Source organism: Lampris incognitus, chromosome 9 (assembly GCF_029633865.1).
Source record: "Lampris incognitus isolate fLamInc1 chromosome 9, fLamInc1.hap2, whole genome shotgun sequence".
NCBI lineage: Eukaryota > Metazoa > Chordata > Actinopteri > Lampriformes > Lampridae > Lampris > Lampris incognitus.
Genome location: NC_079219.1, coordinates 60,251,275 through 60,395,453, shown reverse-complemented (window position 1 = coordinate 60,395,453; position 144,179 = coordinate 60,251,275). Strand labels below are relative to the sequence as shown.

The following is a 144,179-nucleotide window of genomic DNA, read 5'->3' as shown; positions in this document are numbered from 1 at the left end:
TTTTTCTATAAAATAAAAGAGAAAGGAATGACAGTAAGACGAGTGTTGAGTAGACCAGCAGACTATCTCATGAAGCGGTCTGATGTCATATGAATTCCTCCATCCACTGATCTCCTCATATGGAATTCCTGTCTAGACTCCTTGTTGTGGCATGCTATGCTATGCTATGCTATGCTATGCTATGCTATGGTATGGTATTACTGTATCGCTTTGTTTTAGATTGTAAAGATTTGTGTTATTTTACATCACATTTGATCAAATCTCCCAAAGGTTTCAGTGTAAATTACAGAGTGTACCAACACCCTCACTAACAACGTTACTGTACGTGGGCAATTTATTTATCTATTTCTTTTTGGATTTTTCCCCCTTTTTTTCTCCCCAATTGTACTTGTCCAATTACCCCCCTCTTCCGAGCCGTCCCGGTCTCTGCTCCACCCCCTCTGCTGATCCGGGGAGGGCTGCAGACTACCACATGCCTCCTCCCATACATGTGGAGTCACCAGCCGCTTCCTTTCACCTGACAGTGAGGAGTTTCACCAGGGGGACGTAGCGCGTGGGAGGATCACGCTATTCCCCCCCAGTTCCCCCTCCCCCCTGAACAGGCGTGGCAATCCACCAGAGGAGGCGCTAGTGCAGCGACCAGGACACATACTCACATCCGGCTTCCCGCCCGCAGACACGGCCAATTGTGTCTGTAGGGACGCCCGACCAAGCCGGAGGTAACACAGAGATTCGAGCCTGCGCCATGTCACTCAGAAATCCCCCGTCGGTATCTTCAAAAATTTTCATGCTTTAATTTTTTTGGTGATGTGTCAAACAACCAATGATTTTATAAAACGTGGCATGCAGACACTTGAGCTGAACTCACCTCCCAGTAGATGCTGTCCTCAAAGCAGATAGTGTCGGGAGCAGCGCCATAGATGGGCAGCTTCAAAATGAAGCCTGACAGAAAAGACAAGTTCAGACTGAGTTACACTGGCTACGGGTTGTTCATCTGACTTCACAAGAAAGAATGCTGTTGAATGCTGAGTATGATGCACATATGGTAAACAGTCTACGTGTATCTGCTGCAGAGACACATCAGCAGGGAATCAGAAACATCAGGAACACAACTTACAGATGAGAGCACATCCAAGTCTCAGTGTTAGATAAAAACATATAGAAGGTAAGTGTTAGATAAAAACATATAGAAGGTAAGTGTTAGAAAAAAACATATAGAAGGTAAGTGTTAGAAAAAAACGTATAGAAGGTAAGTGTTAGATAAAAACATATAGAAGTGTTAGATAAAAACATATAGAAGGTAAGTGTTAGATAAAAACATATAGAAGGTAAGTGTTAGATAAAAACATATAGAAGGTAAGTGTTAGATGAAAACATATAGAAGGTAAGTGTTAGATGAAAACATATAGAAGGTAAGTGTTAGATAAAAACATATAGAAGGTAAGTGTTAGATAAAAACATATAGAAGGTAAGTGTTAGATAAAAACATATAGAAGGTAAGTGTTAGATAAAAACATATAGAAGGTAAGTGTTAGATGAAAACATATAGAAGGTAAGTGTTAGATAAAAACATATAGAAGGTAAGTGTTAGATGAAAACATATAGAAGGTAAGTGTTAGATAAAAACATATAGAAGGTAAGTGTTAGATTAAAACATATAGAAGGTAAGTGTTAGATGAAAACATATAGAAGGTAAGTGTTAGATTAAAACATATAGAAGGTAAGTCTTAGATAAAAACATATAGAAGGTAAGTGTTAGATAAAAACATATAGAAGGTAAGTGTTAGATGAAAACATATAGAAGGTAAGTGTTAGATGAAAACATACAGAAGGTAAGTGTTAGATAAAAACATATAGAAGGTAAGTGTTAGATTAAAACATATAGAAGGTAAGTGTTAGATGAAAACATATAGAAGGTAAGTGTTAGATTAAAACATATAGAAGGTAAGTCTTAGATAAAAACATATAGAAGGTAAGTGTTAGATAAAAACATATAGAAGGTAAGTCTTAGATAAAAACATATAGAAGGTAAGTGTTAGATAAAAACATATAGAAGGTAAGTGTTAGATAAAAACATATAGAAGGTAAGTGTTACATAAAAACATATAGAAGGTGTTAGATGAAAACATACAGAAGGTAAGTGTTAGATAAAAACATATAGAAGGTAAGTGTTAGATAAAAACATATAGAAGGTAAGTGTTAGATAAAAACATATAGAAGGTAAGTGTTAGATGAAAACATATAGAAGGTAAGTGTTAGATAAAAACATATAGAAGGTAAGTGTTAGATAAAAACATATAGAAGGTAAGTGTTAGATAAAAACATATAGAAGGTAAGTGTTACATAAAAACATATAGAAGGTAAGTGTTACATAAAAACATATAGAAGGTAAGTGTTAGATGAAAACATACAGAAGGTAAGTGTTAGATGAAAACATATAGAAGGTAAGTGTTAGATAAAAACATATAGAAGGTAAGTGTTACATAAAAACATATAGAAGGTAAGTGTTAGATGAAAACATATAGAAGGTGAGTGTTAGATAAAAACATATAGAAGGTAAGTGTTAGATAAAAACATATAGAAGGTAAGAAGAGTGCAGGTTTCTTTCACACCCTCTAGACAACAACATCAAAACATAATTATCGTTTGCATGAAAACAAACAAACAGACGTTTTGACTTGTGGACTGTTGGTTGCTGCTTTTTTTGCCGATCGCACCCATCGTGAACCACATTGTATTCCATCCCTACTAACTCTCATAATTATAATTATAATTATAATAGCAATAATAACAATATGGTAAATAGTATACAAGATGATACAGGATGAAAAAAGAAAATATGAAAGAAGTAGAAACTGTAGAATCAATAAAATAAGAACAGAATACAGACCACAAATCAAGTGAAAGTGTCCCTTAAAATATATGCTTTGAAAAAGCAGTTCTTTAGCCCGATGTCAAGCGGCAGGGTAATTCTAGAACCTTGTAAATTGGACCTTTGACCTTTCAGATGAGCACCTACCCACAATAAGTCCCCCAAGCAGGGCTACGCCCAGCGTGACAGCCAGTGAGATGGCCTGGCGAATGCCCTGGTATGAGGCACTGATTGTACCGTCCGCCACATCAGGGAACACATCCACCATCCTGAAACACATGTCCAGAACCAGAATTAGAGCAAGAACCAGAATCAGTTTTCATCAGCCTGATAGGCTGCACATGCAAGGAAACGGACTTGGAGAATTGCTCTCAAGCAGGGCTGTTTTTGCCTATTTGCATTATAAGCGACTGCAATGGGCCCAATGATGACGACAACAACAACAGTGGAGCAGAAAAACGGAAAAAAAATCTGAAGAGGAAAAAAAAGGGCTGAAAACGCAGGTGAGAAATGATCTACATCAATTTAGCCTTTTTTCCTGACAAGAGCTCTGACACGCTGTTAGTTGACTTGCTGTTAGTTGACTTGCTGTTAGCTGACATGCTGTTAGTTGACTTGCTGTTAGTTGACTTCCTGTTAGCTGACTTGCTGTTAGTTGACTTGCTGTGAGTTGACATGCTGTTAGTTGACTTGCTGTTAGCTGACATGTTGTTAACTGACTTGCTGTTAGTTGACTTGCTGTTAGTTGACTTGCTGTTAGTTGACATGTTGTTATTTGACTTGCTGTTAGTTGACTTGCTGTTAGCTGACATGTTGTTAACTGACTTGCTGTTAGTTGACTTGCTGTTAGTTGACTTGCTGTTAGTTGACATGTTGTTATTTGACTTGCTGTTAGTTGACTTGCTGTTAGCTGACTTGCTGTTAGTTGACTTGCTGTTAGTTGACATGTTGTTATTTGACTTGCTGTTAGTTGACTTGCTGTTAGTTGACTTGCTGTTAGCTGACTTCCTGTTAGCTAACTTGCTGTTTGTTGACTTGCTGTTAACTGACTTGCTGTTAGTTGACTTGCTGTTAGTTGACTTGCTATTAGCTGACTTGCTGTTAGTTGACATGTTGTTATTTGACTTGCTGTTGACTTGCTATTAGCTGACTTCCTGTTAGCTGACTTGCTGTTAGTTGACTTGCTGTTGGTTGACTTGCTATTAGATGACTTCCTGTTAGCTGACTTGCTGTTAGCTGACTTGCTGTTAGTTGACTTGCTGTTAGTTGACTTGCTGTTAGTTGACTTGCTGTTTGCTGACTTCCTGTTAGCTGACTTGCTGTTAGTTGACTTGCTATTAGCTGACTTCCTGTTAGCTGACTTGCTGTTAGCTGACTTGCTGTTAGTTGACTTGCTGTTGGTTGACTTGCTATTAGATGACTTCCTGTTAGCTGACTTGCTGTTAGCTGACTTGCTGTTAGTTGACTTGCTGTTAGTTGACTTGCTGTTAGTTGACTTGCTGTTTGCTGACTTCCTGTTAGCTGACTTCCTGCTAGAAAGCCACTTTATTTTGCCATTGTAGGTTACAATGAAATTTGTCTTCTGCATGTAACCATTCTATTGTATAGGAGCAGTGGGCAGCTGCAGCACCCGGGGACCAACTCCAGTTCTTCTCTCCATTGCCTTGCTCAGGGGTCCAGGCAGGAGCATTAACCCTAACATGTATGTCTTTTTGATGGTGGGAGGAAACAGAAGCACCCAGAGGAAACCCACGCAGACACGGGGAGAACATGCAAACTCCACACAGAAAGGACCTGGGACAGACTGGGGTTTGAACCCAGGACCTTCTTGCTGTGAGGCAACAGTGCTAACCAATAGGCCACCGTACCACACAACATTAGCTAGCTAACATTAGGAAGGCTAGCTACCATAGATTACAATGCTGCTACAGTGCTACCTAACGTTAATATGAGCTCAAGCAGTATAGGACCAAAATATTGTGACACATAATGAATGTGTAATGACAACTCATTTTTGTTGTATTCTAGACTGTAAAGTTGTTATCCCAGTAGCATTTCAGCGCTGACAACTAGAGGAAACGCCAGCAGTCTTCTTGCGTTGGAATAATGTTATAGGCTAGCTAGCCTAAAGTTACCTTTGGCTTTGGGGTAATGTTGCATTGCTGTATTGTGTGTTAATAACATCAGCTACCTAGCCAGAACCATAAATGAGCATCATTTAACACAGTCAACAGTAATTATTGTTAGGATTCCCCACGACGCAATCGGCTACACATAGCTAACAGCGTCAGCTGAATTTCAGCTCATATGCAGGAGCACTTAGTTGTAATTCATGTTGAACCTTTGACACTCACTCTTTCTTGTTTGTATTGATGGATGCTCACCAATCCAGATAAGGACAGGATAATGATAATCCAGATGAGGATAGCATAATGATAATCCAGATAAGGATAGGATAATGATAATCCAGATGAGGATAGGGTAATGATAACCCAGGTAAGGACAGGATAATGATAATCCAGATAAGGGCAGGATAATGATAATCCAGATAAGGACAGGATAATGATAATCCAGATAAGGGCAGGATAATGATAACCCAGGTAAGGACAGGATAATGATAATCCAGATAAGGACAGGATAATGATAATCCAGATAAGGATAGCATAATGATAATCCAGATAAGGACAGGATAATGATAATCCAGATAAGGACAGGATAATGATAATCCAGATAAGGGCAGGATAATGATAATCCAGATAAGGATAGGGTAATGATAATCCAGATAAGGGAATGATAATAATAATCCAGATAAGGACAGGATAATGATAATCCAGATAAGGGCAGGGTAATGATAATCCAGATAAGGATAGGTTAACGATAATCCAGATAAGGAAATGATAATAATAATCCAGATAAGGACAGGATAATGATAATCCAGATAAGGACAGGTTAATGATAATCCAGATAAGGACAGGATAATGATAATCCAGATAAGGACAGGTTAATGATACCTGCAGTCACTGTGTTGTTTATAAGAAATTCAGGACAGACAGCTGTTGTCTTCACTTCTCTGGGCACAAAACGGCTGAGCCAAGCTTGCCAACGCTAAGTGCCAGTCTCATATTACACATACACTTACTGTGCAGTGGTAACTCTTATTGCTCTGCTTGGAATCCTAGAAACTCATTCTTGCAACACACCTTCAGCTGAATCCACAACGCCCCAGAGAGTGTGGGTCCTTTTAAGCCAAGTTAAGTCACTCACTTTTTTTTTAACTTACAAAAAAATCCTCAACAAGGCTGACCGTATATTTTTCCTGCTGGTGAAGAGTTTGAATGCTCTTGTGCAGTGAAGACATGCTCCATGTTCATACAATGACACACACACACGCCCTCTCCTGGGAGCTGCCCAGTATAACTACAGTGGGGGGTTGGTGCCTTGCTCAATTGCAATTTGATGATAATTAATAAGGGCCAAAAAGAGGAGAGTTATTTGAGCCCAGTGTTGTCCCACGGCATCATTATCTAATGCTACTGACCACATGATGACATATGAAGCAGAAGGAAGCCCTTCGGTGTCTGTATGAGAGGCACACTGTCATGGTGGGACAGGACAACATCCCCATCTGTGTGAGATGCAGCAGGTTCACCACCTTAATCTTAGCCACATCCTAATCTGTATGTAATTAATAAGAAGAAATCCGAGCAGAAGTTTCACTGGAGTCTATGGAACACCCACTGTGTCTCTATACAGACGCTGAAGGGCGCCTTCCACGTCATACACATCCACGATCGGCCAGAGGGGTAAAAATATCCACTCTGGGTGTGGGAAGATGGCAGTGCCGATTATGCAGTGTCTTTGTCCACGTCTAAGTTTGTTTTTATTTTGAGCGTTGATTTCGGTTGGCTGGGAGAGCTGGCGTTGGATCGGCTGAGAGAGCTTGGTCTGCCGCGTCCTGCCGGAGCTGCGCCCAAACAGGAAACACTGAGGACGGTCTGACAGGACGCAGAAGTGGGCAGGCTAAGCTAACTGCAAGTCCACGGCCTTGCCCGAGAGGAAACACCGAAGCGGTCTGGCGACGGCCTTGTCTAGTGTCGACTATGCAGTGTTTTTGTCTGCGTCTGCGTTTGTGTCGTGGTGTGCAGTGCGGGGGAGGTGTGTCGAAGGTGTCTGGCTGAAGAGCTGGCATTGGATAGGCTGAGGGAGCCTGGCATCCGATAGGCCCAGGGACCACGACCCTGCTCAAAGCTGAGCCTGAAGAGGACCACCGAGGGCGGTCTGACAGAAGGCAGAAGCGGGGCAGGCTAAGCTAACTGTTAGCCTGTGCAGACCGGCAGTTCCGACAGTCATCCTGGCTGGCGTTCGTTCTCAGGGCGTGGAGTTTTTGGACTGTGTTGTTGGCTGGTTTATTTATTTATTTGTTTTTTGCTTTGTATGCTTTTGTTCTCTTTGGTTTCGTATGTTTTTGTTCTCTTTGGTTTTGTATGTTTTTGTTCTCTTTGGTTTTGTATGCTTTTGTTCTCTTTGGTTTTGTATGTTTTTGTTCTCTTTGGTTTTGTATGTTCTCTTTGGTTTTGTATGTTTTTGTTCTCTTTGGTTTTGTATGTTTTTGTTCTCTTTGGTTTTGTATGTTTTTGTTCTCTTTGGTTTTATATGTTTTTGTTCTCTTTGGTTTTGTATGTTTTTGTTCTCTTTGGTTTTGTATGTTTTTGTTCTCTTTGGTTTTGTATGTTTTGGTGGTGTGGTTTTTGGCAGTTTTGGATATGCGTTTTTGTCTTTTGAGTGGCACCGCTGTGGGCTGGGGGAAACAGAATTTTGTTTCTTTTGTGTACGTAGTACATGAGATGAAATGACAAATAAATCGTTCCTGATCGTTCCTGACATGATGCCACAGCATGACGCCATGCTGGTTATTCACTCTTCCAGCCCTGGTGTTCTCAGCTGGTGCAGGGATTCTTTTTAAAGAAGACTGGGTATCTGTTTACTATATATTTTTATCTATTCATTCAGACAGTTAGCAGGCAAAGGGGGAGACGGGGGAGACATCTGTTGAGGTTTGATCCTACAGAGTAACTGTGACTTCAGAGACATGATCAACTCTTTCTGTGAGCAGGAAACCGGTAACCCTCTAACTACAAGTCTGATTCTTAATGTCAGAAAAAAATTCAGACAAATATTTTCCAACATCACTTATTACTTCGTCATACATTTTCTCCCTTCTACTGGAAAAAGGGTTTAATGTCAAATTCAGTGTTTCTAATTGTCTCTTTTTAAGAGCTTCTCCTAGCTCAGCTTCTGTCAGAATGTTTTTTTCTGATTGTCCTGATGTCATCTACATACGGCTGTATGATGTACCTGTCAATAAAAGGTGGCCTCATGAATATTAATGAGGACTAGACCACTCCCTCACAGTTCTTGCAACAACCGAGACGAAATATGGATAATGGCATAAAAAAAACCACAATATTAGTCATTTACAAATGGAAAAAAAAATTCCGAGTATGTGAATATGTCAGGATCAAGGTTTTCAGTCATCATCAATTAAATCTGATTTGTGATTTTGGTCATTAAAAACACAACACTCACCCATCTCCATACACGTCCTTGGTTGCCACGGCAGCAGTAACAGCTCCCACGATTGCCCCTAGGACTCCAGGCATGCCGTGCAGGTTGTGGACACCGCACGTGTCCTGGATCTTCAGCTTCTCCTCCAGAATTGGCTGAGAGGAAGAGAAGGAGAGACAGGAGGGGTGTTTTGGGTATGGGGTCCTCAGTGGATTTTTACTTGTAGGTTAAAACACTTTGATCCAAAGCACCATGACTATGTGTAATCCCCCCCCCCGGCCCTCTTTTCCTCCCCAATTGTACTTGGCCAATTACCCCACTCTTCCCAGCTGTCCAGAGGGGGTGGAGCTGTTGCTGATGGGAGGGCTGCAGACTACCACGCCTCCTCCGATACATGTGGAGTCACCAGCTGCTTCTTTTCACCTGACAGTGAGGAGTTTTGCCAGGGGGACGTAGCACGTGGGAGGATCACGCTATTCCCTCCAGTTCCCCCTGCCCCCCTAACAGGCACCCCAACCAACCAGAGGAGGCGCTAGTGCAGTGACCAAGACACATACCCACATCTGGCTTCCCACCGCAGACACGGCCAACTGTGTCTGTAGGGACGCCCGACCAAGCCGGAGTTAACACGGGGATTCGAAACGGCGATCCCCGTGTTGGTAGGCAACGGAATAGACCACCATGCTACCCGGACACCCTGATTATGTGTAATTTCAAAATGGCAGTAACTAAAGGGAATGCAAACCCACTAGCTAGCAGTGAACCGTGTAAACATCTTGTGGAGGTGTGTCAGCAGTGACCTGTTTTCTGCAGGGTGGCAGTGAGATGTAACTGAAGGATCTCAAATCCACACACACGTGTTGGGAGGCCAGGCACATGTGTGATGTTTGCATCATAGCAGGCCTGCAAGTCCTTTCATGTCTATTGGCATCACATCCTGATCCTACCTGTCTGGTTTTAATGTCACCACTGACTTGATAGCATTTGCTAACAAGTCAACAATGGCGAGCATTCTGAGAGACTAGCGGAGCCGAACAGAAATGAGATGAAGAAATAAAAGATGTGTACATAACTTTGATTGATGGGTTTGATATGGTAATGAGGGTGCATTCTGTCAGTCTTTCCAAACGTTTTTGTTTCATTATGTAAAGCCCCTCCTCTTCTTTAGTATCTGAGTCCTCCAACACTGTATCATGGATAAAAAAGGTTATTCTCACAGAGAGGCTAAACTTCACATGCACTTATCAGAATTAGAATTTACTGAAGGAGAGCCCCTTGAGATGTAGCGTGTCATTTTCACTCCCAGTGACATCTTCATCACTCCCAGTGACAATCTCAGCGTGAGTCTAATGAACCTTTTCTTATTTCTGTCTGCTAGCGACGGAAGGAGGAGCAGCGCTCATGCAAAACTGGATGAGCGATAAATGCCGGATGACGGAACCTCCAAATGAAGCTTTGAATTAGGTGCTGGTTATATTATTAATGTTTTTTATATCTGTTAACAGACCCCCCCCCCCGCTGGTGTCTTTATTTAATATTTAACAAGCTCGGAGTCAGGTCAAGTGTTTCCGTTACCCTTAGTAAACTGATCGTAACAAACTGAGATCTCCTGAAGGCATTTTAGCATCCTTCCAGCATGAGGTCCAGAGACCTGTTGAAGTCTCGTTTTCTTTACCGAGAGATACTTGAAGCCCAGCACGGAGATGACGCCAGCAAGGAAGCCGACAATCATGGAGCCGAAGGGTGTCAGCATCATCTCGCCGGCTGTTCCTGCAGCAACTCCCCCCGCCAGGGCAGCGTTTTGGATGTGGACCTAAAGAGAGAAGAACATTTGCTTTTTTTCAGTTGAATACATTTCGCAACGTCTATCAGGTTTGGCTAACACAAAGTGCTACAATAAAATAATCTTCAACTCCTGGATCACAAATATTAGGTGGAGAGAAGAGCACCCTGAAAGTATTCCTGTGACCATGGAGTGATCACGTGGCAGGAAGTTACTGGGAAAAGGACGAAAACAGGATGTAAGAGGAGAGGTGATGCAGGAGGGGTTGGAGTCAGCGGAGGAATTCTCCAGATCCATAGAACAGCTTGATGTGCCTCTCTGACGGTGACCATGCTGCAGCACTGCTGATGTGTTGACATCAGATGAGATCTTGGTGTTTGGAGGCATTTCAGTTGGTTTCTGATCTTACGTGTAATTTTATTAAACTTTTCTGTGAGTTTTGAACATCTGCCTCACCAAAAATTTATAAACTGAGCTTCTTCCTCTGGCTGATGTTTAGTTTATTTGAGCTTAAAACAACTCCTCAAGGCTAAACAGGAAGTTCTGCCATCCCAGGACTATAAAACTCAAAGTCTGCTGTCTTTAAAATAGTTAGATTTCTGTAAACACAGAGACAGCTTGGCTTTCACATAAATCCCACCTGACACAGTAGTATCTAAGATCAGCATCACTCCCAACAGGCTGATGGAGCAGCTTGAAGAGGCCTGCTCAGCAGCTCCAAAACCCCAATTTACCAACACAAGCTGACTCCATCTCTCATGATGAACAGCATTTCCCCAAGCAGCTGAGCAACCACAGTGATGAATGGTTGACCCTGCTGGCTGACTCCTTTTGTTTGACAAAGATGACCATCAGAATGAGGAACACACACAGACATGACCAGATTTATAGACAAAAGTCATTCAAAATGTAGGTCCACGGTGGCGTAGCGGTCTAAGCATCGGCTTGGTGTCGATGCAGTTGCCCACTGGGGACTGGGGTTCGCGCCCCGGTCTCGTCAGATCCGACTATGGCCGGACTCGATGAAGCAGCAATCATTGGCAACGCTGTCTTCGGGAGGGGGGCGGAGTCGGCTTGTGTTCGTCATGTGAATGCGTCTCTGTGTGTGTCGGAAAAACAGTGGTTCGGCTTGGATTCGCCTTGTCATGAAAGTGGGGAGGCGCTTTCCTTCGAGACTGCCGGCCGGAGAGATGCAATTGGCGAACGCATGCAATACGAGGGTGGGTGTTTGAATTAAAATAGGGATCAATTGGCCACTAAATTGGGAGAAAAAAGGGAAAAATCAGAAATAAATTTTTTTTTTAAAAATGTGGAGACATTCTCATGGGACCAAACAATAGTTGATTATGAAAACGTGTTTCTGCCTCCATCGTGACAAGTGGGGTCATGGCAGTTGAGTCAAAATGCATCATTTAAGCCGCCATGCTGACTCATGGCCCATTTACAAACCAACTGATCCCGTCAGATGATTAAGACATGCCTTTTCTATGAACCGGTTGTGTTTTCCACCCTCTCCCCTGCAGGCACCGTGGTAGATACCTGTCTGGCAGATAGATACCTGTGTCTGCTCACGCCTGACTGCTGTCAGTGCAGCAGCGACCCACGCTGATCTCTGCATGATAAACTGCTAACAGCCGACTTTTTTTAAAAGGCCAAGGCAATAACAGCATACCTTCTGACTAACTTGGTGAGATGCCATGTGACTTAGCAGTGACGATCCATGCTGCAGTGCAGTTTGGTTTGTTTATCTTGGATGATATATTGCAGAGCCATGAGACAAGCATTGCAGAGAAACTGGCAGATTCTAAATCATGCAGAACTTCACTACTGGCTGAGTGGAGATAATTCAAAAATTCTTTGTTTTTCTCCTATCTTGCATGTCTGTATCATGTGTCATCCTTTTGGGGTCAGAGGAACGGCTGCTCTACCTGTTGTAAAGGTACTACGCCTTTGTAATTTCTTTATAAAGGACATATGTAATGCTGGTGTATTAGCAATTCAAGTCTATTCTACTTTTGCATGTGATCTGTTAGTCTAAGTTGATCTAAGTTAGTGTGAAGAAGCACTACTCTACTAATGCTCATAATGTAAATGTGAAACAGACAAAAAGAAGCAGATGCTGAGTTCTTAGCTTGACTGCAAGCATAGAGTACATATGACAAGTTTAAACCTTCGCTATTTGTGCATTTTGGAGAAGCTTAAAAAACTGATGAAGAATGTTCTCTACATTGATGTAATTCTTGACATTAGACAGTGTGGTAGTGTGTCCTCACCATGTCCAGTTTGCCATCGTGGGCGGTGGCGGCAGACAGGCCGTAGGTGGCCAGCGTGCAGGCTGCCAGGGAGTAGTAGGTGTTCATAGCGGTGCGGTGCTGGTCGTCTCCATGGGCGGTGATGGCAGAATTAAAGCTGGGCCAGAACATCCACAGATAGATGGTCCCTGAGAAAAGATTCAGAGGTTGGCTTTCTGTTTTGTTTTTTTTGTGTTTTTTTGCTAAAACCAGAAACCTAACCTTTGAAAGAAATTATTCTTCCAAAATGATTGACAGGAATGAAATAACACTTTCTTTTTAAGATATTAGCAAAACTTGACATCCTTACCCCTCCGAGAATCGCCACCTCAACGTGGTGGAGGGGTTTGGGTGTCACAGTAATCCTGGGAGCTGTGCTGTTGGGGGAAATAGCTCCTGGCAGGGTCGCACAAGACAAATTGGTCCTAGGAGAGGGGCCAGACTAAGAGCGATTCCCAAGAAACCCAATGAAATTACAACAGCAGACCTACAGTACCTTGCCCGGAAAAGGGAAACCAGGGCCCCCTACTGGAGCCAGACCTGGGAAGGGAGCTTGCCGGCGAGCGTCTGGTGGCTGGGCCTTGGCCCATGGGGCCCAGTTGGGCCCAGCCTGAAAAAGCAACATGTAGCCACCACCCTGTGGACCCACCATTCATGGGAATGAGCATTGGGGTAGGGTGCCATGCAAGATGGGTGGCAGGCAAAGGCGGGAACCGGGGCGTGCCGACTTCCAGCATCAAAGACTGGTCCTCAGGATATAGAATTTCACCTCTCTGGCAGGGGAGGAGCCTGAGCTGGTGCATAGCATGGGCTCTGGTACCAAATTCCTGGAGAGGGGCTGAACTCATCACTTTTCCAGAGTTGGCCAAGATGACAGGCACCGGGTGGGTGTGGGGATACTTACAAGTCCCCGGTTGAGCACCGCTGTGTTGGAGTTCTCCCCGGGGAATAAGAGGGTTGCCTCTATAGGGCTGCGAGTCACTGGGGGGAAGGCGCTGACTGTTGTGTGTGCTTATGTACCAAATAGCAGTTTGGAGTATCCAGCCTTCTTGGGGTCTCTGGGTGGTGTCCTGGATAGGGTTCCACCTGGGGACTCTATAGTTCTGCTGGGGGACTTCAACGCTCACATGGGCAACGATGGAGAAACCTGGAGAGGCGTGACTGGGAGGAACAGCTTCCTCAATCAGAACCTGAGTGGGGCCTTGTTATTGGACTTCTGTGCGAGTCATGGATTGACCATAACAAACACCATGTTCGAACATAAGGTAGTTCATAAATGTACTTGGTACCAGAACATCTTAGGTCGAAGATCGATGATAGACTTTGTGGTCGTATCATCAGATCTGCGGCCGTATGTTTTGGACACTCGGGTGAAGAGAGGAGCAGAGCTGTCAACTGATCACTACCTGATGGTGAGTTGGATCAGACAGTGGGGAAGGCTGCCGGACAGACCAGGCAAACCCAAACATGTAGTGAGGGTGAACTGGGAACATCTGGCGGAGGCCACTGTCCACGAGGTCTTCAACTCCCACCTCCGGAAGAAGTTCTCATGTATCCCAAGGGAGGCTGGGGACATGTAGTCTGAGTGGGCCATGTTCAAAGCCTCTATTGCAGATGCAGCAGGTAGGATCTGTGGTCATAAGATCATCGGTGGCTGTCGTGGTGGTAACCTAAGAACCCGCTGGTGGACACCAGCGGTGAGGGAAGCCATAAGGTTGAAGAAGGAGGCCTTTTGGGCTTGGTTGGCCCAGGGGTCTCCTGAAGCAGCAGACAGGTACCAGAGGGCCAGAAGGGCAGCGGCTTCGGCAGTCACGGAATCAAAAACGGATGTGGGAGGATTTTGGTGAGGCTATGGAGGAGGACTTTCGGTTGGCCTCAAGGAAGTTCTGGCAAACAATCCGGCAACTCAGGAAGGGGAAGCAGGGCTTGACTCAGGCTGTGTTCAGCTGGGGAGGGGAATTACTGACCCAGACTGGGGATGTTGTCGGGTGGTGGAAAGAACACTTTGAGGAGCCTCTGAACCCCTCAGTGGCAAAGCACCGGGTGTGGATAAGAGTCGCCCTGAGATGTTGAAGGCTCTGGACATTGTTGGGCTGTCTTGGCTGACATGCCTCTTCAGTGTCGCGTGGAGGTCGGGGACAGTACCTGTGGAGTGGCAGACTGGGGTGGTGGTTCCTATATTTAAAAAAGGGGGCCAGAGGGTGTGCGCCAATTATCGGGGCATCACATTGCTCAGCCTCCCTGGAAAAGTCTACACAAGGGTGCTGGAAAGGAGGCTCCGACCAATTGATGAACCTTGGATCCAGGAGGAACAATGTGGATTCCGTCCTGGCCGTGGAACAACGGACCAACTCTTTACCCTTGCGGAAGTGCTGAGGGGGGCATGGAAATTTGACCAGCCAGTCTACATGTGTATTGTGGACTTAGCGAAGGCTTATGACCGTGTACCCCGGGGCACTCTGTGGGGTGTACTGCGGGAGTATGGGGTACCGGGGCAGTTGCTACAAGCCATCCGGTCCTTGTATAACCAAAGTGAGAGCTGTGTCCACATCATCGACACAAAATCAAACAGGTTTTCGGTGGGTGTCTGACTCCACCGAGGTTGTCTCTCGTCTCCAATTCTGTTTGCGATATTCATGGACAGGATCTCAAGGCGCAGCCAAGGTGAGGAGTGTGTCCATTTTGGGAACCTCAGAATTGCATCTCTACTCTTTGCAGATGATGTGGTTTTGTTGGCTTCATCAGAATGTGACCTCAAGTGTGCACTGGGGCGGTTTGCAGCTGAATGTGAAATGGCTGGATGAGAGTCAGCACCTCCAAGTCTGAAGCCATGGTCCTCTACTGGAGAATAGTGGACTGCTCCCTCCAGGTTAGGGATGAGTTGTTGCCTCAAGTGAAGGAGTTCAAGTATCTCGGGGTCGAGTTCCAAGTATCTCGGGGTCTTGTTCACGAGTGAGGGTAGGATGGAGCGGGAGATTGACAGGCGGATTGGTGCAGCACCAGCAATAATGCAGCGGTTGTACTGGACCATTGTGGTGAGCTGAGCCAAAAGGCAAAGCTCCCCAGTCAATCTTCGTTCCACCCCTCACCTATGGTCATGAGTTTTGGGTAGTGACCAAAAGGGTGAGATCGCAGATGCAAGCGGCTGAAATTAGTTTCCTCCGTAGGGTGTCTGGGCTCAGCCTTAGAGATAGGGTGACGAGCTTGCACATCCGGAGGGAGCTCGTAATAGACCCACTGCTCCTTCGCGTCGAAAGGAGCCAGTTGAGGTGGTTCGGGCATTTGATTAGGATGCCTCCTGGGCGCCCTCCTTTGGAGGTTTTCCAGGCACATCCAACTGGGAGGAGACCCCAGAGTAGACTCAGAACTCGCTGGAAGGACTACATGTCCAATCTGGCCTGGAAACGTCTTGGGATCCCCCAGGAGGAGCTGGAGGGCATTGCTGGGGAGAGGGACGTCTGGAGTGCCCTACTTAGCTTGCTGCCACCATGACCCAACCCCGGAGAAGTGGCTGATGATGACATGAGATGAGATGAGAGCCTGACTGACAAATTTAAACTTGCGCACACTAAGAAATATCGAATGAGATGCTTTCAATTAGATATTTTTTCATTCACACCATTTTTCCCCAGAACATTAGCTTTGGACTGGTCTTATAGTGTCAGAACACCAAAGGTATCCTGATGGCTCAGCCACAAAAGCAGCAGGTTGTAAGATGTCCAGTCAAACGTCCTGTGGTCAAATCCAGCCAGGGAGTTGTGATGCATCTCATCCTGTCTCATCACACTCTTTCCTCTCACTCTCTACTGTCCTGTCTGAATTAAACAGGAACCAGGAAATGGCCTAAACATTTTACCAAAACAGGCAAAGCAGCCCTGGTGCTTACCGATCATGGCGAACAGATCTGAGTGGTAGACGGAGCAGTTCCTCTGCTTGCTCTTGTCCAGGTTGGGTCGGTAAAGCACACGAGCCACCACCAGGCCGAAGTAAGCTCCAAACGTATGGATGGTCATGGAGCCACCGGCATCCTTGGCCTGAAGGAGAAGTCATAGCCTGTTTAAGGGCCTGTGATGGATTTACTAGTTCATGAACTGAGCACAGTAATTCTGCAAAAATCTATTGGTTAAGAAAAGAGAACAGACCTCTAGGAATCCATATGAGGACTATAGTAATCCCAAAGGCAGGTCTCTGTTTATTTGATAAAAGTGTTGCCTGCTCTTATACAATGATAGCACAAACCTAAAAGAATTTACATTTAAAACCACAGAGCGAAGTCCAAGTCCTTGATTGACTTAATGACAGTTACAAACTATTCTGTCAACACTGTATTATTTCTGTTACTTTGTTACACTTCACTGTAGACTCTGCAAGTACTGGGTTATAAAATTTAGATAAGAACAAGGTCAGACTGCCATAGACACGACCAGGTCTCACCCCCAGAGCGCTGAGCAGGATGAACTCATTGACAGCGAACAGGGTGACCTCAAACATGGCCATGACGAGCAGCTGCACCGGACTGGTCTTCCCCAGCACGGCTCCAAATGAAATGAGCACCGAGCCGGTGCAGAAATCAGCATTGATCATACTGCAGAAGAGAGAACGAGTGACGAGCAGGTCTTACGGCTGAGTGTTTCCTCACAGGTTATTCATAACAGGTGTAAAAGCACAACATGCTGGTGTTACTTTGTTGCCTTCATTACAGAGGAAGTGAAACATCGTTATAAAGAGTCAAACTGAATTCAGGTCCTCACTAAACACCAACACCACCATCCTACATTTACATTTTTCTGTCATGACTGCTGGGATAGGCTCCAGCATCCCCGCGACCCTGACAGCAGGAGAAGCGGTTTGGATAATGGATGGATGTCTATGAGCAAAGGTGCGCACACACACACATGTCCACGCACACACATACAAAACATAAATTCATGGGTTTTTCTTTTTCCTTCTGCTACATGTTCTCATGTTTTATGTAATTATATATGATTCATAAATCTTAATAAGTACGCTACAAACATTTTTCAACATTTCAAATCTGGACCGTCCTACATAAGACACTCTATTTACTATGTGTAGGTGGTGACTGATCAGTGCAGCGTGTTGCAGCACCACCGTGTGTGTCCACGCCATCATGCAACATGTGAGTGTAACTTAAAGTGAACGCATTAACACCTGTTTGCAGCTTGTGACTATCTCTACATTATGGAGTAATAGGGTATATTTGTGTGTACATCTCTGTTTGTGTTTATGCGTCTCTGTGTTAACACAGGGCCAAGCAAGAGATATGTATGGTTAATATTTGGCACATAATGTTACTATATTAATGTTACATACATAGTAACATTATATATATATATATATATATATATAATACATGTTACTATATTAATGTTACATACATAGTAACATTAACATAGTAAAATTATGTATATGTATTTTATGTATATGTATATATATATGCACATTTGTGCACGTGTGTGATGTGTGTGTGTTCCTATGTTTTGTTTGTGTGTGTGCATGTGTGTGTGTGTGTGTGTGTGTGTGTGTGTGTGTGTGAGATCACGTGTTGAAGCTCACACCTCTCCACTCCAATGTGGATCTTGCCGCCATGCATGCCGTGGAAGAAGCCTTGCATGAGCGTCGCCCACTGCAGAGCGAAGGCGGCGATGAGGAAGTTGAAGCCCACGCTGCTGAAGCCGTAGCGCTGCAGGAAGGTCATGAGGAAGCCGAATCCAATGAAGATCATCACATGCACATCCTGGAAACCTGAACAAGGGAGAAGACAAGGGCTTCAAGTAAACCACATCAGCAGACCTAACATGGGGGTCCTTATTAGTACCATTAGTCACTCATTGGCTGCGGCGGCTCCAAGGTGTAACACATCATTAGTGCCTGAACGCTGGTCTGTGTTGTTAAGAGATGATGACAACAACCAGACCACACATTACAACAGACACACACATCAGTAGCTTCTCATGAAGCACTTCAAATAACAACAGAGACAAATTGCCTGTCCGACTTGTGTGTTGTTGAATGCATCCATCTGGGGAGTGTGGGGGCTGTTATTGTGATGCGGTTTAAACCACTCAGCAAACCTTACTTACAGTGCATCCGCAAAGTATTCCCACCCCTTCACTTTCCCCACATGTTGTTATGTTACAGTCTTATTCCAAAATGGATTAAATTCCTTTTTCTCTCATCAATCTACACACAATACCCCATAATGACAAAGTGAAAAAGGTTTTGTAGAAATTTTTGCAAATTTATTAAAAATAAAAAACTGAAATATTGCATGTACATAAGTATTCACACCCTTTGCTATGACACTCAAAATTGAGCTCAGGTTCATCCTGTTTCCACTGATCATCCTTGAGATGTTTCTATATCTTGATTGGAGTCCACCTGTAGTAAATTCAATGGATGGGACATGATTTGGAAAGGCACACACCTGTCTATATAAGGTCCCACTGTTGACAGTGCATGTCAGAGCAGAAACCAAGCCATGAAGTCAAAGGAATTGTCTGTGGACCTCCGAGACAGGATTGTATCGAGGCACAGATCTGGGGAAGGGTACAAAAACAATTCTACAGCTTTGAAGGTCCCGAAGAGCACAGTGGTCTCCATCATTCGTAAATGGAAGAAGTTTGGATCCACCAGGACTCTTCCTAGAGCTGGCCGCCCAGCCAAACTGAGCAATCGGGGGAGAAGGGCCTTGGTCAGGGAGGTGACCAAGAACCCGATGGTCACTCTGACAGAGCTCCAGCGTTCCTCTGTGGAGATGGGAGAACCTTCCAGAAGGACAACCATCTCTGCAGCCCTCCACCAATCAGGCCTTCATGGTAGAGTGGCCAGACGGAAGCCTCTGCTCAGTAAAAGGCACATGACAACCCGCTTGGAGTTTGCCAGAAAGCACCTAAAGGACTCTCAGACCATGAGAGAAACAAGATTCTCTGGTCTGATGAAACCAAGATTGAACTCTTTGGCCTGAATGCCAAACGTCACGTCTGGAAGAAACCAGGCACCTCTCATCACCTTGCTAATACCATCCCTACAGTGAAGCATGGTGGTGGCAGCATCATGCTGTGGGGATGTTCTTCAGCGGCAGGAACTGGGAGACTAGTCAGGATCGAGGGAAAGATGAATGGAGCAAAGTACAGAGAGATCCTTGATGAAAACCTGCTCCAGAGCGCTCAGGACCTCAGACTGGGGCGAAGGTTTACCTTTCAACACGACAACGACCCTAAGCACACAGCCAAGACAACGAAGGAGTGGCTTCAGGACAAGTTGTGAATGTCCTTGAGTGGCCCAGCCAGAGCCCAGACTTGAACCCCATTGAACATCTCTGGAAAGACCTGAAAATAGCTGTGCAGCGACGCTCCCCATCTAACCTTACAGAGCTCGAGAGGATCTGCAGAGAAGAATGGGAGAAATACCCCAAATATAGGTGTGCCAAGCTTGTAGCTTCGTACCCAACAAGACTTGAGGCTGTAATCGCTGCCAAGGGTTTCTCAACCAAGTACTGAGTAAAGGGTGTGAATACTTATGTACATGCAATATTTCAGTTTTTTATTTTTAATAAATTTGCAAAAATTTCTACAAAACCTTTTTCGCTTTGTCATTATGGGGTATTGTGTGGAGATTGATGAGAGAAAAAGGAATTTAATCCATTTTGGAATAAGGCTGTAACATAACAACATGTGGGGAAAGTGAAGGGGTGTGAATACTTTCCGGATGCACTGTACATTTTACTGAGCCTACAGCAAGTGTACATCACACAGTAACCTCCAGTCCAGCTGTTGGCCATACAGGACAGAAGTGTATCACGTTAGAGATTAGGAGACACCTTGGTCAGGTAGTCAGTTCATCATATTCACATCAACCTTTCATTTCATGGAGAAGAGGGTCACGCATGGACCACAACACAGAAGAAATGGCGAGTGCAGACACAGTCACACCACCAAAGCTGGCAATAAGACACCGAGAAGTCTGCAGATGTTTAGTCCATGATGTTGTGCTGTATGCAGAAAAGCTGCACCAGTGGTGCGAGGAGCACTTTGTCCAGATAAATGTGAGGAAGACAAAGGCTGACCCTGTCCCACAGTTTTCAGCCAAAGGAGAGGCTGTGTGGAGGGCTAGCAGTTACAAGTACCTCAGGGCCATCACTGACCATGGACTGAACTTCAACGACAACACACAAACCATCTTCAAAAAGTGCCAGCAGCGGCTCTACCTCCTATGGAGGCATCTGGACGTAGCCCTGCCCAGCCCCCCTAGCTTCTACATCTACCGTATGGACAGACTCTCCAGAGCTTCTTCTCTGGCTGGATATGAGGGGCTCTCAGAGACCATCGAGGACGAGCTGTGGAGGCTGATCAGCTTGAGGTCCAAGCTCTGTGGGGGGCAGGGGTCATCCCTGCAGCAGTTCCACGACCAGAGGGTGTTGAATAAAGCAAGCAGGATCGCAAGGGACTCAACTCATAACCTCAGCATCTGCTTTCAGATCATGCCCTCTGGGAGGAGATATGCTGCCCTGAATTTAATAGAAACAGGGGCAGGGCCAGTTTCAGCCCCTCTGCTGTTAGACCCCTCAACAAACCCCCCCACCCCCACCCCCACCCCACGCTGCCTGGAAGAACTACACCTGTTGTGTTAACACCCCCCATTGCGCCCCCCCCACACACAGACTGAGTAAAAAAGTATTGCTTTTCTTTTAAAAATCGTTGCTGCTTTTATTGTGGTTTTATTTATTTATTTCACTTACTGTCTCGTCTGTATGTACTGACCTGAGCAAAATGAATTTCCTTGTGGACAATACAATACGTCTACAGTGGGTTTTTTAAATGTGATGTGCCATTTAAGCATGAAAGTATTTTTCACACCCTTTTTCCTACATTCGAGCTTCCTCTCTCCTCCATGTCCACCGTGACTGTGCTCTCCCTCTCTTTGTTCAGCCACACAATATGGCCCTGTGGTAGGACCGCTATCGCCATGGTGATGGAGTGCTGGCATGGCTGCCGGAGGTGTCGCCAGCACCCCAGTTTGGCCCAGACACAGTCTCCGATGACAGCCACAAAGAAAAGCAGCTCACCACACTGGCACAGGCTGGACGGCTGAAATGGACTGGATGTCCTCTACAAAGAAGTCCATGTGGATGATGCTCTACCTACACATCTGGCTGGCACTCACCACATCAAATAATTCTACCTACACATCTGGCTGGCACTCACCACATCAAATAATTCTACCTACACATCTGGCTGGCACTCACCACATCAAATAATTCTACCTACACATCTGGCAGGCACACACCACATCAAATAATTCTACCTACACATCTGGCTGGCACACACCACATCAAATAATTCTACCTACACATCTGGCTGGCACTCACCACATCAAATAATTCTCAATCACATCGATTATCCCTCACTTCTCCATTCACGTTTATGTTGTCTGCCATTCTATTAACTGCACTCATCTTCCTCTCACACCAGCCACCTCCTGTCCAGCTCAGTCAAGATCATCACTCATCTTCCTCTCACACCAGCCACCTCCTGTTCAGCTCAGTCAAGATCATCACTCATCTTCCTCTCACACCAGCCACCTCCTGTTCAGCTCAGTCAAGATCATCACTCATCTTCCTCTCACACCAGCCATCTACATTCCGATGTCCTCGTCTCTCTGTTTCCCTATCTCTCTATCTCATATAGGCCCCTTCCCTGCCCCGGGCTTCTGCACTCACCTGCATGATGGTGGTGGGGGTGGGGGGTGGGGTTGTTGGGGAGACATTCCAGGCAGAGGCGGGGCTTTAGGGGTGTAATGAACTTTACGGTGCCGTATTACAGGTTCAGAGGCCCAGCAGCCTCCTACCTGTATCTGCCTGTCAGTAGTTAAGATGTCACTAGTTAAGGTGGACCTGTCACTAGTTAAGGTGTCACAAGTTAAGGTGGACCTGTCACTAGTTAAGGTGGACCTGTCCCTAGTTAAGGTGTCACTTGTTAAGATGGACCTGTCACTAGTTAAGGTGGACCTGTCACTAGTTAAGGTGTCACAAGTTAAGGTGGACCTGTCACTAGTTAAGGTGGACCTGTCCCTAGTTAAGGTGTCACTTGTTAAGATGGACCTGTCACTAGTTAAGGTGGACCTGTCACTAGTTAAGGTGTCACAAGTTAAGGTGGACCTGTCACTAGTTAAGGTGGACCTGTCCCTAGTTAAGGTGTCACTTGTTAAGATGGACCTGTCACTAGTTAAGGTGTCACAAGTTAAGGTGGACCTCTCACTAGTTAAGGTGTCACTTGTTAAGGTGGACCTGTCACTAGTTAAGGTGTCAGTATTTAAGGTGGACCTGCAGTGATTCAGAGGAGCGTCGTGAATGAGTGAAGTCGATATTTTTACCCAAACTAAAACTCTACAGCCTTACTCGTACTACGACTGTGAGTACATTTTGTGTAAATGTTATTATAAATCCTAACCATATCCGGGGAGTCTCATTTTCCTTTCTTTGAAACGCTAATGAAGTTTAACCTGACAGGTCCACATGATGCCCAAGACATGTGGCTTTTCAGAGTCGGTGCAGGTTATTTACATCCTGTATTACAGGTCCCACAGGACAATCACATTTAAATGCAACGTTTTGCACAACATGAGACGATGAGACGCCTGCAGGCCACCTGTCACCAGCTGTGATGAGTTCTGCATTCCTCCAAAGGCTAACGAAAGGTTTCTGCATGAACCGCCGGCAGGGGGAAGTGAAAAGGTTAGACAGACGGTGGAAGCCGGTGCAGGACGTGATGCCTTACTCACATCACCTGGCCCACCCTCCTCTTCCCTGACAGCTATCACAAGATCCTCATGTCATTACTCACCTCCATGTGGCTGAAAAGCCTCTCCCCCCCCCCTTTTCCTGCCCAATTGTATCCATCAAATTACCCCACTCTTCCGAGTCGTCCCGGTCTCTGCTCCACCCACTCTGCTGATCCGGGGAGGGCTGTAGACTACCACATGCTTCCTCCCATACATGTGGCGTCGCCAGCCGCTTCTCTTCACCTGACAGTGAGGAGTTTCACCAGGGGGACGTAGCATGTGGGAGGATCATGCTGTTCCCCCCAGTCCCCCCTGACCGACCAGATGAGGCGCTAGTGCAGCGACCAGGACATGTACCCACATCCGGCTTCCCGCCCGCAGACACGGCCAGTTGTGTCTGTTGGGACGCCCCACCAAGCTGGAGGTAACACAGGGATTCGAACCAGCGATCCCCGTGTTGGTAGGAAATGGAATAGACCGCCACGCTACCTGGACACCCTGAAATTATTTTTTGAGCAAAAATAGTTAAAGATCAAAGATGTGGGTACAGCTCTTTTCTTCAGAAAATGGACGAAGTTCATTTTCTGAAGAAAAGCAGCTTTGGTTAAATGTCCTTTGAATTTTCATTTGGAACTGTATGTTTAAGTATACCCATAGTACACTTTATCTTTAAGTATACCCATAGTTTTATATGATAGGAATGTACATATGATGTTGCTCTACATGTCTATTTTAAACCACAAGTTGTTGTATCGTCCACACATTAAAGCTTCATGATGCACAGGGTTTCACCCTTCTGTTGTCTCACGGGTCACAACGGCCCACAACAGTGGTGAACAGCAGAGAGAAGACTCTAAATGATCTTTTTCGACCTGACATGTGATGACTGTTCCTAGAGGGACCCCAACATTAGAAACTGTTCCTAGAGGGACCCCAACATCAGACCCCAACATTAGAACAAGTGAAACTTTTTGTTCATATTTCCAGGAAAGCTGTACACCACTAGGGTACGAAGATTGTCTTAGGGTCACACATGACCCTAAGACGTGTGTGGGTCATGTGTGACCCTAAGACGTGTGTGGGTCATGTGTGACCCTAAGATGTGTGTGGGTCATGTGTGACCCTAAGACGTGTGACCCTATAAAAACGAGGGTGTCCACTGATGAAATGCAGTCTTTCTGCACGGTGAAGAGGAAAACCCAGACAGTCACACAGTCTGTGATGAATGACAGCTTGTTTCTTCCTTCCTTTAAACCCCAAATAGAGTTGGGGTTTAAACTTAAATTAAGTTGCTTTAATTCAGAGGTTGAATGAAGGCGGGTCATAAATGACCCTGAAGACGAGGGCAGTGTACAGAGTGTGCGGACAACACGAGGGTTAAACTGACTCGGGACCTCAGTCTTCAGTGCGAGCCACAATGCAGCACTTCACTGTCAGCAGGTTTGTTTGTCCAACACGTCTTTCTTTTCACAGCTGAAGGAGAAAGAGTCTCTGGATCAAACACTGACCAAATCTCCCGCCAGACAAGCAGCGTCCTCTCTTCCCTCCGAGCCTGAGACAAAACCAAACAGCAAGGCACAAAAGCTTTTTCTACACCATCAGTCCATGTAAATCATAAACTAATGATGGGACACATCAGTGGATCAGGCTCTACGGCACGTCGGCAGACTGGGAGGACTCTGACCCGTTCACCCGCAAAGAATGAGTCCATCACAAACGCTGGTCCAATTAGGAAGCGAATAAAATGGTTTCTGCACTGATGCTCAGCAGCTTGCTGTCCCATGAAAACCCATCCACGTCACTGAAAACCTGTGATGCGGCAGCAATCCGACCAACACACCGCTCTGACAACGTGGACGAGCAAAGAAAAGGCTGCAGGTTTGTAAGAAGTAATGACCGAACGTGCATTTAAGAGAGGGTACAGCCCGAATAAGCAGTTATCTGTGTTGTACATGGTGTCAGAGTAAGATCTGTCAGGAGTTTTCTGCCCCTCCTACAGGAATCAAAGTGACGCTCTAAAGCCACCTGTTCTTCTTCAGAGGTTTTGAACCTCACCTCATTAAACTGACAAACTCCATCAGCTGAAAAGCACCACCAGAGGCCAGGCAGATGAAGGTAGCTTTGTTCAGGATGTGTAGTGCCTTCGTTAGCTTGAGGTCTCTTAGTTAATACAGGTGAAGGATGTAGCAGCAGCATCCCTTCTACTCTACTCTAGAAAACTCTCTCAGTTCATAGTCACCTTCATCAGACAAGTAAAACTGAACTCGGAAGCTGATCACTGTCAGACCTGCCGCACCATCTTCACCTATGACCCCACACCACCCCCCACCACCCCTTTCCCTGTCAGGATCACTCACTCGGGTAGCGGTAGTAGAAGTCGTTGTCATAATCAGAATGGTTTTTGGCCCGCTCGTGCCATTCCCGTGCATCCGTGTCGTGGTCGTACTGCACCAGGGCGCCGAAGAGGATGATGAGGATGACCTCTAGAATGATGCAGGTCAGCGGTAGCTTCAGCCGCATGTTGGTTGCTGCGTCTGTCATGGTGGGGTTGTTGCACAAGTGGGTGTTTGGATATATGTCCCTTCTCCTTGAACGTCCCGAGACCTTTCCAGCCCTGCTCTTGGAGTGTCGGGGGGGAGGGGGGGCAAAAGGGGTTAAAGATCCAGCGTATCCTCAAGAGAATGGAATGTTCTCTCTGCCTCGCTCTCTCTCTCTCTCTCTCTCCCTGTCTGTCTCTGTCTCTCTCCCTGTCTGTCTCTGTCTCTGTCTCTCTCTCACTGGGTGATGTGTCCAGTGCGGAGCAGGGAGGCTGAATGGGAGAGTGGAGGGACAAGCCAGCAGGAAGACACACGAGTTAGAATAACTGCTTGTGTGTTTTTGTTGTGTTGGCTCACGCCCACTGGCCCAGCCCTGCCCCTACCACTAATCAGGCTGGGTTCGTTCTTAGCCCTGCCCATCTCTTACTGTCTTCCTCTTTTAAGGGGATTTCAAAGTGCAGGGTCATGTGAGTGTTGCAGTAAGGGGCTTGTTTCACTGCACAGCATCCAGGCTCTGGTTTTGTATCATGATAGCGAGGCTTTCAGAGTATCTCTGCAGACAGAGAAGCAAACAACAAACTTGGACACATTTACATCTGCAACGACACACAACATGCACTTTACATTTCCAAAGCGACGCAAGCGTAACTATTCTACACAATCTGGGGTTTCCATTGGCTAGGTTTTCGACTTCTCATTAGATAAAAATAAAAGTACTGGGGTGTTGTACTCTTAATCAGAGTAAAGTCATGAGTTTTGTGTCTCCAATAGACCGTGTTTAAGTGAAATAAAGTTAAAATAATTAGCAGTATTTGAAATTACAAAGCTCTTAATGAGCTTGTAAATAAACTGCCTGTGGCCTGCTGGCCGAGTGCTTAAAGGAGCACCGTGAGACTGATATGCAGTATAAAGCAGCACCGTTGAGGCTCATATGCAGTATAAAGCAGCACCGTTGAGGCTGATATGCAGTATAAAGCAGCACCATGAGGCTGATATGCAGTATAAAGCAGCCTCGTGAGGCTGATATGCAGTATAAAGCAGCACCATGAGGCTGATATGCAGTATAAAGCAGCCTCGTGAGGCTGATATGCAGTATAAAGCAGCACCATGAGGCTGATATGCAGTATAAAGCAGCACCATGAGGCTGATATGCAGTATAAAGCAGCCTCGTGAGGCTGATATGCAGTATAAAGCAGCCTCGTGAGGCTGATATGCAGTATAAAGCAGCCTCGTGAGGCTCATATGCAGTATAAAGCAGCACCGTTGAGGCTGATATGCAGTATAAAGCAGCACCATGAGGCTGATATGCAGTATAAAGCAGCCTCGTGAGGCTGATATGCAGTATAAAGCAGCCTCGTGAGGCTGATATGCAGTATAAAGATGGTAAAAACCTGGAAATGATACAACAAATACACCCGGGTGTAGTTGGAAGAGGTTGATAAAAGAGGTTTTGAGTTTTTTGGATGAATGTTTCCAGTTTTCACAGCCCATCTAACAGTATAGCACTCACTGTTAACTACTGCAGAAGTTACACATGAGCAAGGCACTTCATCCCAAAAGCGACTCTAATGGAGCTACTGACATGCCAGGATGACACTCACAGCCGGCATCTGCTAGACAGGGTATGAATGTATAAACCTATGTATCAACCTATATATATATATATATATATATTTATATAAACCGATATCAGCGTGCACACACACACACACACACACACACACACACACACAGTCTAATCTCATTTTATATTAGACCACATATCTGATGGGCTTGTTTACTGTAAGCATGAACACATATGTGTATAAGAGAGCAGGAATAACAGGCTCGGCAAATTTACCATGGATAAGGTCATTTAGACGGACAGATAGATAGATAGATAGATAGATAGATAGATAGATAGATAGATAGATAGATAGATAGATAGATAGATAGATAGATAGATAGATAGATAGATAGATAGATAGATAGATAGATAGATCGCCATCATAAACGATTTTGTCAGTCCTGTGTAAACTGAAGGAAGGTAAGAGGGGAGTTTGAAGACGATGCAAAGTGTCTAACAAGCATATATGGCAGAACATATATGACAGAACAAATATGACAGAACATATATGACAGAACATATATGGCAGAACATATATGACAGAACATATATGACAGAACATAGATAGCAGAACATATATGACAGAACATATATGGCAGAACATCTATGATAGAACAAATATGACAGAACATATATGGCAGAACATATATGACAGAACAAATATGACAGAACATAGCTAGCAGAACATATATGACAGAACATATATGACAAAACATATATGACAGAACAAATATGACAGAACATATATGGCAGAACATATATGACAAACATATATGATAGAACATATATGGCAGAACATATATGACAGAACAAATATTTTTTTTTAAATTTATTTCTGATTTTTCCCTTTTTTCTCCCAATTTAGTGGCCAATCGATCCCTATTTTAATTCAAACACCCACCCTCGCACTGTATGCGTTCGCCAACTGCATCTCTCCGGCCGGCAGTCTCGAAGGAGACCGCCTCGCCACTTTCGTGACAAGGCGACTCCAAGCCGAACCACTGTTTTTCCGACACACACAGAGACGCATTCACGTGACGAACACAAGCCGACTCCGCCCCCCTCCCGAAGACAGCGTTGCCAATGATCGCTGCTTCGTCGAGTCCGGCCATAGTCGGATCTGACAAGACCGGGGCGCGAACCCCAGTCCCCAGTGGGCAACTGCATCGACACAGAGCCGACGCTTAGACCGCTACACCACCGCGGACCTCATGACAGAACAAATATGACAGAACATATATGGCAGAGCATGACAGAACATATATGGCAGAACGTATATGACAGAACATGCTTGTGGAAGACATTTACCAACAGATAGGGTTCAGTTGCTAAAATCCCACAGCATCTTGTTTGGTGGTGAGGAAGGCACCGACACAACATGGTGTCATTTTGGACTGGAAGTGGTCATACACTACAATTCACCACACGTGTCTGTGAGAACAAAAACGACTGCCTTCAGGATCGTATTGCTGTGCGGTAGGCCTGGTAGACCATTCCACTGTTTACTCCACTGTCTGAAGAGATGCTGAAACCAGGACAGAGAAATCAGAAGCTTTAACGTCACCTTTTCTTGACAGTCACAACAGAAGCGAGGATAGGGGCTTGCAGAGGAGGAGGGAAGCACACAATGGAAGACGGGTAGAGACTGGGGAACATATAGGGGTCACATTCTATACAGTAAATGGAAAAAGAAGAAAGGTGTTGGTTTAGGGATAGGTCTGAGCACATCCTCCCCATGTAGGGTTCGATAAGAGATGTCACTCATGTGGCTATCGACGGCTTCCATCTGCAGAGCCTTTTCACCATAGAGGCACACCTGACAGGAATGCTTGTTATGGTTTTGGGGAATCTCAACTATTAACCACTTGAGACCACAGGCATCAAGGGCAAGCTGTGAAACCGAGGGCCCCCTCTTCGTCTATCAGGCATCCTGTCTGTCTGTCCATCTGTCTGTCACAAAGCCGGTCATCAGTCTGTCATCGATGTGACTGTGGGTCAGTTACTGTGCATGTGAGGTAGTGCGCCTGGCTGCAACCATTGTTCTGTGACAATGTCTGGTTCAAGTTCAACTGCAAGTTTTTTTACTGTTGGTCATATGGAGCTGCCAGGGAAGAGGAAAAGAGGAAGGCCAAAGAGGAGGTTTATGGACGTGGTGAGGGAGGACATGCAGGTGGCTGGTGTGACAGAGGAAGATGCAGAGGACAGGAAGAAATGGAAACGGACGACCTGCTGTGGCGCCCCCTAACGGGAGCAGCCAAACACAGTAGTAGTAGTAGTAGTAGTAGCAGTAGTCAAGCTTACTTGCACATATGGGGGAGTTGACTTGGTGAGGAGCTCAAAATATGAGAAATCACAGGACGTAAAAACAATATCCTTAAGTAAAAAAACAGGAATAAATTCTAAGTATATCTGTAAGAGAATATCTACATATATTCCTAGGAATATCTGAACCGACAGGTGAATAAGGCAATTTGGGAGTGATAGATTTCATGCGAAGAGCAGAGACGCAAGTCTAAGGTTCCCAAAATGGACACACACCTCACCTTGGCTGCGCCTTGAGATCCTGTCCGTGAATATCACAAACAGAATCGGAGACATGGGACAACCCTTGGCAGAGTCAGACACCTGCCGAAAACTGGTCTGACTTTGTGCCGAGAATGTGGACACAGCTCTCATGTTGGTTATACAAGGACCAGATGGCTTGCATATGGCTGGTAAGAAATGTATTGCATTAACAAGAGAAACATACTGGAGAATATAAACCTGAGTGGGTGTTGTTAAATGCAACACAAACCCAGTATAAATAAGTCCACTAGGAGCCAGCTAACTGTAAGAACGATAATTGATATCTGGTCTATAATGTTCAATAACAGATGCTACTCAATCATTACCACACTTGAACTGTTTTAAAACTATACTAAAAACTACCGTTACTCTAGAACAAGGACGAGTATGCAGAGTAAATTTTAACTAGCTGAAATAGATAAAGACAACACTTAGACAACCTCATTATGTAAACTAGTTTATATACAACAGTTCCACTGACAAGCCAGGTGGAACAAGGTTCCAGCCTGCCCAAACAGAAATGAAGGCTATGCAAACGGAACGGTTCTCTCCTTGTGCTCACCAACACTCATCTCGCCCAGCTCTTTTCCTGCTTGCCACAAACAGACAGAACTCAGTGAAAAAGTCTCAAGATGCTGAGGACTTGAGTCAACCGTTTGGCAAACTCAAAATCAAGAAATACGTGCTTCTAAGGGTGAACACACTGCGATATCGCTGAAACGACAAGCAGGTGAACACGGCTCAGCCGTGCCTGCTGTCACGGTGATTCATCCCGCTGTCCCGGTGGACACAAAGCGTCGGTTTTCCTAGCCTAGACCGCGGTCCCCTCCAAGACAGCTTCCCTCTATGGATGTTTTCACCATCAAGCTAAACCCTGACTGGTGGGGCACTTGTTGGGGCGGCATGGCTCAAGAGGTAGAGCGCGTTGCCTAGTAATCAGAAGGTCGCTGGTTCAAGCCCCGGCTCCTCCAGAGAGTGTGTTGAAGTGTTCTTGAGCAAGAAACTGAACCCCTAACTGCTCCTGAGGAGCAAGTTGATGCCTTACATGGCAGCATCAACCATCAGTGTATGAATGTGTGTGTGAATGGGTGACCCCCCAAAATGCTTAATTTTTCTTTGTGTTTTTCTCAGCATTCTCCTCCACAAGAGCGGGGGGCCAGTGAACTTTAAAAGCTCACTGGCACGTCTGACCCAGGAAAAAGCATTGTTTGCATGCATTACCTACTATATGGAGACGTTGACTCCCTTTTTACAACAAGGGCTTTTAGTTTATATCCCATCTTGCACTCTTTCTCGCCGCCACTATTATCATGTCACATTTTGAGACTGTTTTTCAGAATGATTGTGTTACCATCTACTACTACTATTGTCGGCTGCTCCCATTAGGGGGCGCCACAGCAGATCATCTGTTTCCATCTCTTCCTGTCCTCTGCATTTTGCTGTGTCACACCAGCCACTTGCATGTCCTCCCTCACCACATCCATAAACCTCCTCTTTAGTCTTCCTCTTCTCCTCTTCCTTGGCAGCTCCATATTCAGCATCCTTCTCCCAGTATACCCAGCATCTCTCCTCCACACATGTCCAAACCATCTCAACCTTGCCTCTCTTGCTTTGTCTCCAAACCGTCCAAACTGAGCGGTCCCTCTAATATACTTGTTCCTAATCCTGTCCTTCTTCATCACTCCCTGTGAAAATCTTATCATTTTGAACTCTGCCACCTCCAGCTCCTCCTCCTGTCTTTTCATCAGTACCACTGTCTCCAAACCATACAACATAGCTGGTCTCACTACCATCTTGTAAACCTTCCCTTTAACTCTTGCTGGTACCCTTCTGTCACAAATCACTCCTGACACTCTTCTCCACCCACTCCACCCTGCCTGCACTCTCTTCTCCACCTCTCTTCTGCACTCCCCGTTACTTTGGACAGTTGACCCCAAGTATTTAAACTCATCCATCTTCATCACCTCTACTCCTTACATCCTCACCATTCTGCCTTCCTCCCTCTCGTTCATGCATAGGTATTCCGTCTTGCTCCTACTGACTTTCATTCCTCTTCTCTCCAGTGCATACCTCCACCTCTCCAGGCTCTCCTCCACCTTCACCCTACTCTCGCTACAGATCACAATGTCATCCGCGAACATCATCGTCCACGGAGACTCCTGCCTGATCTTGTCCGTCAACCTGTCCATCACCATTGCAAACAAGAAAGGTCTCAGAGCCGATCTTTGATGTAATCCCACCTCCACCTTGAACCCATCTGTCATTCCAACCACACACCTCACCACTGTCACACTTCCCTCATACATATCCTGCACCACTCCTACATACTTCTCTGCAACTCCTGACTTCCTCATACAATACCACACCTCCTCTCTCGGCACCCTGTCATAAGCTTTCTCTAAATCTACAAAGACACAATGTAACTCCTTCTGACCTCCTCTATACTTCTCCATCAACATTCTCAAAGCAAACATCACTTCTGTGGTGCTCTTTCATGGCATGAAACCATACTGCTGCTGCTGATCATCACCTCTCCTCCTCTTAACCTAGCTTCTATTACTCTTTCCCAAATCTTTATGCTGTGGCTGATCACAGGTATGTCATCAGGACCAACTGCCTTTCCACTCTTCATCCTCTTCATAGCTGCCCTCACCCGAACTTCCTGATTCACTATCCCTACATCATCCAACCTGCTCTCTCTCTCATTTTCTTCATTCATCAGCCCCCCAAAGTACTCATCCCACCTTCTCAAAACACTCTCCTCACTTGTCAGCACATTTCCATCTCTATTCTTCATCACTCTAACCTGCTGCACATCCTTCCCAGCTAGTCCCTCTGTCTAGCCAATCGGTACAAGTCCTCTCATACAACTCACCATACGCCTTTCCCTTTGACTTCGCCACTTCTTCGCTTTACGTCACATTTCCTTGTACTCCTGTCTACTTTCTTCATCTCTGTTAGTATCCCACTTCTTCTTTGCCAACCTCTTCCTCTGTACACTTTCCTATACTTCCTCATTCCACCATCACGTCTCCTTGTCTTCCTTCCTCAGTTGACACACCAAGTACCTTCCTAGCGGTCTCCCTCATTATTTCTGCAGTGCTTGCCCAGCCATCCAGTAACTCTTCACTACCACCCAGTGCCTGTCTTAACTCTTCCCTGAACTCCACACAACAGTCTTCCTTCTTCAACTTCCACCATTTGATCATTTGCCCATTTGATCCTGGGCTTACCAATGATACCAGTGAGGGGGAAAAAAGCCCCAGGAAGGTTTTTATATCCGAAACTGTGACAGGTTTCCATGTATGAATTCTAGCATGTGGTGAAGCACCATTCTCAGCTTGAATACACTGATCTGCATACAAGTTGATCTGATCAACAATGTTCTGGATCAGTTCATCAGAAATGAACAACTCAATAAAGTCAACTGGTTGTTATGAATCAAGAGTACCTGCATCACTGACAGGGTCAGGGTTCTCAGTAAAAGGAAGGTTTTTTTGGCTGCCAGTTCATTTCACGCCACATGGGATTACCAGGTTCAGGAACTGCAGCTGGATGGTTTACAGGGGCCCTTGCTTGACCTCTACCACATCCATGAGATCCACGTATCCTACCTCTGCCTCGTTGCTGAGTTCAACCTATAAATAATGAAATGAATACTTAAAAAGACCAAAAAAAATATATGTATATATTTTTTATTGAAGTGTGGTAATTATGATGTGCAAAAAGAGAGAATCAATTTTTTGGACCTTTTCTTATCTTTTCTTAACACCTCTGGCAGGTGGGAATGGAGAACGAGACCTGGGCCTTGACTCCCTCGACTCTGGGTCTGAAACGTTACAGTAAAATATCATACAAATATCAGTTTGGTGAATATTATGCGCATGAAATGAGAGATAAATTATTTCTATTTCATCTTCTCTCACAGTTTAGACATTTAGCAGACACTCTTATCTTAAAGCATCTAATTATCTAAATAACATACTACCAAACTAAATAAAAAGCTATCTAAATTATCATGTCTTACCTCTTGCACCCCATACAACCCAGACTGGAATGAGAGGACGCTGGCGCTTCTCAATGCGAGAATCACAATGCTGTGATTGCAACCATTCCCCAATCCTCTGTGAATAGTACACATGGCCATTGTAACTCTAGTTAATGGTCATGGCAATTTGCATATGAAGCTGATCGAGGGTTTCGGTCGTTACGCGACTGTATTTCTAACATGGGTGGGGACACCTGCAGTCAGTTTAGACTGAAAATGTCATTTAGATGAGTGATGACACATTCCTCTCTCAATAAACGTTGTGTCCAGATGAGCTGATTCAACGTTCTGTGACTTTCTTACCTGGATTACTGAGCATGCACAAAGACTCTCTCTCGCTCTCTCTCTCCATCTCTGTCTGTCTGTCTGTCTCTCTCTCGTTCTCTCTCTCTGTCTGTCTGTCTGTCTCTCTCTCGTTCTCTCTCTCTGTCTGTCTGTCTGTCTCTCTCTCGTTCTCTCTCTCTGTCTGTCTGTCTGTCTCTCTCTCGTTCTCTCTCTCTGTCTGTCTGTCTGTCTGTCTCTCTCTCGTTCTCTCTCGACTGCCTGATGCCTTCGGATCCTGTTTGTGCTGCATCCGGTCTTCCCTTGGTCATAGTCCCACCCTCCTGGAGATTTAAACTATTGTGTTTGCGTTGTTCTCGTTCAGAATAAGATAAGATAAAATAAGATAAGATAAGATAAGACAAGACCAGATACTTCATTGTCATTGTGTACACAATGAAATTTCGTTTGGTGACTCTCAGACCAGCAACACTAGAACACTAGACAAGGTAAATGATTAAAAAAAACAACAAGAAGATAAAAACAAGAACAAACAACATTTAGTGTAAACAAGTGAGGTAGTAAAAACAAGTGAGGTAGCAAAAATGATGACGAGACAATAAAAGATGGCAGCGGCTTTTAGAGTTCAAACTAGTGCATGGGATTATTGCACATAGTTGTCCAAATTGCAGCGGCTTTAGTACCAGTTAGTCCTCAGCAGCTATAGGCAGGTGTGTGTTTAGGGGGGTGGGGGGGTGGAGGCTACAGCTCTGGGGAAGAAGCTGTTCCTCAGCCTGTTAGTCCGGGTTTTGATGGTGCAGTATCTTTTCCCTGATGGCAAGGGAACAAACAGACAGGGACCTGGGTGTGTTGTGTCTTTGCTGATGTTGCTGGCTTTCCTCTGCAGGCAGCCAGCATACACAGCATCCAGGTCTGGGAGCACAGCTCCCACAATCCTCTGTGCTGTCTTCACCACCCGAGCCAAGTCCTTCCTGTTCTCTGCTGTGCAGCTGGCATACCACACTGTGACACAGAGACAGAGGATGCTTTCTGTTGTGCTTCTGTAGAAGTTGACCAGCAGCTGAGAGGGGAGAGCGGCTTGTTTAAGTTTCCTGAGGAAGAAAAGCCTCTGTTGTGCTTTCTTCACCAGGTGGGAGGTGCTGAGTGACCATGTGAGTTCTTTGGTTATGTGGATTCCCAGGAATTGAATGTTATCCACAATATGCACCTCTTCACTGTTTATGCGCAGTGGGGGGGAGGGGGTCTTCCTGGATCTCCTAAAGTCCACAATGATCTCCTTTGTTTTACTGCTGTTCAGGACCAGGTTATTGTCTGAACACCACCCAGCCAGATGTTGGACCTCATCTCTGTAGTGTGTCTCCTCGTTGTTGGTTATGAGTCCCACTATAGTGGAGTCATCAGCAAACCTCAGTACAGTGTTAGAGGAGTGGATGGGGGTACAATCATGGGTGAAAAGGGTGAAGAGGGCTGGACTGAGCACACAGCCCTGCGGCACACCTGTGTTCAGGATGAGGGTTGAAGATGTATGGTTACCTATCCTGACATTTTGAGGTCTGTGAGAGAGGAAGTCCATAACCCATGAACAGAGTGAAGTGCTTAATCCTAGGTTGCTGAGTTTGTGTACCAGTTTATGGGGGGTTATCGTGTTGAAAGCAGAGCGAAGTCGATAAGAAGCATGCTGACATATGTGTTTGGATGCTCCAGGTGGGACAGGGCTGTATGAAGGGTAATTGAGACTGCGTCCTCCGTAGATCTGTTCCCCTGATAGGCAAATTAGTGGCTGTCCAGATCTGTGGGGATGATGTCCTTGATGTGAGCGAGTATAATCCTCTCAAAGCACTTCATAATACCTGGGGTCAGGGCCACTGGGTGATAGTCATTGAGGCAGTTGACTGCTGTCTTCTTGGGTATTGGGTACAGGTACAATGATGGTGGATTTAAGGCAGGTAGGGACAACAGCCTGTTGTGAGGAGGTTGAAGATGTCGGTGAACACCCGTTAGTTGGTCAGTGCATGTCTTCAGCGTGTGGCCTGACACTCTTGTCTGGTCCTGCCGCTTTGGAGATATCAATTCTTTCTTCTTTTTTTTTCATCTATTTCTGATTTTCCCCTTTTTCTCCCAATTTAGTGGCCAATTGCTCCCTATTTTAATTCAAACACCCACCCTCGTACCGCATGCGTTCGCCAACTGCATCTCTCCGGCCGGCAGTCTCAAAGGAGACGCCTCCCCACTTTCATGACAAGGCGACTCCAGGCCGAACCACTGCTTTTTCCGACACACCAGAGACGCATTCATGTGACGAACACAAGCCGACTCCGCCCCCCTCCCGAAGACAGCGCTGCCAATTGCTGCTGCTTCACCGAGTCCGGCCATAGTCGGATCTGACGAGACCGAGGTGCGAACCCCGGTCCCCAGTGGGCAACTGCATCGATGCTTAGACCGCTACACCACCGCGGACCCTGGAGATATCAGTTCTGCTCAGACTGGATTTCACCTGATGGTGCTGTAGGACAAGTACACGCTCCTCCTTGGGCAGGGTCATTTGGGCCCTCGCTCCACTGAGCTGAATGTCCTTTATACTATTTAATTTAGCTATGAGCAATCTGCAGCGCTCTCATCACTTCTCTCTTCTCCCTCTGTGTGAACGCTGTGTCAGTCTGCCTTATGTGCGCATGTGAAGTCTATTTTCTCTGCAGGGCCCCACTGAGCAGAGCTGGTGTTGTGGCGTGGGGTCCCGCTGGCTCTGGACTGCATCTGTGGGCTCACCGGACATTGTCTTGGATGGTCACAGATGCGCTAAATATGCCTTGCACTCTCTCCTTACAATTCTATCACCCAGGACACTTCAAGCCGCTTTGCTAAGCGTTACGCGTCAGCTGCACATGCTCCACACTACCTCACTACCTGTGTGTGTCCTCTACGATGTTACACTCTTTTACCTGTGTGCATTTTGTGCATTTGACATCTATTACGTCTTCTGACCCTGGAAGACAGAGCTTCTGATAAGGGTTTTCTTGTGGAGTTTTCCCTCATCCGTGTCTAGGGTACAAGCATACAGGGTGTTGTATGTAGTATTAATTTTAAAGCCTTTCAGGACTAACTTGTGAGTTTGGGCTGTACAAACAAACTTGATTTGACTATAGCAGGGTACGTAGCCCTGCTGTGCATCTGGAAGAAACCACTGAGGCCTTACTGACACGCTTGGCTGATAATGCATAGGGACCTAGAGAGTGCAATGTGAAAGGCTTTCTTCTTACTGTTCATGTGAACATGCCCCATCTTGTCTTTCTGGGAGCCGCAGTCGTTCCTCCGCTGCCTCCCCACAGCAGCAGGCGCCGCAGGGCAAATCTAAACAGCCAGTCCTTCAAACACAGACCAGCTTCAGCAAAACCACTGACATTGCTCCTCTGGAAACTGCAGCCGGCCAGAGTGACTCCAGTGCAGGTCAGCCTGGTGACCGTTCGTATCCGGGTGTGTTACTTTGGTGTTTGGCACTAAAGGAGCTCACAGGGAGAACTGATGGACAATTAGACACCCTACAGACCCCCACTCACTCACTACACAGGGTGATGATGGACATTTACTCTGTTATCAATACAACGAAGAGTGCCCAGGGACACACCTAGCTAGACAATAAATAAATACATCAATAATAACTATCGTAAGCATAATTACAGTAAAATTTCAATCTGAGGCTGTTAAGAAATAGAGTGGAGCTTTACCAAAGTACAACGTTTCACTTCAAAATGCTCTGACTTTTCCTTGTGAGAAAGGGATTATAAGTGAGTATCATCATCATCTGTGTTTTTATTCCATCCATTATCCGAACTGCTGATCCTGCTCTCAGGGTGGCGGGGATGCTGGAGCCTATCCCAGCAGTCACTGGGCGGCAGGCGGGCAGACACCCTGGACAGGCCGCCAGTCCATCACAGGGCCAACCTTTGTTTTTCTGGCTTTAAATCAAAATACATCAGTTTGACCATTAAATACAGAATAAAAAGTAAAACGAACTACTGAAAAAGCAACCATATTAAACTGAGTAACTACCAGGGCCGGCTGGCTAGTACAGGGCGCTGGGGCACCGCCCCCTTCAAACACCAAGAGATGAAAATCTACTTAAACATGTTAAATATAATGTAGGTGTATAATGCAAATAATGATGAGATAAAAGTGTTGTCAGTCTGTGAGCACCTGTCAGCAGCAGGAAATACTGGTCCAAATGCTGTTTGGTTGGTTCCTGTCTGAATACATATACTTCCTGTCTGAATACATATACTTCCTGGGTGAGGGGCGCCGGCCAAACCATACCTTATGTAAGCCCTCAGACTTGTGGTGAGCAGGTGACCTGAGGCTGCTGTCTGATTGGTTTCTTCAGGTTTTCCAGGGGGCGCTGTTCTGTGCCACCCCAGACACTCCCACTTTTATTGGCAGTGACTTGGTATTGTTTTAATGTTTTTTGATCTAATGTGATTGGACAATTTTCGTGGCTGTCAATCATGTTCACACCCACCACCATGCCTCGTCTCGACTGTCAATCATCCACCGTCTACCAACCCTGATAAAGTCTATAGGCCACATTGTCCTTCTGAATACCTCTGTGACTGTGTGGACAGTAAAGCAGCTGGCAGGTGGGCTGCACCAAGGTAAACTGCCCCCCCCAAAACATGTTTAGCACCAGCCGCCACTGGTAACTAACTACATGTGTATTCCTGGTTTGGTATGGTCTTCAATACACCGGCAACAGCAGGTGTCGATAAGGACATTTGTTTGCAGGTCCATTGTCAGGGTGGTAGATTTGACCAGGAATGACATGAAGTCTTCAGTTCAATGTTGTTTGATTTTTTAGAGTGAATTGATCAGGGTCACAAATGCTAACTAGCTAATCAAGGCTAATGATAATTTCACAGGTCACTTTGTGACTCTGATCAATTCACTCTTTTCTCATCTTGCAGTTGTCTCACAACAGAAACATAAAGATATGTCCACGACAAAGCCTTTATTGTTACACGCCATGTTGAAACAGAAAATAAGTGATCACAGACAGAACTGAAGGCAACAGAAGGGTTTTCTTTTTTAGACACTGCAGTTAACAGGCGAACTGATCTTTACCCTACAAAGGCAAAGCAGAACTATGTCAGCCATGTTTGTGAAAACGGCGTAGTCTTTTCATCCTGCATTTGCTGAACTATCTGGCTGCCTAAGGAGGGCACGGTGTCACCTGTCCAGTTTACGGCAAGATAAAAGTAAGATGATGTCTGATGAGGGTGTGATAATCAGGATTAGCTCTGCGGAAAGTTCCTGTCATTCCAGAGAAGACTCTGGTGAGAACTCATGCGGTAAATATTCTGCGCGCCGAGCATAGGAAGTCCCGTGCTTTGCACATACCAAGGATCTCTGTTGTGAACCCGACCTTCATCATCTAAATACTACATTCACTGTATGCAGAACTTGAAAACACACGTGGCTAGAAAACATAGTGCAGAATGTAACTATGTGGGATTACGACTGAACACCTCCAAGTCAGAATCTCCCTAGACGCGACAGTACCATGGTGCTGAAGCCTTCAATTGGACCGGGATAGCCGGCTTTGGTCGGTGAGCAGGCCCATTCATGACGGGGCTGGGGTGCGGCCAGATGGCAGTCGCCCCTCTCTCAACTCGCAATGCATGTTTGCGGAGGACCGGGTGCTAAACCACCAGTAGATGACCTGATTAGGGTGACAGGTCTAGCAGTCCACCGTTCACAGTACTTTTTGTGCTACTTTTGCATTTCACAGTACTGTATATTAAGTTCTGTTGTCACTGTACTGAGTCATAAACTGACAATGTATCTCTGCATACTGTGAGAAAGACACATGCCTGTGTATGTACTGTACCTCCGGACTGGGTCGATTCTGATTTTGATGCGGACATAGGCAGAACATTGGCTCATTATATGACAGGGTAAAAATTCAGCTTTCAAATGGACAAAGATGATCCTAAATCAACTCCTGAAACCTCTATTCCACAGAAGATGAAGCCAGATTAAGAACACAGGTAAATTTTATTATTAGAATCAGAATCAGAAATACTTTAATTATCCCTAAGAAAAAATTGGGTCCTATTACAGACACACACGCTCAAGTAAAGAAAAACTAAAAGCTAACAAGATAACAAGACAATAGAAATAAATAGAAGATAAAATAAGAAATACTAGAAATACGAATAAAATATATAAACATATGTGCACCATGCTCTAGCATATAACACTCCATCTATACTGTATTACTATACTGTTTCAAGAGCCCAGCGACTGAATCTAGCACCCACCGCCTGACGTGCTGGCTCACGATTAGGGGCTTCCAGATCTCACAATCCTGCCCCCGTCGCCACTTGCCAGTCGCTATAGGACTTAATCCGGGATGCTAGGGTGGATTCCCTTTATGGAGGACGCCTGAGCATGACTTTGTTTAATGTGGGGAGACTGGTGTAAAGACAGCCACCACATGGTCCTTGACAGATAGGAGTCAGGATCCAGTAGCATGGCGTCCAAGATGACTTGGGGCCCATTTCTGCAGCATCCTCCAGCCGCCTTCCCAGCTATTGTGATGCTTCCCTAAAGTCAGGCATCATCCTCCACCTGTTCCACCATTGAGGTCTTGGTGGGATTGCTCTTTGTCAGGGACCTCCCCCTTGACCTTACCACCATGGGTGACCCTACCAGGAGCATAGCTCCAGACGGCATTGCTCTCGGGATCTCAGGACCACACAAGCTTCTCCACCACGACAAGGTGACAATCCACAGAGAACACACACACACACACACACACACACACACACACCGCTGTCCTCCAATTTCCACCCCCCACCCCCCCCCCCGCTCCTTTATTCATCAAAGAATTTTGGCTCAAGTGTGCGTGCCATAATCATGTGTTGTGGAAGTGTGTGCGTTGTTTATCACTCCATCAGGGCAGCGGGCTGGCTCCGTGGCCCCACAGATAAGACAATCTCCCCATCAGGCATGGCTGGCGGGATGGGGGAGGAGGTGAGGAGGAAGACTCCGGTCCAGAATAGGACCTTCATCGTACAGTATGGTGGCGCAGGCTGCAAGAAGACGCCTGGCACCTGATTGGACAAGCACAAGTCTGAGCCTGTCCATTATGTAACACTGAGATAACATACAGTACGGAGCCGGGCGGGAACTACATGAACAGTTGCAGAAATTAATGTGTTGTCAGTGTTTTATTTGATCGTCTGTTTAGGCAGTTTTCTGTCCTTTTTGGTTGTGACAGGGGAGAGAAGGACAGGAGGGACGGGGGAAGACATGCAGCAACAGTTCTTTTCTGGAATCAAAATAAACACGTTTTATTTGGACCAGGACTAACATGGTACCTTTTAACTGAATGAGTCGCAAGGACGGCTGATTTTTCCATCAGTTTGGGAGAAAGTGAAATGATCTGAACTCTCTAACTGGACTTTTCACTCCTAAGAAATCCACAAGTGCCAAATGAATATGAAACTAAGTGCATCAGAAACTATTCATTTGTCATTTCAGCTCGTGTACTAGTACGTATACAAAAGAAACGAAATTCCGTTTCCCCCAGCCCACAGCACTGCAACACAAAAGACAAAAACACATATCCAAGAACACCACCACCGAAAAACACACAAAAACAGAAAGAACAAAAGCAAAAACAGCCAACAACACAGTCCACCTGTGCAACTCACAGTACATATCAATGAGAGAATAAGGTATTGTGTTGAATAAGAGCTTTAAAAATGTGCAGATTTGAAGCAAAAATATTTTATGTAAAATTAGTCAATGGTTAAAAGATAAAATGTTACTTGACACAGCAACAACTCTTATTGGTTTGGTGTAGAGAGCACCGACAGAAAACAGGACCACCATGTCACCATGTATGGACAGGACTGTATCGAGTGGAAACCCCAGCGAAAGGAAGCCTAACCGGTGGACTTTCTTTTTCTTTGCCGCTGACCAGCATGACAAGATGTGGGTAACGTAAGGTTTGTCCTCCCTCTACAGGCTAGCGGGGTAGCTTACACTACAAGCGCTGTATTTGCTTATACTTGTAACGTGACGCTTGGAGTTCATAATTATTACCGGTAGACCATGTCTTGGTTTCCTTTGTTTTTTTTATGGTGTCATTATTTCCACCGGCATGTATAAATAGCTCCGGTCTACAGTAGGCGGAGAGGGAAAGAGATAGGAAAGCCTATACCGCAGGGGATATTAACCGGGGGTCTCTGGTATTAATCTGAGGTCGTTGCTGTAGGTCTACTTGTTTATAGAAACAGGAATATGTTAGCCATGAGGTAGGGACTAAGGAAAACCAATCATTTTGCAGCCTAAGTAGGCCTACCAAACGTTATGCAATCACTAAGTTGTGTGTTAAGGAGTGAGGGTGGAGTCAATTGGCTCGCCAGTAGTGGAGCCTTCGACGGGATCAACCAGTTCCATGGACTCACTAAAGTTACACTATGGGAATGACTGGCATGGGGGCCAGCTAGTTTTCAGTTTTGTTTTTCTTTTTTTGTCTGTTGTCTTGTAGGTTATGCTCATGTTATGTGTCCGATGTCTAGCCATAATGAGTCTACGAATACAGGCAGTAGGCCTACTAATTGCAATGCAAGTAGGCTATATAATTTTCAGATCCGAGGGATAAATGCATATAGGGCAACTTTTATTTTTTATGGAGATACTTCAATAATTCAATATGGGTTTACTTAAAATAGTATCTTGGAATATAGCGGGGTGCACACGTGTTATTAAAAGGAAAAAAATCGTAATATTTCTCAAACAGAAAAAGGCTGATATAGCCCTTATTCAGGAAACCCATTTGAATGAGAAGGAATCTGACAAATTGAAAAGAGACTGGGTGGGACAGGTTTATTATAGCACATTCCCTGCTAGGAAGAGAGGGGTGATTATTCTTGTTAAGAGGAACGTAGACTTCCAAGTGCTGAAGCACATCTCAGATAAAGAGGGTAGATGGGTCATCTTAAATGCTATAATGGAAGGCCAAAGAATGACAGTGGCTAATATCTGTGGTCCAAATTCAATATCGCCAGACTTTTTCCATGATGTCTGCAATATAATTAGAAATGTGGGGAACAAAAATATAATTACAGGGGGAGACTTCAACCAGGTTAGAGATCTGAAACTGGACAAATCCTCTCAATCAAGCTAACCCAGCTATAGGTCTGCATCAATGGCCACAATAGTTGATGATGGAAGAACTGGGACTTATTGATATATGGCGGTTATTACACCCACAAGAAAGAGATTATACCTTTGTCTCACCCCCATGCCACATACTCTAGGTTGATTATTTTCTCATATCTAGGGCTTTCGTTAACCAAGGGCTTAGTGCTACAATTGGCAATATAGTTTCGACGGATCATGCACCTGTGGATGTAGTTATGTCCCCTCAAGAAAATGAGGAACGGGTGTTAAGGTGGCGCTTTGATAATTTCAGGTTAAATGGAGAAGAGTATTGTACATTTGTTAAGATGGTGACGTGTGAATTCTGGGAATTTAACGAGGGCTCAATTTCAGACTCTGGGATGATGTGGGATGCCTTTAAAGCATATGTAAGGGGGCGTCTTATACAACACAGTGTGCTTGCTAAAAGAGCAGAAAATGAAAAGATGCTTAAACTAGATAAAGACATAAAAAAGCTTGAGAAACAGCATATACAGCATCCAGACCCAGAAACGTGGCGTAAACTTAATAAATGAAAATTTGATTTGAATAACATTTTACAAAGGAAGGCCGAATTAGCGTTGTTTTATACGAAGCAGAAATACTATGAACAGGGAGAGGGGGCAGGCAAATTATTGGCACATAAGAGTAAAATAGAGGCAAACTCAAAACATAATTTCTTCAATATATAATAAAAGTAATGAATTGATCACGAATAAAAAAGGGATTAATGGGGTGTTTAAGACATTTTACCAAGAACTTTACACATCACAAGGGACGATAGATGAGTCTAAGCTGAAGAGCTTCCGCTTAACAATTAACATGCCAACCTTAACAGAGGCTCAGAGAGACACCTTAGAAGGAGACGTCACTATTGAAGAAATTCAGCAAGCAGTAATTAATCTTAGCTTGGGGAAAGCGCCGGGAAATGATGGGTTTACTTCTGACTTTTATAGGAAGTTTATCGACAAGTTAGCCCCGAGACTGCAAACTGTCTATCAAGATGCTTTACAGAAAGGTAAACTCCCAGAAAGCATGAGATCAGCAGTAATCACTTTAATTCATAAGAAAGGGAAGGACCCGCAGTACTGTGGTAATTTTCGACCAATCTCACTAATCAATGTGGATGAAAAAGTGTTGGCCAAGATTCTAGCAACCAGACTAGAGGATGTTATTCCACTTCTAATACATCCAGATCAAGCTGGATTTGTAAAGGGGGGGAGCTCAGCTGGTAATTTACGCAGACTCTTGCATCTGATGTGGAAAACGAGAAATGGAGAAGACCCAGTGACTGCCTTCTCTCTAGATGCAGAGAAGGCCTTTGATAAGGTGGAGTTTTCCTTTTTGTTTTCTATTCTAGAGAGATATGGGTTTGGACCATCGTTCCTACAATGGGTTCAGCTAATGTATACAGATCCAATGGCCACTGTTCTCTCCAATGGCATCATGTCACCCTCTTTTAAGCTGAGCCGTAGCACTAGGCAGGGCTCGCCTCTCTCGCCTCACATTTTTGCTCTTTTTCTCGAACCATTAGCACTGGCCTTACGCGCGAATAAGAATATAGTGGGAATACAAGCGGGTCGGGGAGAACATAAACTTTTTTTATATGCCGACGACATCCTAGTGGTATCCAGTAACCCTGAAATGGCTGTATTAGAAATTAATTTAGTAATGGACTCTTTCTCTGAGATATCGGGATTATACAATCCAAATTATGACCACCGGTCATTAAGAGAAAAATGGCAGTTCAGATGGATGCCGTCCGGCCTACCATATCTGGGGATTAAACTAACGCCGGGTCTGAATAAGATAATGGAATCAAATATAGCTCCTATCATTCAAAACATTCAATTTCTGTTGCAGAATTGGACTAAGATGAATATATCACTGTTGGGTAGAATAAACCTGGTGAAAATGATTATAGCGCCTAAAGTACAATATATTATATACATGCTACCCTCGTCATTCCCGCGCTTGTTGTTAAAACAGTGCAACACAGTAATTGAGCACTTTATCTGGATGGGAAAAAAGCCCTTATTTAACCGTACTAAGTTATACGCAGCTAAAGAACAGGGGGGCCTGTCACTCTCAAAGATTGACTGGTATCATTGTGCCTTCTCACTCTCCCAACTTTCTAAAAGGAATGTTCCTCCAGACCAGGCTCCTGCTTGGGTAAGGATAGACTACTCGAGTGCTTCACATGCCCATCCCTAGTCCCAGGCTACCTCTTACTCTACAGCAGCCACTCTCTTTGCACCGTCCATGAAGTCTGGCCTCCTGCTCCTGACAGTTGTGGTGCCACAGATCAACAGCACCGGTTGGGTCATACTCTCTGATCTCGGGAGATAACGGCTGCACCATCAGTAGGTCCGAGAGTGTGACTGAGTTGAGGTTGGACCACCAATCAGTTTTAACCTGTTTCATGGTGTTGAAGCTAGCACACAGCTAACGTTAGTGCAAACTAGGTGTCACATACTAGTGCTAGCTGGCTAACGTTAGCTACAGCCAGCACTTTCTTTACGCTGTATAAGGATATTTTGAGATGACAACTAAATTCACTTACTCGCACTTCCATTCGAAGTCAGAGAGATTTTCCTGCTGGTCTGCTCGGACATGGCTATTAGCGCCTTTACAGAGGATGTTGCGAGGACAGGCTCCGACTGACCCTGAGAGGCCTTCATACAGGTAATGTGACATCTGGAGGTCTCGTGTTCCATGATGTTTTCTACCTTCATTATCTTGTTACCGATGACAAATGAATTGCTACGGTTTTTGGCATCCTGGCGACAGACAGAGCAACTCATTATCACGGTCTGTGCGTTATACTCCAGCCAGCCTCTCGCAGCTCCTTTATCGTCATACCTCCACTTTTCACTAAACTTTCTTTTTTTGGTTTGGTGGTGATGGCGGCTTCTTCCTCCTCTTCGGGGCATGGTTGTCTTTTTGATGGTGCTTTTGCGCCTTCTAAATATCGCCACGTAACTGGTGTTGCTCGCTAACGTTAGTTAAAAGAATAGAGTAGGCTAGTACCGAGTTTGAAAGTGCTGCTGTCGTCGTTCCTCTCGAGTGTGTGTCATGTTACCCGCCAGTAGCGTCTAGCAACATTCTAATGCACTTTGGTTGATTAATTTCTGTTATTGTTGTTGCTGCGGAGAGAGGGAGAGAGAGCAAGAGAGATGGGGGGGATTAAGTGGTTGGATTTCACTTTTTTTGTTACTCGCCATTTGGCGGGTAGGCTTCTGAGATTTACTCGCCAATCAGAAAATCTACTCGCCTTTGGCAGGTGGCGAGTGTTAATTTCGGACCCTGTGTGTAGATCTTCTATCAGTTCCACGAACAAAGTTATTTTGTGATTCCAGAAAGGAGTAATGTACTCGACAGGTAGCTCAGAAGCAGCCAAAATGATGAGCATTCTCTCATAACAACTTAAGCATCATTCAAAAACATCTGTAAATTGAGTATTTCAATTTTTGGGGTGGATGAAGGGTCAACATGCCCTTCCAGGTTCACCTACCCAGCATTCACAGAGTCCAAGATTACTGTAACGCAAGTGATGAAAGACGCTCTAAGGAAAGAAAAAAACACAACAGATGCTTTCTGCTACAGCGGTGAAAGAGGACTTCCATTAAGTTCAAATACGAAGGAGCCAAACATTTTTGGACTCAGTGTTTACTTGTGGTTTTAATCTGGCGATTACATGACATAATTGTTAATTTCTTCATATCCAAACCGCTTATCCTGCTCTCAGGGTTGTGGGGATGCTGCAGCCTATCCCATTAGTCATTGGGCAGCAGGCGGGGAGACACCCCATAAAGATATTTTCTTTAAGCCACTCCACTGTTATATTTTCTCTTGCAAAGTACTGTAAGCATTCCACCAGTGGGGAGAAATTCAAAATAACCAATGTTTTCAGTTCTATTATGGTTATCATTCTTTGCTGCATTACAAGGGCCAGAGGTTAAATCCATTCAGAAGCCAGAGCTGAGGAATGCCGAGACACAGCGTCTACCTGCAGTTACCTGCATGAGCTGAAAGGGTATTCAGGCAACCACTGGATGGAAAAGGGAACCTGTCACAGCTGTCAGCAGCATTTTCCTTTTCAGATGCTGGGGCATCGTTCACATTGCTCAAAACTTGTCATTCCAACTCCAACTGTGTAGGAAAAAGGAGGGGATCAATTTACAATGTGAAAAAAATGTGAAAGATAACGTATCTCTAACCGAAGGGAAGTGGTATCTTTCAGAGTGATAAAAAGCTGTCAGAAAAATGCATACCTTCTGCTGTGAGCTCCTTCATGACCTGCTGCTGTCACCGCTAGCATCAACCGTCACGCGCTGCTGAACCGCGCAAACTGATACGGCATCAGACCCGCAGGCCGGCTCCACCAGCTTTCTATCACCACCACTCATCTGGTGTACGACAGCAGAAAAGAGTCGCTCGGCATACCTGACTGAGACAACTCGTAAATCTAAAACCAGCTCTGGTTGTGTCAAGAATAAATTGCGATGTGGGCCTCTCTGTCTGGTTGGATGCCCCCTGTCTTAACTGACTCGCAACATTGACAAAAAAATATGGAAAATGGTCTGGTGGATGATGGCCTGCTGCCACCATCAATAAAGTGCAACAGAATTCAAATGTAGCCTCAAATGACACCATGGTAATATTTGTCATATTTTTTCTTTATAGGCCGTGCTAGTTGGTAGGTGGGCATGTGTCCAAGGCCCCCAAAGTGTAATGGTTTACGAGCTGAGCTGGACACCAAACAAGTTTTAAAAGTGCATATCACCACACTTCCATCCATCCATAATCCAAACCGCTTATCCCAACCGGGGTCGCGGGGATGCTGGAGCTATCCCAGCAGACAGTGGGCGGCAGGCAGGGAGACACCCTGGACAGGCCGCCAGGCCATCACAGGGCCACATTAAATAAGTATCAAGCAAAATGGTTGAAGATGTTTCAAACATTTGTCGCATTTTTATTACTTCGTTTAGCGGTCGTGGAAATACATTTCCGGGACACAGGAACAAGGCCCAGGTGCCCCAGCAGGTTTCGGTTGGGCTCCTAGACGTCCTGGTGAAGGGAAGTGGTACCACTAGCACCTGTTTATTCTGCATGCGAGGACTCGGCTGAGAACAGCCATTTTGCTCCTTTAACGTGAGCCACGTCTTCATACTACATGACCTGCTGGAGTAGCTAGTCCCTGTCCTAGACTGGGACTAGCTGTCCTAGACTGGCCGGCCGTGCCGGCGTCAAAGCATTCCAACGGTTGGGAAACGTGAGGCATGTCAAAGTTATTCCGCTTCTTTTGGAAAAACGCAGCTCCCCTTTACTTTGTTCAGCACCAACGGGAATGGGAATCAAGGCGCACGCTTTGCTAACTGCTATGCTAACTGCCGTGCACTGGCACTAACCAGCTAGCTAACCCGCTAGCTAGCCAGCTAGCTAACGTCAGTAAACGAGATAACGTCGGCCGCTGAGCTAAATAATAGCGCCGATTTCATTAACCGCACTAGTTCGGTTAACAAGCAAAATTAAAACTTTTAAATCGTTTAAAATAAACGACAGTAGCTAACTCCCGACCGCTATCTCAGTCTTATCATGAAAGAAGAGAAGATACATTTGAGGACTGGCCAGTTGTATCCAGGTGAAAGCAACGAAATCGGCTGAGAAATGTCTTGCAATGGCGCTAACCAGCTACCGGTAGCTAGCAAGATAGCTAACGTTAGCTAGCTAACGTCAGTGAAGGAGATAACGTCGGCCGCCGAGCTAAATATTAGCTCCGAAGTGACGGCACTGGTTCGGTTAAGGAAGTAACCTGTTGCGCGGCAGGTACAAGACACTGGGCGCTGCGGAAGAAGCGATATGGCATGAACAAAGCCAAATGCCAATAAACTAATCCCGCCCGTTAGCTCGCACCAACACGTCCATGGGCCGGTTGTGATAACGCGTCGGGTTGTACTTCCGCTTCATACGCCACGTCTTCTTCTTCTAGCGCCACATCTTCTTCTTCTATCGCCACGTCTTCTTCTTCTATCACCACGTCTTCTTCTTCTTCTATCGCCACGTCTTCTTCTTCTAGCGCCACATCTTCTTCGTCTGTCACCACGTCTTCTTCTATCGCCACGTCTTCTTCTTTCACCGCCACGTCTTCTTCTTCTTCTATCGCCACATCTTCTTCTATCGCCACGTCTTCTTCTTCTTCTATCGCCACGTCTTCTTCTTCTATCGCCACGTCTTCTTCTTCTTCTATCGCCACGTCTTCTTCTAGCACCACGTCTTCTTCTTCTATCGCCACATCTTCTTCTTCTACCGCCACATCTTCTTCTTCTATCGCCACGTCTTCTTCTTCTTCTATCGCCACGTCTTCTTCTATCGCCACGTCATCTTCTGGCGCCACGTCTTCTTCTTCTATCGCCACGTCTTCTTTTTCTATCGCCACGTCATCTTCTAGCGCCACGTCTTCTTCTTCTATCGCCACGTCTTCTTCGTCTGTCACCACGTCTTCTTCTATCGCCACGTCTTCTTCTTTTACCGCCACGTCTTCTTCTTCTATCGCCACATCTTCTTCTTCTATCGCCACGTCTTCTTCTTCTTCTATCGCCACGTCTTCTTCTTCTATCGCCATATCTTCTTCTTCTTCTATCGCCACGTCATCTTCTAGCACCACGTCTTCTTCTATCGCCACGTCTTCTTCTTCTATCACCATGTCTTCTTCTTCTATCACCACGTCTTCTTTTTCTTCTATCGCCATGTCTTCTTCTTCTATCGCCACGTCTTCTTCTTCTATCACCACGTCTTCTTCTTCTTCTATCGCCACGTCTTCTTCTTCTATCACCACGTCTTCTTCTTCTTCTATCGCCACGTCTTCTTCTTCTAGCGCCACATCTTCTTCGTCTGTCACCACGTCTTCTTCTATCGCCACGTCTTCTTCTTTTACCGCCACGTCTTCTTCTTCTTCTATCGCCACATCTTCTTCTATCGCCACGTCTTCTTCTTCTTCTATCGCCACGTCTTCTTCTTCTATCGCCACGTCTTCTTCTTCTTCTATCGCCACGTCTTCTTCTAGCACCACGTCTTCTTCTTCTATCGCCACATCTTCTTCTTCTACCGCCACATCTTCTTCTTCTATCGCCACGTCTTCTTCTTCTTCTATCGCCACGTCTTCTTCTATCGCCACGTCATCTTCTGGCGCCACGTCTTCTTCTTCTATCGCCACGTCTTCTTCGTCTGTCACCACGTCTTCTTCTATCGCCACGTCTTCTTCTTTTACCGCCACGTCTTCTTCTTCTATCGCCAGATCTTCTTCTTCTATCGCCACGTCTTCTTCTTCTTCTATCGCCACGTCTTCTTCTTCTATCGCCACGTCTTCTTCTTCTATCACCACGTCTTCTTCTTCTATCGCCACGTCTTCTTCTTCTATCGCCACGTCTTCTTCTTCTTCTATCGCCACGTCTTCTTCTTCTATCGCCATATCTTCTTCTTCTTCTATCGCCACGTCATCTTCTAGCACCACGTCTTCTTCTATCGCCACGTCTTCTTCTTCTATCACCATGTCTTCTTCTTCTATCACCACGTCTTCTTTTTCTTCTATCGCCATGTCTTCTTCTTCTATCGCCACGTCTTCTTCTTCTATCACCACGTCTTCTTCTTCTTCTATCGCCACGTCTTCTTCTTCTTCTATCGCCATGTCTTCTTCTTCTTCTATCGCCATATCTTCTTCTTCTTCTATCGCCACGTCATCTTCTAGCACCACGTCTTCTTCTTCTATCGCCACGTCTTCTTCTTCTATCACCATGTCTTCTTCTTCTATCACCACGTCTTCTTCTTCTTCTATCGCCATGTCTTCTTCTTCTATCGCCACGTCTTCTTCTTCTATCACCACGTCTTCTTCTTCTTCTATCGCCACGTCTTCTTCTTCTATCGCCATGTCTTCTTCTTCTATCGCCACACTTTTCTTTTCTTCATTTAACCCCCTCCCACCACCATCACCTCTACTACTACAACAACTACTACTACTACTACTTTTGGCTGCTCCCGTTGGGGGGCGCCACAGCGGATCATCGTTTCCATCTCTTCCTGTCTTCTGCATCTTCCTCTGTCACACCAGCCACCTGCATGTCCTCCCTCACCACATCCATACACCTCCTCTTTGGCCTTCCTCTTCTCCTCTTCCCTGGCAGCTCCATAACCCCCTCCCCCTCACCACCACACCACGCTTAAAACATGGAGATCCATCCATCCATTATCCGAACTGCTTATCCTGCTCTCAGGGTGGCGGGGCGGCAGGCGGGGAGACACCTCGACAGGCCGCCAAGCCATCACACCGGGACAGTTCAGTACGGCCGATTCACCTGACCTCCATGTCTTTGGACTGTGGGGAGAAACCGGGGCCCCGGGGGAAACCCACACAGACAGAAGTGGGGGGGAGTGGGGGGGGCAACAATGATATCGTAACGATCACGGATGAATAGGCTCGGTAGCCCTTAGCTACCGGCTCTGACCCGTTAGTGGAGCGGTTAGCGATGTCTCCCGCGGTGTGGCAGCTACGGGTTCGCGGCCCGGCTGCGGCGGTTCCTGTGGCTGCCCCCCGAAATCGCTGCATTGGTGTCAGAAGTGGAATGGTGAGACCATCGGAACCGTATGCGCCCAGAGGCGTGAAGGAGCCGATATGCTTCACAACATCCGCCATTTTTTAGTTGAAAAGCAAAACACGTTTTGAAACAATTCTATGCACAGCACGGCTGCCTCGCAGGAAGAAGGTCTTGGGTTCGAACCCCAGGTCGTCCCAGGTCCTTTCTGTGTGCACTTTACATGTTCTCCTCGTGCCTGCGTGGGTGGGTGTCCTCCAGGTGCTCCGGTTTCCTCCCACCATCAAAAAGACATGCATGTTAGGGTTAATACTCCTGCCTGTGCCCCTGAGCAAGGCAATGGAAAGAAGAACTGGAGTTGGTCCCCAGGTGCTGCAGCTGCCCACTGCTGCTATACAATAGGATGGTTACATGCAGAAGATGAATTCCCCCATGGGGATTAATAAGGTACATTTTATCCTCATACATGGCCATTAATTAAAAAAGCTGTTTTTAATGTCTTGGTGCTGCTCAATAACCCAGGCAAGGGAATCAAAGAAGGTTGAATCCGTTCATCTGGACACAGCGTTTACTGACCCGTACGTTTCATCCCTCAACTAATAGTTCCTCCCTCTGTGAATCATACACATGGCCATTCTAACTCTACTTAATGGCCACGCCCATATTTGCATATGAAAATAATCGTTGGTTTGGGTCGTTATGCCACTGTATTGTTTATAAGGGTGGGGTACCTGCAGTCACTGTATTGTTTATAAGGGTGGGGTACCTGCAGTCACTGTATTGTTTATAAGGGTGGGGACACCTGCAGTCACTGTATTGTTTATAAGGGTGGGGTACCTGCAGTCACTGTATTGTTTATAAGGGTGGGGTACCTGCAGTCACTGTATTGTTTATAAGGGTGGGGTACCTGCAGTCACTGTATTGTTTATAAGGGTGGGGTACCTGCAGTCACTGTATTGTTCATAAGGGTGGGGTACCTGCAGTCAGGTGAGACTGAAGAGGTCACTTAGATGATGATGAAACGTTTCTGTCAATAAACGTCGTGTCCAGATGAACTGATTCAACATTCTGTGTTTTTAATGTCTTAAGAAACATTTCGACAACAGGATTACCTTTACAGCTGTACTATGATCCACATAGCCCCTGGGATTTGACCTCTGACCTCACCTGTGGCATTCAAATCGGCTGAGAATTTAAGCCTGTTTAGCCTCAATTCTGGAGGCTTTAAAGAAGATTCTGGCCGCTGGTGTTAACAAAAATATGTTGAGATTAGATTAAATAAACGACCGATTTACTGTCTAAACAAAGCCTCCTTGTTTTCCAGCTCCTCATGACGTTCAGTATAAACACGCTGCTTTTCACCGCTGCTCAGATCCTAAAGCCGTTATACACGATGTGGCCACCAGAGGGCGGCTCCCATTCACACAGTGACGCTCATGACGGGAGACAAAGGTCATGTGGAATATGAAAGGTTGGAGAGGCTGAGAGACGTCTGGTGGAGTTTAATCACAAATACTCCTCCCTTTTGAAAACAATCACAAGTCCGTCATCCGTCAGTTCTAGAACACCGACTCTGCAGTCAGGTGGAGCGCGGCGGCTATGACTTTAGTCAGCCCGCTGAAGGAGGTACACACTGTGATTTATGAATACTGTTTATCTCTTGGAATGACACTCCATCCATCCATCCGTCCATCAATCATCCATCCGTCCATCAATCATCCATCCGTCCTTTCATCTATCATCCATCCGTCCGTCCATTCATTCATCCAGCCATCCATCCACCCACCCAGCCATCCATCCATTTATCTATCATCCATCCGTCCATCAATCATCCATCCATCCGTCCATTCATCCATTTATCCATCCATATACATACATAGGCAGATGAAAATTGTATCTTCATTGTTGTCCATGGGGACATTCTTTAACCCGTCCTGGCTGTGTAGGGAGGAGCAGTGGGCAGCCACCGTGCAGCGCCCGGGGACCAGCTCCGGTTGGTCCTGGCTGTGTAGGGAGGAGCGGTGGGCAGCCACCGTGCAGCGCCCGGGGACCAGCTCCGGTTGGTCCTGGCTGTGTAGGGAGGAGCGGTGGGCAGCCGCCGTGCAGCGCCCAGGGACCAGCTCCGGTTGGTCCTGGCTGTGTAGGGAGGAGCAGTGGGCAGCCACCATGCAGCGCCCGGGGACCAGCTCCGGTTGGTCCTGGTTGTGTAGGGAGGAGCAGTGGGCAGCCGCCGTGCAGCGCCCGGGGACCAGCTCCGGTTGGTCCTGGCTGTATAGGGAGGAGCAGTGGGCAGCCACCGTGCAGCGCCCGGGGACCAGCTCCGGTTGGTCCTGGCTGTGTAGGGAGGAGCGGTGGGCAGCCGCCGTGCAGCGCCCAGGGACCAGCTCCGGTTGGTCCTGGCTGTGTAGGGAGGAGCAGTGGGCAGCCACCATGCAGCGCCCGGGGACCAGCTCCGGTTGGTCCTGGTTGTGTAGGGAGGAGCAGTGGGCAGCCGCCGTGCAGCGCCCGGGGACCAGCTCCGGTTGGTCCTGGCTGTATAGGGAGGAGCAGTGGGCAGCCACCGTGCAGCGCCCAGGGACCAGCTCCGGTTGGTCCTGGCTGTGTAGGGAGGAGCAGTGGGCAGCCACCGTGCAGCGCCCAGGGACCAGCTCCGGTTGGTCCTGGCTGTGTAGGGAGGAGCGGTGGGCAGCCACCGTGCAGCGCCCAGGGACCAGCTCCGGTTGGTCCTGGCTGTGTAGGGAGGAGCAGTGGGCAGCCACCATGCAGCGCCCAGGGACCAGCTCCGGTTGGTCCTGGCTGTGTAGGGAGGAGCAGTGGGCAGCCACCGTGCAGCGCCCGGGGACCAGCTCCGGTTGGTCCTGGCTGTGTAGGGAGGAGCAGTGGGCAGCCACCATGCAGCGCCCAGGGACCAGCTCCGGTTGGTCCTGGCTGTGTAGGGAGGAGCGGTGGGCAGCCACCGTGCAGCGCCCAGGGACCAGCTCCGGTTGGTCCCGGCTGTGTAGGGAGGAGCAGTGGGCAGCCACCGTGCAGCGCCCAGGGACCAGCTCCGGTTGGTCCTGGCTGTGTAGGGAGGAGCAGTGGGCAGCCACCGTGCAGCGCCCGGGGACCAGCTCCAGTTGGTCCTGGTTGTGTAGGGAGGAGCAGTGGGCAGCCACCGTGCAGCGCCCGGGGACCAGCTCCGGTTGGTCCTGGCTGTGTAGGGAGGAGCGGTGGGCAGCCGCCGTGCAGCGCCCAGGGACCAGCTCCGGTTGGTCCTGGCTGTGTAGGGAGGAGCAGTGGGCAGCCACCATGCAGCGCCCGGGGACCAGCTCCGGTTGGTCCTGGTTGTGTAGGGAGGAGCAGTGGGCAGCCGCCGTGCAGCGCCCGGGGACCAGCTCCGGTTGGTCCTGGCTGTATAGGGAGGAGCAGTGGGCAGCCACCGTGCAGCGCCCAGGGACCAGCTCCGGTTGGTCCTGGCTGTGTAGGGAGGAGCGGTGGGCAGCCACCGTGCAGCGCCCAGGGACCAGCTCCGGTTGGTCCTGGCTGTGTAGGGAGGAGCGGTGGGCAGCCACCGTGCAGCGCCCAGGGACCAGCTCCGGTTGGTCCTGGCTGTGTAGGGAGGAGCGGTGGGCAGCCACCGTGCAGCGCCCGGGGACCAGCTCCGGTTGGTCCTGGCTGTGTAGGGAGGAGCAGTGGGCAGCCACCGTGCAGCGCCCGGGGACCAGCTCCGGTTGGTCCTGGTTGTGTAGGGAGGAGCGGTGGGCAGCCACCGTGCAGCGCCCAGGGACCAGCTCCGGTTGGTCCTGGCTGTGTAGGGAGGAGCAGTGGGCAGCCACCGTGCAGCGCCCAGGGACCAGCTCCGGTTGGTCCTGGCTGTGTAGGGAGGAGCAGTGGGCAGCCACCGTGCAGCGCCCGGGGACCAGCTCCGGTTGGTCCTGGTTGTGTAGGGAGGAGCGGTGGGCAGCCACCGTGCAGCGCCCGGGGACCAGCTCCGGTTGGTCCTGGTTGTGTAGGGAGGAGCAGTGGGCAGCCACCATGCAGCGCCCAGGGACCAGCTCCGGTTGGTCCTGGCTGTGTAGGGAGGAGCAGTGGGCAGCCACCGTGCAGCGCCCGGGGACCAGCTCCGGTTGGTCCTGGTTGTGTAGGGAGGAGCAGTGGGCAGCCACCGTGCAGCGCCCGGGGACCAGCTCCGGTTGGTCCTGGTTGTGTAGGGAGGAGCAGTGGGCAGCCACCATGCAGCGCCCGGGGACCAGCTCCGGTTTGTCCTGGCTGTATAGGGAGGAGCAGTGGGCAGCCACCATGCAGCGCCCGGGGACCAGCTCCGGTTGGTCCTGGCTGTGTAGGGAGGAGCAGTGGGCAGCCACCGTGCAGCGCCCGGGGACCAGCTCCGGTTGGTCCTGGTTGTGTAGGGAGGAGCTGTGGGCAGCCACCATGCAGCGCCCAGGGACCAGCTCCGGTTGGTCCTGGTTGTGTAGGGAGGAGCGGTGGGCAGCCGCTGTGCAGCGCCCAGGGACCAGCTCCGGTTGGTCCTGGTTGTGTAGGGAGGAGCAGTGGGCAGCCACCGTGCAGCGCCCGGGGACCAGCTCCGGTTTGTCCTGGCTGTATAGGGAGGAGCAGTGGGCAGCCACCATGCAGCGCCCGGGGACCAGCTCCGGTTGGTCCTGGCTGTGTAGGGAGGAGCAGTGGGCAGCCACCGTGCAGCGCCCGGGGACCAGCTCCGGTTGGTCCTGGCTGTGTAGGGAGGAGCAGTGGGCAGCCACCGTGCAGCGCCCGGGGACCAGCTCCGGTTGGTCCTGGTTGTGTAGGGAGGAGCAGTGGGCAGCCACCATGCAGCGCCCGGGGACCAGCTCCAGTTGGTCCTGGTTGTGTAGGGAGGAGCAGTGGGCAGCCACCATGCAGCGCCCGGGGACCAGCTCCAGTTGGTCCTGGTTGTGTAGGGAGGAGCGGTGGGCAGCCGCCGTGCAGCGCCCGGGGACCAGCTCCGGTTGGTCCTGGCTGTGTAGGGAGGAGCGGTGGGCAGCCACCGTGCAGCGCCCGGGGACCAGCTCCGGTTGGTCCTGGTTGTGTAGGGAGGAGCGGTGGGCAGCCACCGTGCAGCGCCCGGGGACCAGCTCTGGTTGGTCCTGGTTGTGTAGGGAGGAGCAGTGGGCAGCCGCCGTGCAGCGCCCGGGGACCAGCTCCGGTTGGTCCTGGTTGTGTAGGGAGGAGCGGTGGGCAGCCACCGTGCAGCGCCCGGGGACCAGCTCCGGTTGGTCCTGGTTGTGTAGGGAGGAGCGGTGGGCAGCCACCGTGCAGCGCCCGGGGACCAGCTCCGGTTGGTCCTGGTTGTGTAGGGAGGAGCGGTGGGCAGCCACCGTGCAGCGCCCGGGGACCAGCTCCAGTTGGTCCTGGTTGTGTAGGGAGGAGCAGTGGGCAGCCGCCTTGCAGCGCCCGGGGACCAGCTCCGGTTTGTCTCGCCATGCCTCGGTCAGGGGCACAGACAGGAGTATTAACCCTAACATGCATGTCTTTTTGATGCAGCTTGATTGATTGATTGATTGATTGATTGATTGACTGAGACAGAATGCACAGGTAGATTAAGTCAGAGGCCACACAGAAGGGTGAGAGGGTGCAGGATGGACACACGGGGCAGTTGTCACCTAAGTGCAGCAGCAGCAACACAAACAGCAGAGAACTGGAAGGGTCAGAAAGGACCCCATTGATCACAGAGCACAATAGAGAAAGGGCGCTTAGGAAACAGAGGAATCCCATTATTTCATGGTGTCAGTGTGAGTGTCGGCTGGTGTCATAGCAGGACAGGGAGGAGACCCGGCTCCTCACAATACGGCCCTTGTGTGTCAGGGGCCGCAGGAGAGGAGGAAATGAGCAGGCCCAGCTTCCTCTCCCTCTGCACCACCAGTCCCTGTGTTGTGTGGGCAGCGGCAAAGATGGCTGAATTCACAACACACACACACACACACACACACACACACACACACACACACACACACACACACACACACACACACACACACACACACACAACCTCCTGTTTGGCAGGGGTGAGTCGGGAAGAGGTGTGAACACAGTCAGGCTTGTTGTCATCAGCAGCACATCAGTGTGCAGTGTGGTTGTTAGCCGACAGTGTAGCAGACACACAAGGCGAGCTCTGAATAACATCACACATCACACATGACAACCAACAGCATGCAGATTGTCTGTTATACTCAGGATAAATGCTTCTTGAAGCTGAGTTGAGCTAAAACATCTTGGAACTTGCCCAAGCTTGTACACCCGTTATTGCTCCGCTAAGCATTTTATATTTTATTTCACCTTTTTTTGCCAAAATCTCTTTACAAATAAGTTTGCTTTCACACAGAAAGGTGACTCAGGGCATCTGGACACAACCTTTCTGGGAGAAACGTGTCGTCGTCATCGTGACCTCTTCAGTCTCACCTGACTGCAGCCACCCCACCCTGATAATCAACACGGCGGCATAAGGAGCTGCACCGGCGTGCTGCAGCCGTGCTGTGCAGATGCACTGATTCACCTTGCTGGGATTCTCCATCTGCATTACTGAGCATGCAGACAGACAGATGTGCTGTGGCTGCCCTGATGGGTGCAGTGTGGTCAACTTGTACATCCACCATCTCTGAATGGAGAAGTGATGGAGCACAAAAGAAAAACAAGCTCTGGACTTTGACCATCTCTCCCTCGTGTGAAAGAAAGAAACAAAAAAGAAAGAAAGAAAGAAAGAAAGAAAGAAAGAAAGAAAGAAAGAAAGAAAGAAAGAAAGAAAGAAAGAAAGAAAGAAAGAAAAAAGTATGGCATAGCGTCAGATAGTTGTAAACATCTGGAAAAAACAAGACAATCATCTTGTTTATGCACCGACAATCTGTCAGACAACCTGAAACACGTGACGAGAGAGAGAGAGAGAGAGAGAGAGAGAGAGAGAGAGAGAGAGAGAGAGAGAGAGAGAGAGAGAGAGAGAGAGAGAGAGAGAGAGAGAGAGAGAGAGAGAGAGAGAGAGAGAGAGAGAGAGAGAGAGAGGGAGGGAGAGAGGGAGAGAGATGGACTGGGCATGGCAGCTGAACACAGGGCAGAGGGAGGGAGAGAGGGAGGGAGGGAGAGAGAGAGGGAAGAGAGGATGAAGGGAGGTGGTGTGAGTAACAGACAGGACAGAGAGAGAGAGGGAGGGAGAGAGGGAGGGAGGGAGAGAGAGGGAAGAGAGGGAAGAGAGGATGAAGAGAGGTGGTGTGAGTAACAGACAGGACAGAGAGCCGTCACCTCGTCAGTGCTTCTCACGGCGAATCATTAAGGAACTTTCTCAGTAAAACGAATCATCGCAGCGTTCTCTAACTGGCCAGCAGATCATCAGCTGTCACCGGAAGGACGCCTCCATCTTCTCCACCGGACAGGTTTAACATGCTCTTCTTCTTCCTTCCCGTTCATCTTCATCATCCACCCTGCACCAAACAGCCGCTGCTGCTCTTCAGCCACCGCGTGGGCGTGGGGGCGGCAGGCCACAACTCGCGCACTTCAGAGCTGAGCTGAAAGTCAGTTCAGTGAATTTTCTGGTGATGGGCAGCCTATTCATTTATCCTAATTTTGTTTGAACATCCTGACTTTGAATGAATTCTGTGCATAACTCTAGTCTGCTGACTTCCGGTTTCGACCGCGGCAGTCATACCAGTTTCCGGTTTAATGCCGTACGCGATCCAGTGGCGCCCCCAGAAATTTTTCATGGGGGGGGGGCGGCCAAATGGGGCCACTGAAAATCTTGGGGTGGCACACCAAAACCAAAAGCCATGACCAAATTTGGGGAATTCTATGCTGCTGTTGTAGTGTACTGTATAGGCTAGTTGAAAGCTGTCAACATGAGAGTTAAGAAACATATACATTATTGATTTAAATGAACAGCGCCTGATGGAAGATATCAGATAGAAGCATATTCTGCATAATCAGAAGCATATTCTGCATATGCGACTCGTGGCTGGGGGGCCAGCGGGGGGGCCGTGGCCACCCCTGGCAACCCCTTGGGGGCGCCGCTGACGCTATCATCAATGGCATATTGTTCGCAATGCCTACAAGACCTACCACGGGTAAGTGTCAACGACATGTACAGAATTTTCGACGCACTTTCCCCTGCAACCACCAGCAAACGGGTGACAGGTTTCAAATTGCACATGTCAACTTACATCCACAGAACAACTCCTATTCCGGTGTGGGAAGATGGCGGCGCGAATTCACATTCGCAGCGGCCTCACCCAGTACCGGTGTGGGAAGATGGCCGCATGAATTCAGGTTTGCGGCGGCCTCACCCAGTACCGGTGTGGGAAGATGGCCACGAGAACCCACATTCGCAGCGGCCTCACCCAGTATTGTCGATGCAGGGTCTTTGTCCATGTCTTGTCTTCGTTTGTTGGCTGGGAGAGCTGGCACCGGATCGGCTGCGAGAGCTTGGTCTGCTGCGCTGTGGGCCCGGGGACCGCAGCCTTGCACGGAGCTGCGCCCGAGGAGGTGGCACTGAGGGCGGTCTGACGGGACGCGGAGGCGGAGGCGGGGCGGGCTAAGCTAACTGCGTTGACTGTGGTGTTTCTGATGTCGTCGTGTGGAGTGCGGGGAGGTGTGTCAAGGGTTCTGGCTGGGAGAGCCGGCGCTGGATCGGCTGGGAGGGCCTGGTCTGCTTCGTCTGGTTGCCCCAGGGACCACGGCCCCTGCCTGGAGCTGCGCCCGAGGAGGAAACACGGAGGGCGGTCTGACAGGGTGCGTAATCGGGGCAGGCTAGGCTAACTGCTAGCCCATGCAGACCGGCGGTTCCGAGTCATCCTGGCTGGCGTTTGTTCCCTTGGACGGTGATGTTTTGTTTTGTTTTGTTGGTTTGGATATATGCGTTCGTTTGAATCTGTGTGTTGCTGTAGTTGCTGTCTTTGTGTTGTGCTGCTGTGGGCTGGGGAAGCGGCATCTCGTCTCACTTCGTGTGCACAAGCTCATGAGGTGAAACGACTAATAAAGTGTTCCTGACTCCTGACAATTACAAGGGTGAGTAATTACCAACGCTACGAAGGAAAACAAGTTGACAGACATCAAGCCAGGCTGTAAACTAGGCTAGGATATAGACTATAGACTAGGATATAGAGGATATAGACTATAGAATATATCCTACAGGATATAGACTATAGCCTAGTCTATAGTCTATATCATAGTCTTTTTCCTGTAGGATATATTCTATAGTATATATCATATAGGATATAGACTAGGATATAGACTAAATAGGATATAGTCTATATCCTAGTCTATAGTCTATATCATAGTCTTTTTCCTGTAGGATATATTCTATAGTCTATGTCCTATAGGATATAGACTAGGATATAGACTAAATAGGATATAGTCTATATCCTAGTCTATAGTCTATATCATAGTCTTTTTCCTGTGGGATATATTCTATAGTCTATAGAATATATCCTACAGGATATAGACTCTAGACTAGGATATAGACTATATAGGATATAGACTAGGATATAGACTATAGACTAGGATACAGACTAGTCTTTTTCCTGTAGGATATATTCTATAGTAGAATATATCCTACAGGATATAGACTCTAGACTAGGATATAGACTATAGACTAGGATATAGAGGATATAGACTATAGAATATATCCTACAGGATATAGACTATAGCCTAGTCTATAGTCTATATCATAGTCTTTTTCCTGTAGGATATATTCTATAGTATATATCATATAGGATATAGACTAGGATATAGACTAAATAGGATATAGTCTATATCCTAGTCTATAGTCTATATCATAGTCTTTTTCCTGTAGGATATATTCTATAGTCTATGTCCTATAGGATATAGACTAGGATATAGACTGAATAGGATATAGTCTATATCCTAGTCTATAGTCTATATCATAGTCTTTTTCCTGTGAGATATATTCTATAGTCTATAGAATATATCCTACAGGATATAGACTCTAGACTAGGATATAGACTATATAGGATATAGACTAGGATATAGACTATAGACTAGGATACAGACTAGTCTTTTTCCTGTAGGATATATTCTATAGTAGAATATATCCTACAGGATATAGACTCTAGACTAGGATATAGACTATATAGGATATAGACTATAGGATATAGACTCTAGACTAGGATATAGACTATATAGGATATAGTCTATAAATGTCAGTACTGAGCCTATAGACTATATAGGATATAGTCTATAGGCTCAGTACTCACATTTATCCGTGGTAGAAGTTGTAGGCCAGTGAGATGGCACACGGCATTAAACCGGAAACTGGTATGACTGCCGCGGACTACAGTTGTGCCCGGAGTATATTGCCCGGATGTGGGGTACCGGGCTGTTTGTAAACCGTACGTCATAATAAAAGCTATAATGTCTTTTGCGTACACGCCTCTTACACTTTTGCATCGTAAATAGACTTCGTTAAAGTGCATCAGGTTACTTACAGACACGTCTGTCTTGTTGCTTTTCGTGACTTTTAGGAGCGGAAGTGTGACTGCCGCCATCATGAACGCTGCAGCTCTTCTTCTTCTGCTGACAGCGAGTTACTTCACCTGCTCCTCGTCTACATGCGCCCTCAGCAGAGCAGGTCGAGTCATTACAATAACAGGATTTGTCTGACGTGTGAATGAATGAATGAATCAGTGAATGAATCAATGAATGAATGATTTGATTTGTTCTTTACAGGGGAATGATCTCATGGGATTATTGCACTGGTACGCAGCATGTTCACCTGTTTTGACTGGCGGATGTTGAGGAGCAGCGCTCCTCAGAGTGGCTTACAGTCTGGGCCCCGGTATATTTCACAAGGGACATCGTGCTAAAAACCATTCATTCATTGGCTTTCTGTTATATTTAACAAATGACACATCTTCTACTTGCATCTACTTCTGTTGCTTTATTTATTCCTTCATTCGTGTTATTTCCTTGTGTCTGCTTTGCTTATACCTGTCTTTATCTGTCCTGCATGTATTCCTGTCTGTACAGACAACATTAATGTGCTGCAGCTGACAGCCTGATGTCATCATTAAGCGTGTGTGTGTGTGTGGGTGTGTGTGGGTGTGTGTGTGTGTGTGGGTGTGTGTGTGCCAAACACTAATTTCAATAAATTCCGTGCCATGTTTTTGGTTGGAGGCGAAGTAAGACGTGTTTCATACGATTGAAAATGTGCATTCTCGTGACTCTTGACGGCATGTTGTTAGGCCCAGTGTGCTCGGTCATGGATATTGTTCCCTGCTGAGGACAGAATCCATGTTTACTGCCATGGAATTCTTCTCTTAGCTCCATCCAATGGCTCCTCTAACAGTTCCTACTCTGACAGGATGGATGGGGGAGGTTGATCAGGAACAGGTGAACCTCGTCGTACCGTCGGGCAACCAACTCTTCCCTTTACAGCTCTCGTCATCCTCCTCCTGGCCTGCTTGATTCATGCAATGTCTACACTAGCTTAGTCCAATTCAGGGATGGGCAGCACAGAGACCCAGTGGTTAGCGCTGCCACCTCACAGCAAGAAGGTCCTGGGTTCGAACCCCAGGGAAGTCCAACCTTGGGGGTCATCCCAGGTTGTCCTCTGTGTGGAGTTTGCATGTTGTCCCCGTGTCTGCGGTGGGTTTTCTCCGGGTGCTCCGGTTTCCCCCACCACCAAAAAGACATGCATGTCAGGGTGAATACTCCTGTCTGTGCCCCTGAGCAAGGCAATGGAAAGAAGTGGAGTTGGTCCCCGGGTGCTGCAGCTGCCCCCTGCTCCTATACAATAGGATGGGTTAAATGCAGAGAAAGAAATTCCCCACGGGGATTAATAAAATATCTCAAAGTAAAAAAAATTACATCTTAGCCATGTGACCCAACCATCACAAGGCCAAAACTCACAATAGCTTTTAGACCAGTCATACATGATGTGCTGTTTGCATCACCCAAGATGCATGTCGTTGGACGGTGGAAACCATGAGTATCTAAAGGAAACCTATGTGAAGGTGCAAACACTCATGAACGGCCAGGGTCATAGCATGCCTCATGTCGCCATGAGCCATCAGTTCTGCCCTGCTACAGACTTATTTTAGCTAACCACTTCTGTTGCAGGAAACTTGGAATGTGGAATAATGGATTATAGAGTCTAACGTGGTTTCCTCCACAGTGACATAAGCTGAATACCTTTTGGTCCACAGGGCAAAAGGAGCTGAAATACCTGATCGAGCCGCTTGTATACGCTGAGGTCTCCGGCCGCAGGGGAGAGAACGTCACCCTTCCATGTATTCTCAGAACCAAACCAGCTCATTACAATGTCAAATGGACCAAACTGGAACCAGAACATGTGGGACCACAGAACATTGTCATTATATCAAACGGACACACCTCCAAACCCTATGGTCAAATTGGACCACGAGCTTCTCTTCGGCAGGCTCACCCCATGGACGCCTCGCTGCAGCTCCACCATCTTGAGCTGGAAGATGGAGGCAGGTATCGCTGTGAGCTGATCAACGGCATCGATGATGAAAACGTTGTTGTCCCTCTTAGGATTGAAGGTAACGTGAAGATATTGATTATCCGTTATACAATTGTTTGAAGCTTTGTGGTGTGCCTCCTACAACTGGGCTGTGGTCCGGCATCTGGGGTGGATCAGGGTATCTGGGGTGGATCAGGGTATCTGGGACGGATCAGGGCATCTGGGGCGGATCAGGACATCTGGGGCGGATCAGGACATCTGGGGCGGATCAGGGCATCTGGGACGGATCAGGGCATCTGGGACGGATCAGGGCATCTGGGGCAGATCAGGGCATCTGGGGCAGATCAGGGCATCAGAGAATTTCTACTGCAGGAATTATGCTAAATGTCATTAGAAACTGAACATTTTATTATAAAACTGTAGATTGACTTAATATATGTGAAGGACATGCCAATGCAGCCCGCCAGTATGAAGGAGTGGATTTACTGTGGGGTGGTGCAGGGAGAAACTAGGAAACCACAAGAGAAGGTTGGAATTACAGAGTAAGAAGAAACCGTTTTTATTGTAAGCATCTCAAATCAGCACTGACCAGGTACCGTTTACTTCCAGGGGTTGTGTTCCCATATCAGAGTAAAGATGGCCGCTACAAATTCACTTTCGAGGAGGCAAAGAAGGCCTGTGCTGAGCAGGACGGCATCTTAGCCACATTCAAACAGCTCTTCACAGGTAAGTATGTATGAATGTATGAATGTATGTATGAATGTATGTATGTATGTAAAGAGTTGGTCTGTTGTTCCACAGCCAGGACGGAATCTGCATTGTTCCTCCTGGATCCAAGGTTCCACCTCTTTACCCTTGCAGAAGTGCTGAGGGGGGCATGGGAGTTTGACCAGCCAGTCTACATGTGTTTTGTGGACTTGGGGAAGGCTTATGACCATGTACCCCGGGGCACTCTGTGGGGGGGGGGTACTGTGGGAGTATGGGGTACCGGGGCAGTTGCTGCAAGCCATCCGGTCCTTGTATAACCAAAGTGAGAGCTGTGTCAGCATTCTCAGCATAAAGTCAAACATGTTGTCGGTGGGTGTGGGACTCCACCAAGGTTGTCCCTTGTCTCCGGTTCTGTTTGTGGTATTCATGGACCGGATCTCAAGGCGCAGCCAAGGTGAGGAGTGTGTCCGTTTTGGGAACCTCAGAATTGCATCTTTGCTCTTCTCAGATGATGTGGTTTTGTTGGCTTCATCAGAACGTGACCTCCAGCACACTGGGGCGGTTTGCAGCCGAGTGTGAAATGGCCGGGATGAGAGTCAGCACCTCCAAGTCTGAGGCCATGGTTCTCTACTGGAAAATGGTGGATTGCTCCCTCTGGGTTGGGGATGAGCTGTTGCCTCAGGTGAAGGAGTTCAAGTATCTCAGGGGGTCTTGTTCACGAGTGAGGGTAGGATGGAGCAGGAGATTGACAGGTGGATTGGTGCAGCATCAGCAGTAATGTGGATGTTGTACCGGATCGTTGTGGTGAAGAAGGAGCTGAGGCGGAAGACAAAGCTCTCAGTTTACCAGTCAATCTTCATTCCAACCCTCACCTATGGTCATGAGCTTTGGGTAGTGACAGAAAGGGTGAGATTGTGGATACAAGCAGCTGAAATGAGTTTCCTCCGTAGGGTGTCTGGGCTCAGCCTTAGAGATAGGGTGAGGAGCTCGGACATCCGGAGGGAGCTCGGAGTAGAGCCGCTGCTCCTTCATGTCGAAAGGAGCCAGTTGAGGTGGTCCGGGCATCTGATCAGGATGCCTCCTGGGCTCCTTCCTTTGGAGGTTTACCGGGCACGGTCAACTGGGAGGAGACCCCGGGGTAGACCCAGAACTCACTGGAGGGACTACATGTCCAGTCTGGCCTGGGAACGCCTTGGGATCCCCTAGGAGGAGCTGGAGGGCGATGCTGGGGAGAGGGACGTCTGGAGTGTCCTACTTAGCTTGCTGCCACCGTGACCCCACCCCGGAGAAGCGGCTGAAGATGAATGAATGTGTGTGTGTGTGTGTGTGTGTGTGTGTGTGTGTGTGTGTGTATGTATGTATGTATATATATATATATACACTACCGTTCAAAAGTTTGGGATCACCCAAACAATTTCGTGTTTTCCATGAAAAGTCACACTTATTCACCACCATATGTTGTGAAATGAATAGAAAATAGAGTCAAGACATTGACAAGGTTAGAAATAATGATTTGTATTTGAAATAAGATTTTTTTTACATCAAACTTTGCTTTCGTCAAAGAATCCTCCATTTGCAGCAATTACAGCATTGCAGACCTTTGGCATTCTAGCTGTTAATTTGTTGAGGTAATCTGGAGAAATTGCACCCCACGCTTCCAGAAGCAGCTCCCACAAGTTGGATTGGTTGGATGGGCACTTCTTTGAGCAGATTGAGTTTCTGGAGCATCACATTTGTGGGGTCAATTAAACGCTCAAAATGGCCAGAAAAAGAGAACTTTCATCTGAAACTCGACAGTCTATTCTTGTTCTTAGAAATGAAGGCTATTCCATGCGAGAAATTGCTAAGAAATTGAAGATTTCCTACACCGGTGTGTACTACTCCCTTCAGAGGACAGCACAAACAGGCTCTAACAGGTACTATTTAATGAAGATGCCAGTTGGGGACCTGTGAGGCGTCTGTTTCTCAAACTAGAGACTCTAATGTACTTATCTTCTTGCTCAGTTGTGCAACGCGGCCTCCCACTTCTTTTTCTACTCTGGTTAGAGCCTGTTTGTGCTGCAAAGGTCTGCAATGCTGTAATTGCTGCAAATGGAGGATTCTTTGACGAAAGCAAAGTTTGATGTAAAAAAAATCTTATTTCAAATACAAATCATTATTTCTAACCTTGTCAATGTCTTGACTCTATTTTCTATTCATTTCACAACATATGGTGGTGAATAAGTGTGACTTTTCATGGAAAACACAAAATTGTTTGGGTGATCCCAAACTTTTGAACGGTAGTGTATATATATTTTATGTCATTGTATATATAAAAATATAAATCATGGCAAATTCCTCTCTCAGTATCTGTGAGAGCACATTCATATAATTCAGAATATTGTATCGCCACACAGAAGTGTGTTAATCCATGAGACAAGATTAATCTGTTGTTGCTTTCTGCTGTTAATCTGTCACTTAACCAAGACTAAACGACAGATTATTTCCCAGGTTTGTAAAGATTCATGTAGTTATTGGTGTGCTGTGTGTGTGTTGCTGCAGCCTGGACCGAGGGGCTGGACTGGTGCAACGCAGGCTGGCTGGGTGATGGGACGGTCCGTTATCCCGTCATCGTTCCACGGGCCCCGTGTGGAGGAGAGCTCGCGCCGGGCATCCGCAGCTACGGACTGAGAGACAAAACTCACCACCGCTTTGACGCCTTCTGCTTCACTTCAGTGACATCTGGTGAATGCTTAAACAGCCAATCACACGTCATTCTGCAGCTGACCTGACCTCTGCAGCTGACCTCTCTGCAGCTGACCTGACCTCTGCAGTTGACCTCTCTGCAGCTGACCTCTGCAGCTGACCTGACCTCTGCAGCTGACCTCTGCAGCTGACCTGACCTCTGCAGCTGACCTCTCTGCAGCTGACCTGACCTCTGCACCTGACCTCTCTGCAGCTGACCTGACCTCTGCAGCTGACCTCTCTCTGCAGCTGACCTCTCTCTGCAGCTGACCTGACCTCTGCAGCTGACCTCTCTCTGCAGCTGACCTCTCTGCAGCTGACCTCTCTCTGCAGCTGACCTCTCTCTGCAGCTGACCTGACCTCTGCAGCTGACCTCTCTCTGCAGCTGACCTGACCTCTGCAGCTGACCTCTCTCTGCAGCTGACCTCTGCAGCTTACCTTTCTCTGCAGCTGACCTGACCTCTGCAGCATCAACACAACCTCAACCCTTAGATTCAAATTACACTGGCATTAAACCCACGTCCTGAAACAAACAAACAAACACGTTAAAGAGGTGCAGTACTGACATGTTTGTCAGTACGTAACTGGTCATTTCCACGGTCATCTGGCCATACCGGTGATACTTGATAGCAGCCTCACCATGTGTGTGGTTTATTCATTATTGTGCCGTGTGTGAGGTGCAGACATGTGTGAAACACCGTGTTGCCCTGACAACACACGTCACACTCCCTCCCAGGCGTGGTTTGAAACCCTGTCCTGGCGTTCGTCCCACAACAGGTCGGCGTGTAGAGCGTCTCTGTGAAAGGCCAGAGTGGTTTGTAGGAAGGATGTTGTAGTAACTTGCGTGACACGCGTACTTTATCATAAGAAAGTTTTACTTAACTGGATGGGACCAACACATAGCCGGACTGCAGTGCACTGCCCGTCCACGAGCACTGACAGGGCACATACACAACAGACTGACGGACACAACTCCTTTACTATCTGTGTGACTTCCTAAAAGGGAACAGGGACCCCATAAAAGAATAACCATGAAACTAATCCTGTTTAACTCATTATGACACTTACAACAGATGTTTCTTCATGGGCTGCAGACACATCCTGTCTCTCCATCACCGTCTGTCGCTGGCATCATACATCATATTTGTGGGACATAATCTGTCGCAATACTCTGAACGCGTTTTTCATCAGTTGTTGACCAATACCAATATGCTGGTCGATATGTAGTGCAGCAGTCTCCCCAGTCAGTGTTTATGTCGGGGGAGTAACTTCCAGAATCTAAGCAGCGGGTGTTATAATGACTGATGGATAGGACTAACTAAGCAGGACAGGCTGGACAGGCTGGCTCTACTCCCAGTTAAAACTAGTTAAAAACTAGATCAGATCAGCAGTGTCCCAGGAGAGGCTAGACAGGCTGGCTCTACTCCCAGTTAAAACTAGTTAAAAACTAGATCAGATCAGCAGTGTCCCAGGAGAGGCTGGACAGCCTGGCTCTACTCCCAGTTAAAACTAGTTAAAAACTAGATCAGATCAGCAGTGCCCCAGGAGAGGCTGGACAGGCTGGCTCTACTCCCAGTTAAAACTAGTTAAAAACTAAATCAGATCAGCAGTGCCCCAGGAGAGGCTGGACAGGCTGGCTCTACTCCCAGTTAAAACTAGTTAAAAACTAGATCAGATCAGCAGTGCCCCAGGAGAGGCTAGACAGGCTGGCTCTACTCCCAGTTAAAACTAGTTAAAAACTAGATCAGATCAGCAGTGTCCCAGGAGAGGCTGGACAGCCTGGCTCTACTCCCAGTTAAAACTAGTTAAAAACTAGATCAGATCAGCAGTGCCCCAGGAGAGGCTGGACAGCCTGGCTCTACTCCCAGTTAAAACTAGTTAAAAACTAGATCAGATCAGCAGTGCCCCAGGAGAGGCTGGACAGGCTGGCTCTACTCCCAGTTAAAACTAGTTAAAAACTAGATCAGATCAGCAGTGCCCCAGGAGAGGCTGGACAGGCTGGCTCTACTCCCAGTTAAAACTAGTTAAAAACTAGATCAGATCAGCAGTGTCCCAGGAGAGGCTGGACAGGCTGGCTCTACTCCCAGTTAAAACTAGTTAAAAACTAGATCAGATCAGCAGTGCCCCAGGAGAGGCTGGACAGGCTGGCTCTACTCCCAGTTAAAACTAGTTAAAAACTAGATCAGATCAGCAGTGCCCCAGGAGAGGCTGGACAGGCTGGCTCTACTCCCAGTTAAAACTAGTTAAAAACTAGATCAGATCAGCAGTGCCCCAGGAGAGGTTGGACAGGCTGGCTTTACTCTCAGTTAAAACTAGTTAAAAACTAGATCAGATCAGCAGTGTCCCAGGAGAGGCTGGACAGGCTGGCGCTACTCCCAGTTAAAACTAGTTAAAAACTAGATCAGATCAGCAGTGCCCCAGGAGAGGCTGGACAGGCTGGCTCTACTCCCAGTTAAAACTAGTTAAAAACTAGATCAGATCAGCAGTGTCCCAGGAGAGGCTGGACAGGCTGGTGCTACTCCCAGTTAAAACTAGTTAAAAACTAGATCAGATCAGCAGTGCCCCAGGAGAGGCTGGACAGGCTGGCTCTACTCCCAGTTAAAACTAGTTAAAAACTAGATCAGATCAGCAGTGTCCCAGGAGAGGCTGGACAGGCTGGTGCTACTCCCAGTTAAAACTAGTTAAAAACTAGATCAGATCAGCAGTGTCCCAGGAGAGGCTGGACAGGCTGGCTCTACTCCCAGTTAAAACTAGTTAAAAACTAGATCAGATCAGCAGTGCCCCAGGAGAGGCTGGACAGGCTGGCTCCACTCCCAGTTAAAACTAGTTAAAAACTAGATCAGATCAGCAGTGCCCCAGGAGAGGCTGGACAGCCTGGCTCTACTCCCAGTTAAAACTAGTTAAAAACTAGATCAGATCAGCAGTGCCCCAGGAGAGGCTGGACAGGCTGGCTCTACTCCCAGTTAAAACTAGTTAAAAACTAGATCAGATCAGCAGTGCCCCAGGAGAGGCTGGACAGGCTGGCTCTACTCCCAGTTAAAACTAGTTAAAAACTAGATCAGATCAGCAGTGTCCCAGGAGAGGCTGGACAGGCTGGCTCTACTCCCAGTTAAAACTAGTTAAAAACTAGATCAGATCAGCAGTGCCCCAGGAGAGGCTGGACAGGCTGGCTCTACTCCCAGTTAAAACTAGTTAAAAACTAGATCAGATCAGCAGTGCCCCAGGAGAGGCTGGACAGGCTGGCTCTACTCCCAGTTAAAATTAGTTAAAAACTAGATCAGATCAGCAGTGCCCCAGGAGAGGTTGGACAGGCTGGCTCTACTCTCAGTTAAAACTAGTTAAAAACTAGATCAGATCAGCAGTGTCCCAGGAGAGGCTGGACAGGCTGGTGCTACTCCCAGTTAAAACTAGTTAAAAACTAGATCAGATCAGCAGTGCCCCAGGAGAGGCTGGACAGGCTGGCTCTACTCCCAGTTAAAACTAGTTAAAAACTAGATCAGATCAGCAGTGTCCCAGGAGAGGCTGGACAGGCTGGTGCTACTCCCAGTTAAAACTAGTTAAAAACTAGATCAGATCAGCAGTGTCCCAGGAGAGGCTGGACAGGCTGGTGCTACTCCCAGTTAAAACTAGTTAAAAACTAGCTACTACTCTCAAATGAAAGCCGATCAGCAGAACAACTGGACTCTAAAGATCTAATCATTGTCCTGACAGTGGGCATTTACTGTGGAATAAACACCATGGGTGTCAGCATCAGTACCCTAAGATGCACCAAAGTCTGACGTGGTACTGTACCTTTTTCAGTCACTGCAAGATAGTGAAGTTAGGTTAAGTCAGGTTAAATCAGATTCATGTACTCTGATTATAAATAATATACAGTATGCTAGAACTCACACAAGTGATGCATGAGAGACAAAAGAGGAAAGGGGCCCACAGAGACTGCTTATGTGTAGGGCCCAGAATTTAGTGCAACACCCCTGGGTGTTGTAGAGCAGTAGGCGTGGATGAGCACAATAAAATGTGTTGTTAAGAAACGCTGAAAACAAGTTCATCTGTGGGAAGCCACTTGGCCGTCCAACTCATCATCACAAGACAGAATAAAAAACAGAGACTGGACTGCTGGACACGACACCTACATACACTGTCAGATCCAGTTTTTAAAATGTCAACAACGACAACCACGACCACAACATTAATAATAATGATAATGTATGAATGAATGGTGATGACTGATGTGGAACATGTGAACAAGCAGGATATAACACACAGATAATCCGTTGCCAATAATGTGAGGTGATCAACAAATCCACACATCAAATTCAGTGAACACATCTCATATACATCAGGTTATGTGTTACATGTTGGAGAAGCAATAGGAGGAAGTGTGCTCTTATTTTGTCCTGCCCCTTCTCACCTACTCTGAAGGTAATTCAGCTACTATACAGTACACACTGAGCTGTTTCTAGGTGGGAAAAGGCAGTTCTTGTGATTTGATCGACGTGGTGTTCAAAGGAGAGGTTGCTGTCGAAAATGATTCTGAGGTTGCAGATGTGTGGGGAGGGAGAGGGTGCAATAATTCATGGTGAGACAGAAGTTATGAGTGGTTTTGGTAAGAGATTTGGGAGTGATGATGATCATATCAGATGTATCCCTGTTTAGTTTGAGGAATTTGGCTTGCAGCCATGTTTTAATTTCAGTGAGGCAGTTGGTCAGACAGAAGTAAGTTGTAGTGGTGATGGATTTTGTGGAGATGTAGAGCTGGACATCATCAGCGTAGCAGTGGAAGTGGAGACCATGACGATGTATGACGTTACTAAGTGGGGAGCATATAAAGGCTGAACAGGAGAGGACCAAACACTGAACCCTGGGGGACGCCTTGGGACAGAGGCGCGGTTAAGTAGGTGTAGTTTTTGATGCTGATGAACTGTTGTCTGTTTGTGAGATATGGCTTTAGCCAGGAGAGGGCAGTACTGGTGATGTTGAGGGAGGATTCAAGACGGGAGAGAATGGTGTGGTTGGTGATGTCAAAAGCTGCAGTGAGGTCGAGGAGGATGAGAATGGTGTGGTGGCCAGAGTCTGTGGAGAGGAGGAGGTCATTGGTGACTTACTTTAAGGAGGGCTGTTTCTGTGCTGTGCTGTGAGTGGAAACCAGATTGAAATATACTGCTCAAAAAAATAAAGGGAACACCTAAAAACACAATATAGACCTCGATGAATGAAATATTTCAGCTGAAAATCTTTATTTATTAGACAGAGGAATGTGTTTAGAGCAAAATAACCTAAGAATGATCAATGGAAATCAAAATCATTAGCCCATTAAGGTCTGGATTCAGAATCATACTCAAAATCAAAGTGGAAAATGAGAACATAGGCTGATCCAACTTCTGTGGAAATTCTTCAAGACGATTAAAAATGAGGCTCACTAGTGTGTGTGGCCTCCACGTGCCTGTATGCACTCCCTACAACGTCTGGGCATGCTCCTGATGAGACGACGGATGGTCTCCTGAGGGATCTCCTCCCAGACCTGGATCAGGGCATCGGTCAACTCCTGGACAGTCTGTGGTGCGACATCGCGTTGGCGGATGGTACGAGACATGATGTCCCAGAGGTGCTCGATTGGATTCAGGTCTGGGGAACGTGCAGGCCAGTCCATAGCATCAATGCCCTCGACATACAGGAACTGCTGACACACTCTGGCCACATGAGGATGAGCATTGTCATGCATGAGCAGGAACCCAGGGCCCACTGCACCAGCATATGGTCTGACAATGGGTCTGAGGATCTCATCCCGGTACCTAATGGCAGTCATGGTACCTCTGGCTAGCACGTAGAGGTCTGTGCGGCCCTCCAAGGATATGCCTCCCCAGACCATCACTGACCCACCGCCAAACCGGTCATGCTGGAGGATGTTGCAGGCAGCAGAACGTTCTCCACAGCGTCTCCAGACTCTCTCACGTCTGTCACATGTGTTCAGTGTGAACCTGCTCTCATCTGTGAAGAGCACAGGGCGCCAATGGCGAATCTGCCAACCAAGATGTTCTCTGGCAAAGGTCAATCGGGCTGCACGGTGTTGGGCTGTGAGCACAGGCCCCAATTGTGGACGTCGGGCCCTCATACCATCCTCATGCATTCTGTTTCTCACTGTTTGAGCAGAAACCTGCACATTAGTGGCCTGTTGAAGGTCGTTTTGTAGGGCTCCGGCAGTGCTCCTCCTGTTCCTCCTTGCACAAAGGACCAGATAGCGGTCCTGCTGCGGGGTTGTTGTCCTCCTGCGGCCCCCTCGACGTCTCCTGGTGTACTGGCCTGTCTCCTGGTACCTCCTCCATGCTCTGGACACTGTGCTGGGAGACACATCAAATCTTCTTGCCACAGCACGCATTGATGTGCCATCCTGGATGAGCTGCACTACCTGAGCAACTTCTGTAGGTTGCAGATACCGCCTCATGCCACCTCTAGTGGTGAGGGCACTAGCAAAATGAAAAACTAACCAAAGATCGGCCAGAAAAGATGAGGACAGGCAAATGGTCTGTGGCCACCACCTGCAAATCCATTCCTTTTATAGGGTTGTCTTGCAAATTGTCTAATTTCCACCTGGTGGAAATTAGGCAATTTACCAACAAGTGAAATTGATTCACAAATCAGTGTTGCTTCCTAACTGGACAGGTTGATATCTCAAAAGTGTGATTGACTTGGAGCTACATTGCATTGCTTATGTGTTCCCTTTATTTTTTTGAGCAGTGTAGTTTGAACAAGTCGTTGGTGATGAGGTGAGCTCTGCAGTGGGAGGCGACAACACGTTCCAGTATTTTTGACAGAAAGGGGAGATTGGAGATGGGCTGGAAGTTGCTTATGATATCAGGGTTGAGACCAGGTTTTTTGAGGATGAGATGACAGCAGCCGGTTTAAGTGTACGTGGGGTTGAGCCAGAGCGGAAGGAGGAGTTAATGATTTCTGTGATGAGTGAGGAAATCGCTGGGAGACGGTCCTTAACAAGATCGGATGGGATGGCATTCAGGAGACAAATGGAGCTTCTCATTCCTACCATAAGGTTAGACAGCTCCATTGGGGACACAGGAGAGAAATTGACAGGGGCTGAGTGGTAAAGGGGAGGAGGTGGAGAGGGAGGTGGAGGTGGAGAGGGAGGTGGAGGTGGTCAGGTTGCTGTAGATGGTGTCAATTTTAGTCTGGAAAAATGAAAGGAGTGTTATAAAATGTTCTCTTTTGTGAACCAAATGCTTTATATCCTTCAAGAAAGTGACCTAACTTCTTCTCCGTGTTCTTTTGTATTTTAAAAGTAGACCCTGTCATGAGGTGGATTTCCCCTTTTGAATAAAACCGTTTCCAGTAGATCTGCGGTCACCTCAACAAACCGCAAATGCTTTGTAATGGTTGACTGGATGTGTTTCCTTATTCATCTTATTGAATGCTTTTCTTATTCATCCACAGGGTCCGTGTTATACATCAGAGGGCCATTCTCTTATGGCCAGGCAGTGCAGGCATGTAAAAATAAAATGGCTGACTTGGCCTTGGTAGGCCAGCTTTATTCAGCCTGGCATTTCCGGAACTATGACCAGTGTGATGGCGGATGGCTGAAAGATGGCAGCGTGCGGTTTCCCATCTCCACACCCAGGAAACGCTGCGGAGGACTGCTTGAGCCAGGAATACGCTCCTTCGGGTTTCCTAAAAATAACCAGAGTCTTTACGGAGCCTTTTGCTATAGGTAGACCAACTCACTTTTGAAATAGAGCTGCAAGCAGGGATTCTAGGGTTCAAGTCAACACAGACCATGAGAAGTTGTAAGCTTCAATAGCTTAATTAAAAATATCCCCCCAATTTGGTGATGTTTAGATAAACTGTCACTGATTTATGGCCAAATTTGTGCCAGGCCCATGCATGTTTTTGAGCTGGTGGCGCCCCCTATTGAGCGATTTCAAAATAGTTTTGCACACGTGGTTCAACATTGTTCTGGAACATATCCTGTAAGTTTCGTAATGACTGGACAGATGATATCTGGATTATAGTCTGATTTGTGTTATGCCATTCCAATTTTTCGCATCTGTAGCGCCCCCTATTGGTCAGTTTGAACGAAAATTTCAGGGTATGTTTCAGGTACTTATGTGGACACATTCTGCACGTTGTGTGAGGATTGGCCCGACGGTTGTTGACTCTGGTCTATTTATGTGCTGAGCCACACCCTTTTGAAGTTCATTGGTCAATATCTTGAAAAATACACAAGATATCAACAAGCTTTACACGCATGTTTATAAGCTTGGTCCAGTAATAATCCACAGAAAATATGGCAGCAATCAGACCTACAATTTGGGAGGAGATGTCAAAAATGTGTTTTTCAGAAAGACTCAAAATGGCGGAAAATCTAGTCAACTTTAGTGGTCCTTCAGGCAGATTTGCAGCGCGAGGCTAGATGGATGTCTGTACCAAGTTCCGTGGAAATCGGACTTTAGGCGTCGGAGTTATGACTTCAAAGTTAAAAATTTTGACCTTTAATTATAGCGCCCTCATCAGGCTGTTTGGGGTCATAGTTCGTTGGCAGCAGTTGCACACAACCTCCAATCAATGGGAAAAATCTCATGTCTCTACCATTCACCATCTCATGGGAATTTGCACAAACATTTCTGAATAATAATAATAATAATAATAAATGTTCATTCCAACACTTTTATTTGGGACAATACAAATTCCTTTGACCTTTTCACTGAAGAAATATGAAATTAACAACACATGCTGACAGTTCTGGCCTTTTTTCCTGTCTTTTGAAAGTGTTGGCTGTCTTGAGCAACGTGGCCCTTGTACGAGGAGAATGTATTCTGAATGTCACAGAGGAATCTACCTTCTTCACCTCAAATGGCTGTTTTACACGTTGTTTTAATACTCGGGCCGAGCCGGGAGAAATGTCATATCCCCAAAAGACAAAAGACTTGGGATGGACATTCCCAAAATCCCAAGCAGCAAGCCTGTCGTGGCATCGTGTCCATAAGACTGACTGGGTTTCGGTTTTGATCCTCCCAGAAACCTTCATCGCCTCCATAAACGCCAACCTCTTCAACACGGGGTATTTACGACGGTCCTATATTAGATGAGCTCAGGCCATCTACTGGACACCAAACCGGATGTTTCTGTCGACAACCCACTGAGAAATGAAGTGCTGAGCTGTACGGTCAGGCTTATCGTGTCTCCGCTAACATTAGATACTACTAGAGTAGACATTGTTGGATAATAACACTAGACGTGTGGATGTGACCTACAAGAAACCAGCCGGCCAGCCTGTTCCAGGGTAAAGACTCTTTAACCAGACAGACGCTGGTTAAACGTGATGGATGAAGGGAGTTTCTTCCCCACGCTGGATGTTCCATATGGTGAATACATCACAGGATATGGATTATGGGCCTACATCAGCGGTGGGCAGTCTTACCCACAAGGGGCCGGTGTGGCTGAAGGTTTTTGTTCCAGCCAGGCAGTTACACACCTGTGTCTCCTCATCAAGTTCCTCAGCAAAGACTCTACTGGTTGATTAGTGGGATCAGGTGTTTAACTGCTTGGTTGGAGCAAAAACCTTCACCTTCACTGGCCCTTTCTGGATAAGACTGCCCACCCCTGGCCTACATGAGCAATCGCGTCATGGTTCTAAACCTCTGCATTACTTTTTGCTAATTTCGTCATAATCTCAAAGTAAAATGGTGTCCAGTGTGAGGGAAGTATGACAGGTGGAGTCCTGCGTTGTGTTGCTGCAGCCAGCGGCCGGTGGATTGTGACGCGTTCAAAGCTGCGTTTGTGAGATGGAGCAACGCGGCTGGAGATGAAACCATCCTCCATGTCCGTAACAAAAATGTCACAGGTTAAAGAAAGTTAACAAGACATTAACCCCTTACCCAACACTGTAAATTACCCAGTTTAAGAGCCTCTGTTGCATGTACAGCAAGTAACATGTCCATGACACTGCTGGTTTAAATAAAGGTGCGGAAGTCTGTGATTGCATCAAGGTTTGTTTGACTGTAAAAACCAGCACCGCGTTCTTCTTCGTCCCGTCAGCACACTCACCCAATAAATTACGTGAACAGTCTGTAAATGTATGTTTGGGGGGGAAATGACTTGGAACTCTTAAACTGAAACATTCAAACTGTTTGTTAGTCTGTGAAGACCAACACATCGATGGACAGTACACACTCACAACAGAATCTTCTTTTTTCACAATCATCTCAGTTGTTATTGTAGCGAATTCAGGGGCAGCAGGGAACCGCCGCAGCCGGGACGCGAACCCGGGTCTCCCGCACCACGGGCGACTACGTTAACCAGTCGACTAAAGGATCAGACCTGTTAGCCAAGGGCTAGCGAGCCTAGTCATCCGTGGTCATTACAGTATTAAGATGACAGTAAAGAGCATCAACTTTAAGAAAGCTGTCTCCAACATTTTATTCAGGCTGTTTCCCTACAATTTCATTACCGTTTAGCTAACTTTTGCTCTATTTTAGCCTGTACGCAAAGACAATCTTCGTGATAGTCAAGTTGACTATCTGTTTATGGCTTCAAGCCATAAACAGTCAATCTAAACTCCTGACGGGGCGCCCCGGTGGCTCACCTGGTAGAGGGCTACCACATCAGGCTGAGTCCTTACCACAGCAGCCTGGGTTCAAATGCGCCCCGGGCCTTTTGCTGCATGTCATCCCCTCTCTCTCCCCTGTCTTTCCTGTCTCTCTACTGTCATTGTCTAATAAAGGCAGAAAAGGCCAAAACAAATAAATAAATAAATAAACCCCTGACCATGAATTTGATGATTCACCGCATAAAGACCGTTGCCTGAATACAGCAATATATGAGATTAATTTAGCAAAACATGTACTGGAATGTATAGAAATTGTACATATGTCAGTATTAGTGTCCCTGTCACTGCTCCTGTTCTTAATCAGATTAATCAAGTTTAAATGTCATCTGAAATGTCTGCTGAGCCAAAACAAACAGAAACACCACAAAGAAAACTTGATCAGCGTCATCACCTGGAGCTACATCTATTGCATTCTGACTAGGACTACGCTTTCAAGACGCTAACTAATTCAACTGTATCTATACGCAATTCTGTCAGTTCTGTATCTACTCCTGCTGTTTTACTCAGCCATTATGGAGTCCATCATAACATCTTCTATTACAGTATTACAGTATTATAGTATGGTATGGTGGCACGGACAATCAAGCACGGAAAAAACTGCAGCAGATTGCCAACAAGGCATCCAAAATCATAGGCAACCCACTCCCCTCAGTTGAATCTCTACATACTCACTGGGCTGTAAAGCGAGCAAAGATAATCTCTGACCCCTCACATCCTGATCATTGCCTCTTCCAGCTCCATCCCCCAGGGAGGCGCTACACTGTCCACTAAGACTAAACACTTCACAAACAGTTTTTTCCCCTAGCTATCAGGACTCTGAATTCCTCCCTATAGTCCCTCCTCACACACCACTCCCAGACAGCATCCGGATGTGGGCCACTTCAGGCAAAGATGTGGCACTGGTGGTCTTCTTCTGGTCCTGACAAAATGGATGTGAGCCTGAAGTGGCCCACATGTATAACAGCAAATATGGCCCAAATAGGCCAAATCACATGTGGGCCTTTTTTGGCAAAGATGCGGTGCTCTGGGCAACATGTGATCTGGATGTGACCCTGCAGTGCCCAGTGTGGTAAATAGTAAATATGGCCCAAATATCACAAAACAAATATGGGCCACTTTTGGCAAATATATGGCAAATGCGGCATTGCTATGGCTTGGTTCTGGCCCAGATCTGGCAAACAGGAGCGGACCACCCAAGTGCCACCATTCCACGTGGTATGTGGGCTGGATGAAAGTGTGGGGTGTGGGACGGGTCCGGGCCACAGCAGTTTTGCTCTCTGGGCTGGCATGCATACTACCATTCCCCTAATTGTTGTGTGTAATATGTTTGTTTCTGCTATTGTGTGACTGTGTTGTTGGTGATAATGTGCAGTGTCTGCTGTTGTCCATGGATGTATTGTGCTGGAGTTTAACATGCTGTACCAAAAACAAATAATAACAACAACAATAATAATAATTACATTTATACAGCCCTTTTCTAGACACCCAAAGTGCTTCACAGGGGGTAACTCACCTCAACCACCACCAATGTGTAGCACCACCTGGGTGATGCACGGCAGCCATTTTGCACCAGAACGCTCACCCCACGTCAGCTTGAGGTGGAGAGGGAGGACTCATTGAGCCGGCTACATGGGGGATGATTAGGTGGCCAGATGGAGAGAGCCAGGGTGGGAATGTTGCCATGTCACCGGGGAACCCCCTACTCGTTGTGATAAGTGCCATGGGGTCTTTAATGACCACAGTGAGTCAGGACCTTGGTTTAACGTATCATCCGAAGGACGTGTGTCCCCGTCACTGTACTGGGGTTTGATTTTTGTTGTTTTTATTAGGACCAGCGGGAAGACTGCCCCCTACTGGCCCACCAGCACCACTTCCAGCAGCAACTCAGTTTTTCCCCGGGAGGTCTCCCATCCAAGTACTAGCCAAGCCCACACCTGCTTAGCTTCCGTCATTTGGCAGAGCCAGGGTGCATGTTGGTACGGCTGCCTGCATTCCACCAGCCTTGGTCATGTGGCCAATAAAACAGCCTAACCTAATCTTAAGGTGTACAAAGTTCAAACAGTTTTAGTCATGTTTCACACAACACAAAAAATATGCAACACGGATAAACCACAGACTACAATACAAAATTACATTTATTCGCCATTTCTTCATTAAATCCACTTTTAAACCATATTGTTACTACATTCATATTAATCATGTGTTACATTAGCTTGACAATTAACATTACCTGCATGGTTACTGTCGCTGGGTACATTACAGTATTTCTTTCTAAACTAGAAAAGGTTTCAGTTGATAAACTACTGTTATGTCTTGATGCATGCTCAACAATCCAGGCAAGGAAACCACAGAAGGTTGAATCAGTTCATCTGGACACAAGGTTTAGGAGAGAAACGTTTCATCATCATCTACGTGACCTCTTCAGTCTCACCTGACAGCAGGTGTCCCCACGCGTATAAACAATACAGTGGCATCACGACCGTTTTTGAGGCTGCATCTACAGACCTGGACGAACTTACTGACACTGTGACCTCTTACATCAGCTTTTGTGAGGACATGTGTGCCCACCAAACCTTCTGCACCTTTAACAACAATAAGCCCTGGTTCACAGCAAAACTCAGGCAGCTTCGTCAGGCCAAAGAGGAAGCCTACAGAGGTGGAGATAAGATCCGGTACAACCAAGTCAGAAATGCACTCACAAAGGAGATCAGAGTGGCAAAAATGTGCTACTCTGAACAGTTGGAAAACAGGTTTCCTGCCAATGACCCAGCACCAGTCTGGAGCGGTTTGAAAGACACGACCAACTACAGGAGACCACCCACCAAACTGCAGGGAAGCATCAACTGGCTGACGACCTAAATGGGTTTTACTGCAGGTTTGATAAGCAAACTTCCACACCTCTCACCCTCTCTGGCCACAACACACAACCAACTGCACTCCCTGCTAGCCGAGTGGCAGGGAGTGACTCAGCCCATCCCCACCAAACCCCCACCCACACTCAGGATCTGTGCTGAGGAAGTGTGCCAACTCTTCCAGAGCCAGAAGACCAGGGAGGCACCGGGCCCGGATGGTGTGTCACCCTCCTGTCTTAAAGGCTGTGTTGACCAGCTGGCCCCATTTTCACACTGATCTTCAACAGATCACTGGAGCTGTGTGAAGTCCCCCCCTGCCTCAAGAGCTCCACTATCATCCCATTCCCCAAGAAACCCTGTATCACAGGATTAAATGACTAAAGGCCCATTGCCATAACGTCTGTGGTCATGAAATCCTTCGTGAAACTGGTGTTGGCTCACCCGAAGGAAATCACCCCCCTGCTCGACCCCTTGCAGTTTGCCTACCGAGCAAACAGGTCAGTGGAGGATGCAGTCAACATGGGATTGCACTACATCTTCCAACACCTCGACTCCTCAGGGACACACGCAAGGGTGCTGTTTGTGGACTTCAAATCAGCGTTCAACACCATCATCCCAGATATCCTCCACTCCAAACTCACCCAGCTCACTGTACCAGCCCCCATCTGCCAGTGGATTAAAAACTTCCTGACACAGGAGGCAGCTGGTGAGGCTGGAGAAAATCATATCCAGCACCTGGAAAATCAGCACTGGCGCCCCCCAGGGATGTGTGCTCTCCCCTCTACGCTTCTGTCGCTACACAAATGGCTGCACCTCAGGTGACCCATCTGTTAAACTGCTGAAGTTTAAGGATGACAAAACCATCACTGGCCTTATCCGGGGATGGTGACGAGTCTGCATATAGACAGGAGGTTGATCAGCTGGCCCTCTGATGTGGCCATAACAACCTGGAACTGAACATGCTCAAAACAGTGGAGATGAAAGTGGACTTCAGGTGGAGCCCCCCCATCATACTCAACAGCACGGTATCTATGGTGAAAACCTACAGATTTCTGGCTTCCACAATCTTCCAGGACCTCAGGTGGGCCTCCAACATAGACACTATCATCAAAAAGGCCCAGCAGAGGATGTATCGTCTTGATGCTCAATAATCCTGGTAAGAAAATCAAAGAAGGTTAATCAGTTCATCTGGACACACCTTTATTAACAGAAACGTTTCATCATCATCTAAGTGACCTCTTCAGTCTCATCTGACTGCAGGTGCCCTCACCCTTATAAACAATACAGTGCCTAACGACCGAAACCACCGACCAGTTTCATATGCAAATATGGGTGTGACCACTAACTAGAGTCACAATGGTCATGTGTACTAATCACAGAGGATTAGGGAATGTTGGCAATCACAGCATTGTAAAATGGCGAGAGATGTATAACGACCGAACTGGTCGCTGGTTTGGGTGGTTATGCCACTGTATTGTTTATAAGGGTGGGGACACCTGCAGTCACTGTATTGTTTATAAGGGTGGGGATACCTGCAATCACTGTATTGTTTATAAGGGTGGGGACACCTGCAGTCAGGTGAGACTGAAGAGGTCACTTAGATGATGATGAAACGTTTCTGTCAATAAAGGTTGTGTCCATGTGACCTGATTCACCTTTCCGTGATACTGCTACACAACTAGCAACCAGATATTAACTAGTTTTCCTTTTACACTACGTCAGTTATCTTAGTTACAGTAGACTTTCAGAAGAGGGCATATCAGCTTGACTATCTGGGTATGACTCTTGGTTTACTTTGCAGAAATAGCGTCTCAATAGGATGTAATATCAAGAGACAAAACCTTGTGAGCGACAACCAGCATTTACACCCAGGAAAGAGTCCAATAATCACATATTACCCAAGATGCATTTCCAACGTAAATGTGACTTCTTGATTTTATCCAGATATAATCCAGATTAAAGACGCATGTGAAGGCCAGACTGTAATGTGTTATCAGTGTTAACACGGCTGAATAAGAAGCAGGGGGTGTGTAGAAATGGACACTGGCTTATACGTATGCAGATGAGGGGAGCTGAGGGGTGTTGGAGAGTGTATTGCAATAGTCTAGATGTTCATACAAATCCCTACAAAAGTAAAAAAAAGCCATGTATTACTGTAGGCATGAGTGGGAGCGTGGCTTCACTGACTACCAGTCAGACTAGCTGAAGCTGAGAATTCACACTTGTGTCACACTTTACCCATCGTAAGACATTATGACAAAGAGGCCTACGGCATTTGCAGTTCATGGATGGAGTCGGCTGGTAGCCTGTGCACGAGGAAGTCCATTACAAAGTGAGATATCTTATATTGAAAATATGGACGCCCTTACCTTCACTGCATTCGAAATGGTCAATATTTTGAAAGTAGAATCGTTTGTGTTTTTAAAATCAATGATGATGAAATTCTAACAATCACCTCGAAACAGAAATACAGCATGTTAGAGAGATTCTGCAGATCCACACCCATTTTAACAGCTGACTTCATGCTTCTGCATTCATTACTGTGTCAACATTACCAAACCAGGAAGATCCAGACTGTGTCAGTATTCTATTTTATGCTGCACTAACACTACGAGCAGTTCCCACGAGTCTGGACAGATGTAGGAGGTTGGGTGTTACTAAATATGCCAAATCAAACTGCACAAGCTGCGATTCTGCCATGACAAACCATGTGAGCCTCACAGACACATGACCACCTCTGATGGAATGCTACTATCTTCCTGTTTTATTGAGCTGCTGGTCTTGTTGGTTTTCCCAGGTCTTGTTTGAACTAGCTACAGTGAACACGGGGTATACTGATAATCTGGAATATCTTTTTTCTAATCTTGCACTTCCTCAAGGCTATCTAAAGATCTGTTGGCAGCTCTGCCAGACATTTTTCATTTCTCATCAGCTGTTAAAAAAATTCCCAAAACACTTCAGGTATTTTCTGTGACCGTTCAGAGGTTGGAAACTGACATGATCTAATCCATCACGTTTCCAGGTTTTCCAGGACTAAAGGGACTCTGGCTTCCGCGCTCTAAGAAAAAAAAAAAGGTCTCTCACGGCTGAAGAGTCTCTGGAGAAGCAGGAAAAGTGAGGAAAAGAAGTTAAGCACTGATGTTTTCTTCTTCACCTCAGGGTATGATTTTATTTTAGAAAGTCCATTTAATGTCCCAGAACTGTGGGGCAGCTTTGTCAGTGGTTTTGTCTGTGGCCTGCATGACCTCCTCATGCTGAGAAGGAGGCGTCGTCACCTGCTCCTCCTCCACTGGACGGGCTGAAACCAGACAAGCACACAAGGAGAGCAACACACAATGGAAAACTGTCCATATGGTGTGTCTTATGAAGAATAAGTATATTATAGTCCAGAAATCACTGTGGGACTGCTAACTGTGAACACTCTTACAACTGGATTTGCTGAGAGGTTAAAGCTGGGCTGTGGTAGTATGACCAGGGACATCACAGATCTGATTTAACATGTCCAACCTCAAACATCCATCCATTATCCAAACCGCTTATCCTGCTCAGGGTCGCAGGGATGCTGGAGCCTATCCCAGCAGTCACTGGGCAGCAGGTGGGGAGACACCCTGGACAGGCCGACAGGCCAACACAGGGCCCCACCACCACACACACACACATTCATGCCTAGGGACAATTTCGTACGGCCGGTTCACCTGACCTACATGTCTTTGGACTGTGGGAGGAAACCGGAGCCCGCGGAGGAAACCCACACAGACACGGGGAGAACATGCAAACTCCACACAGAGGACGACCCAGGACGACCCCCAAGGTTGGACTACCCCGGGCCTCGAACCCAGGACCTTCTTGCTGTGAGGCGACCATACTAACCACTGCGCCACCATGCTGCCCCCAACTTCAAACAACACCTCTAAAACAAGAAGGTCATTAAAGTATACCGCTTACGCAGTTTGACACATTTAAATCATTGAATATCTTTTTTTTTTCTGTGTCACCAAATCAAGGATCAATAATCAATTAAAGCTGTCCTGTGGCACATGATCCACATTAACCAAATCACGAGCAAACAACGCAATTCACATTATTTCCAAGTATGTTTATGAAATATTAAATATGCTGTTCAAATTGTATGAAAGTATACATGTAGTCTACATGCACGTGACATAATCTATCTTTCAATATATGTTGTGATATAGTCCATGTGATGCATCTATATTTAAATATATGTTGTGATATAGTCCATGTGATTCATCTATCTTTAAATATACACTACCGTTCAAAAGTTTGGGATCACCCAAACAATTTCGTGTTTTCCATGAAAAGTCACACTTATTCACCACCATATGTTGTGAAATGAATAGAAAATAGAGTCAAGACATTGACAAGGTTAGAAATAATGATTTGTATTTGAAATAAGATTTTTTTTACATCAAACTTTGCTTTCGTCAAAGAATCCTCCATTTGCAGCAATTACAGCATTGCAGACCTTTGGCATTCTAGCTGTTAATTTGTTGAGGTAATCTGGAGAAATTGCACCCCACGCTTCCAGAAGCAGCTCCCACAAGTTGGATTGGTTGGATGGGCACTTCTTTGAGCAGATTGAGTTTCTGGAGCATCACATTTGTGGGGTCAATTAAACGCTCAAAATGGCCAGAAAAAGAGAACTTTCATCTGAAACTCGACAGTCTATTCTTGTTCTTAGAAATGAAGGCTATTCCATGCGAGAAATTGCTAAGAAATTGAAGATTTCCTACACCGGTGTGTACTACTCCCTTCAGAGGACAGCACAAACAGGCTCTAACAGGTACTATTTAATGAAGATGCCAGTTGGGGACCTGTGAGGCGTCTGTTTCTCAAACTAGAGACTCTAATGTACTTATCTTCTTGCTCAGTTGTGCAACGCGGCCTCCCACTTCTTTTTCTACTCTGGTTAGAGCCTGTTTGTGCTGTCCTCTGAAGGGAGTAGTACACACCGGTGTAGGAAATGTTCAATTTCTTAGCAATTTCTCGCATGGAATAGCCTTCATTTCTAAGAACAAGAATAGACTGTCGAGTTTCAGATGAAAGTTCTCTTTTTCTGGCCATTTTGAGCGTTTAATTGACCCCACAAATGTGATGCTCCAGAAACTCAATCTGCTCAAAGAAGTGCCCATCCAACCAATCCAACTTGTGGGAGCTGCTTCTGGAAGCGTGGGGTGCAATTTCTCCAGATTACCTCAACAAATTAACAGCTAGAATGCCAAAGGTCTGCAATGCTGTAATTGCTGCAAATGGAGGATTCTTTGACGAAAGCAAAGTTTGATGTAAAAAAAATCTTATTTCAAATACAAATCATTATTTCTAACCTTGTCAATGTCTTGACTCTATTTTCTATTCATTTCACAACATATGGTGGTGAATAAGTGTGACTTTTCATGGAAAACACGAAATTGTTTGGGTGATCCCAAACTTTTGAACGGTAGTGTATGTTGTGATATAGTCCATGTGATGCATCTATATTTAAATATATGTTGTGATATAGTCCATGTGATGCATCTATATTTAAATATATGTTGTGATATAGTCCATGTGATGCATCTATCTTTAAATATATGTTGTGATATAGTCCATGTGATGCATCTATATTTAAATATATGTTGTGATATAGTCCATGTGATGCATCTATCTTTAAATTTAAATATATGTTGTGATATAGTCCATGTGATGCATCTATCTTTAAATTTAAATATATGTTGTGATATAGTCCATGTGATGCATCTATATTTAAATATATGTTGTGATATAGTCCATGTGATGCATCTATATTTAAATATATGTTGTGATATAGTCCATGTGATGCATCTATATTTAAATATATGTTGTGATATAGTCCATGTGATGCATCTATCTTTAAATATATGTTGTGATATAGTCCATGTGATGCATCTCTATTTAAATATATGTTGTGATATAGTCCATGTGATGCATCTATATTTAAATATATGTTGTGATATAGTCCATGTGATGCATCTATATTTAAATATATGTTGTGATATAGTCCATGTGATGCATCTATATTTAAATATATGTTGTGATATAGTCCATGTGATGCATCTATCTTTAAATTTAAATATATGTTGTGATATAGTCCATGTGATGCATCTATCTTTAAATTTAAATATATGTTGTGATATGGTCCATGTGATGCATCTATCTTTAAATTTTAATATATGTTGTGATATAGTCCATGTGATGCATCTATATTTAAATATATGTTGTGATATAGTCCATGTGATGCATCTATATTTAAATATATGTTGTGATATAGTCCATGTGATGCATCTATCTTTAAATTTAAATATATGTTGTGATATGGTCCATGTGATGCATCTATCTTTAAATTTTAATATATGTTGTGATATAGTCCATGTGATGCATCTATATTTAAATATATGTTGTGATATAGTCCATGTGATGCATCTATATTTAAATATATGTTGTGATATAGTCCATGTGATGCATCTATATTTAAATATATGTTGTGATATAGTCCATGTGATGCATCTATCTTTAGGTCTGTCTTGACTTTGATGAAATAACGGCTGTTAGCTGTCAGACCGAGTGGAATAACAGATGAAATAACACAGTAAATAACAGTATACTAGAGAGGTGTGTTCTGCGCAGTAGTAAACAGAAATTACTAGATTAAATCCTCTGAGCCCACTGCGTCGATGATGGTCTGTCTTGTGTGTTCTATTGTTTTGTATTGAACACTGTTTAGTCTGTCTGCCTTTATGAGATCCATAATGACAACATGAAAACCGACAGAAAAGCTGGGGATGTGTATGACTGACAGGCAGTAGAACTTGTTTCAGAGAGGTTCACTCGTTGGCTGAGGCCTAAGAGGAGTGGTAAGACATCAATCAATCAGATAAGCTAAAATGAGATTTAGAGATTCTGAATACAGACAAAGGGTTAAGCCTCCTACATACTGTGTGATTTTAACAATCCTATAAATTTATTGCAAGCCACACTGTGTGATATCGATCTAATAAACTTGGGTACGACATCAAGTGTGATTTATGTAGACTGTACGATGATAACGCCTACTGAAGCGCAGGCTACGACGCAAGTCCATAAAAACATCATCAGTGCGTGTGCCGCATCAGCGCGTGTAATCAATCCACGCCGCCAGTAGAGCAACATGACGCCAAGCAGGAATCGAGTCCTTTAAATAGTCGCTGCGGCTCATTTTGTTAACTCCATCGCATTTGGGTCACAGATGCTAACGGTGTGTTTGTTTGTGTTTAGTGGCAGCAGAGATTGTGCGTGGCGTTGATCAGTGCGTCATTTCCTGCTGCATTTCTAGACGTAGGTTGTAGCAGCAGTCACATTGTGAGATGGTCATCCTACATTTCTGACACTGTCAGACTTTTGTCCCTGGTTATCTTTGGTCGCAAGACCGTAATAGTGGCCGTCTTTGAACCTGTCTCACAGTGCGATGTAGGACCACCATTTTGGAGCCACGACCACAGATATTGCCACGTTTAGTCATCTTTTGCCTGAGACGGCCCAAACTGCAGTCTGAAGCTTGATTTTCTCTCAGACCGTTTGAATTACTCATAGCTGCTACATGACACTTTTCACATATCACTGAAAGAAAGTTGTCTAGCCTAACTTTAATTACCATGAATTTTATGGCAGACTCCAGGAAGAATAGCTAATTGCTAGTGCCAGCTATTGGGGGATAAACATGTACAATAAACCCTTAGTTGCGGTTTAGCTAGCTTACTAAGCTATACTAGACTCCTGATGGTGTAACCTGATGCCTTCTATGATTACCTCTGGCAGTTTAGCAAACTGGGACAGGCCATAGATTAATACATTAACTTGTCTTAACTGGTCTTCCATGTGAATACTCCTTCTGAAGTGTGGCACAGGAAGTGTTTCATCATATCCTGTGTACTGGTAAATATGGCCACTGATCTCACCTGGTGTGCAGAGGATCGTAGGCTCCTCCCACTTCCCGCTGGGCAGGCATCTGATGACCGGGTCAAATCTCTGCAGGAAACCCTCCTCACAATAGTACCGAACCATGGAGCTGGTCTCATAAAGCAACTTCTTCTTACCAAACAATTTAGTGTTGGGAACCTCCGGAGGCTCGCCACAGTAAGCTGGCAACAGCCAAGACAGAGAAACATCATGGTAAAATAAATGATAATAAAATGATAATAATAATACGATAACAATACGATAATGGTCTCATTATAGTACTTACAGATGCCCTTCTTGCAGGTATAGGAGAGATGATAATTACACGGTACATCGCTCCAGCGTCCGCCATCATGCCACACCATCACCACACAATCCTCCCCAGACAGGAAGTAACTGTCCGGTTGGCCTTTGTACCAGTTCTCATACAGCTAGCCGAGGAAGGACACAGTAAAGACGTGTAGAACGTGTTAGCTGGTTAGTTAGCCGAGTTTGTTGAGGTCGGAGAGTATTTGGTAGAGATTCTAAAATAAATGTGGGATTGCAAAATAAATTGTAGCACAAAGAATAGAATAGGGTCAATACAGCTCACCAGTGGGTTCCCATCTGACCAGCGGAAATCTCCTTCAATGGTTCTGTCATTCAGTCCAATCCACTGGTACTCCTTAAACTTGTCTAGAGACAGAATTAATAAGACAGTTCAGCAAGAGAGAGAGAGAAAGAAAGAAAGAATCACAATGCATTTATTAAGAAACGCTGAAACAGAACTGTTACGTGGACAATGTTGGCTGAGTCCAACTGAAAACAAATTTAAATGGAGTCAAATCCAAATCAAGACAATGACTGTATTTAGAGAAGACGGGACCTGAGATAGAAAAGCACTTCCCAAGGAAAATGAGTGCATTTAATTAAAGGGGGGGGTCCATTATTTGTGTTTTGAGGTGTTTATATCATTCTGTGGCTTTCCAGTAGTGTTCTCTATGTATTCAGATCCGAAAATTCAAACCAGTTGAAGTGCAGATGTTTTAGCATCAGAATGCTGTTTTCACAAGCCCGTCTAAAAACATTTCCCCATGTGACCTGACGTAGGTTTCTGTGCTTTCTTTTAACATTTTGGTCACTCTCCACGCTTAAGCCGCTTTCAGAATTAACGCAATTTGCGCTGCGCTCTCCTCTGGGTTCAGCACAGAGGACAGAGCAAAAGCACGCTTGGGTGCAGGACTGGCACGCTGAATTTTTTTTCCTATTAATACAGGATTAAAAGTCCTCCAGCCAACAGTACCATTGATGTAGTTCTGCTCCTCGGGGGTCATGACGGATGTCAGATGACCTCCACACCGACGGCAGTGCTGCTCAGCCACCTCCCAGCCCTGCCGCCGGCTGAAGTGATGGTAGCAGGAACCCTGAAACTTCTCCCAGCCAGGCTCACATGCCTCCAGGTCTGTACAGGAAAGACAAGAGTAAAAACTCTGGTGAAGGCGAAGGTTTTTAACAGTAGGCAGACTGGACAGGTGAGTCATGTGGTAAGTCTAGTATGTGTACATGCATTGCATGTGAGGCTCTGTACAAAAGGTGAAAACAAATATCCTCTCGCACTACAATCAAGTATCTATCTATCTATCTATCTATCTATCTATCTATCTATCTATCTATCTATCTAGTATACACTGAATGTCATCAAGATGGCGTCATGGACGGTCGCCTCGGTTCTGTGCTCTCTTCTACTTTTTCTGTTTGTTCATTTGTTTAGTCTCCAGCATCCACTCACTGATCACATACAGCAGGAAGAACTTTTAAGTCTCCACCTGTCCACCGGACAAACTGAACAAACTTTTTTTACCGACTTTCATTAAACATTTTAACGAAAGTCTTGCCGAGGTCTTGATTGGTACAGCTCTGTGCGGACGAAAACGCAAAAGGCGTAAGCGAGCCGGAGCACTTGTTAAACTGCGACAACGGGGATTTGGAACCACGGCCCCGTCAGTCCACCGGGCGAACGTCCGCACTCTGGCCAACAAGATGGACGAACTGCTGCTCCTAAATGGAAAAAACCCAGACTTTTCCAGATCTGTCCCCCTGTGTCTCACTGAAACCTGGCTTAGTGAGCACATCACAGACAGTACACTTCATCTGCTTCAGTTCCAACTCATCCAAGCAGACCGCGATATGGAGCTGTCAGGAAAAAGACTGGGTGGCGGCATATGCTTCTACCTAAATGAAGGCTGGTGTACGGACGTCACAGTGTTGAAGAAATCATGCAGCCCTCACTTAGAGGCCTTTTTCATTGACTGTAAACCATTCTCTTCACCGTGGGAATGTTCATCATTTATTCCGGTCGGTGTCTATATCCCACCCCAGGCCTGTGTTAAGAGGCATTAAAACACCTGGCTGATCAAATTACAAGCATGGAGCGCAAATATCCAGACTTCCTACTCATTATCCTTGGCACTGATGTAAATATACTAGGTGGTGCAGCCGGTGCAGTGGCACCAGGGCCCGTCGCTAGGGGGGGCCCGTCAATATTTCTGCATGCATTGTCCTAGTCCAATGTTACGTGTCTGTTTTGAGCATGTGACGATAGCTTGTTTAGCGCGCGCAATATCATTGACCTATCTAGCCTACCTAAGTAACGTTAGAAAAATAAAATCAAGCAAGCAAGCATGAGTTACACACATAAAAGTGGATGTAAAAAGAGGAAGGAGAGCAAGGAGAAAAAGGAAAGCTGCAATGTGTGCTGCGTGCATGCCAAATCATGCAATCTAGCAGGTTTTAAGTCTGATGTGTGCTCCCCTGTTACTGTGGAATGACCAGGCTATTAGCTATATTACAGCCTAGGGCTTTGTGGACTTGTTTCATTGCCTTGTCGACTGATGTGGTTTAGAGACCGTCTGTTTAGGTTTCCCAACTCTGTCCGTGGTGCGTCCGCTCTCCGTGGTTCTGAAGTGTAGCCAATCTTTGACGTACTGACCTTTACAATAACTCATCTGTGTAAACTTTGTCTGTTACTTTGATATTTCTATTTTATTTGTTATATTTTATGCTGTGAAGCACTTTGTGATTGTATATCTGTGAAAGGTGCTATACAAATAAATTACTAAAATTACTTACTAAACCCACCTATGGTGGTGGTGGTGTGTGTGTGTGTGTGTGTGTGTGAGTGAGTGAGTGAGTGAGAGAGACGGGGGTGGGGGTCTACAAGGGTTGCTTGCAGGGCCCATAATAAATATGTTACGCCAGTGATCCTTGGAGATTTTAACAGAGCAAACCTCAGTCATGAACTGCAAAAATACAGACAGCATGTTAAATGTTCCACCAGAGACAAAAACACTCTGGATCATTGCTGCACAATATTAAAGGACAGTCCCGGCCGGAGCAGGGACCAGTTCCCCGTGGGGAGGAGCAACATCGGCCATGGGAACAACATCGGCCACGGTGGGGGGGTGGGGGGGTCAACAGGGCATCAGCTGATAGCATGATAAAATGACATGAGAGGTTTATGGGCCACCTCCGACCAGGTAGCCTGTGAGCTGGGAGAGGAGCAGGAGGACCAGCAGTGAGATGATGGGCCCCAGAGGGCGTTATTGGAGATGGCTGAGTTCATAACTGAGATTTGGCCTGCGTAGCTGCAGTGTCAATAAAAACGGATAAAAGAGAGTCCTTTTTTCGCAGTTCATCTGAGAGCCATTGGACATCATCTTTGAGGTTAGTAATGTCATTTACTGCTTTTAGGCTGTCCTCGCAAGGCATGGCAGTACTAAACTGGTTGATCGATGTTCACAGAAAAGGAAGCAGAAGTTAGCCGTTAGCACCAATAGCTCTGTCAGCTGAGGGTTGAGTCCACACAGTTCTTACCAGTCGTGCAGGGAGTCAGTCCAACAATCAACGATCGGGTAAAAAAATCCATAAAACAGAAAAACCATGAAATTAATTACAATAATCCAAAGGTCTCAAGGAGTTGTTAGAAGTTGTTAGAAGTTAAAAAGTAAGCAGAGTTGAAGTAGATGTTAAACGTGTGTTTAGATATTACGTACTGTGTCTCTGTGTGACATCACTAGACCACATACCTTTAGTGACAGGTGCCCGAGTTCAAACCTCCATGATGTGGCCCCACCTGTGAAAGTACCCTGGAGCAAAAGATTTCACCCCTAGCTACTCCAGGGGGTGCAACACTATCTGCCTGAACCAGCGTCCCGACTGGGCAACAGAGAATATACAGCATCAAAGTGGGGCTGTTTGCTATGGGTCTCCTCCGTAACCTGGCACAAATTCTCTTACTGCTGCAGTCGGGCCTCGGAGGAGAACTTCTTCCTTTCAATATAAGTAAAACATATCAAGACAGGGGCAGGGTCTGCACTACTGTACCTGTTTGGCACAAGTCACCTCCATAAGTTGGCAGGCAGATGCACCGTGGTGAGCCGCCATCGATGCAAGTAGCGCCATTCAAACAAGGGTTCTCCAGGCAGGAATCTAGAGAATTGTGAACATGGTTGTTAAGCAGTGAATGCTGCATCTCGAGAGATTACAATAATAAAAATTACGATATATGCATTTTTGAAAAGACAACAGTTGCTTTAAGTTCATTGCCCACTGCCAATTGCCCCGCAGACAGATGCTTTCTCTAAAATTTTCTTTTCATAAGCAAATGCCACTCACTTGGTTAAACCCTGAATGAAATGAAACACTGAGTTTTACTTTCCTTAAAGATAACTGACCACCTTCCTGTTTTTGTAATTTTTGAAAATTTTCTGATTTTCTTTGACTATAAGAAAATGAAGCTAAGTCTAACACTTGTAAACTGATTCGAAAAGGAACAGCAGAAGCCATTTTATGCCCTCAAGATGGACCGCAGGAAACAAAACTGGAACAAAGTCAATGCTAATGATGACCCTATCAAAGCCTACGAGGCTTTTCTGTCCACATGAACTGTGCTACATGAAAGAAACTGTCCACATGAACTGTGCTACATGAAAGAAACTGTCCACATGAACTGTGCTACATGAAAGAAACTATCCACATGAACTGTGCTACATGAAAGAAACTGTCCACATGAACTGTGCTACATGAAAGAAACTGTCCACATGAACTGTACCACATGAAAGGAACTGTACCACATGAAAGAAACTGTCCACATGAACTGTGCTACATGAAAGAAACTGTCCACATGAACTGTGCTACATGAAAGAAACTGTCCACATGAACTGTGCTACATGAAAGAAACTGTCCACATGAACTGTGCTACATGAAAGAAACTGTCCACATGAACTGTGCTACATGAAAGAAACTGTCCACATGAACTGTGCTACATGAAAGAAACTGTCCACATGAACTGTGCTACATGAAAGAAACTGTCCACATGAACTGTGCTACATGAAAGAAACTGTCCACATGAACTGTGCTACATGAAAGAAACTATCCACATGAACTGTGCTACATGAAAGAAACTGTCCACATGAACTGTGCTACATGAAAGAAACTGTCCACATGAACTGTACCACATGAAAGGAACTGTACCACATGAAAGAAACTGTCCACATGAACTGTGCTACATGAAAGAAACTGTCCACATGAACTGTGCTGCATGAAAGAAACTGTCCACATGAACTGTGCTACATGAAAGAAACTGTCCACATGAACTGTGCTACATGAAAGAAACTGTCTACATGAACTGTGCTACATGAAACTGTCTACATGAACTGTTCTACATGAAAGAAACTGTCTACATGAACTGTGCTACATGAAACTGTCCACATGAACTGTGCTACATGAAAGAAACTGTCCACATGAACTGTGCTACATGAAACTGTCCACATGAACTGTGCTACATGAAAGAAACTGTCCACATGAACTGTGCTACATGAAAGAAACTGTTCACATGAACTGTGCTACATGAAAGAAACTGTCCACATGAACTGTACCACATGAAAGAAACTGTCCACATGAACTGTGCTACATGAAAGAAACTGTCCACATGAACTGTGCTACATGAAAGAAACTGTCCACATGAACTGTACTACATGAAAGAAACTGTCCACATGAACTGTGCTACATGAAAGAAACTGTCCACATGAACTGTGCTACATGAAAGAAACTGTCCACATGAACTGTGCTACATGAAAGAAACTGTCCACATGAACTGTGCTACATGAAAGAAACTGTCCACATGAACTGTGCTACATGAAAGAAACTGTCCACATGAACTGTTCTACATGAAACTGTCTACATGAACTGTACTACATTAAAGAAACTGTCCACATGAACTGTGCTACATGAAACTGTCTACATGAACTGTGCTACATGAAAGAAATTGTCCACATGAACTGTGCTACATGAAACTGTCTACATGAACTGTAGTACATGAAAGAAACTGTCCACATGAACTGTGCTACATGAAAGAAACTGTCCACATGAACTGTGCTACATGAAAGAAACTGTCCACATAAACTGTGCTACATGAAACTGTCCACATGAACTGTGCTACATGAAAGAAACTGTCTACATGAACTGTGCTACATGAAACTGTCTACATGAACTGTGCTACATGAAAGAAACTGTCCACATGAACTGTGCTACATGAAAGAAACTGTCTACATGAACTGTGCTACATGAAAGAAACTGTCCACATGAACTGTGCTACATGAAAGAAACTGTCCACATGAACTGTGCTACATGAAAGAAACTGTCCACATGAACTGTGCTACATGAAACTGTCCACATGAACTGTACTACATGAAAGAAACTGTCCACATGAACTGTACTACATGAAAGAAACTGTCCACATGAACTGTGCTACATGAAAGAAACTGTCCACATGAACTGTGCTACATGAAAGAAACTGTCTACATGAACTGTGCTACATGAAACTGTCCACATGAACTGTGCTACATGAAAGAAACTGTCCACATGAACTGTGCTACATGAAACTGTCCACATGAACTGTGCTACATGAAAGAAACTGTCTACATGAACTGTGCTACATGAAACTGTCCACATGAACTGTGCTACATGAAAGAAACTGTCTACATGAACTGTGCTACATGAAAGAAACCGTCCACATGAACTGTGCTACGTGGAAAAAACTGTCCATTCCGAAAACTCACATCGGAAGGAAACTGGTGTTATTGGATGTCTGCTGTTATTGGGGCATTACTCCGTTAGAGGGCGCTATTACACCAGAGCACAAGGCAACAGGCTCTGTGTCTATCTGTCAGACGTTTATGTGTGGTTTTAAAGTTGACCAGGCTTCAGTGTTACAGAGGTTGGGTTATTACTGCAGAACACCTCAGCATGTAATAAAGTTATCAAATAACTATTTGATATTTCAAAGGCTCATATGTGTCTGTGAAATTTATAATAATACCACCCACACAACTTACATCCCCTCGTTTAACCAATATGTCATTGGAAAGGCGTGGACTTTTGAAGATGCGGCTTTGTGTTCATTTGATTGTAGTTTTTTTAATTGTTTTATATTTTGCAGAGGACAGGATAAGATGGAAACTGATGATCCGCTGTGGAGACCCCTAACGGGGGCAGCCAAAGGTGGTGGTGGTAGTAGTAAATTTTGGAAGCTTCCTGGAAGGTGTGCTGATGGAAGGCTTGGTTCAGATACAGGTATCTGCAGGGATCTAAGTGTGCAGAAGCTCTCTCTCTGACAAGGTTTTCAGATAAATACAAGTCTCCACCATTTGAAAAGAAATAACACCAGTATTAAAAGATGATGGTTCACAAGAAAGAAAAACTAATTTGAAAATATTACTTGCACATGTATGTCCTATGCTTATTAGATATTAACATTGTGTATGATAAAACTGATATTTTCTTAAAAGCAGGTAATGTGAAACTTTCAGAATAAACCTACTGTGCAATAAACCTACAGTGGAGAGGCTGATGCTGAGATCTGCTGTCTGTTAGACTTGCCAAATTAATCCAAACTGAAGATCGAATCCCTTTGTTTAAGATGATATGACGCAGCGCAAATACTTCTACTGATTTAGGCAGTATGGATTAAAGGGTGAATCTCCAACACAAAATGATCAAGTGTGTTTACGTTATCACTCACATCACACCCATTTACATATTGACATTGTCAAATATCAAATAATATTTCTGGTGAAGCATCACCTGAAAGATCTTTGGTCCTTGGAACATGTGATGTGCTCATGGGTGTCGTAGCATTAGCACTGTTTAGCTCTCTCTCTTCAAAATCCTTTGCGTTTAGGGTGGCAGCAGTCACATTCATCTCATTATAGTTGTCCATGTTTGGGATTAGCACCGTTGTCTCATCTGGTTCCTCTGTAGGTGGGGGTGAGGTGGGGTCCTCTGATGTGACCTCCTGTTTGTTGGCAAACTCATCAGGTTCTTCAGGAGCAGGTGGTTCCCCACTGTATTCCAGATTGGCGCGAGATTTCAGCAGCTCGGTGGGGGGGGTGTCCGTCTCCCATTTGGAGGTAAGGATCAAACTGGGGAGCACTGTGATCTCTATGCCTGTAGAGGGCGCTCCAGTGCTGGACTCAGTTATGTGGGTCATGGAGGGACTTTGGGTTGTGTCTGGGACTTCTGGGACTTCCTGGTTGAAGTTTTCGCCTGAGGATTCACCAGATCCATTGCCCGAACCAGAGCCCTCCTTTCCAGAATGTGGCTCCCCCGCCTCCCGTCCACTCCCCTCAGACTCACCCTCCCCTTGTCCTGACGATGTCTCTGTGGTATTCTGTATGGAATTGACCAAAACCTCCATACTTTCCCCCAATCCCTCCTGCTCCACTTTATGCAGGACCTCTTCCAGATGTTCAGACCCTGTGATGGACTCTTTATGGGCATTTTCCTCTGCTTCCAAAGTAAAGGGGGGTAGGGTTACAGGGATGGTGGACAGCAATAAGGTGACCAGTTCCTTCTCTCCAACAGATCCCTCTTGTCTGGAGCCCGAGCCACTGGTGACCATGACAGTCTCTCCTGTTAGGATTCCCATTGGGTCAACAACGTCTTCATCCTGGTCAGCGGAGCTTCCCAGACCATTAGCTGACATTTCTGCTGAAGCCCCTTCAGATTTCTCCTCATCATGACCAACAGGGGCAGCTGTGACATCCATTAACTCACCGGACTGACCTTCAGTAGAATTATAACCTGTCACAGAGAAGGGTTGTAAAATTCTGAATACACCCATGCAAATTGAAGTTTAATAGCTTCTTGGAACTTCTTTTAAGACTCATGTGAAGTTTACGGTGTCAAGTGACTGAAGAATTAACCCCTCATGGGTGACTTGACATGGCATTACTTTTACTAAGTAATGTATCATGAAAATCTGTGTCATTGCAGCACCAGGTGGTTGGATATAGATAGAATGCAACATATATAGAATACAACAGAAATTACATATTAGAGGAATATCTTGCAGTGATTTCCAAAGCAATATAAAATGTATTTTAGCCAACAGAAATGCGATAAGAATCATTTAGAATAACCTCAGATTACATGAAGGAACAAACTGCTCTACAGAGCACAATGGTGTTGTATTATATAGTCTATTATATAATATACTATATATACTATATTATGTATATATATATATATATATATATTCTATTTCATCAGTTCAGTTTATACGTTGTAACTGACAATGACAAAATAAAGTGGCTTTTTTTCTTTCTTTCTTATAAGTGTTTCCATACTCACTAAACTCAGAAGCAGGGATCATTGTGGAAACTGTGTAAGGGTCCATAGCCCCTGGGTTTGGGGTGACCAGATCAGCTATTTCTTCAGCAGAGCCGTCGCTCTCCCCCATCTGGATAGAAGATGATGGTGGCAAGAAGTTGGTCTCATCTGGAGGCATATTTGCACCCTCCTTTTCAGAAATGTCCTCTGTTGTGGGGTACATCAGTGTGGTGTTGTCCAAGTCTGAGGTTTGGGCGTTGGAGAGGAGGTTGGGCTCCTGGTTGTGAGACAGAGAAACAACCGTGGACGTCTCTTCAACACCAGCACCACTGACATCCTCCAGCCTACCTGTGAATCTCTCAGAGGCATTTGGATACACCGCTTCAGTTTCGGCCTTATGCTTCAAGTGTAGGTCTGAGGTGTGGTCCTCTTTCGAAATGCTGCTTTCCACATGCACATCTGTATCGCTGTCATACATCTCAGTTGCATTGTATGTTTTATTGCCACCAGATGCATTCAGTTTTTCAGACCCCTGGATGCTCTCAGGAATACCATGAGGTGCTAAAGGTGTGCCGCTCTCTGAAACCCTTCCCACCATGTTATCAGGAGCTGTTGTAAGCAAAGAAGATTCTCCGCTGAGAGTTGTAGCTTGGAACGTCTCTGGAGAAGATGTTGGACTTTTATGAGACTCCTCATGAGCTGAAACATGGAGGACCAAGCCTCGCTCTTCATCAAGGAGGGGATGATAGCTGGTACCCTGTACCGTTGCCCCGGTGTCCTTGGCAGTTGTGTTCTCTACATGTTGAAAGGGGGCTGCGATTGAGGGAGGAGGGTCCGTAGTTAATGGTATCTCTTTGTTGTAGCCCACCGTTGGGCTCTGTGCCCCCGCAAAGCCTTTTTCTATCCCATGTGTCTCTGGGACAGGAGGGGCAATTGTGTGGGTATCTTGTTCCCCTCTGCCCCCCTGCACAGTCACCTGGCTAAGACCAACCTCCTGCGGGGAATTAGTCAGAGGAACCATGTCCTGCCCAATGTTCTCAGGGTCTGTGGCGAAGATGACCTGAGGGGATTCTGTATGAGGGCTGCTGTTGCCTGGAGTAAGGAATAAAATGGGAGAATGTGTTTTAATGGTTTACCTATAGCATGTGCAACTGAAATGACACCGGGGTTTCATTTTCAAACTCAACTCATATCATCAATAAATCAAGCTGCATTTTCATAGCGCTTTCTAGCTGCAACAGCCACTCAAAGTCCATGTTTTTATTAACTGTTTGGCAAGTTCGCACACAACAGGAATTTCACTCTTTAGAATGATCCACGTAAAAACACAAAGGTAGGAACAACCAATTTACAGCAGTAGCATCTAACAATGTCTGGCTAAGGCTGTCTATGTGAGGGATAATCCATGACAAGTTGTGTGTTAAGGATTTTAACACACTGCACTTTGTGCATTATACCATGGTCTCTTACCAAAGAATTATAATAAAATCATTCACCCCCCCCCCTTTTTCTCCCCAATTGTATCCTGCCAATTACCCCACTCTTCCAAGCCGTCTCGGTCTCTGCTTGGCTTCACCCCCTCTTCTGATCTCGGGAGGGCTGCAGACTACCACATGCCTCCTCTGATACATGTGGAGTCGCCAGCCGCTTCTTTTCACCTGACAGTGAGGAGTTTCACCAGGGGGACGTAGCGCATGGGACGATCATGCTACCCCCCCCAGTTCCCCCCCGAACAGGCGCCCTGACCGACCAGAGGAGGCGCTGGTGCAGCGACCAGGACACACACCCACATTTTGCTTCCCACCCACAGACACAGAGAATTGTGTCTGTAGGGACGCCCAACCAAGCTGGAGGTAACACGGGGATTTGAACTGGCGATCCCTGTGTTGGTAGGCAACGGAACAGACCGCCATGCTACCCGGACGCCCTCGGATTCACTTATTTTTTGCTTACATTTTGGACTCAAAATTGAAAGTTTATTAAGCAAAAGTTAGCTGCTAAGCTAACTTTGAATGTTCAGTGTGCTTGCTACTGCGTGTTGCTATAGTTACATACAGACCCTACGGCTGGCGTATGAATTGAGAACAGTGATCAAACTACATGTGTATTATGCACACTCTCCAGTCAGAAACCAGTATTCTCCATAAACATGGTATAGATGCATTCTAATATTCATATATCTAAATATCAGACAAATCTGTGTACCACTGGACTTCATCATACAGTAGTCATATGTGGAGTTATACTCGTGGAAAACATGGTATGCTGATAGGAAAACACATCAACATAAGTAAATCCAGAGAGGATCATGACTTGTAAAAGGACAGAAAGGGAATTCATGAAAGCATCCTGAGCATTCTATAGTGAACAACTCTCTCAACAGGTCGAGCTACAACAGCAGCCCAACTGTTCCACTAAAGTATGGAAGTATGGTGAGTATTACGCCTGCTGATGATGTGTTTCTCGCTTACTTCTGAAGCAGTACACGTCATGACGCGTGTGAGCTTCAGGGAAGCCCGTCTGGTTGCTGTGGCGGTAGACGGTTCTGACACCGGGCTCGCCCCCGCCGCAGCGCTCCCTGGGGGTCACAATTGGGTACCGCACGCTCCCATCAGCCAGCCACCCGGGACTGCAGTGGTTCAGCCCGTCATTCCAGGCGGCGTACAGCTGACCTGTGGTAGCTAGCTCCGCCCACTTATTCAGACAATAAGCCTTGGCTTCCCATAGGGTGAAACGCTCAGGGGAGGAGCCATGGAACACCTCGCCTACCAATAGGAAGAGAGATGGTTAGATACAGCTTCAACTTTGTTCACTGAACTGACTGTGAAACGCTTGATAAACTGTCTTCAGAAAGTGCTACACCTATTAAGTTCATTTAAATTATTCTTCTTTTTGTCCATTATTACCATCAATGTTCTCCACATAGCAGTACACATCGTACAGCTCATCAGGCTCTAAATGCCCATAATTCCTCACTCCTGGAAGTCCATCCATGTCCCCAAAACAGCCTTCCCTTGGCATCTGGATGGGATATCTGTGGCAGGAAAGTTTGGACAGCACTGAAGAAACACCAAGCACCAAAGAGTCCTATTCATAAAGGGCTGCGCTTATCTTAAGAAACACAAAAGAAAACAATATTAGACCCTATAAGTACTTCTGTAGTACAAGTACTTTTACTGCCTCCATCACAAACCAATCTGCCGTTATGACAGTCTAACCTGTCCTTTTCATCTTCACACGTGGAACTTAAACAGAAAGTCAAACATGACTCTAGGTGCTCCGTACTGACTTGTTTCCATACTGGGTGGTCCCTGTGTTTCCCCACAGTGACAAATAACAGGTTTTGAGCTGATAACAGAAGTTGTACTTTGCTGAGAGTTATTTGAATATCATGCAGCATTGCTAAACAGGTGCTGGAAAGCAATGTGCAGCCTGTCTACACTCTAAATGTAACAAAACCAAAAGGCGGCTGGGTCTCTCTGGCTAAGTGGCCACTTGGTGTGGCCAGTGTGTGGACAGATGAATTGGGAGGACGTTGGGTTGTTTTCTTCGGGGTGTTTACCTCACAGTGCTGTCTGAGAGCCATCCAGCATCACACTGCTCGTATCCACTGTGGTAGGCTGCCAGGAGCTGCTCTGGAGAGGCCATTTTTGCCCCAATCTCCTTGCAGGCTTCTCTGGCCCGCTCAAAGGTGAAGGCATACCGACTGGAAGCATCACGATAGTGGAACACCACCCCTGTCGACAGAGAAGCATAGAAACACAACTAGGTTCTTACTGATTTTTGATCAAATGTTTAATTAAATTCTTGCACGTGACATGGTATGGCCAGCTGGCTGTGGTTTGTGTTCTAGTTCGGAGGAATCAGGAGTGGCTCACCTGGGTAATGAGGAACACAGGTATGTAGTCAGTCCGTGTGTGTGTGTGTGTGTGTGTTAGGTGGAGAAGCATAGGGACACAATGCCACACAAGAACATTTGTGAGCTGACTGAGGAGAATCCTTGTTGCCTGATGACTAGTAACTGTCAGGTAAGACTTTCCCAGTGAACATGATATGGAGCATGAGGTTTCATGTCTTCAGTGTTGCAGCCAAATGCAGAAGAAGGCCAGCACTTGTAAGTTTGAACAAGATGTAATGTTTTTGTAATGTTTACAGGCAGATATGGCTAACCGAGCATTTCAAAAATCTTAGTTAATCTTACAGAAAACCTACAGATACTACAAATTCAACAGCTAAAACCCAGATTCCACCATGTTATTAGTTTGACACAGCAGCCCTGGTCAAACCACAATGCAGATCTTTAGGACTGGGATGTTAAACGTCTCTCAGCAGGGACCATTGTGACTGATGTATGTGTAGTTGAGAATGATCAGGTTTGTAAGCGAGAGTTTTCTGACTGAACCTGCTCTGACCAGTTTGTTTTGGGGTTTTTTTTGTCTCAAGCTGACCCGATGCCTCGACCTCTGACCTTTCATCCTTTTATAGGTGGGGGCAAGCAAAAAGATGATTTCCCTGTGAGCATCAGACAAACAGCATATCACATTTCAATGTGACAGCATGATTTAGCTGCTGACAAATGTCTAGTCCAAACTTTATCTGTCCTGGATGCTATACTGCTGATATGAACCTTTGCGAACAACATCCAGCGTCTTGATTAATATGTTCACAGACGACTCCAGTCACAGGATCCATAATCTATTACTTGCTGGGTGCACAGAACGAGACAACCAATTCATCACAGCAGAGGATGTGTAGCATGATAAAGAAATGAAAATATGAGGTGAACTGGAGCTTCTTTTGTTTTTTTGTTTTTTACCTTGAGTCCTCTCACAACTAAATCACTTGGTGCTAGCTGAACGCCGGTCTGCTCAGTGTTGACCCACAAATGCTTCGGCTGTCATTTCCACAGAGCACATTACAAACAACATCAGCTGTGTGTTATTTCATCTCATTTTAAATCCCAAAAACAAATTTTTCTTAAAACTGGAGGCAAAACCTGTTAATGAGGTAAAATAACAAAGACTGGTTCCATTATAATTTATTTGTTTCAAGAATTTTGTTGAATTGAGTTACATTATGTTGACACCAGGTAGACGGATCTTCTAAATTTAAGCTGTATGCTTCATGTCTTCAGAGTGAGAGGACGCTGGTGTTTATGTCGCCAATTCTCAATCTGTCCTGGAAAGAGTAGTTGCTGCCCACCTCCAACAGCACATACTATCCAACCATGAGCTCTATGAACCCCTCCAATCTGGCTTCAGAACACACCACAGCATGGAGACTGCCCTTATTAAAATCACCAATGACCTCCTCATTGAGGCTGATTCTGGCCACATCAGTATTCTCATCCTACTGGACCTCTCTGCAGCCTTCGACACTGTTTCCCCACACCATTCTCCTCAACCGCTTATCTGAATACCTAGGCCTCACTGGTGTAGCTCTCTCCTGGTTCCAGTTATATCTCACCAACAGGAAACAGTTTGTCACCATCAGAGACTCCAGTTCCACCCTAGCCCCAGTCAAACAAGGCATGCCACAAGGCTCTGTGCTTGAACCCCTCCTTTACCATCTACATGTTCCCCCTTGGTCAGATCATCCGCCACCACGGTTTAAGTTTCCATTGCTACGCTGATGACATGTAGCTCTCTCAGCACTAGGCCATCCTCTCAGCTCCCCCCACAATCCCTTGTTAACTGCCTCCACCAAATAAAAATCTGGACGTCATCACATCTACTCAAGCTGAATACCAATAAGACTGAGCTCATAGTTGTGGCTTCCAAGGGGCTGCTCTGGAAGGTTGGAGATCTTCTCCTTGACGTGGATGGCTGCTCCATCTGCCCATCCCCAGAAATCTGAAACCTTAGTGTCATTCTGGACTCAACCCTCTCATTCCAGTCACACATCAAATCTGTCACCAAATCTGCTTTCTTTCACCTCAAAAACATCACCAGACTCTGGCCATTACTCTCAGACTCCATGGCAGAGACCCTCATCAACGCCTTCATCACCTACCATCTGGATTATTGTAATGGAGTCCTTTCTGGGATACCTAGCAAAGCCCTAGACAGGCTTCAGTATGTGCAGAATTCAGCTGCCAGGGAGCTCACCCGCACCAAGCCCTGGCAACACATCACTCCCACCCTTGTCTACCTTCACTGGCTCCCGGTCAAATCATGCATTTCTTATCAAATCCTCCTCCTCACCTATAAATCCCTCCATGCCCATACCCCCCAGTACCTATCAGACCTCCTCAACCGCTATATTCCGTCCCAGAATCTGAGGTCCGCAGACACAGGTTTGCCTTCCATCCCCCACACCAGCCTGCGGACTTCTGGGGATAGAGCCTTTAGTGTGGCAGCCCCCACCCTTTGGAACTCTATTCCAGCAGAGATCCACAACACCGCTTCTTTGGACAATTTTAAAAGACTACTGAAAACCTACCTTTTTACTAAGGCCTATGGTGTGTAGTCTTCTGATCGTTGTTTTAATCTTTTTTGTTCTTATTTAGTGTAAAGCCTCCTTGGGCTCGTTGAAAGGCACTATACAAAACTAAGTTGTTGTTGTTGTTGTTAAGCTAACATATGTTTGATGAGTGAAATTATCTTATCTGCTATGCTGTTAGTTTGTTTTAAAGTAAAAACTAAGGAAATTGTAATTAGTGCAAAACATTTTGCAGTGATCCTTTATGTGCTTTGTCTTTTAATACTGGCAAGCTATCAAAATAGTAAAGGATTCTGCTGACTTGTTAGCACTGCTATTCTCTCCTATTTCTTCTTAGCTTTTAACCACTGTTAAGTTTTTAACTTTTTAGCAAAGCCAACATGGTTAAGACGCGGTATTAAAAATTCATAAAAGCAGTTAAGAATGATTCACTGACAAACAGTATGATGGGAATCTACTCTTGCGGTCCAAGTGTGTCTTGTTACCACTTAGTTCAGCTTCTGTTCATTGACAAATTGATTGCCAATGCCGCTGGAGCTCTTGCACTTGTCAGCTTTAGCTATTAGCCTGTTGTTTTCACTCTGGTGTATTTCAACACCATGAAGAGATTATTTACTGGACTGACACATTCTGTTTTGTTGCTACTTTGGATTTACACGTAGTCTTTATTTTGTTTTCTCCTTTATTTCTCTATGCTGTATGTCCTTGCTCTGATTCTTATGTGTTTGATAACATATTAGTTGATACAGCAGTTGACATCTGACCTTTGACCTTGACCTGCACCACGTCGTCTGCGTCCTCCAGGCCCTGCTGCACTTCACAGCGGTAGAAGCCAGTGTCGTTGTGTCTCAAGCCGTCCAGCCGGAGGGTGAGGTCAGCCGGAGAGGAGGCGTAGTTCAGCAGGGAGGCTCTCTCTTTGTAGGCCTCGCTGACCTTCACCCTGTCACCGCGGGCGACCAGGATCTCGGTGTCATGGCCCTGGGACAGGACACTCCATTTGACTCGTGGCAGAGAGAGGACGATGTGCCGGCCGTTGGTGGAGGGCGAAGGGGGCGGGTGGGATAGGGACACAAGGCAGGGTAAAGTGAGAGTGCCCCCCAAGATGGCAAACACGGGTGGGGTGGAGGGAATGGAAACCTGGAGAAGCTTTGAATCATCTGGGGCTTCATGATTTTAGATAGAGAGGTAAGAAAATTAAATATTACACAGCTGTTGGAAATAACACTCTTGGAGATTTGGTGTTTAGAATTGTAACACAAAGTTTTTCAATATCATAGAGCTTAACCATAGCCCTGTCATATGTTAAATCAGCATTAATGTTGTCGAAGTTTCATAACCCTTATAATAAGGTAGTTTTCACACAAGTACCCTGACAAGTCAAAATTCTAGTATTGCATACAAAATGAAATATTATACATCTACTCTGTCTTCACATGGCTCAACCAATACCATTATGTTGGGTTTTCTCTAAGTACTCCACTTTCTTCCCACAGTCCAAAGTCGTGACAGTTTAACTGGATTCACACTGCACTGTCCTCCTGAGACAGATCTGGGTAGGTGTCTTTTAGGGGCAGATTTAGCCACAAAGCAGCACCAGCTATGCACCATGGATTTTATTTGATCAGGTCACATTTTGTTGCATCACGTCTTAATTTCACTAAAATACACTTGAGTAGAAGGTGACTTGGTAGGATCAGAGTCTTCATAGTCGGAGGTCAGCAGGGTTCTCAGAGCAGCGGCGGCCCAATTTGGTAAACAAAAGATGAAATCTGGAAGCCATTTTAAAGTCTGGCCCATTCGACTTACTCAGTGCAGCTGACATAAGAGCTAGCTGGAGGACTTCCACTGACCCTAACCTTGATTCTCTGATCACTGTCCTCCACGGTCTCAGTCAGGCCTGCACATGTCAGCTAAGCAACTGCGAATGACCGAATTTAATTAAAGATAACTCTGCTAACATTAGAGGTCATGTTATGCTTACTGCATTTCCAGGGGTGGGGAGTGGTTGGGCTGTGTGGGGGATATGGGAGGGAGGCTTTACATACCTGACTCCTGGCTGACGGCGGAGAAGGACGGAAGGACAAGGAGACAGATGGCACACAGCAGCAGAGACAGGAGCTCCAATCTGTGGGAAAAGAGAGTTGAGTCTGTGTGTGTGTGTGTGTGTGTGTGTGTATATGTATATATATATATATATAGCTCCATCCATCCATTATCCAAACCGCCTGGAGCCCTGTGATGGCCTGGCGGCCCGTCCAGGGTGTCTGCCTTCCTGCATATAGGACTTTGTGTGTGTGTGTGTGTGTGTGTGTGTGTGTGTGTGTGTGTGTGTGCGCGCGCACACTATGGAGGGTGGTGTGGGAATGGGGGGCATTGGAGGACACAAAGGAGAGAAGAAAGAGCCAGGCAGAGGGAGGGAGGAGTGAGAAGGGGGGAGCATTGAGGGGCGGAAGGAGGGAGGAGGAGTGAGGAGTGAGAGTGAGGAGGGGGGAGGAGTTGCATCATTTGAACACAAGGAACATGAGAACCACAAAGACATCCAAACGAGAGAGTGGACACAGGCAGAAAGTGACAGGCTGAGTTGCTGAGCTCCTGTGTGACGGACTAAACACAGACAACACCGAGATAAAGTTCAACCATGTTGATTCATGAAGGCTCAGAGCCATTCATCAGCCTTACACTGATGTCCTGGCCAGTGGGCAGCGTCCAGCTCTCAGCCTCCGGCAGGATGAAGGCCATGGACACACACTGTGACTGGTGCTGCTGTGAGACACACAGGGCAGTGCACTCATCCATTACAGGGATGTTAACACCAACACAGGCTACACACACCGAGGATGACAAGTACACAAACTATACAAATCAGTGGATATCCATCCTGCATATGCACTGATTTACAGGCAGGAGGCATTGATACAGTTTCTTTTTTTTTAACTTTGGCCATACAGACTATCGATCAAAATCATACAAATTTAATATTTACTGCTGATGCTAAAGTTAATGAACTAGATAGATAGATAGATAGATAGATAGATAGATAGATAGATAGATAGATAGATAGATAGATAGATAGATAAGGAATCAGGAACATTTCATTTCACTTCATGCACTTGTGTACATGAAATGACGTGAAATGCTGTTTCCCCCAGCCCACAGCAGTACTACCCAACAGACAAAAACACATCCAAAAACTACAAGAACACACATATCCAAACTAACACATATATCACAACTAAAAAAAAAAAAGCACTGTCCAATTAGGTTGGGCATCGTTTGAATTTTAACGATTCCGATTCTGATTTTTGATTCCGGTTCTTAACGATTCTTGGTTCCGGTTCTTTGAGAGACTGGGTCAAAACAGGTGACGTGCCTATTTCACAGAAGAAAACGTTATTTTTAAAAAAGTTATACAAGCCATTCTGTTAAGAATGGGTCACTCGTGTGAATGTCTCATTCGTATCTCATTCTTTTTCTCCCTATTGAAGGGTTTATTGGGGGGGGGGTGGATGTTGTTCCTTATCTGATGAGAGGGTCTAAGGACAGGATGTTGTGTTGCTGTAAAGCCCACTGAGGCAAATTTGTAATTTGTGATATTGGGCTATACAAATAAAATTGACTTACATTTACAACAACTGTCTTCATACATGGAGATGAAGAACTAAAGACAGTCACACCCTGGTCCGGACTACCAGGTCTTAAACTCCTTAAATTAAAACAGTTCTTGTTTAGAAAAATGACCATATCAGCCTTCTCAGGCTGTATACGCGAGCGTTCAGTGTTGTGTCCTGTAAAGTTTATCTTGTGCCGCCGCTAGGAGGCACTGCTGGGTAACGACAAGCGTGTTGTACGTTAATACAGTAAGAAGAAGAGAATACAAGATGGCGGCTAGGCGCGTACCGTACGCGATATTATGAACCCTACATAGCCCTCGCCAAAATCCCGTACCCTGTCCCAAATCTCGCGAACGGACGCCGGATTTCCGCTGCGTTGCTAAGGAAACAATCAACTATCAACTCGGTGCGAAGCAAAGCTAACGTTAGCTACCTTCAATTTTGGTCGCCAAAGTTAGTAAATTTCTCCCCCTAGTGGCAAAATAATAATTAAAATGGCAGTCTTATGTGCTCTCCTCTGTTCATGATCCTCATTGCTCATTGAAACTTGAGTAGTTTCGATGTCTGATACTTCATTACTTTTACCCAAGTAGCCTATAGCTTTTCAGCAGGCCTTCTTTATACAACACTGTGCACTATACACTATAGGCCTAGGCTAATAGTAGAAAATGTAAACTTTCTGGTAAATGAAGTGAAAGACATGACTAGGATGTTTGTCTTATGATTTAAGTGTTTGCCCTGGAAACGAAATTAAGCAGGAAGTCTAGATTATTTTTGGTTTTGATTAAAAATAATCAAAATATTAAGTTACATAACTTATGAATCGTCTAAAAAGTGAACCATGGGGTTGAAATTATGATTGTGAGGGAAAGAATAGCCTTAAGTTGACTAACCTAACAATTTTAGGTTACAAGGTCTGCCTCTGCTCCTTGGATACGTTATTGGTATTATATTAATGTTGATTGTGGATAACTTAGACAGGTTAAATTGTGGGTGTACAGCGTTTCCTTGATGAGCGCTAACCCCATAACAACATATTTTCGCGTTGCTACGGTGGCGCACACGTGACAAAGCCAGAAACGGGATTTTGGCGAGGCCTATGTAGGGTTCATAATATCGCGTACCGTACCGACCTCGGGACACGTGTTCAGTCTACAGGACCTGCTGAAATTCCTCACTGAAATCTACTAGCACACCACAACCCGGCGACGAGCCTTCTGCTGCCGCCTGGCCGACAGCATGCCACATTTCTCCGTCCGCATACCGTTTATAGCAGTTCGCTCATGTATAAGCTGTTCGCTGTTGTGAAGAAGACACACGCTATTTACATTGTCACCGACCCAGTTGCGCCGAGGCGGTGCCCGCTGAGTGCTCGCCTCGGGGTTGGCTGCAGAGGACGCCGCGGCAGGAGCCGGAGACCGGCGCGGTGCCCAACACGGTCCGCCGGTTCATTTGTACACCGTGTTGGGGCGAAGGTGTGTGGCCATATTTGTTGTGCGTCCTCCCTTGCACGAACTCATTCCGCCACGCAGGCGTTGCACTGCCCCTTCAGACCGCCGCTTGCTCCGCTCCGCTCCACGATGGCGCACATTTAACTTGCGGAGGCAACCCCCCCCCCCAAAAAAAACTTGCGGAAGCGGAAACTACGGAAGCTGCGTGCCGCCACCACGGAACCTGAAACTAACATCAGCGTGGGTGACATTTATTTAGGAACCGATAGGCAGAATCGAAATTTGAATTTCTTAACGATTCCTTTGGAATCGGAATTTTGGAAACTGGAGCCGGTTCTCGATGCCCAACCCTACTGTCCAAGGGAAGGAGCGCCAGCCAGGATGAATGTCGGCACCGCCGGTCTGCTGGGCTAGCAGTTAGCCTAGCCCAGCCGATCCAGCGCCAGCTCTCCCAGCCTTCAAACGAAGACAAAACTTAGACGCAGACGTGGACAAAGACACTGCATGGACGGTACTGGGTGAGGCCGCTGCAAACGCGCATGCGCGTTGCCATCTTCCCACACCGGAAGCGGATAGGCAGCTCCACGTGACCGGTGTTGGCTGTTCTTGTCCTCATCCAAACTAATAAAGCAGTATTGAAAAGTAACAGTAGACATGACGTCACAGTAAAGCCATTTCATGACAGCAGTCAGCAGCACGTCTTCACGGATGAGGCAGCTGCAGCGCGAATGAAACAGGGCTGATACAGTTTGAAGTGCAGACACAGCACAGTACTTCCTGCTGCAGTCTTTTGGAGGAGCAGAGGACTTGTTCTGTTGGTTCTGGTGTTTCAGGACGACGTGTGTTTGTGCAGCGTACCATCACCGTTACTCACATCATTCTAATCTCACTGAGCATTTATTATTATATCATTAGTATATTCTAACAGAGAAAATGCTGAGCATCTCATTTAACACCTCTATCCCGGTATCACCTTCTCTCTCACACACACACACACACACACACAAAAGCCTTTGAAGAGAGGGAGAGAGAGAGCAAAAGAGACGGGGGAGGGGGAGAGAGAGCAAACGAGAGAGTGGAGAGAGAGAGAGAGGGAGAGGGAGAAACTTCCTGTGTGTCCTCAGTCCTCTCCAGCTGGCATGAGTCAGGTTTTGGGGGCCAGTAAGTGTGAGCTGAATGCTGATGGTCCTAAAAAGTCCCGCTGGAGGCTGAGGTGAACGCCCGATGTCCGACTTAACTGGTTTACCATTATTTCACCTCCTTTTACACTGGTCAGCTGGGAACTCCAGCCATCCTTCACCTCAGCAGTACAAAGACACAGAGTGACATCTACTGCAAAGGTTTATATGGACCCCAAGTCTGGGTGAAATGACTCCACAAACTGGCCATTTTTCATCACTGATAAACGTCCTTCTGACAGACTTCTGCCCAATTACATCAAGCTAACCCTTTTCATGGCCTTTTTTCTGAGACCATTATTTCTTTCTTGTAAAATGTGGTTGCAGTGATATTCCAGGTTTTAATCTAGTATCTTTTCAGATATTTTAAAGATCCATTCCAATGAAAATCCTGTTCTCCATTGTTGATGTACGTTTAACAGAAGGTTTATTAAAGTTATCCAAAATATCAGAACTGGCGCTGTAGTGACAAAAACTCCTCCTGCCTGTCAACATAACTGAACCATTTTCAGAAAGCCAATCAGCTTCCGGTAATGAAAGACATCATCCAATATTGTGATTTGATTGGACGGTCAATGAATCCTCGTCATCACTCTGTCAGTTGGTCTGTTTTTGAATAGTTGCCTAGCAACATCGTGCTAGTTAGCCAGCTAGCCCTTTCAAGTCTTGTGAAGTCAACCTGCTGAGAACTGTCTGTGTTCAGACAGGGGGCGCTAACACAGTCACAACAAATTAAATGGTACTTCTGAAGATGAAGACATGACTCCTAACATTACTATTACAGCGTAAAACCTACCTGACTGAATTTAAATCATTAGAATGGCTCTGTATGGAGAATATTTAAGGAACTGCAGCTCATTAAGGTCTTTGGAGAATTCATTAACAAAAATTAGGATTTTAGTCCCACTCTGGATTATAAAGTGAACATAGAATCAGCTGCACCGTTATACAGCAAACTTTGTAGTTTAAGCAAAAAGAGACCCAGTTTTTCAACTACTTTGTATTTTTACTTTTGGTTCACTGAAACATTTATGACTTTCTATTGTTACGGTGTATCATCTGGAAACATCTCATGAGCACCATTACCATCGTGTGTTGAATAAAGCTATTTAATTCCGATCAAATCAAAGTATCTCCATTGTCCCTTACAGGGAACTTAGTCTGCAGCCAGTATATAAAACTCTCAGGCACAAACAAAACTCACAAACAGCAAGGCAGAACTGACACGTCACTGATGGACAACAGCGGGCAAGGAGAACCAAAGGAGTTCAGATATACAGATCAAGGAAACAAGCGGTCTGCGGACAACAGACGAATACTATCTATCACTTAACAACTGCATGGCAGTGGGGACAAAGGAAGTCTTGAATCTCTCAGCCCTGATACAGGACATCCTCATTCGACCACCTGAGGGTAACAGCTCAAGCTCTGGCCGAAGGGGGGGGACCTTGGCACTCCAGGAGGGAAGGGGCCTTTCTGAACACCTTCCTATTATAAAGGTCAGTAAGCTGGGTTATTGTTGTTAATTGGTAATTGTTAGCCGTAATGTTAAAAGAGACATTACGTGGCATAGGTTGGACATGCTGGTTGGCATAAAACAGTGCACTGAGTGCTTGCGCTGGATGTGAAGGATCTCTGCAGGACTGATTTTCCACGCGCATGTGAAGGATATTCACACTATATAATGAGCACTCACCTGCAGAGGAAAGAACACCAGGCCGACTTTCTCTAAATGAAAGAACAGCCGACTTTTCTCTAAACGTCGGATTTACTCTAATCGTTTGTACAGACACTGTGGGGCAAATAGAGAAGGACATAGTGTCTGTGGTAAGTCTGTACAAACCCTTGCTCTGTGTTCGGACGCTGGTGTGGAAAATCACCGACACATGTCACAATTCGGCCAAGGATACATGCCCTTTGAATGAAAGTATTACACTGGGAACGACAGTGGAAATTGGTGTTTGTTCTGTCAGTCTCAGCAGAGAGACGTTTCTAATCAAAATGGGATTAGTAAATAATCACTTGAGGATTTCTCATTTAATTCCCACATTTGGCTCTGTCTTGCATTATAAAATGTCTAAAGACAGGGTGACTCATGAAACTGGCCTACAGTATTACAGTGGAAGTAATGAAAAACCCACATCATAAGATTTAAACTGAGGAAAAGCTGACAACAACATAAAAACTACCAGGAGGTGTCAGCTGTGTTTGAAATGACAAATGTCAGGATGTAAACAGTAATGTTAACAGGTGGCAGACATGCTCACCCTTCACAGTCCCTGAGTTTCTAGGCTGCTTCTTCAACTCCAGCTACTCCTGCACATCCTGTCTTACCAAATTCATGTCTACACAATGAGTCACTGACAGTCCCTGTTATTACAGCTTTTGAGACTATCTCTCTTGATACTTTCACTAAGCTCCTGTCAGCTTCTAAACCAGCTGCTTGCCTACTTGACCCCTTACCAGAAAAACTTTTTAAAGACCTCTGGCCTTTCTTGGGACCTACAATGCTACACATTGTTAATTTATCTCTTACTACTGGCACTTCCCAGTAGTTTTAAGACAGCTGTGGTCAAACCTCTACTTAAAAAACCGCACCTCGATCCAGGGTCTCTTAATAACTATCGGCCAGTCTCTAATCTTCCATTCTTTTCTAAAGTAATAATAATCATAATAATCATCATCATCATCATAATATAGTGCTTTTCTAGACACCCAAAGCGCGTCACATTGAGGGGGTAACGCACTTCAGCCGCCACCAATGTGTAGCACCACCTGGGTGGTGCACAGCAGCCATTTTGCACCAGAGAGCTCACCACACATCAGCTTGAGGTGGAGAGGGAGGACTCATTAAGCCAATTACATGGGGGATGATTAGGTGGCCAGATGGAGACAGCCAGGTGGGGAATGTTGCCAGGACACCGGGGAACCCCCTACTCTTTGCGATAAGTACCATGGGATCTTTAATGATCACAGTGATTCAGGACCTCGGTTTAACGTCTCATCCGAAGGATGGCAAAAACCACCATTTTGACCACCATTCACTGAATGCCATGTTGGGTGACATTCACTGTTGAGAGTGCAAGTAGCCAGGTAATGTCAGATCATCTGGTGGTGCTCACTAGCTATTCAATATCAAATCTTACTCTGACATAATAAAGACGTCTGGAGTTGATCTGTTTCAGAGTGGATTTCAATAAGGTCAAGCTAGTAGTGCTGATGTTGAAGTTCTCAAACACGCAACTGCATTTCTTCTTCAAGCTAGAGAAACTCATTGGCTGACACAGGTATGCCATCACTTTCCAATGAAGAGTATTGCATTGTTAGTGCAAGTAATAAGCTTAAGTAAAGTATGGCTTTCATTACCATCTAGTGACACGTTTTTTTTATTCATTCATGCAGTGTGCTCATAGTAATTAAAAGTTGTTTGTTTTTTATATAGCAGCACAGGCCATTGTTAATATATGAAAGCAGTTACATACTGATGACACACAAATCCAAAATGATATGTTCCTGCCATTGCATTATATGATAATGCTTGGCCAAACTGAAATAAACATTTGAACAAGGCTGACATTAACATTCTGTATGATGAATTAAAATGAAATATGTTGGCCTCAACTCTGTGATTTCACAAAATGTGGCAGCCAAAAATCTTGGTGTTATGTTGATCCCAGCCTTTCCTTTGATAAGCACATTAAAGAAATCACCAAGACTGCCTTTTTTCACTTACGTAACAGCTAATATTTTGTCTTTCCTGTCCATGGCTGATGCAGAGACTCTAATACATGCATTTGTTTCATCCAGACTTCTTCACTGTAATGTTCTGTTCTCAGGTCTGCCACATGCTGGTACTAAAAGTCTTCAGATGGTTCAGAATGCTGCAGCTAGAATCCTAACTAAAACTAGAAAATCTGACCATATTACACCAGTTATTGCCTCCCTTCATTGGCTTCCTATCCATATTAGAACAGACTTCAAATTGCTTCTGCTGATGTATAAAATCCTAAACGGGCTTGCTCCATCTTACTTGTCTGATCTCCTTAAACCATACAATCCATCCCAAGCTCTTTGCTCTCAAAATACAGGGCTCCTGTGTGTACCCAAAGTTAAAAAGAAGTCAGTTGGAGGCAGGGCCTTTTCCTATCGGGCCCCATTCTTGTGGAATAACCTGCCTGCTGCCATCAGACACTCAAGTGTCTGGTGAGTCCTTTCAATCCAAACTTAAAAATCATCTTTTTGCCTTAGCCTACAATTAGCTGCATTTAAGTTCAGTGCCTCACAACCTGTACTGCACGACAGGTCGGATTCTGTCTCAATGAATTTACCCAGCACTTCTGCCGACATGATTATAGAGTATAGATTATTGACTACCCCTCTGAGAATCGCCATCTTAACGTGGTGGAGGGGTTTGGGTGTCCCAGTGATCCTGGGAGCTGTGTTGTCATTGTCGGGGGCAATAGCTCCAGGGAGGGTCTCCCAGGGCAACTTGGTCCCAGGGGAGCGGCCAGACTCAGAGCAATTCCCAAGAAACCCAACGAAAGTATACCAGCAGCGCTACAGCACCTCACCCAGAAAAGGGAAACCAGGACCCCCTCCTCAAGCCAGACCTAGAAAAGGAGCTCGCCAGGGAACGTCTAGTGGCCAGGCCTTGGCCCTTGGGGTCCGGTCGGGTCCAGCCCAAAAAAACAAGATGGCGCCACCACCCCGTGGACCCACCACATGCAGGGATGAGCATTGGGGTAGGGTGCTATGCAGGCCGAATGGCAGGCAAAGGCAGGGACCGGGGCTTTCTTCTTTTTCCAGACCTTGAGGAGGGCATGGACGTGGTACAGGAGCTCTGGTCCACCTTCCTTTAAAATCTCAGCTGGCCTCCCATCTGGACCGGTGGCCTTGTTGTTCTTAAGGATCCCGATGGCATCTTGAACCTCTATCATTGCAGGAGGTTCCCCAATGTCTTCTCTGATGGGACTCTGGGGAATGTGGCTGGAAATGTCTGGTTCAGCTTTGCTGTTGCAGCTGAGGAGTTCCTGGAAGTGCTCCTTCCATTGGGTATTAATGGATGGACTCGTTGCCCTTCAGCAGCTCCTGCCTGTCTTTTGAGCACAGGGGGTTTAAGCCGTGGTTGCTTGGACCATAGACGGCCGTAGTAGCACTGAATAAGCCTCTGGTGTCACCCAAGTCTGCAGTCGCTAAATTTCCAGAGCCTTTTCTGTCCACCAAGAGTTCTTAATCTCCCTCACACATTTCGAGATGCCCGCCTTGGCTCTGGAGTAAGCCACTCTTTTAGCTTTGCAGGTTACATCATTTTGCCAGGCACAGAAGGCTTTCTTTTTCTTGGAGATGAGCTGTTCTATCTCTGTGTCATTCTCATCAAACCAGTCCTGGTGTTTTCTGGACTTGTACCCAAGGGTGGTTTTGCAAGTGTCGAGGGTGGTGGATTTGAGCAGGCTCCAGTGCTTCTCAATGTCATCAGGATATTCCTGTTGGAGGGATTTCCCAAGAGAGGCCTGAAGTCGCTGCTGGGTGGCAGTTTCATTCAGGCTTTCAACGTCCAGTCTTGGCTGGATCTGCTTCTTTTGAACCCTCCTCTTGAGTTTGATGGACTTTGTGGAGCAGATGAGACGATGAGCTGTCCAGCAATCAACTGGATCAATAATGGCCCTCATGATGGTCACATCATGGCGGTCCGTGGTTTGTACAATGACACAGTCAAGTAAATGCAACTGTCTAGAAGAGAATGTGTCTCCAAGATGCTTTAAATCTGTTTTTCTGGCAAAACAGAGTGTTAGTGATGATGAGGTTGTACTGAGCACATTTGCTAAGAAGCAGAACTCCAATGGAGTTGATGTTCCCTGATGCCTTCCTTTCCTATAGTACCCTTCCAGAGGTGTTGATCCCAGCTGACCCTGGCATTGAAGTCTCCTAGGAAAATAATCTCATCCTCCTTGGGGATTCTTGACAGTGTCTTTTCTAAGCAGGCGTAGCAGATCTCTTTTACTTTTTCTTCATAGTCTAAAGTAGAGGCATAGCCACTCACAACTGTTGCCATCTGGTTGTTGGGCAAGCACCAGATGGATGGTCATGAGACACTCACTGGTCCCCGCAGGAAGTTCAGACATGTGGCTGATGATCTGGTTCCTGGTGGCAAATCCAATGCCATGGATCCTGGGCTCATCAGCAGCTTTTCCTTTCCAGAAGAAAGTGTAGCCAAACTTCTTCTCCCCCTTCAGTTGTCCCTTGTCTGTCCGTTGGGTTTCAGAAAGGGCAGCTATGTCAATCAAGCATCTCCAGTTCTCTAGCGATAATCGCAGTTCCCCTCTTCCGTCTGTCACTGATTGCACTATCCATCAGTGTGCACACATTTCAGGCTCCAAAGTTCATGTTTCTATGTTTCTGACCGCATGTGGTGATCTCTCTGTCTGGACACGGTAATCCAGTCAGGAGGTTTGAGGCAGGTTATTTTTAGGGCACCTTTTCTAGCCCCTTCCCCAGATGGGGTGAGCAGAGTGGATCCTAAAGAGGGCAGCTCAGTCATGGGTGCAGCTACCGAAGGGCTCTTTCTACCTCGTTCCCAGAGTCCAGTGACTGAATCTAGCACCCACTGCCTGACGTGCTGGCTCATGACTAAGGGCTTCCAGATCTCACAATCCTGCCCCATCACCACTTACCAGTCACCATAAAACTTTGCCTGCTTAACGCGGGGAGACTAGTGCACAGATAGCCACCACACAATTGTTAGATTTGGGTCAAGATCCAGTAGCATGGAGTCCAAGACGACCGAGGACCCATTTCTGCTGCAGCCTTCATCCGCCTTCCCAGCCATTGTGATGCTTCCCTAAAGTCAGCTGTCATCCTCCGCCTGTTCCACCATTGAGGTCTTGGTTGGCTTGCTCTTTGCCAGGGACCTCCCCCTTGACCTTATCGCCATGGGTGACCCTATCAGAAGCATAGCTCCAGACGGCATTGCTCTTGGGATCTCAGGACCACGCAAGCTTCTCCACCATGACAAGGTGACAATCCACGCACCCCCCCCCCCACACACACACAGCCCAACACTCTCGTGCTGGCTGTGTGTGTGTGTGTGTGTGTGTGTGTGGCCTCTCATCACGGCCATCTTTCCATGTGCCAAGGACAGAGCTGTGAGTTTCCTCTGGGAAGATGATGGAGCAGATAGAGGGTGAGTCCTGGGCAACATTGGAAGTGCTTACACATGCATCAAAAGTGGTTCCAATACCAAATCAGTTCACCTCAACCGTGATGCAACAACGGGGGCTGATGGTGGGGGACAGGGTGGGATTTGACCTCTCACTTGCCACGAAAGGTCATTTAGGCTAAGGCTCGGTAAGGGGAACACATTGTTAAGGAAGAACATAAAGGTGTATATAACCAAACATCAGTGAAAGACATTTAGACTAGAGACACAACAAACCTAATGTAATATCAGTCATACAGAAACGTTTGCTCATTCCCACCGTTACCATTCATTGAAGACACCCTGGCTAGAGGAACCAGCTACACTTGTGTGTTTTGCTGCTATAAGAGTATGTTTTATTAAAAATAAATGTGCTCATGTTTAACTATAAATATGATTTTGTTTTCAATGCCAAACACTTCTTGGATTAGATCAAGCGGTACAGAAACATCTTTACAGCAAAACGGTTTTCCATTGAAAAATGAAGAAACCTACTCTGGTGGATGGATGGTGGTAGACTAACACGAGATAAAACATCATGCTGACATGCTGTGGTACTCATAGTCTGTCATTCACACAGACACACACACACACACACACGGCCAAAAAAAAAAAACTTTACTCCACTTCATCATTCAGATTTGAGGAGGAGGTGCAGAACTGCCTGCTGAGCCGGCTGAATAACCCCACTACACCGTGCTGCCCTCACACGAACCCCACTTTCCTTTCCCACTGCAAGACTGAGGAGCAGACCTCCTCCATCACCAGCAGCCCACCAATCCGGCAGCGCGTCACCTCGAATGACTCGGTCTGCCTATCGTCAGCGACAACCCCCCCCCTCCCCCCCAGACAGACACACACTGACAGAAAGGAAGAAGGAAAGAAGGGGAAAAAAGAAAGGAGACAAAGAAAGAAAGAAAGTCTTTATGCATGCTCAATAATCCAGGAAAGGAAATCAAAGAAAGCTGAAAAAACTCGCTGTATCCACATGAGGTGATTCAGAGAAACTAAAGAGGTAAAGAAACATAAGTTGCAGATAAAAAAGAGGAGAGACAGAGACAGATAGGGAGAGGAAGAGGTGGATAGAGATAGATAGATGGGGAGAGGAAGAGATGCATAGGGGAAAAAAGACAGAAAAGGAGGAAAAGAGGCAGTGAGAGAGAAATGAGCGATTCAGATAGAATCAGATTGAAAGAAGAGAGAGCTGGAGGACAGGAGATGAAGAGATGGAGGTCGAGATGAAGAGATGGAGGACAGGAGACGAAGAGATGGAGGACAGGAGATGAAGAGATGGAGGTCGAGATGAAGAGCTGGAGGACAGGAGATGAAGAGATGGAGGACAGGAGATGAAGAGCTGGAGGACAGGAGATGAAGAGCTGGAGGACAGGAGATGAAGAGATGGAGGTCGAGATGAAGAGCTGGAGGACAGGAGATGAAGAGATGGAGGACAGGAGATGAAGAGCTGGAGGACAGGAGATGAAGAGATGGAGGTCGAGATGAAGAGATGGAGGACAGGAGATGAAGAGATGGAGGACAGGAGATGAAGAGCTGGAGGACAGGAGATGAAGAGATGGAGGACAGGAGACGAAGAGCTGGAGGACAGGAGATGAAGAGATGGAGGACAGGAGATGAAGAGCTGGAGGACAGGAGATGAAGAGATGGAGGACAGGCGATGAAGAGATGGAGGACAGGAGATGAAGAGATGGAGGACAGGAGATGAAGAGATGGAGGACAGGAGATGAAGAGATGGAGGTCGAGATGAAGAGCTGGAGGACAGGAGATGAAGAGATGGAGGACAGGAGATGAAGAGCTGGAGGACAGGAGATGAAGAGATGGAGGACAGGCGATGAAGAGATGGAGGACAGGAGACGAAGAGCTGGAGGACAGGAGATGAAGAGATGGAGGACAGGAGACGAAGAGCTGGAGGACAGGAGATGAAGAGATGGAGGACAGGAGATGAAGAGATGGAGGACAGGAGATGAAGAGATGGAGGACAGGAGATGAAGAGATGGAGGACAGGAGATGAAGAGCTGGAGGACAGGAGATGAAGGGATAAAGTCATCTCATCTCAACTTTACCGAGAACTTCCAACAACCTGACACAGCTGAACTCTGGGTGTGTGTGTCTATGTGTGTATATGTGCGTGTCTGTGTTTGCATACGTGTGTGTCCATGTGTGTGTGTCTATGTGTGTGTGTGTATGTGTGTGTGTGTGTCTATGTGTGTCTAAGTGCGTGTGTGTGTCTGTGTGTATATGTGCGTGCGTGTGTTTGCATACGTGTGTGTCTGTGTGTGCGTGTCTATGTGTGTGTCTATGTGTGTGTGTGTATATGTGCGTGTGTCTATGTGCGTATGTGTGTGAGTATCTATGTGTGTGTATAAGTGCGTGTGTGTGTCTATGTGTGTGCGTGCGTGTATACGTGCGTGTGTGTATACGTGCGTGTGTGTGTGCTTGCATGTGTATATGTGTGTCTATGTGTGTGTGTGCGTGTATGTGTGTGTGTGTGTAGGCATGTTTTTATTCGTGTGTATGTATACCTGTGTGTGTGTGTAAGTGTGTGTTTTTATATATGTGTATATGTGTGTGTGTGTGTGTGTGTGATGTGTGTGTGATGTGTGTTTCTCTGTGTGTATATGTGTGTATGTGTGTGTAGATGTATGTGTTTGTATACGTGTGTGTGTGTGTGTGTGTGTGTGCGTGTGCGTGTGTTTGCATGCTTTTGTTGCAGTGTGAGGCACCACAAGCTGATTAGGCAGACTTGCTGTGTGCTTTCAGGGCTTATTATTCTGGAGACGGTGGAAAAACAGCAGCAAATCACACAACACAACACGCTGCTCTGCTCTCAGACTCACAACTTACAGAAGCCTTTTAAAAGCTGCACAACTGCTGCTGTGCTTACGCTACAAAGTGTCAATTCACAAGACACACCTCAAAAGCAACTGGCATTTAAATTCCCTTGTAAACCTTTTAAGATATAAAAGCACATTAAATTGTACTATCTCTGAACTGAACTTTTGAGGAGTAAATTGCTTAAAGCAAATATTCATTCATTCACTCACTCACTCACTCACTCATCTTCATCTTCATCATCAGCCACTTCTCCGGGGTGGGGTCACGGTGGCAGCAAGCTAAGTAGGACACTCCAGACGCCCCTCTCCCCAGCAACGCCCTCCAGCTCCTCCTGGGGGATCCCAAGGCGTCCCCAGGCCAGACTGGACATGTAGTCCCTCCAGAGAGTTCTGGGTCTACCCCGGGGTCTCCTCCCAGTTGGACGTGCCCCGTAAACCTCCAAAGGAAGGAGCCCAGGAGGCATCCTGATCAGATGCCCGGACCACCTCAACTGGCTCCTTTCAACATGAAGGAGCAGCGGCTCTACTCCGAGCTCCCTCCGAATGTCTGAGCTCCTCCTCCTATCTCTAAGGGTGGGCCCAGACACCCTACGGAGGAAACTCATTTCAGCCGCTTGCATCCATGATCTCACCCTTTCTGTCACTACCCAAAGCTCATGACCATAGGTGAGGGGTGGAACCAAGACTGACTGGTAAATTGAGAGCTTTGCCTTCCGCCTCAGCTCCCTCTTCACCACAACGGCCCAGTACAACATCCACATTACTGCTGATGCTGCACCAATCCACCTGTCAATCTCCCGCTCCATCCTACCCTCACTCCTGAACAAGACCCTGAGATACTTGAACTCCTTCACTTGGGGCAACAACTCATCCCCAACCTGGAGGGAGCAACCCACCATTCCCGGTAGAGAACCATGGCCTCAGACTTGGAGGTGCTGACTCTCATCCCGGCCATTTCACACTCGGCTGCAAACCGCCCCAGTGCGAACTGGAGGTCACGTTCTGATGAAGCCAACAAAACCACATCATCTGCGAAGAGCAGAGATGCAATTCTGAGGTTCCCAAAACGGACACACTCCTCACCTTGGCTGCGCCTTGAGATCCGGTCCATGAATATCACAAACAGAATCAGAGACAAGGGACAACCTTGGCGGTGTCCGACACCCACCGACAACATGTTTGACTTTATGCTGAGAATGTGGACACAGCTCTCACTTTGGTTATACAAGGACCCCGGATGGCTTGCAGCAACTGCCCCGGTACCCCATACTCCCACAGTACCCCCCATGGAGTGCTTGATTTGTAGACTGTTTCTGACAACATTTAACGACACAACACTGCCATCCTTTTTTAACGGTTACTATTAACAGGTGTGATTATACCGGACGCACAAGAACACACAAAACGGAAAAAGGGTGAATGACCTCTGAAAGCAGAAGTCCAAAATAAGAAGAAGAAGAAGATGAACAAGAATCATATAATAATAATTGGTTAGAGAGGGAGGAAACTATCATACCTTTTTTCTGAGCTGATATAATATGAATATATGTAAAGATTTCTGCACTTACCGCATTTTCACCTCCACCTTCAGTCTGTCAAGTTCCTGAAAACCTCCACGGACTCTTTACCACCTCGTCTCTCCAGGATAATGAATGAGAAACGATTTGGGAAAAGACGTCTGTTCCACCAGGCGAGACGAACTCAGATAAAGAAAGACCAAACTGCAGTGAGGGTCCTGTTAAGAGACCGAAAAGCCTCTCTCACTTGCTCTCTCTCCCCCCCCCCCTTTCTCTGTTCGTTTGCTCCCTCTCTCTTTGTCTCTCTCTCTCTCCCTCCCTCTCTCTCCCCCTTTGTTACGTTTGCTCCCTCTCTCTTTTTGTCTCTCTCTCTCTCTCTCTCTCTCCCTCCCTCTCTCTCCCCCTTTGTTACGTTTGCTCCCTCTCTCTCTCCCTCCCTCCCTCTCTCTCCCCCTTTGTTACGTTTGCTCCCTCTCTCTTTGTCTCTCTCTCTCTCCCTCCCTCTCTCTCCCCCTTTGTTACGTTTGCTCCCTCTCTCTTTTTGTCTCTCTCTCTCTCTCTCTCTCTCCCTCCCTCTCTCTCCCCCTTTGTTACGTTTGCTCCCTCTCTCTCTCCCTCCCTCCCTCTCTCTCCCCCTTTGTTACGTTTGCTCCCTCTCTCTTTTTGTCTCTCTCTCTCTCTCTCTCTCCCTCCCTCCCTCTCTCTCCCCCTTTGTTACGTTTGCTCCCTCTCTCTCTCCCTCCCTCCCTCTCTCTCCCCCTTTGTTACGTTTGCTCCCTCTCTTTTTGTCTCTCTCTCTCTCTCCCTCCTTTCCTCTCTCTTTATCTCCCCCTTTCTGTTTCATTTGCTCCATTTCTCTCTCTCTCCCTCCCTCCCTCCCTCTATGTCTTCTATCTCTCTCCTCACCTCTCTCTCCCTCACTCAGTCTCTCCCCCATTCTCCCCTCTACCCCCCCCCCCCGAGTGGATGGGGCGTCACTAAGCGAGCGGAGCGTGTGAGCGGTTGTTGATCTCTATGGAGTGAGTGACTTTCAAACTTCTTGTTGTCTTTATCTTTCTTTGTAAATATTGTAAATGGTGTGTATTGTAGGGTTGCTTGTTTGGCATGTATATAGGGAGATTTTAGGGGGGTTGTGTGTGTGTGTGTGTGTGTGTGTGTGTGTGTGTGTGTGTGTGTGTGTGTGCAGTCGTGCTAGTTACCGGTATGGATCCGTCCAACTTGACCAGGAAGCTCGTGTCAGCTTTCCCTTGTTCAGTGGTTGTGGCTAGATGGGGTACAGCCACGGATGGAAGTGACGCAAAATCTCGCCGGGCGTATTTCATTGCTATGGCGATAGCTACCCTAGCTAACCTCCTGAGAGACATGGCGGCAAATTCAGAAGAAGCCCACGAAAGCTATTTTCACAGTTTCCCTTCGTGTAGATCTTTTGAGGGGATTAAAAGAAAGAAAGAAAAGAGGAGGACACACTGACGAAATTCGTTGTTTGGCTTCCAAATAAATCAGAATGTCCCTTGTCAAAACAGCGTCCTGCTGCCAAGAGCCACGACCAGCCACTACGGAAAAAACTGAAAACGCCAATCAGTGTGTATATTGCCAAGATGTTGCTTCACTGTGTTGTCTGAGCGCCGTTCATCCTTGACAATAAGGTTGACTGACGTCTGTGCCCAAAGCCGAACGCCATTACTTAACAGGGATTAATGCACAGAATGAACATTTTGAATATAATGTTACCTCTGTGGATAAGTAGCTACAGTGTCGCAGGCACCAGCTAACGTTAGCTACCGTGTTATACAGACTTAGCTAGCTTGCTAGCATTGGGAAGCAGTATCTACACACAAGCAACAGTGATGTTTCATTTAATATACACAATTAAAAGGGTTTATTAAGTGAAATGTAGTTATTTTAAGTAAAACTAATTCATCCGACTCATCATTCATCTGGCTTTAAAAATCAAAGTCCAAACTCGCGGTACCTCAGGAGGTTAGCTAGGCTAGCTATCGCCATAGCAACGAAATACGCCCGGTGAGTCCAAACTCACAGTAGCTCAGGTTAGCTAGGCTAGCAGCTATCGCCATAGCAACGAAATATGCCCGGTGAGTCCAAACTCACAGTAGCTCAGGAGGTTAGCTAGGCTAGCCATCGCCATAGCAATGAAATACGCTCGGCGAGACCAAATTCGCAGTAGCTCAGAAGGTTAGCTAAGCTAGCTATTGCCACAGCATTTTTTTATTGAACAATAGAACAGTTTACAGAAAAAACAGGTATATAGCATTTCTGTGTGTGAATGTGTGTGAATGGGTGAATGTGAGGCATACACTGTAAAGCACATTGAGTGGTCAACAGACTAGAAAAGCACTACATAATGCAAATGCAGTCCACTTACCACCTAAGCAAAGGCTGTCTTACATCAGATACCCTGTACTTGGAACAAAATGATCCACGTTTTTGGGGAAAAAGACCCCCTCCTTTTATAAACTGACTACAGGCCTGCATGTGAGGCAGGGTATTGTGGATACTGGTTCAAAAGGAATGAATGTCATGAGTATAAATTAGTTAAAAAGCTTGACCCTGTACCCATGGCCTAGTCCTGCTGGCATCATGCTGCGTGCGTGTTGGTAATGTGCATGGCTTGACACAGCGCGTAATAAAAATGGAATTATGAACCCGTGGCTAATGCTGCACTGCGAATAACATGCGGTGTGTGTGATGTTTAAATTGAAGGTGATAATCTGCAAAATTTCCAAAGTACTCGTCCTATGGGGTTGTAAAGGTATTTTCTACACACAGCGAGGGCACTCTCTCTCCTGGAAGCTTGTTAAAGGAAAAAGAGATTATTATTTAATTGTGGAAGCCTGTTCACATTCGCACGTTTAAGATTTCAGTTTAAAGCCACTAATGCTTTTAATCTCCTAAACTACAGGCAACGTGGTCTTGATGAAGGTGAAAAGTTAATATTTTATTCTAAATATGGGAAAGGAGGTCACTCTTGTGGATTTCTCTAATGTAGACCATACGGTTCAGTAAGACAAAACAGGCCAAAATAGAAGTCTCTAGCATTTCAATCTCCTCTTCAAAATCATGGCTGAACAAGCAACAGTGTCCCCTCCTTAGATCAACTCCATAGACCAACATTGAAGTGCCGCTGAGCAAGACAGGTATCTACAAACCTCTCCAGTTGGTCTCTGGTAGAGGACTGGCAGCCCTGGCCAACAGTGTTGGGCAAGTTACTTTTAAAATGTAATACTGTAGCGAAATCGGGGGGGGGGCAGTCCGGGAACCGCCACAGTCGGGACGCGAACCCATATCTCCCACTCCGCAAGCGACAACGTTAACCAGTCGACTAAAGGATCCGATCCGTTAGTCAAGGACCAACGTGTCTACTTATCCATGCACGTTACAATACATTACATGTTACTAGTTACTTTCATTTGAAAGTAATGAGTTACTTTACGATATTGCTGTCTGTGCAGCGTAATGCGTTACTGATTACACTATACTTGCACCAAAATAACCACAAAAGTACGATCAGGCATTAAAAAATGGAAGAGGATAACTTTTCATAGCAAGTAATCACAGCATGTTAAAGTATTCTGTGTTCCGTGCTTCTTTCTGAATACCTACACACAACATACAGGTTACCCCAAAGTCTCCGGAGGAGTTGGTAAAGTAACTGAAAGCGCTTTGAGTATCTGTTTGCAGCTAGAAAAGCGCTTTATAAAAATGCAACTTGCTCGCGCAGCTCAAATGTGTTGCAGTTCATTACAAATCCAGTGGCGGGCGATATTGTACAGCCTAATGAAGTCATAGACCTGAAACAGCTTATATTAACGGTCATAACGGCTTATACTAAAAGTTAAAGTCAGCGACTTTAACGCCAATGGCGTTACCTCGGTTGGGGGGCCGCGAAGCTGGAGAGGTACCGCTAGGGGCAGTGTTCCAGCTGAGGAAAGGTCACAGACTCACCGTCTGCAGCCATTTGCTGGGCCGGCAGGTCAGTGAGGGGGTTGGCACTGCGCAGGCAACGAGGGCGGCGGGCTGCGCGGCCATCCCGCGTTCGGCGGCAGCAGCGGTGTTGTGTGGGCCTAATGCTAGCTCCACGCTAGCTCCCTGCTAGCTAGCTAGCTAGCTCCACGCTAGCTAGCTCCCTGCTAGCTCCACGCTAGCTCCCTGCTAGCTAGCTCCACGCTAGCTCCACGCTAGCCACGGAGGGGCTGGTGCTGTACCCGGTGTCGGCGTGTCCGCGGTCCGCTGGATTAGCTGAGCCCGCGTTAGCTCGAAAAGTCTCTGTCACATCCGCTAAAAACGGATTTCCACTGATATTCTGGCTTATTACCTTGACGTGCTTCTTGTTTCTGACGAAGCCGCCATTCCCGCACGCCGCCATTTTCCCTCTCGCTCTCTCTCTGCAGCTAAAAACATACACACACTGCTGTGTTACGTCACCCCCACAGATTACCCACAATGCCCCCTCCTTAAAGGGGCAAGGCTCAGCTTGCAACACATTGCCAGTGTCCAGGGGGGTTATGACGAGACAAACAAAATGGGATAAACTAGGCTAAAGCATGGTTTATATCACGTGTGGCTTTATAATGTTTCTGCTTTACTAAAGCTAAAATTGAGAGGTCAACAGTCAGTGCAGGGTCGCATTAAGGGGGGGGCGCATTCTGGGGCCTTGCCGCTAGGGGACGCCATGGAGGCCAGCGATGATCATGTTCATTCATGTATATTCATGTACTATATGCAAAGATAGTGGCAATACTTGCCAACGAGTGAACTGGCTAACAGTTGGACCAGTAAGACGAGGAAGACGGCTGTATGAGAGGCAAAGATGAAGCCATAAGGAAATGTGTGGTGTAAGCGTAGCAGATCTTTGTTGACCTTGGTGTGTTTAAGTGTGTCAGACTTCTATTACGGTGTGTGTGTGTGTGTGTGTGTGCGTGTGCACGCATTTATGCCCATGTAGCCCCCATTACCGTGTAAGTCTCTCCCAGTTTATAGGCATGTGTTTAGTAGGTAAGAGAGTGCATACACGTGTTGATATAAGTAAAGCAGATTTTGGGGGGTATTCACTGTCAGATCTTTTGGGGGTGGGGGCATTCACTGGACCTTGTCAGGGGCCCAGCCCTTTCTGTGGGCAGACTTAGGCGTATATAGCCTCAAAATTTCCTCAAAGGGAAATGTCAATGTATCGTTAATTTAATCAATCCACCAATCACCCATTTGCATTGTACTTATGTCACTCATATGGGTGTATAGGCTGTGTGTGATTGATATGTAGCCTCCAGGTGTATGCTGTATGAGACACTTTTATGACAATCATCCTGCAAAGCACTTTAGCTGTAATAAATACAACATATACATAGGGTAGGCCGACACATTTTTTTGCATTGAATTCAAATATATTATGAAACTATGTAATGTATAATGCAATATTTTTTAAACTATGCTCATAATGTATAATGCTCTTGTTATATATGTGTCATTTCAGGCAATCAAAACAAGATTTGTACGTGTTCTTGAAAGTGAAGATGCTGTCCTGGCTGCTGTGTCACTACCGAAGTCCAGCCTTCATTGGTTGCATGACCAGGAGAGGAAGGACCAGGCAAAAACAAGTCTGGTAGCTAGTGCCGAAAACCTGCCGTTGAGCAGGAGCAGCAACCAGGTAAAACCAACCCAACTCAGCACCACAGCTCAGGTTGCTAGCCTCATTTCCTCAGATAGGGAGGTCCAGAGCTGTGGGGCTCTTACAGAAAATGCCTGGTGGCCTTTAATAACGATGCTGGCTGAGGCCTTTATTACCGAGGCTGTCTGCTTTAATAACGATGCTGGCTGAGGCCTTTAGTACCGAGGCTGGCTGAGGCCTTTAGTACCGAGGCTGTCTGAGGCCTTTAGTACCGATGCTGGCTGTGGCCTTTAGTACCGATGCTGTCTGAGGCCTTTATTACCGAGGCTGTCTGAGGCCTTTAGTACCGAGGCTGGCTGAGGCCTTTATTACCGAGGCTGGCTGAGGCCTTTAGTACCGATGCTGTCTGAGGCCTTTATTACCGAGGCTGTCTGAGGCCTTTATTACCGAGGCTGTCTGAGGCCTTTAGTACCGAGGCTGTCTGAGGCCTTTATTAGAGGCTGGCTGAGGCCTTTAGTACCGAGGCTGTCTGAGGCCTTTATTACCGAGGCTGTCTGAGGCCTTTAGTACCGATGCTGTCTGAGGCCTTTAGTACCGAGGCTGGCTGAGGCCTTTATTACCGAGGCTGTCTGCTTTAGTAACGATGCTGGCTGAGGCCTTTAGTACCGATGCTGTCTGAGGCCTTTATTACCGAGGCTGTCTGAGGCCTTTAGTACCGAGGCTGGCTGAGGCCTTTATTACCGAGGCTGTCTGCTTTAGTAACGATGCTGTCTGAGGCCTTTATCATGGAGGCTGGCTGAGGAAACAGTTAAAAAGAACCTGCCTGAGGAGCGCAGGCAGCAGTCAGTTGTACATGTCCATAATAACACCTCTATAATTATGTTTTATAACATTATTACATAATGCTATCACTGACTTTAATACCTTTTTATTATCTATGAATGAATGATCCAATCTCAAGCTCTGCTTGGAGTATGATCTCCTGAATTTGTCTTACTATTTGATCAAAGAAGGTTGAATCAGTTCATCCGGACACGATGTTTCTTGACAGAAACGTTTCATCATCATCTAAGTGACCTCTTCAGTCTCTCCTGACTGCAGGTATCCCACCCTTACAAAGTCAGATAACATAGAAAGTGGATATGGAGCCAACCTGTGTGGTGAAAGGTATGGAAACTCTGAGCAAGGCCATGGAGGTGAGTGTGTGTGCGCGCACCCGACTCCCGTGTGTGTGTGTGTGTGTGTGTGTATATGTGTGTGGGGGGGTGGGGGGGTGGAGTCGGGGGGGGGGTCATCTCTGGCAGCCACTGGAGGAATTTGACATGGAGACTCAGCCTGGCTGCTCGGAAGACACTGAGACTGACAGGAAGATGAGGAGAGGTTCACGATTACCTGGACAGGCCAATAAAGCTTCAGATTTGATGAGAAAATGATCTGACACAGCAGATGTGGTTGGCAGGACGTTCAGATCAGAAACAGCTATCCCTTTAGATCAAGGGTGCTACCACTGCAATGAGTCGACTCTCGAACAAGCTGAGTGAACCCAAGAGTATCAACTAGTGCCAGAAAAGCTTTACTTAGAGGATCAGCAGCCTTATTCAGATGAATACTGAAATCACCAAGAATTAGAATCTCATCAGAGTGAGTAACAAGGCCTGACACAAATTCTCCAAATTCTTCAAGAAATAACGAGTAACAGCCAGGAGGCCGATAGCGTATCACAATCTGGACTGAGCCGAGTCTATTCATGGCTGAGGGGGATGGACCAAGAACAAGAGACTCAAAAGAGAATTTAGAGTGTAGAAGTTAAATTTAAAATAGACTTAAATATTAAGTTGACACCCCCACCTTGTTTATTTGCCCGAGCTACATGGGCATACGTATAGTTGGGTGGGGAAGCTTCACTTAAGGGGAAGATACTGTTTGATTTCAGCCATGTTTCACATAACCCAGTCATATCAAAACTATGTTCAAGAATCAGTTCATTTTTAGTAGGGCTTTGGTAGACAGTGATCTGATATTTATGAAACCAAGTGTAAGTGTCTCGTTGAAGTGATCAGTAGAAGGCAGAACTGGAGCGACCAATAGATTAAATATTAATTGGAATTAGACACACCTTAGTTGACAATTTTAAAGACCTACACTTTGAACAATGTGTGGTCATACTTTTGATAACATTAGGTGTTTGGTTCTGTAGATCATTAGGTACTTCATTACACATTTCACCACCCCCAGTGGTAGGAAAGATTATTAGATTATTGTGATTCACACATTTAGGAGAGGAGACCTTCGGAGCAATACAGCAGGGTAGGGAGACAGTCTCAATGTTATAGACCAAGCAGTTAATTTCTACAATGAGAGATTACCGGACTAAACGTACTAACTAAACTAGTTGACTCCAGGTGGCACGGTGGTGCAGTGGTTAGCGCGGTCGCCTCACAGCAAGAAGGTCCTGGGTTAGAACCCCAGGGTAGTCCAACGTTGGGGGTCATCCCGGGTCGTCCTCTATGTGGAGTTTGCATGTTCTCCCCGTGTCTGCGTGGGTTTCCTCCAGGTGCTCCGGTTTCCTCCCACAGTCCAAAGACATATAGGTCAGGTGAATTGGCCGTACTAAATTGTCCCTTGGTGTGAATGTGTAGGCCCTGTGAAGGACTGGCAGCCTGTCCAGGGTGTCTCTCTGCCTACTGCCCAATGACTGCTGGGATAGGCTCCAGGATCCCCTTGACCCCGATTGGGATAAGCGGCTTGGATAATGGATGGATAGTTGACTCCACATCTGCACTAGATTTAAACCTAGCAGGCTCTCTAATCACCTGCAACCTGCTGAATGATAAGTCCCTAGTGTCAAACTACACGTAAACAGCTATCTATATTGCTAGACAAAAGAGTGGCGCCGTCCCCAGTAGGGTGAATGCTCTCTGCTTTCAGCAGGTAAGGGCGGCCCCAGAAAGAAGGCCAGTTATCAACAAAGCCGAATCCCTGCTCATTACAGTAACGCGCCAGCCAGCGGTTCATTGAGGTGAGCCTACTGTACATCTCATCATTTCCCCTCACAGGTAAGGGACCAGAGACAATTAATCGATGCCGACACATCTTTCTGGCCAACTCAAGCATTCTGACTAGGCTGGCTTTTCTGATCTCTGATTGCTTCATCCTAGCATTATTGGTGCCGACATGAATAACAATGGTGCTGAAAGTAGTGGTGCTGTGTGCCTGGGTTCCCCGACTCTCCCTCCGTGATGCAGCACCCTAAGATTCTCCTCTATGTCGGAGACTCTGGCCCCGGGTAAACAGTGAACCAAGGCTGGCGAAGCTAATCTACCATTGCGGGTAATGGAGTCTCCTATCACTAGCGTGCGTTGCTTTACTCTGTCGACAGGAGTGGGAGATGCATGCTGGTCGTTAGGACTACCAACAGGACTGGCGAGTGGAGAAAACCGGTTTGCAGTTGGGAGAGGTGACTACAGACCAGGCCACACGACTGGTAGCTTGCTCTTGCGAGCCTTACCACGCCGGTAAACAGAGACAAACTTCACCGCATCTGTCGACGAGGCTGAGCTAGTGCTAACAATATGCTAATAATAGCAGGTTTGCTGTCAGGTGTCAATTTCATGAAAGGATGAGTCCTAGGGTTGTAGTGATTGGAACCAAATCTGAGGCATTTCTTGTAGGCACAGGTATGAGACAAGGCTGTGTGCTTACACCAGTGCTTTTTAACACTGTTCTCCTCTGCATGACAACTCGGCTGCACAAAGACATAGAGGCAGAGAGTGGGGTGACAACTGATTTCCTTCTGGATAGGAGTCTCTTCAACATCAGAAGGTTTCAAGCCACCACAAAGCTTAGGTCAGTGCGCATACTCAAGTTACATCAGGGTGGACCACACTTCTTAAGGTCTCCCTTAAGAAGTGTGGTCCACCATGGCATACTAGAGACGGCCACTGATCGACCCAACTGATGCCGTCTGTCATGAAGGCGTGAAGCTCGCTGAGAAAAAATGGGAGGAAAAGCACCTGGCAAAGAAGTGCAGGAGACACAAATCCACAGAGGTGGATTTGTGTCTCCTGCCAGTTCCTTCGTGTGCACTGCCTGTGGAAGACAGTGTGCATCCTGCACTGGCATTTACAGTCACCAAAGGACTCATAACAAATAAAAGTAGGAGTAATCATCAGACACGATGGACAACCTGAAGAAGGTGTGTGTGTGTGTGTGTGGCTACATCAGTGGGTTAAAAAAATACAACTTTACCAAGTGAAGAAAATGCCACAGCATCAAACACAGTTCCCTGAAAAGGCTTCATTTTCATTAGCGGTTGATTCAAATGACTGACGAGGCTTTGCTAGCCTGGCTTGAGTTTTCTGGAGGCTGTCTAAATGCTGGAGACTTGGCTGGAAGGTTATCATCAGCTGACCATCAGTCAGCTGATGATAAGGTGTAAGCTGGAGGTGCATGATCAGCAAATGTAAATGTTTAACATGTGGAGATTTGTTGACTGACGTCAGATACTGCCGTGTGTATCAAAGTAAAACACTTAATGTTTTTTAATGAACTGTGTCTGTAACCCCTGGCATTTTATTTCTTTTTTCACTTAAATTGTACATCACTGGTATTGTATTGTACTGTTTGCATTTTTATTATATTGTATTGGGATTAATTTATTGTGATTTACTAATGTTGCCGAGGGATGTACCTTGAATTATTGAAAAGAAAAAAAAAACGCTGCCATGATCATTGTTGCATCGGTGGCCTCCATGCTGTCTGTAGTTTACTTCCATCCAGTTAGCATTGGAGAGGCCGGTCACTTCCTCCTACACTTGCCCTGGTAAAGGACTTCCTTTTTACAGTGTCCACAGAGACTCCTGCCTGATCTCGTCCGTCAACCTGTCCATCACCACTGCAAACAAGAAAGGGCTCAGAGCCGATCCTTGATGTAATCCCACCTCCACCTTGAACCCATCTGTCATTCCTACTGCACACCTCACCATTGTCACACTGCCCTCATACATATCCTGCACCAGTCCTACATACTTCTCTGCCAATCCTCACCTCCTCATATATATATATATATATATATTATAGTATAGTATATACTAGAAGAACCCCGCTACAATGTAGCGGTTTGGTTATCCACCCATCTAAATCTCCCTCTTCATCCTGCCAGCTAACCGCCTTCCCCTGCCCCTAAACCCCCCCCCCACTCCAACTCCCTCCCCCCAAATGCCCAGAATCATCTGAAATGCCGAGAAAAGTGGTTTTTAGCCATTTTTAGAAAATGCATATTTTGCATAATTATTATAATTATTTTAATTTTCTGCTATTTTTCTGGTCCTCTCTGGAACAATACCTACCACCTCCAAAAAAAATTAGGATCATAAGTGCATTTTTGCAACAAAAAAAAATGCATATTTTGCATAATGCCAAAACATTTCTAAGTCCCAGAAAAACAATTTTATGTAGGTGAAAAAATCAAAGATGCTCAGAATCATCTGAAATGCCGAGAAAAGTGGTTTTTAGCCATTTTTAGAAAAAATACATATTTTGCATATTTATGCATAATTTTAATTTTCTGGGATTTTTCTGTTACTCTCTGAGACAACACCTACCACCTCCAAAAAGAATTAGGATCATAAATGCTCTAGTTTTCGGTCCCGCTATCTACACTAACACACACACACATTACGAAAATATATGAGTAGATATATGGCGCAGTGGTCAGCATGGTCGCCTCACATCAAGAAGGTCCTGGGTTCGAGCCCCGGGGTAGTCCAACCTTGGGGGTCGTCCCGGGTCGTCCTCTGTGTGGAGTTTGCATGTTCTCCCCGTGTCTGCGTGGGTTTTCTCCAGGTGCTCTGGTTTCCTCCCACAGTCCAGGGTGTCTCCCCGCCTGCCGCCCAGTGACTGCTGGGATAGGCTCCAGCATCCCCGCGACCCTGAGAGCAGGATAAGCGGTTTGGATGATGGATGGAAATACGACACCAGACAGTTTACTCAAGGCAAGACAGCGAGGAAAGAGAAAGGGCCAAGTGTGAACAGAATGCAGTCCATGTCATGTTCCTGCCAACCAAACAGAACAGCTGATGTCTCTCATGAGCACATTTTCACTGGCAGGAGAAACCAGCTGGTGGTGTAAAATCACATAAACTACACATAAACTACATAAAGGGGCTCCCAGTGGTGAGATGGCTGGTCTATACTTCGACAGATCCTGTGTTAGAAGTGAACTGAATCTTTTTTGTTGCCCCATTAGAGGTGGAAACGGTTCATCTGTGCTCAGCTCTCAAGCCGTGAGTCAGAGACGGACATCTTCATGAAGGTGAGACTTTGGTCCTCAGTGTGAGTTCAGATTCAGTCCCCGTCAGAGAGTACCTGTGAAATGATGGGACTGGTGGAGAATGTCGTCTGTGGACTTATGAAGCTCTCTTTAATGAACTTCACGGTGCATCAAGGACTGCAGGACCGCTCGCTCACCTGCACAACTAATGCAGCGGTGTGAAGTCACAGGTAGTGAGTACTGCTGACTGAAGCCAGTGAGTAGGCACAATATCAACACTCCTCTGACACGTCTCCACCACTGGCTTCCTCGTGTCTTGTGATTTCTTGACTTCCCAGCTTGCAGCACCATCACACTGGAACACGCAGGGCTGATCACCTGGTGGTGGTGGGGGAGTCTGAGGTCCTGCTCTACTCCCAGAAGTGGGTAAATCATGAGTGAGTGATGTATTGTTGTACAGTTGGGTGTTCACTACAGAGGACAAAAGTTATCTCTCATCATCAGCATTGCTAGTTTTCATAATTATAACTACACAAAGTTGTTTGACAGGAAAAACTAATACAGAAAAACTATCAGCCATGTAATCTTACCTCCAGACTACATAGGTTTTATTTTTACACTTACACATTTTACACAAGAGCACCTTTTTACTTCATTAAGTCTGAAATACCTGAGTATTATTTCTCTGAGCCAAAACTACAGATGTTTGTTGAATAAGTGGCGAGGAGGCCAGAGGATACTACAGACCGTGGCTGTGAGGAGGTGTTTTACTGTTTGTCAGTACAGAGACCGTCAGTACTACCACAGCACACCTTACTGTATGTCAGTACAGAGACCGTCAGTACTACCACAGTACACCTTACTGTATGTCAGTACAGACCGTCAGTACTACCACAGTACACCTTACTGTATGTCAGTACAGACCGTCAGTACTACCACAGTACACCTTACTGTATGTCAGTACAGAGACCGTCAGTACTACCACAGTACACCTTACTGTATGTCAGTACAGAGACCGTCAGTACTACCACAGTACACCTTACTGTATGTCAGTACAGAGACCGTCAGTACTACCACAGCACACCTTACTGTATGTCAGTACAGACCGTCAGTACTACCACAGTACACCTTACTGTATGTCAGTAGAGACCGTCAGTACTACCACAGCACACCTTACTGTATGTCAGTACAGAGACCGTCAGTACTACCACAGTACACCTTACTGTATGTCAGTACAGACCGTCAGTACTACCACAGTACACCTTACTGTATGTCAGTACAGAGACCGTCAGTACTACCACAGCACACCTTACTGTATGTCAGTACAGACCGTCAGTACTACCACAGTACACCTTACTGTATGTCAGTACAGAGACCGTCAGTACTACCACAGTACACCTTACTGTATGTCAGTACAGAGACCGTCAGTACTACCACAGTACACCTTACTGTATGTCAGTACAGAGACCGTCAGACATGAGGTCTTCACATGAGGTCTTCACGAGGTCTTCACATGAGGTCTTCATGAGGTCTTCACATGAGGTCTTTACATGAGGTCTTCACATGAAGTCTTCATGAGGTCTTCATGAGGTCTTCACATGAGGTCTTCATGAGGTCTTCACATGAGGTCTTTACATGAGGTCTTCACATGAGGTCTTCATGAGGTCTTCATGAGGTCTTTACATGAGGTCTTCACATGAAGTCTTCATGAGGTCTTCACATGAGGTCTTCATGAGGTCTTCACATGAGGTCTTTACATGAGGTCTTCATGAGGTCTTCACATGAGGTCTTCATGAGGTCTTCATGAGGTCGCGGGGGTTGAACTTCGCATTGCTTGACTGAAACAAAAAACATCTTCTGGAAGGTGTCCATCAAAAAGCACCTCTCGTGTTTAGGATCATAGTTAAAATTTATTTCAACCTTGTTACACAAAAAGTTGATCTTTTGTTTCATATAAAACATATTAAATAAGACCAGTATCTGCCATGTCCTTCATTTACAAAAGAGCTTCCTGAAAGAAAGTAAAACAGGCCCTACATCATTAGTTCCAGGTTCAGCAGTAAAGTCTCATTTGACTCATCTTAAGCAAAAAAAAAAGTGTAAGGCTGCCGCCTAGTGGCGACAGCAGCACCTTCTGAACATAAATCCATAAACTGAAGACAACCTTGCAGGGGCAGCATGGCTCAGGAGGTGGAGCGGGTCGTCTGGTAACCAGAAGGTTCCTGGTTCCATCCCGGCTCCTCCAGAGCGTGTCGAAGTGTCCTTGAGCAAGCACTGAACCTTTAACTGCTCCTGATGAGCAGGTTGGCGCCTTGCATGGCAGCCTCCTCCATCAGTGTGTGGATGTGTGTGTGATTGGGTGAATATGACCCAGATAGCAAAACTGCTGTGGCCCGGACCCGTCCCACACCCGACACTTCTTCCAGCCCACATGCTGCGTGGAATGATGGCACTTGGGCGGTCCACTCCCGTTTGCCAGATCTGGGCCAGAACCAAGCCATAGCAATGCCCCATGTGCCACACATTTGCCAAAGGTGGCCATATTTGTTTTGTGATATTTGGGCCATATTCACCATTTACCACACGGGCCACTTCAGGCTCACATCCATTTTGTCAGGGCCAGAAGAAGGCCAGCAGTGCCACATCACTGCCTGAAGTGGCCCACATCTGGATGCTGTTTAGGGAGGCATCCACTGTAAAGCGCTTTGAGTGGTCGGTAGACTAGAAAGCGCTTTACACATGTAGCCCACAACCTTTTCTTTTTTTTTTCGAACAGAAGGTCACCGACATGGGAAGTAAGGCAGGAGAAAGACACACAACAGAAAGCTCTTGTTGAATCATTCATCTGGCATTAAAAAACCCACTTTAAAATTACAACCACTGTTAAAACGGTAATCCAGGGTGATTTATGATGAATGTGCAGGAGGTTCAGTGCGTCACATGAAACACACTGCTGCTCTTGATAAACTGGTTGTCACAGAATTCAACTCACAATTTGTTTTTGGTTTTTTTCTCTAATTCACTAATCCAAAATGTCCATAACATCTCTTAAATTTACAACCTAGTTCCCTCTCAAAACACCGTCAACACCTGGCCTGGCCTTTTGAGGCCAAAGTCCTCTCCCACTCCTCCTCCACCACTTTGTAGAGCTGCATGGTGGCCTGGGCGTCCTCCACAGAGGAGTGACCCTGTTTCCCCGTCTGCAGACAGAAAGAAGAAGGTCTGATCAGTGTGGCTGCAGCACAGCAGCAGGCAGTGCAGCAGATAACACTGTCGCTTTGCAGCAGCAGTGTCTCGGGTTTGTTCCTGGGCCTCTGTGTGGAGTTAGCATCCCCGTTTGGTGGGTTTCCGCTGGGTTCTCCAGTTTTTTCCCACCACCAAAGCCGAACTAGTAGAGCGGAAACTTTAAATTGTTCATAGGTATGGATGGTGTGTGAGTGGGTGTCTGTGTGGGCCCTGTGATGGACTGGTTACATGCCTAACACGTCTTCCTGCCTTCTGTCCTACACTTACTGGAGTAGGCTACAAACCCCCCATCATCCATCCATCCATTATCCGAACCGCTTATTCTGCTCTCAGGGTCGTGGGGATGCTGGAGCCTATCCCAGCAGTCATTGGGTGGCAGGTGGGGAGAGACCCTGGACAGGCCACCAGGCCATCACACAGGGTACACACAGAGTACACACACACACACCTAGAGACAATTTAGTACGGCCGATTCACCTGACCTACATGTCTTTGGACTGTGGGAGGAAAACCGGAGATCCCGGAGGAAACCCACGCAGATACGGGGAGAACATGCAAACTCCACACAGAGGACGACCCGGGATGACTCCAAGGTTGGACTACCCTAGGGCTCGAACCCAGAACCTTCTTGCCTCACAGCAAGAAGGTTCTGACTATGGTAAAACAATAATGATTCAGCTCATTCTCAATTCCTAAAAGCATTTCTCCTGAAAGTGTTTGCATTTTAAAAAGACGGTTTGCCCTTTTAACTTTATTGTTTTATATTTTTGGGGATTCCCTCTCCCCTTTTTTTCTCCCCAATTGTACCCGGCCAATTACCCCACTCTTCCGAGCCGTCCCAGTCTCTGCTCCACCCCCTCTGCTGATCCGGGGAGGGCTGCAGACTACCACATGTCTCCTCCCATACATGTGGAGTCACCAGCCGCTTCTTTTCACCTGACAGTGAGGAGTTTCACCAGGGGGGACGTAGCGTGTGGGAGGATCACGCTATTCCCCCCAGTTCCCCCTCCCCCCCAAACAGGTACCCCGACCGACCAGAGGAGGCACTAGTGCAGCGACCAGGACACATACCGACATTCGGCTTCCCACCCACACACACGGCCAATTGTGTCTGTAGGGACGCCTGACCAAGCTGGAGGTAACACAGGGATTCGAACTGACGATCCCTGTGTTGGTAGGCAACAGAACAGACCGCTACGCTACCCGGACACTCACTTTGTCTTTTAAAAGACTTCCATTTGTGCTTATGAACCATGATAGGAACGACAGGTTTTACTTCAGTCAGCAGTGATTAATTTAGCAGAGGCTACGGCAGAACTACCTCTCTGTTGGACCAATCAGAGAGAAGCAGCTTCTCTGTCGGACCAATCAGAGAGAAGCATCGTCTCTGTCGGACCAATCAGAGAGAAGCATCTTCTCTGTAGCACCAATCAGAGAGAAGCATCTTCTCTGTAGGACCAATCAGAAAGAAGCATCAAACATGGTCAACTAGTGAAAGATGGTAATCTTATCTATAATGGAAAGGTTAAAGAATGCCACTTTAACACCTTGATTAACTGAACTCAGCGTCTCCAAAGTTGTTGAGTTTGGATATTCTAGTTTCAAGACATTGTGAGACTTTGTCAAGCACCTTGCCTTAATCAACACAATCACGCTACCTTCTTTACCTGCTGGTGTTGTTTCCTACCTGTATATCTCGGTTAAATATGGCCTTGGTTAGTCGCTTCAGAGAGACACACTCCGTCTCACCGAAGCCAGCCTTGCGGTTGAGCAGAGGGATCTTGGAGGTGTCTCTGATGAGGGACGAAGGGTGGAAGTAGCCCAGGACTTTTAGGTCATGGTGGATGGCGTGGCCAATCACAACCTTCCCTGTGAGTAGCCTCAGGATCTGCCAATGAAGGAAAGACATAACTCCCTTCAATTATGAATTGAAGTCATTAATGTTAATTTTTACACTAAAACCTCTTCCACCTGTTTCTCCAATTACTAATTCTTTATGTGCACACTCCTGGTCCTACATGGAGCATGGCTAACCACAACTAGGTGTTTTATAGAATACGTGCACATTTTGTTAAGTGATGACTGAAACGTCTTCTGCGTCTTTATGGTTCAGAATTCTTTATGACAGAAACTGAGAACGTCTCTATGATGGGTAATCATTCTGGAAATGAAGGGATATCTGTCGCATTAGTTGTCTGGACTCTGGTTCTGACCATTAGCCTACACTCACTACTAGTGGTATATATGGCAGGTAAAATAGGATATGAAGTTACAAGGTCACTGAAGGCTATAATGTGACAAACTGAAGTCTTCAGCCACACATTTCACCCCACGTGTTGTGGATAACATGTAGTTGTAGAGAAGGAATTTGCACAGAATGCTCAGAGTAATAATTTCCTACATAAACTTTTTTTAACTGGGGCAGCAGTGTCTCAGCAGGTAGAGCAGGTCGTCTGGTAACTGGATGGTTGCCAGTTCGATCCTCGGCTCCTCCTTGCAAAAATGTGGAGATGTCCCTGAGCAAGACACCTAACTGCCCCCGATGAGCTGGTTGTTACCTTGCATGTTTGACACCGCCATTGGTGTGTGTGTGTTTGTGTGTGTGTGTGTGAGGCATTAATTGTAAAGTGCTTTGAGTGGCTGTTGCAGCTAGAAAAGCGCGATATAAAATGCGGTCAAATTACCATACCTGAGCATTCCTCCAATGTTGGGATACTGGTTGTAGCTTGTTTTATTTCGACTATGCTCCATTTCTATCTACAATTCTATTTAATATGCAACTTAAACAATTAATTTAGGACTTCCCTTTATCTGCTGTCATAACAACAGACTCCCCATGGAGATCCTTACAGTGACAGTGTGACAGTATAATGAAATTATGAAAATTAAAAAAATATTTTTAGGGTCAAAATGCCCCCTGTATACCCCCCCCCTCACCTCCTTCCTGGCATCTATGTATGGGGGGGCCATGGCGAGGTCCCTGGGCCGGATGCCACTCCAGCGTGTGCGGTAGTCAGTAACAGGCATAGTAGGCTTGATGAACTTGTCATACACCACGTCTCCCTCATAGGAGACAATACTGCAGCGTGCTAGCTGACTGACACGTCCCTGTGGGCCCGTGCCCACCATCTCACAGTCAATTGCAAGGTACTTTTCAGGTTTTCCAATGGGTGATGAGCCACTAGAGACACAGGCAGTGGGTTTGAGGCTTCGAGGTGCTGAGGTGCCTTTGGTAGCCGGTTTAATGCTCTGTCGGGGGTAGCTTGAATTCAAAACTGTGACAGTCAAGGTGGCAGGGCTTTTGGTGGATACTGAGGGCCTGGAGCTACAGACAACACTGCTGCTTGACTTGGATGCATGAAGTGATTTCTGGGCCTGTGTCACAGTGGGAGGGGGGGGATGCTTTGTTCCATTTTCCTGTGAAACTGGGCTATGATGACTGGGCCCCTGTGTAGACTGTGCCTTTTTGTGCTTGAATTTGTTCTGCTTGTCCTTAAGGTAACCCTTTCTCTCCAAAAATCTTCTCTTTCTAAGGAACTCCTTGTGCTTTTTATTTCCCATTCCTGGTTGAATGTTCGTTGATGCTTGGTCATCAGAGGAAACCAAACTGATCATAATATCCGACATGATGGAGAGAAACCCTGGCAACAGCTGAGTCAAAATATATGGTCTTAACACACTTTAAATGACTGGTAAATATATCTCCTCAACGTACATTCAAAGAATAACACCCGATTAGAATGTCTTGTTTTTTGGCTTGAGACAAAGGTTTGCATCATTCTTGGTAAATTTGGATAGGCCAAGTTGAATTTCCTGCAAAGCAGTGACAGAGATAGAAAACGTTAACAATGACTGACTGCCTATGACGAGCAGCAATGCAGTACTTCTGTTCAAGAATGGAAGATTACCACTGACTCTTAGGAGTCCCGACTCAAAATGTACTTTTACTCACGAGCGTTTGAACTACAAGTTACAGCAAATCGCAGAAGTTAAACCAATTTTTGTTTGACGTGTTTCCCTACTTGTAAGGATTACAGCTGCTTGCTTTGCCTTTTTAAGGTCATCGGCGAACTTGGATTTTCTAAATGTACCATTCAAAAACAAGCCACGCTGAGAGAAGTGCTGCACGGAGCAGAGCAGAGCAGGTGGCTGAAACACAAATCCCAGAAACACCGACATAAGCAACGAGGCACGTGGCTCAGAGGCGTGAAGAAACGGGCCGAGTTGAAATTCCTGCAAAGCAGCGAGAGAGAGAAACGTTAACAGTGACCGACCGCCTGTGGGAGCAGCAGTGCAGCGGTACTTCTGTGCAAGACCGGCAGGTTACCACCGGCTCTTCCGAGTCCCGGACCAAGAGTCCCGGACCAAAACCGGCTCTTCCGAGTCCCGGACCAAAACCGGCTCTTCCGAGTCCCGGACCAAAACGTACTTTTACTCATAGCGTTTGAATCCTGGTGTGGCTGACTTCTGCCTGTGCCCATGTAATAATAATAAAAACAATAAATCACACTTATACAGAGGCTTTCTAACACTCCAAGTGGCTCTACAATAAACGGCAGTGAAACAAGACAACAGATAAACACAACACAGACACACAGGGGTGGGATGGAAGGGAAGGGATGGGATGGGGTGGGGTGGGATGGGAAGGGGGAGGGGAGGGCTAGGTAAGGGAGAAGCGGCAGTCCCACACGACGCCGGCCGTACTCCCACACACTTCAACACACACACAGGGGGGCAGCAAGCTAATAACGCACAGCCCACGTGTTGTTGGTCCGCGCCCACGAGCCTCGTGGTTTACGTGGCTGTGGGCTGGACCGTGTTTCCGCTACCTGCTCCGGGCTGCACAGCGCGTCTCTCAACGTGGCTTGTTTTTGAACGTGCTTTATTTATACGACATCCGACTCGACTTGAGCTTACGTACAACGTAAGTAAGGCAAAGGTCCACTGGGAAAATCAAAGTTCCCCAGCGCCCTTAAAAGAGCAAGGCAAGTAGCGGTGACCCGCACACGTAAACCCGTCAAACCAAAACCGCTTCACCTCGTCTGACTTGCCATAACTTGCAGTTGTTACGTGACGTAGATCAGCGTTGACGTTAGCTAACTAGCGCGCTAGCTACTAGCGCGTTAACGCTAGCAGCTAACGCTAGCGCGCTAGCAGCTAACGCTAGCTGAGGCGAGTCCGCTTAAGGCGGCTGTAGCCGCCGTGACGGACCTGTCGCCACGCAAGAAACCTGCGCGTCAACCGACAGCTAGACCTCCGCGACACACGGTAAGAAATACTGCGGCCGACAACGACCCGAGGGAAAGAGAAAATACCTGCCGTCCCACCGTACGCCTCGCCATCATCACATGACCTGTACTTCCGGGTCAGAGGTCGTGTGGCTACTGTAAACACGTGACTGGTGGTTCGCTGTTGTGCCGCTATTCCGCACGACTTAACGAGGAAAGTCCGCGGCCCGGCTGCTCTACGTGGGACTGTCGAGGTGTCGGTGCCGCTATTCCGCACGACTTAACGAGGAAAGTCCGCGGCCCGGCTGCCCTACGTGGGACTGCCGAGGTGTTGGTGCCGCTATTCCGCACGACTTAACGAGGGAAGTCCGCGGCCCGGCTGCTCTACGTGGGGCTGCCGAGGTGCTGGTGCCGCTATTCCGCACGACTTAACGAGGGAAGTCCGCGGCCCGGCTGCCCTACGTGGGGGTCCCG

General features: G+C 46.3%; 6 protein-coding genes across 13 annotated transcripts in view; 2 read left to right on the top strand and 4 right to left on the bottom strand.

The window, feature by feature from the left end:
• Window positions 1-26,159, bottom strand: part of rhbg (Rh family B glycoprotein) — a 32,875-nt gene extending 6,716 nt beyond the window's left edge. For 2 of the 3 annotated variants that reach the window (XM_056286910.1, XM_056286911.1), the window contains exons 1-9: window positions 25,672-26,159; window positions 18,091-18,277; window positions 16,946-17,096; window positions 16,398-16,545; window positions 12,494-12,660; window positions 10,113-10,250; window positions 8,459-8,592; window positions 3,020-3,141; window positions 869-942 (exon numbers count right to left, since the gene is read on the bottom strand). In XM_056286910.1, the coding sequence (XP_056142885.1) occupies window positions 869-942; window positions 3,020-3,141; window positions 8,459-8,592; window positions 10,113-10,250; window positions 12,494-12,660; window positions 16,398-16,545; window positions 16,946-17,096; window positions 18,091-18,277; window positions 25,672-25,855 (1,305 nt within the window). In that variant the 5' untranslated portion in view covers window positions 25,856-26,159. Of the gene's footprint in view, window positions 1-868; window positions 943-3,019; window positions 3,142-8,458; window positions 8,593-10,112; window positions 10,251-12,493; window positions 12,661-16,397; window positions 16,546-16,945; window positions 17,097-18,090; window positions 18,278-24,822; window positions 24,897-25,671 lie in introns of those variants that run through there. The other variant, XM_056286912.1, reaches the window with a different exon arrangement.
• A 33,173-nt stretch (window positions 26,160-59,332) lies between these two features.
• On the top strand, window positions 59,333-77,999 carry hapln2 (hyaluronan and proteoglycan link protein 2). 4 transcript variants are annotated; one of them, XM_056285879.1, is made up of 6 exons: window positions 59,333-59,517; window positions 62,617-62,723; window positions 64,300-64,656; window positions 65,187-65,303; window positions 67,827-68,009; window positions 75,453-77,999. In XM_056285879.1, the coding sequence occupies exons 2-6, from the start codon at window positions 62,642-62,644 to the stop codon at window positions 75,728-75,730; spliced, it is 1,017 nt and encodes a 338-aa protein (XP_056141854.1). In that variant the 5' UTR covers window positions 59,333-59,517; window positions 62,617-62,641; the 3' UTR covers window positions 75,731-77,999. The 4 variants fall into 4 exon arrangements, with proteins under 4 accessions (XP_056141854.1, XP_056141855.1, XP_056141856.1 ...); XM_056285880.1 differs by having other exon boundaries at window positions 59,333-59,655; XM_056285881.1 differs by having other exon boundaries at window positions 59,333-59,676.
• Window positions 78,000-84,649: 6,650 nt separating this feature from the next.
• bcan (brevican) lies at window positions 84,650-117,828 on the bottom strand. Its single transcript, XM_056287066.1, has 16 exons — window positions 117,685-117,828; window positions 116,585-116,818; window positions 108,216-108,299; window positions 107,582-107,654; window positions 106,301-106,693; window positions 102,658-102,832; window positions 102,002-102,129; window positions 101,567-101,860; window positions 99,117-100,187; window positions 97,569-98,567; window positions 93,810-93,914; window positions 90,730-90,888; window positions 90,040-90,122; window positions 89,734-89,878; window positions 89,447-89,629; window positions 84,650-84,774 (listed from the first exon to the last, which is right to left on the bottom strand). Exons 1-16 carry the CDS (start codon window positions 117,826-117,828, stop codon window positions 84,650-84,652), a joined length of 4,395 nt encoding a protein of 1,464 aa, XP_056143041.1.
• A 2,326-nt stretch (window positions 117,829-120,154) lies between these two features.
• Window positions 120,155-121,033, bottom strand: LOC130118625 (uncharacterized). Its single transcript, XM_056287065.1, has one exon. It carries the CDS (start codon window positions 121,031-121,033, stop codon window positions 120,155-120,157), a length of 879 nt encoding a protein of 292 aa, XP_056143040.1.
• Window positions 121,034-134,839: 13,806 nt separating this feature from the next.
• On the bottom strand, window positions 134,840-143,841 carry isg20l2 (interferon stimulated exonuclease gene 20-like 2). Of its 3 annotated transcripts, XM_056285770.1 has the most exons (5): window positions 143,793-143,841; window positions 141,415-142,290; window positions 140,165-140,365; window positions 138,293-138,431; window positions 134,840-134,890 (listed from the first exon to the last, which is right to left on the bottom strand). In XM_056285770.1, exons 2-4 carry the CDS (start codon window positions 142,102-142,104, stop codon window positions 138,315-138,317), a joined length of 1,008 nt encoding a protein of 335 aa, XP_056141745.1. In that variant the 5' UTR covers window positions 142,105-142,290; window positions 143,793-143,841; the 3' UTR covers window positions 134,840-134,890; window positions 138,293-138,314. The 3 variants fall into 3 exon arrangements, with proteins under 3 accessions (XP_056141745.1, XP_056141743.1, XP_056141744.1); XM_056285768.1 differs by lacking the exon at window positions 134,840-134,890 and having other exon boundaries at window positions 137,132-138,431; XM_056285769.1 differs by lacking the exons at window positions 134,840-134,890; window positions 143,793-143,841 and adding an exon at window positions 142,500-142,906 and having other exon boundaries at window positions 137,132-138,431.
• Window positions 143,842-143,961: 120 nt separating this feature from the next.
• Window positions 143,962-144,179, top strand: part of mettl25b (methyltransferase like 25B) — a 14,719-nt gene continuing 14,501 nt past the window's right edge. The window contains exon 1 of the mRNA XM_056285771.1: window positions 143,962-144,179. This exon is cut by the window's right edge and continues 139 nt beyond it. The gene's annotated coding sequence lies outside the window, so the exon portion shown is untranslated.

Coding starts and splice junctions, on each gene's coding strand:
- hapln2 (XM_056285879.1), top strand. CDS start 62,642: ATGAACGCTGCAGCTCTTCTTCTTCTGCTGACAGCGAGTTACTTCACC. Junction 62,724..64,299: donor ATGCGCCCTCAGCAGAGCAG/GTCGAGTCATTA, acceptor TTTGGTCCACAG/GGCAAAAGGAGCTGAAATAC. Junction 64,657..65,186: donor TGTCCCTCTTAGGATTGAAG/GTAACGTGAAGA, acceptor GTTTACTTCCAG/GGGTTGTGTTCCCATATCAG.
- bcan (XM_056287066.1), bottom strand. CDS start 117,828: ATGGCAACAGTTGTGAGTGGCTATGCCTCTACTTTAGACTATGAAGAA. Junction 108,300..116,584: donor ACGTCCATGCCCTCCTCAAG/GTCTGGAAAAAG, acceptor TGTGTCTCACAG/CAGCACCAGTCACAGTGTGT. Junction 89,879..90,039: donor GGTCAGATGGGAACCCACTG/GTGAGCTGTATT, acceptor TTCCTCGGCTAG/CTGTATGAGAACTGGTACAA.
- LOC130118625 (XM_056287065.1), bottom strand. CDS start 121,033: ATGACTTTATCCCTTCATCTCCTGTCCTCCAGCTCTTCATCTCCTGTC.
- isg20l2 (XM_056285770.1), bottom strand. CDS start 142,104: ATGTCGGATATTATGATCAGTTTGGTTTCCTCTGATGACCAAGCATCA. Junction 140,366..141,414: donor ACATAGATGCCAGGAAGGAG/GTGAGGGGGGGG, acceptor CTTCATTGGCAG/ATCCTGAGGCTACTCACAGG. Junction 138,432..140,164: donor TATTTAACCGAGATATACAG/GTAGGAAACAAC, acceptor TTCTGTCTGCAG/ACGGGGAAACAGGGTCACTC.